Below are 144,179 nucleotides of genomic sequence, written 5' to 3'. Positions count from 1 at the left end.
ATATGTTCATTTGTGATTACTTGTCTAATGTCCTTTTGGGTTTCCCTAAATGACCCCGGCCTCTACAACCATCTGCAAAGAGAATTAAATACAAAATACCTGAAATGACATCTACCTCCACACAGGAATATCCATTAGAGTACTACAACTGCAGCAAATCTGTGAAACAAGTCCTTGGTGCTTTTTTGGTTTTTGTTTTTTTCCTGCCCTGCCTTCTCAAATTTGCGGACCTGTTATGTTGATAGATGGCGCTTTTATTTATATCTGGCGAGGCTTCTCATGAGAAACGCTCCCCCTCTCAGCTGCAGGGCTGCTGACTTGAATTGTGCCTTATTGGCCATACAGCACACAGGGAAAACAGATGGGTAATAAGGTCAGAGCAGACGTACCTCACACCAGCACAGACAGATTGCAGACGCACCAGCTGTGCTGACTCAGGACAACATTAGACCCAAGGGAACCGGATTAAGATCTCTTTTTTTTGTACAATCGGGAAGCTGTTGCTTTCTCTGTTATTTTTTTTCTCAAGTAGAGGTTAATGCAAATGAAAATGAAAGAAATGACCATATTTTTTCAATCTGTTTTTTATTCTCGTATGCAGTCCCACATTAACGCATTATTTTCTGCAAAGGTGGAAGAATTCAGATCACGCACATCTGTCAGCTATTTTCTGCTTTTTTACTTTTGAATTCTGAGAGTCATGAAGTCTGCTTCCCCTTGAGTTATTCATCCATCTCCAATCTGACCTATAGTGACTTGTCTCTGTTATGTCTTGCAGTCTAATATCTATCCTGTCTACATCAATCTAATACCTACCTGTCCAAATTTTGGACTTGTTTCAGGGCACTGTGGCCAGTTTGCTTGAAGAAGCAGACTGACTCAGCCTAGTAAACATGCAACAAACAATACCTGGACCTACCATACCTGGGCTGTGGTGTGCTTTGTCCATAAACCTTGCCAACACTTTTAAAAGGAACCATTACACTTTCATTCCCAGCTGTTTGTTTGTTTTTAATTCTTGGACTTTTTAATGAAGCAGCTTTGGTGATGCTGCTCAATCAACCAACTGTCTGTGTTCACAGCCAAGGCTGTGTGCCTGTGATGACCAAATTAGGGATATCTACTCTCACTGACATCATACGGACCAAACATTTAAAAATTGAAAAATAAAGAGGTTCGGGCATGTTGAGCTCAATTGTTTGAAACTGTGGGCGGGTTTAATATGACCATCCGCTAGCGCACCAGTAAATGTGAGAGCAATCAGTAATTTTGTGTTTCTTTTGAGTTACTTGTGTTTTAGCTTGCAATAGAAATGACTGCAGGAAATAGCACACATTTTAGTATTCTAGCTCCCCCATTGGCATTTATTGTTTACTTCACATCATCTTTATCCCAGAGATTATTCTGTCCTAAGAAAAACTGGTTCATCACGCAGACACAGATGCACCATCCTCTATAGTGGCACTGTTTTTCTCACTATTTATTACAAATGGCCAGAGATCAGCGTGCTTACAGTTAGTATTGTGAGAATCTAGCTGAAAACACAGTTTAAGTCACTAACTTGTCTGGACTCTTGTCTTGTTGTAATGACCGAACCAGTTTGATGCCATTGATATTTGGGCCTTACACAGAAAAATTTTTTTCTGTGTGATAAACAGTTAAAGAAGATTTTTATAAAAATATTTTTAGGTGCATCATTTTCAACAGAAACCCTCACTGGAACTACTTTTTGTTTCTTATTGTACTTTTTTAATGCCCCATAATTCTTCACAGGATTTGTTTGTTTTAGAGAAAGTTGACTGACTACACTTGAAACTGTGTTTTCAGCTAGATTCTGTTACAAATGTGTAGCTTTATTCAGAGCTTTGGAGTTCTTCTTGTAACGGGCGGTGGAAATTGTTTCTCAATTCTGTTTAAAAAATGAAGTTTGTTATCCTAATCTAATAATCTAATCTGATTAAACACATCGGTCTCAGTGCAGTTTAGCAGAGCTGTCAGTCAGTTACCTTGGAATAGGTTACATAACTCACAATCACAATCATGCATGTATGTATTTGTATCCATTTATTTATTTGTACTTGATTTATATTGCATTGGCATATGTAGATATTTACTGCTACCAAAGAGGTTTGGTTTTTGGTGGCATTCGCGTGCATGCGTAACACTCTGCCTGTAAACAGCTCCAAAGGTTTTGGATGAATTGTGATAAAACGTAAACCTGTAGGGATTTAAAGCTATTAAAATTCGACTTGCATCCACAAACGTTCAATGTCAGTTAAATTATTTAGTGATTAAAAATTTACCCAAAAAAGCCTTATAACTTAAAGTTTGGTGGGTATTGTCAACATATAGAAAGTACTGTTTAAAGATTTAAAATATCATCTCACATTTGACCTCTGACCTTTTCTTCAACGTCAATAAATTGATCTGAAGCTCAAACTGATAATATTCCCATATAGAGCTTTTTACAGGGAATATATGGGGATTCTAAATACCACTTTACTCTGGACCTCTGATTTTCTCTTAAAGATCAAACTTTCAGAAAATGTCTTTTTATCTTTAAAACTATTTTTAAAATTCTATCGCAAATGGTATATGTCAATTCTACACATCACATTATATTTTGCATCTACATTTAACATTTGTACTGATCTCCAAACTTTTTAAAGTGCATTTAAAGACAACAAAGATAAACAAACATAAGACACTAAACCAAACCAGTGGTAACCAGTGTAAACCAGTTTGTTTTCACTTAATTAATACATCATATGTGCATTTCAAAATCTGAATCTGTACATTTGATCTTTTGTTTTTTATTCCTACATTACTTCAACTTGAAAATGTTATTTAGACAACATATTCCTTATTTAAACACTCTTTATTTTACAGTTTTACTGATTACAGTATGTTTCAGAGGTCAATAAATTATTACACATTTTCGAACAACAGGCACCTTAACTCCTTAACTGTGGCTTATTCACGTAGATTTTTAAAAAAAATCTTACTGTTTTCCCTGTAGTAGTTTTGATTCAGAATAAGCACTGCAATAATTACAACATCTGTCACAGCTGGAAAAGAAACTCAAATCTACGCATATCTTTAAATTAACCAACATATAAACATCACAACCGTATAAGTCTGGTGAATAAAAATCTGTGTTCAGTGCATAATGTGCATGGCATCGGAGAAAAACATTCACCACCCCGTTGGAGTCTGGAGCTTTCTGCTTCAGTCCTCGGTGTCAGAGCTGTCTGCTGGGTCGGTGTTGTGAGTCAGCATGTAGTTGTCCATGTCAATGGAGGGGCAGTTGTGAAGGGAGTAACGCAGGCGCTCGGCGAGGATGGCCTGGCTCGTGTAAGGGGGCAGGCGAAGAAGGAAGAAACAGGTCTGAGCGGTTGGAAGTCCGTTGATGGGCTAAATATGAGCAGCAGAGAGAAAAAAAAAAAGCAAACCTTAATAATCTTACTCTTGGTATTTGTTCATGTAACCAGCTTCGTCACCTGGTTGTGATCTCCTTACCCTGTCCACCTTGATGATCTGGAACTTCTGCGGGATATCAGTCAGGTTGGAGGGCAGCCTGGACCTGCCAGAGACGAAGCGTAGGAAAAGCACCCGCTCCTCATTCGTGAACTCCTCCAAGCTCTGCCAGAGCCAGCAAATGAGCTGGTGGCTCTCGGTGATATCGCGGTAACGCACCAGCTTCTTTAGCATCTCGACGGAGACTTCTGGCAGGCCGCAGACCAGCTGCTCGAGCTGCTGTGCCGTCAGCAGGGAGACGAGGGGCAACGGGATGATGGTAGACATGCCCTCTCTCACTGCTGCCACCTGGACATAACAGAACAAGCTCAGCTTTGATACTTCTGAGGGACGAGAACAACAAGAACAACAAACAGGGTGAGCAGCGAGCACTAATGGAAGCTGGCGGGCAGACCGGGGCACAAAAACTGAAGCAGAATTAAACTAAAATGAAACAAGCAAACACAAATAAATTGAACTGAAACAAAAATGTACTAAATAAATGAAATACAAAACTCTACTCAAAAGTTTTTGTAACATGAAACATTTACTCTTAACTATAGGCATAAAATAAGCGACCTGATCAGTATGATTGCAGGCTGCATGCTCAGATACATTTTTTTCATGTTAACACTTGACTACATTTTTGCCAGTCACAGCCAAATCATCCCACAACACTTCAAACCTGGGAATCCATCTCATGCAGTCTGTATTCCAGAGCTCTCTCCACATATTCAGTCCGGTTGCCAAAGGTCAGAGAGATGTTTTGACCTCCGGGAACTACAGGTACCAGCCTTCCATCTGCACTGTGGGCCATGAATGAATCCAGTGGGATCATCTTCAGAGGGAGATAACACAGAGGAATAATAATGGGAATAAGGTGAAGGGTTGAGAAATAAAGGACTTGGAAAAAAAACACAAAGCTCAGGAGGAAGGCGTAAAGGAAACATTAATATTAATTCATTCTGCAATAACCCAGTTCACACAATATCTTACCACATGGAAATTGTCCTCAGTGATTTCACTGTTTTCGAGGTGAAGGATGCCTTGGAGGTTGCGGTAGGTGAGCAGGTCCACCTCCTCCAAGTCAGCTCCCCCGAGTGGCATCGAGCAAAGCTGCTTCCACACCCAAGGAGCCAGATGAAGGTCCAGAGGTTTCTTAGTGCGCATGGCCACTGCCATCAAGATACCCAAGAAGCGAAACTGGACCATGTGATCATCCGAGTGCGCCGCTGGATTAAGCAGGAACCTGTGAAGATACTCAGTTAGTACAAGAGGCTGTGTGTTCTGTTACACTTCTAAAACACTCAGAAATGTTTTTATTTTTTTTATTTTAAATGTGCACCTGTCAGTGTTACTGCCCACATCTGCAAAGCTATTGGGAGTATGAATCAGAAGATCCACCACACCAGACTCCAGCTCCTGGTGTAAACACATTACCATTTATCAGTTAAAGTAAAGAACGTTCCAGCCTGCATTATTAGCAATCGCTGATGTTAATGTGCGGCTTTCATCCCCACCTGGCACATCTCGGTGATGGTATCATCAAACACTCCGCCAGCATCGTCAGCTCCCTCTCCTACCAGCTTGACCTTCCAGGCTCGTGACGGCAGCCGCAGCTCCAGAGGATTCAGGCTCACCACTTGTTTTGCGATCTGCACGAAGATGGGTTTGCTCGAACGCCCTCTGCAGAGGAGTAAGAGTGAGGGAATATGACGTTTTAATGGGCACACAGAACAAGTAACAGGTCAAAACAACAAAGGTGCCAAACAAAAGCCCTGAAATTCCATTATTAATCCTGGCCGGCCAATTGGAAACACAGCAAGCTGTTCTGGCCAAGTCCTGTTTTTCCACCAGCTGGCTCCTGAAGACATTCACATGCTGCCAACACGCTGAATGTCATGGTCATTCTTACCTTGTGGAAAGCCGTTTTACAGTGATCTGAGGCCCATATGTTTTGCCCTGGGTCATTGTTCTGCCAATCGAGCGCACAAGAGGCAGAGTGTTGACCTTGGGTGATAGAAGGCCTCTGAGCTCCCCTCGTATAATGGCTGTTGTTCCTGAATTATAGCGCGAAGTGGACACCTGCATATAAGGATGGAAGGGACAATAAAAAGGAACAGATGCACAATTATTGCCAGGAAGTATTTATTACTCTTTTAACACATTAAAAAAGAGCAAAAAAGGGGATTACAGGTACCGGATTTTTGGTGTCCAGGTTGAGCAGCCTCCAGGATTTGTACATGAGATCAGAAAAGTGGTAGAGTACCCTGAGGCGCATGCTGAGAACATCAGGGCTACAGTCTTTCAGAGTGGTGTACTGGGGAGGGACTGACTGTGGAAAGCCTAACTGGAAATTTCCAGAGCCACCTGGAGATAAAAGTAAAACATGCAGTACCAGGTGTGTTTCCATTCATCCATCATAGTGTGTGCAATGTAACGCCGTATGTGTCTGTACCTGAGTTCTTCATCGAGGTAGAGGGGGTGGTCCACGCCGAACTGTGGCAGCGGCCAGCAGAGATCTGCCTGATGTTTTTACCCTGGAGGGCTGCGACAAGCGTGGGCTCTTTCACTGAGTTGGTGTGCCCGAGGCCAAGCTGGAACACACGCATTAAAACACAACATGGCAAGATGTTAAAATCTGCAATGTAAGCACAGCCTGTCATTTTCAGAGCACGCCGATTACCTGTCCATTGCTGTTGCAGCCCCAGGCATAGACGTCTCCAGTGGAGGACATGGCGAGCACATGGTCAGAGCCCACAGCAATGTCTTCTAGAAACAGTCCTTCCAGGGACGGCACCACCTGGGGGCAGGATTTGTTCTTTAGCATGGAGTCCGGCAGGCCAATCGCACGCTCTGAAAAAAGTAATGCAATTTTTTTTTGTAAGTTTTAGTTTCCTTGGTAGCAGGAAGTTTAAATTTTTTTTGATGTACGCTCAATCATTCAGGTAAGGAAGCATTTTCAGTCTCCCACTGAAAACATCCAGATGCACAGAATCAACTTTTGGGGATTTAGGGAAGCTTGCAAAGAATATTTCAACCAATAATGCAAACACTGTTGGGTTTACATAACATGTTTGAATTTGACAGTAAAATGTACCTTGACCAAATGTGTAGACATGTCCATCACAGGCCAAGGCCACAGAGAACTGAGTTCCACAACAGACCTTCTTAATTCTCTTATTGCAAAGTTGCTCAACTTTCTACAAACAGGAAAAAAAATAACACAAACATAAACTTTTTGTCCTTCCAGGATTCCTAAAAGTGAATCTTTGGTAGCGCTGACCTACCTGAGGGTAGTATTTTGCTGTGGAAGAACCAGTTCCCAATTTACCATGATCTCCATCTCCAAATGCCCACACAACCATGCCATCAAGAGACACCACCAAAGTGTGACTGAGACCACATGACACCTGAGAAACGTAACCAAAGTCAGATTTTTTTCAGTATAAAAATTGACATTTAAAGTCTTTTACATTCAAAGCCAATGCTGTCCATGATTTACCTGTCCAACATGATATCCCTCTAGTGCAGCCACCCTTTCAGGTAGCATTTTGTTAGATGTCGACCTTTGACCCAGACGGCCAGATTCACCACTACCGAAGGTGAACAACTTCCCATCTGCTGTAACCACAGCAGAATGCTTGAAGCCACAAGCGAGCTAACAAAGCAAAGCTGTGTTTAATTCATCTATGACAACAAATATTTGTGTTTAAATTCACTCAGTCAGTGAACTTTGAAAATATTCATTTTTTTAAAGCTACAAAGTAAGAAGCACTGCAATCAAACAGTGGCTGCATTTAATAAAATACAATAAACTCATGATTAGCTTTATTGAAAAAAAACATTAAAATATCACATGACAAGTTTGGTGCAAAGACTTCCTCGATACCTGAACGACCTCTTCTCCTTGCAACGCCTCTATCTGTTTGGGTCTCCTCTGTCTTTCACTGCTGCCATGACCCAGTTTTCCAAAATCTCCGTCTCCCCAGCTGAATACCTCCCCAGTCTCAGTCAGGGCCATCGAGTGTCCGTCTGACCCACAAGATGTCGCCAGCTGTGTCACCACGTACCCTGCCCACAGACAAGTGTAAATTAGACTGATACAAATTAGAGGACATTAACAGTTAAGCCTAATTACAAGCGAATACATCCAACTGCAGTACTACAAGGAAACTAGTTTTCCTTCCAATCTCTTGAGGACAAAAAACCCCGAACAAAAAACCAAAACACTGAGAGATTCAAAAGCAGACCAGCGCCGACTGGTTCTTACCCCCTTTGGGAATACTTTACCTTGAAAAACAGAGATAATAGTTGGAACATAGAGATCATCAGAATTCCCTTGGCCCAGTCTGCCATATTGTCCTTCTCCTACAGCCAGTACAGTCCCATTGGACTGGAGCAGAAAGGTACAGTTCTGACCACACACAACCTGAAAGACAGTTGAATCGCCCAAAAAAGTGAAGTAGCATTATAAAAGAGCAGCAATCAGGAACAAAGACTGCACCCTGAGTGAAACAGTACCTGCTGTGTCTGTAACAGAGAGGGTGCCAGTGTAGGCATCATAAGATTGGTTCCCATTCCAGCCAGCTGCCCGAAACGTCCATTGCCCCACAGATACACCTCAGTCTTTCCCCCATGTTGCCAATCCTTAGAGACACAGAAGGGCACACAGCACTTTCAGTCAATCGAACAGCCTAATGTTTGTCTTTTTCGTTTCCTTCACACCTGAATTGTTTTTAAGAATGGCACAACTATTACCTCCGGTCTACTGGTGGCCCACGACATCAGCTGCTCATCCATCCTGAAACTCCACTTGTTATTGTCCTAAAGGACAAAGGAGAGCATAAAGTTGCAAGAAGTCAATACAAGAGAGACTATAATATAATAGAGACAAAGCAACAGCATCAAACAGAATGTCCCTGCTCACCAGTGCCTTGGCAATTTTATTGTCCTGCACATCCTGAAATGCTGAAACAATGAAGGCTTCAGGGAAGGCAGTGCCACTGGCTATAGCCTCAGCGCTGCGCACTGTGGTGGCGTAAGTGACTAGCCAGGTCCACTCTGGAGGGCAGGAGTGAGCATCGGGGTAAGTGTGGTGTGGCGGGTGTGGGTAACAGCACAGGTGTTTCTCCAAGTACAACCCAACTGTCAAGGAGGCCAGGCTCTGCAAGAAGGCACTGTGGACGAGCTGGTCGCCAGCTCCCACATGGGTCTGCAGAGAAGACATTCGAAGTCATGTCTCAGTTGCAGAACATGAAACAGCTCCAATATAGCTTCAACATGCAGTTTAAATAAATTACCCGCTCATAGTTGTACTGCTGCTGCAGCAGCAGGGGCAGCCTCTCCAGGAAGACAGCCAAACAAGGTGCCCGATTTAGACCCGAAACGTTTTGGCTTCTGAGGACCATACGACAGGAAGCTAGCACGTGATTTTGGTTGATCCAGTCAGGGGTGCAGCAGATCAACAAAACATCCTGGGAAATGACAGAACAGATATTTTTACCCAAGCAGTACTGAGGGAATTAAAATGATTATAGATGTTAACGTTATTATAAATATAGAAATAAATGAGATATACTAGCCACACATTAGGGCTTTGAGGGATTCATATTACCTTTGACCTTCCAAAACAGGCAGCAACCCCCATGTTTGGTATCCACGTAGTGCTGACAGCTGAACCCAAACCGGTAACAGTTTGTAGCACCGAACCATCCTGTAACAAGCAGAAAGAAACACATGGATTACAATTTTGCAGTGAATCACGGCAAGCAGTTCCTTCGTTACCACACAAAGCAGATGGACTTAATAATTAGGGATGTTGGCACTAATTTAAGGGGCAAACAGAAATAATCTTTTTTTCTGACCTGTAAGGACCAGATGTTGAGTAGACCCCCTATCCCGCCAGACACTAGAGCTAATCCACTGGAACAAAATGAAAGGGACTTCACAGCCATAATGTGGCCATGAAGTACAAATGCACACTTTGCACTATCCTGCTGTAAAGAGAAGAAGAAAGATGATTTCATAAGATAAAATTGGTTACACAAACAGGTGACTTTATGAAAGCAACGAAATAAAATTAACAGCACCAAAGAGCTTTAGCAGCAGATCCAAACTCACCTTGGTCTCAGTGTCTCTCTCCTGGCTGTTCAACATGCTGGGCAACGATACAACAGTGCCCCCCTGTGGTAGTGTCCAGACATACACAGAGCCATTCTGACAACCTCTGTCGAACCACACAGAAGGAAGACAGAAATCAATGATCAGCATGAAACCTACCTGAATTTTTCTTCTTCTTCTTCTCTAAAATGTTACAAAACTGTATTAAACATACGCGGCCAGCATTAGTCTGGGATCAGGTGCTCTTCCAGGGAGTGGACACCATTCGGCAATGTTAACAGTACTGGTGTGGAAGAGATTGTGGAGGGTCACCCAGGAGCTCCCAGAGCGTCCCAGTACCTTTACTACCTCTGACCTCCCCAAACAGAGCAGCAAGTGTCCTGTGGGGTCCCACTTTAAGGAGCACACGCTGTCCTATATCGTAAAGAGCAGGGCAGATGAGCAGTCAGTAAGCATCTCATGTTAGGAAAGTGAAATCATGTGGCACAGCAAAAGAGAAAAAACATGACAGATTATTTTATATTTTTTTAAAAGAGAACCCCCCCCCCATAAAACTGCCACAATATCGAGACCAAATTTTCTGCAGTGCTCACTAATACATCGCAGTTAGAGTGAGTGTGGATGGCAAACCTGGAAGAGAGACAGCACTACAGGCTGCTCGTTCTCATAAGTTTCTGTTGTGGACAACAGGATCTTCCCACTGGGATAGCCCGCTGCAAACGCTTTGTCCTCACTGTGCCAGGCTACACACTGGGGAGCTAGAAGACATATGAGGTTATTGCACGTCTCTGCATGATGAGAGTTTACTAAGAATATTTGATAGATATCACTCTTAAGTCTGTAAGTCTTCATAATTTATATTTGTGAATTTAGAGCAAGCAGGCAGTTAGCATAGCATTAAAGCAGGAACAGTTTAGCTGTGTCTCAGATTCAACACCTGTTAATATATTGATTCAATTTTGGTCACCAGCTTTGTTTTTAAGCAGCAACAGTTGCGTGTAAGACTCTCCTTACCCTCGTTCCTGTGGCAGGCAGTGAGTTCAGTGCTCCTCACAAGCAGGTCTGTTTCCTGCATTGTGACCTGCAGCCAGCACAGTGAGCCATCCAGCCGTCCCACCAACAGGCTCTCAGCGGGTCTATTCTTACAGGCTGCAGACTGGTCAAGCACCCACAAACTGAAGGCCTGAGCCCAGCAAAGAGCAGTGACCCGAGAACCCTGGTTCTCCACGTGACAGAGCGATCCTAAAAAGCAGCAGAAACACAGTCACATGGGCTAAAGTCTGTGTTTTTGTTTGACAGGTCACAGAATAATGTACCTTGATATTGTCAGTCGTGTCATATTCATCTGCAGAAAGTGAGAATTTTCTCTACATTTTCTCTATTAATTTAATTCTTAATTTTTTTTATTTTTTATTATTATGATATAGTTATTTTATCCTTTTAATTTTAATATAAAATGCAGAGTACTGAAAGAAAGAGTTCTTCATTAATCTGACATTATTACATAACATAAATATAAATTTTACGTTTTTATTATTAGCTGCAAGTAACTGTAAAATCTGAAAAACAAAAGACTTGTAGGAACTACCTCTAATGTTCATGATGTTGATGTGTTTGTTCTCGGGGGCAGCCAAAAAGTTCCCCCCTGTACTCCAGTACACAGGAGACATGAGATGACATCTGCCAGCCCTCTCACTGCTTGATCGGTCTGTCTTACTGCAAGTATCAACGGGAAAAAGGACACGTTACAGCAACACCAGTCCATTCAGTATAATTAAAACTTTATGAGCAAGTATATTAGACTTTGAAATGTAAATTAAGGCTTTGTTAGATTTGGTAGTTAAAATGAGAAATCTGTGTATAAAATGCAAAACTACAAAAAAGTATAACCTGGTAATACAGGAGAAGGTGGTCTGTAGCTCCACGGTGTTGTGGCTAATGCTCCATAGCTGTACCACTTTGTCCTGAGAACATGTAGCCAACAAACTCTGCTCACTGCTCCAGGAACAGCTGGCCACCTAAACAGAAGAGAAACAGTGTAAATGTACTTTTAATTTACATCCACTCATCCATCTATCTTCTTAACTGCTTATCTAATTCAGGGCCACAAGAGGATCGACTCTATCCCTGCTATCACAGGGCGAGAGGCAGGTTCATCACAGGGTTAACACACAGAGACAGAATTACTAATCAACCACTGAGCATGTCTTTGATGTGGGTACCTGGAAGTGAACCCACACAGGCAGAGGGAGAACATGCAAACTCATTTTACTATATACTTCACATTTACCTGGGAAATGCAAGATCCCAAGCAGTGTAAGGTATTATAAAGTCATAGTTACAGCTGTGAGTGTAATCATTTATATTCTAAGTGGTGGTTTTTTTTTTTTAGCAACAGGCCTATGGTAATAGAGAAGATTAAAACTCAATCTTTCCAGCAAAACAAACCACAAAACACATCTTACACAACACACAAAAAACAACAACAACAAAAAAAGGATGCACATATGACTCACCTTGTTATAATGTCCTTCCAGTCTCTTAAGGGGGCATTTCCGCAGGTCACCAGCCAAGTCGCTGTATGTTTGAGGTCGATGAGAACTGTCCCTTCCTGTGGCAGCCAAAGCCTGCACCAGCTGTTGTGCTGCCCACTGGCGGTGTTTACTGGTTAGCCGAGCAGAGAGGACACATGCTGCCAATGCATTTGCCAGCTCCAGAGGGCCAACTTTGGCACTGAGGTGTGGCAAAGAGGAGGGAGTCAAAGAGGAAGAGCCCCCCTGGTTTCCTGCATCTGAGCCAGAGGAGAGCTATTTTAGTAACAGTGCATTAAATCATTACACGCAGTGCATCCAGTACAACAAACAGGCTCTCTCTCACCATTAGTCTCGTGTTCAGCTTTGTCTGGGGTGTAACAGTGATGGCTCTTTTCAGTGAGCAGGGACACCAGACTTTGTGTGACCAGGAACGTTGGCGGCGTCTGGTCATGATAGTCCCTCTGCTGCTGGGCTCCCGGGTTTGCAGCTGTTAAGCTGGCATTCAGGCATGCTCTTTGCTGTGGGTCACTGATGGCTCCAATATTAACCCCTGTAGCTGCTGCCATCAGGTCCTAACAGAAATAACGTTAAACATACGTTCACGTTTTTAGAATTACTTGAAGTTCAGGCAAACCATATTAATAAACAAATATTGTTTTGATGTTTGTGTTCAGTCAAACAAGAGCAAAGTGTTGTAGCTATGAATTAAAAAAATAGGATTAAGTTTATTAGCATTTGTATTTGTTTTCCGTTTTTTGGTGACTCATGCAAAATACTGGGACACTAATTTTTTACTTTTCTCGTATAACTTGAGTTATCTTTATCTATAGACAACACTCAGCTAGATCATCAATAAAGATTTAAAGAGGACATCCTTTACTGGATGTCCATGGAGGCTATAATTACTTAAACCTTCTACACACCAAAATTGCACATAAGACTCAACTGAACCTGATTTTAAACAAGATCACATGACTTTATCAAGCTTTTAGAACTCAGAAACCTGAATTATCTATAATCAGCAGACTGACAGGAGAAAACTAACCTGAGTGCATATCTCCACCAGCTCTCTGTAAGCAGTAGGACTGTGGGACACCACGCTGCCAATGGCTGAGGTAAGAAAAGTGAGGCAGGTGGAGTTGCTGCCATCTGTCGCCAGCCCTCTCATACTGGACCGACCGTCCACCCAGGTGTGAGCCCTGCCACCTGCCGCTAAAGTCATCAAACGCACCAGAATACGGATGTCTGCCAGACCCAAGGACTCAAGTCCATTAGACTGGCTACTCACTGATGCACTGAAGATGACAATAGGAAAGGACTCTTGAAACTACTCAGCAAAAGAATAAATTTAAAAAAAGAATACAGAAAATGTTGTTGATTTTATAATCATACTAACCTTGAGGCAGTCTGGGACAGCGCTCTCATCACGATGCTGTAAGCAAGCAGAATCTGGGCTGTGGATGTGACTCTCCTTAATGCTTTCAGTCTATCATGAGAGTCCCTCAGTGATACTGCCTGCTGTCCGAGGCTCAAAGAGGTCTTCTGCTCGACAAGGGCATTCCCTATTGGGAAGAAATACGTAAAAACATTTTAATTAAAAGGAAAAACATGATTTTGAATGGAACGGTAAAACCTAAGAACACTTATGTAGTGTGGGTGTGCAAGATATTCACAATCCTAGATCCAAACAGACAGCTGGAAGTACTGTTTGTGTTTCAGATGTCGCGCTATGATAAGTGAGCGATGAATCACCACCCAGCAGTGAATAAAACTAGGTTTTGATCCTGGGGTCTTGCTGCCAACATGCACAGAAGGAATGTGGGCGTGTGTTACAAGTCGAAAAACTTAGCAAACCATTCACCAAAATATAAAAAACAGTGGACAGTAAGCTTCTGAGTCTTTATGGCTTGATTCTTTGTGAATGCCTGGCAGTTTATATACAAGTCTGCAGACACGTTTTTGTTTTTTATCATTTTGTTTTTCAGTTCTGTACCTGTTAAAAGACATCATTTTATGCATCAAGGTTCTGTAATTCTGTTTTAACTTAAAAAACTACAGCACTTGGTTCTTTGTATAACAAAACAAAATGAAATAATACCTTTGGGAACAGGTGCTCTTGAAGGACAAGCTGAACTGTAAACTAGCGCTCCAAGTGGATCTGGCTCTGTAAAGGCAATGGGGTCTGGTACCAACTTCTTCTCAGTCAAACCGAGTGGTCTGAGCAGGAGCCCAAAATCTTCCAGTCCTGTCAGTTTCTCTGTGTCATACTCCTCTTGGTGGCTCATCTCCCAGTCATCTACACAAGCAGAAGGACCATTCATATTGTATATTCATTATAAAGTCAAAGATAATTGTTCTGTTGTACCTCACGCTAGATAAAAAATACCTTCCATACCATCAGATGTGCTGTCCATCTGGCCAATTAAATCTGATGTCAGGCCTTTAACCCTAAAGCAAAAAGTAGGACACAACAATGATGAAAAGTGAGAAAAAGAGTACATCCAAAATACATGTGGAGCATGTTCCATGAGTCTACCATTTCCCATCTGTACATTATCTCCTGTACCTTTCATATTTGGAGTTTGGATTGCTTGGATTTGCAGCCAGGTACTTTTCCCTGCAGGTGCTGCAGAGGAGGTAGAAGGGGAAGTTGGAGCCACATTCCCCTTTGAACCAAACATCCACGTAGGCCCCAGTGCTGTCATAGCCCTTACGTGCAGCACTCTGCCCACAGCCTGGGTGTCGTCGCTTTATGTGATTGTTAAACTGCAAGGTGAGGGTGTTGCACAGCTCACATTTAACCATCTGACTGTGTTCCTCTCCAGCCTAAAAGGGGCATAGTAAAATGCATGTAAGGACAGTAAGAGAAGAGCCTAAAAAGTTATGCATGTGGACTTGGACTGTCAAAAAGCATTAAAGTCAAATCTTTGTTTAACTGGACTAACTGCATATCAATTCAGTCACTTATATTTATTAAAGTCTTTAAAGAGACTGAGATAGATTAAAATGATATTTTTTCATGCACATTAAGTGCTTATGTGTCACCTCCACTATCTGCAGTGTGTCTCTCTCCAAGCTGAAGAATGAAGGGGTGAGGAGGTCCTCGTAACTTTCTTCATGGTATGGATCATCCATGTAGCCAAGCTCTGACTCTTCCTCAGCAGAGTAAGGGTGAAACTCTACCTGCTCCGGCCAATCACTGACAGCTGTGTGCTGTTGATACAACTGGGGCAGGGGGCTGGGTGATGGCAAGTCTGAAAATAAAAGGTTTTGTTAGAATTGAAAATACAATATATTAAAAGGAACTGTTGTCCGCAGCTGATCTTTGAACATAGTTTAAATGTTTTGCATTTCATTTTGATTTTCCTCTGTGTCTGACCTGCCCTTCGGAACGAGGTCCTCTGAGTGGGGCCTGAGCGTTGCCGCCGGGCCGGAGGAGGTCTGTTCCTAGTGAGGTGGACATCCAAGAAGTTCTCCCTTTCAATCCAGTCGAGCCCAGGCAACAGGCTGTAAATGAAATAACTGAGGCTGTCAGTGTACTCATTAAATGTACTGAATGTACTGAGTGTATGTTCATTGGATCCCTCACCTTTCAGTGGTGTGACTGGTGGGGCGCTCGGGGCACTGAACTGTCTCTGGCCCATCTGGGGACGGAGTCTCAGGAGCCCCCTCTGGTCTTGGTGACTCAGCTACTTGCTGCTCCTCAGTCAGAGGGTGCTCTAGCATCCAGCTGGCCAACACCTCAATGGTTTGTGAGTCCAAGTCACCTGCTACATCTGGGGGAACCACAGGGAAGTTGAACTGTCAGTTCAAAAGGAAAAGATGCATCGCAGAGTGCTGCATTGCTAATTCATGTCAGATATCACCATGCGACCACTACTGTTTATAGTCTGAGATCACCAGGCACATCTGACACACGCAAGTGTGACAAGAGAGTGAAATCTGTGATATAAAGGGTGAAGGTCTAAAATTTAGATGAAAAAAAAGGTGGTGCCAAAAATGTGACAATATTCGTATACTTTAAGTTGCTTACATGCTCATAATGTATGTGTACCATATGAGAACAATATATTGTGAATTGGTCCATTTTTATGAAAGCAAATCTTCTGTGAAGATGAGATTTTTATGAAATACTGCAAATTAAAGAAAGTGAACTGTGCAAAAACTTTTCCACAAGTGGTGAAGAGAATCTTAAACCGATCAGTAAATTGTAAAGCTAAGGTGGGGAGCCACTGAGGTGTGGATTGTTCACAAAAACCCAGTTGAAAAACTGGAAAGTCTCAGTTGATGTCCACCAATGAACAGCAACACGAAAATCCCAAAACTAGAAAACTGAACTTCTTATCAAAGAAAAAAGAATTTTCTCAATCAAAACGACACTTATCTTATTTTAGATACTACAGGAAGGTTGAAACATGCAGTAAAAGGACAGCTATTAAGAAGATAAAGCACATGAAGCAAAAATGTTGTGGCATCAGACACACTACACAAAGCAGTACCTGCTGCCTCCATGGCCCAGTAGATATGTCTCATAGAGAATCCCATTTCTAGCAACCGACTGGTGACAAACATTTGTGTCCGTTCTGGTGATTGAGGAGATAAGAAAAAGTGCACAAAAGAACAGAAAACAAAAACAAGCCCACAGCTCCATTTCGGGAAGTATATGTGTAATTTAGCAATTGTTTTTATTTGTTTATGCTGCCTCTTACAAGTTTAGATTATGAAAGGCCTCCTCATCTTATGTAAAGAACTCCACTTTCTTGCAGGCTTGTAAAAATAAATGATTAAAGTTGCAAGTCAACTAGCCCTTTAATCCAACTCTATCCCATGATATGAAACACAGAGGAGACCTTTAGTCTAAAGGACCTAGCTCAGAATGCCACCAACATAAATGACAATGAAAAACAAAGGTGCCATTCAAGCATGTGAGTGCATGCATTTGATAGTATTAATATCTGACTAACAGCAGAGCAAAACACATGCTGTTTTGAGCAGCAAGTCTGCTGTGACCAAAGGCTAAACATTTATAACCATGCATAAGACAGACGATTCCAACTCAGTTACTACTGATCTACTGTGTTCCTTTGAATAAACCTCTGAGACACTAAGACATTTTCTTTTACACACTCCATTATTGATCAGAATCCTTAAAATGTGATCTTTTTCTTAAATTAGATGACTTTTTTTCTCGTGGGTTTTTTCTCCCCACCATTGTCTCTGTGCTCATTCTTACCCAGGCTGCTTCTGGCCTGTGTGCTGCAGGGACCGGGTTCCATGAAGCTAGTCTGCTGTTCTGTGAAGGCATCACAAGAAGCAGAGCTGGCAAGGCTGAAGCAAGGGTGCAACACAGGGGGAGTGCTAACCAGTCCCGTAAGCGTAGGGAACCGAGTTAGCACCATGTGCCTAGAGGAAGTGAGGATACAGCATGTAGAGTAATGACAAAGCAGAAGCAGCGCTGCACCAGTAGGGTTACATTTTCAATAGACATTTAACATATTAAGTAAATGAAAGGATCAGTTGAGCTTTATTCATTCTGATTCACTGCTATATATATGAAAGTCACAGTAAAACTAATTATGTATTCATCTATATTAACCTATATCATTCTGAAGTCTTTGGTCAAAATCTTCTCCTTCTTCTTGTTAAAACAAGCAAAAGTGAGGGCTTTAAATGTTATCTGCAGTTTTAACACATGTGACTAGAGCTGTGTTTCTGTTTGCTTCTTGAAAGCAGACGTAACACTGACACTACGGTCAGCTGGTTGAGTTAGAAGAAGAACAAGCAGGCAGAGCTGCAGCCTTGGTTAAAGAGAGTGCAGGCAAAATCTCTCACTCAGTTTTCCATACACATCCTAACTCACCCATTCCCTGGACTTCAGAATAGCTGTTGCTGCCAAAAGACACAGGTCTGCAGCAATCAGCAACAACATGAGGACTGACAATTAGGGCTGCCACAAACGATTATTTTGATAGTCGACTAGTCACCGATTATTTATGCGATTAGTCGACTAATCAGATCATCATCCACTGGACGTAAAACTACAGCTTATTGCACCAGCAGCATCTGCTCTTATATAACTATCATTAGCTTACAGCTTTAAGCTTTTAAGGTGCTAACTAAAAATAAAGACAAGATGATAGTTTATTCAATTTTAATGAAATTTGCAGATTGTTTCGGTAAAGTTTAATAAACTCCTTGCTATCTAAAATATAACAGGACACCGGAGTATATTCTCCAGCATCTCACACTTCTGATAATCAGCTGTCTGCTTGACATTTATTCAGCTGTGTAAAAACTATAACTTTAATCTCAGCCAAACCGATTTACTCAGGAACAAATAAAATACTAAAAAAAAAGCCAAACAATAACATTTTTAATTTATCTAAGTGACTCATATATATTTAACCTGAGTCGCGAAAGACGGCGGTGGGTTTGAAAACAATTTGCCGGGAGTCCGGTGTTCTCACGGCGCTAGTGAGCCTAGCTCCCGGCTCGCTATCGAGCTAGTGGGTAACAGACGTCTCCGAAAACGTCGGAGCGCTTTTGAAAATATGTGGTGTCCTGATAAACTGAGCAGATATTTGAGGTTTACACAGCTACATTCTCGCCTGAAAATATGTTAAACGTTTATTTTGTGACCCAGAAAGAATAATAAGAGTAATATTAAAACTAACTAACTACCGCCATTGTTGGAAACTAAGCTGGGCCGCGCTATGAATTCTGGGACACAGCTGCTTCTTCTTCTTCGGGGTTTAACGGCAGCTGGCATCCTTGTACATGCTGTGCTGCCATCTTCTGTTTCAGTCCGTTATTACACTCTTAAATCCTGCTATTATTCCTGCGTCTTTTGCGATCTTACAAAGCTTCAAACGACACGTCGACTATTAAATCAGTCGTCGACGATTTTGATAGTCGACGTAATCGTGACTAGTCGACAAATCGTGGCAGCCCTACTGACAATAAGACTAATTATTGTGATATTTGTCAGAGAAGTTACCAGACCTGGTGTTTCATGTGGATTACACAATCACTTTAAATCAAATTAAAATTAGGGATGGGTACCGGTATCCGGTGCCATTATGGCACCAGTTCTGACATAAACGATAGTAACCAGACCGAAAAGCAGTGCACATTTCGGTGCTTTATTTCGGTGCTTTTTTTCCTGAGATGTCACACACTTTGGATTCTAGCCAATCATTTTACCTTTGCAAGCATAGTAGGCGGGCCCAGGTACGCATGTTCTTTTAGAGCAGAGCTACAGATTAAAAATGCCCAAGGCCAAGCGGTCAAAAGTCTGGCTGTACTTCACAGCAAAAGATGCAAACTCAGCAGCCTGCAACAAGTGCTTTAAGGTGATACTGTGCAAAGGAGGTAACACCTCGAATCTGATGAAACACCTGGCGACGTATAGCATTTTGTTAAAAGCCGAGAAATGCACCGTATTTGATAGCTTGCTGCGAGACCTCACACCGTGCACTACTACTGTGGGTGTGGTGCCTGTTATCGGACCTGGAGCAACATCCCCCAAAAACACGAAGAGGAGAGTCCTGGCCCCTAGCCCTGCCAGTGTAGCAGAAATGATGACAGATGATGATGGCAGCAGCAGCCGTTCTTCTCTGCGTGAGTAGCTTAATGTTGTTCGTGTGTAATTTACGTTGAGTAGGCTAACCACGTTATTACATTAATGCATGTAAGGTGAACTAGCAAACACCTTCGTAGTTACACGCGGCTGTCTTCTTGTTTGATGGCAGATACTCCCTTCACCCTGGCCAAAAAGGCTAAAATGAAAAAGTGGAAAACAGCTAAACATGAGAAGTTTTTGGATAAAGTTTGTGTTTTTTCCATTGTTTAAGCACTGCTTCCAGCCAAGAGTGATGCCATATATGCTCCATAGCTGCAGAAAAGGCTAACATTGTTATCTTTTTACAAAAATACAGCTGAACATGGTAGGTTTTTGGACAAAGTTTGTGTTCTCCATTCTTTAAGCACCGGCACCGTTTCAAAAGTACCGGTTTGGTACTGGTATCGGATAAAACCTAAACGATACCCATCCCTAGTTAAAATAACATATTTGTCACAATTTATACTCACTGGAGGAGGCTGATGGGAAGGAAAGGGTTAAAATGATCAAGGCTGTCAGCCTGAAGATTTATTGGAAGAGAGGATGCCAAATCTGTGTTAGAGGATGAGGCAGAGGCTCTGTTTGACTGGCCAAAGACAGCAGTGCCTTCGGAGCCCACGCTGTACAAGGACACAGAGCTCGAGGACTTGGAGATGGGCTGAGAAGACAAGTGGTGGCCTGATTCTGCAGGAAAAGAAACCGTGAAGGTTTTTATGACTCCAAGTTTCTTACTATACAAATGTTTCTATTTATTTATTTTTTCAAATTAGTGGTGACAAGCACGGGTAAACTTCAAGTCTAACAGTAGAACCGGGTCAAGTTCATCATAAGAAAAATTCAAAGTTAAGATACAAATATATATTAGGTCTGAACAGTGATCATTAACATACTACAATAGTTTTTTACCTTGTAGCTATAGTCTGTTTAACATAGTAACTATGGTCTTTTATTAAGGCTTAATGATTAAATATTTATAGCATGTAGGTTTTGCATTATATATTTTCTATGAAGTGTTTTCTGTCTGGTGAATATAAACATTGACATACCCTTGTTGTCTTTGTCCTCCTGCAGTCCTTTAACAGCTCCCTTGTATATCATGACTTGAACTCTCTCCAAATCAGCAAGAGACACAGTCTGTTTGATGGGGCAGTGTCTGACTGCCCACTTCACCATGCTCTGCACCACATACTGCAGCACCGATCTCAGCTCAGCACTTTCATCCCACTGTTTACTGCCAGCTTTAGCTTGGTCACAGTTTGGACTGGACAGGGAACTCCCCGAGGAGTTGGGGGGCTCATGTTTTGGCACTAGAAGCAGATCTGACAGTTTCTCACAGCTAAAAATGACAGTCAGGGATTTCAAACCTCCAGTGAGAAGGTATGACACTCTGAGTGCCCTAAGTTCAAGTGCAAAGGCATCCATTCTGGAAGTCTGGAATGTCTGCAGAGGCTGAGCTTGAGAGGTCAACTCCTGCAGGTCAGTGATCTTTGCTGCATCTTTGGTTGAGGATGGTGACGAGACACTCTCATCTTTTTGCTCCTTTTTCCTTTCATTTTCTGTCAGCCACGTGACATCATCTTGTATGTCTTTATCCAGGTATTCTTTGATGTTCTCCCCAGAGTACTTCCTTCTCGGGGGCACGTGAGCACCTAGCCAACCCTGTTCCTCCAGCAGCCCCATCAAATAAATCAGATCTAACAACACTGTTGGTTTGAGGCCTCCCAGGCGGGTGACATCACAGCAGGATATGTCACAGGGATCCAGTGAGATGATCGGCGTGTCGCTGGGTGACCAAGAATTCATGGAGCTTAGTTATTGGGAAGGATGGGAAGAACCCACAGATACAGCATGGAGTGATACCAGGACGGATTCAACAGGGATTAATGGATTTAAGAATGAAGAGGAAGAAGCAAGAAAAAAAAAGTAAGATCAGCAGGCTAAATGATGAAAATAAAGTAAAAATGTTAGACTGTAGAGAGAGTGAAAAACAAACTAACAGAAAGGGAAAGAGTAGAATCATACACATGCTGAAAGGACCAAGACAAGAAAATATAAGAATCATTTCATGGAGGTTAATGAGAATCGTCATTTACGAAAAAGAGAAATAAATTCATCAGAAGTAAGTGGGAATATGATCTCATTTTGTAATACCTGACAGAGAGGTCTGCTTCTTCCCACTGTAGCTTGGCGAGAGAGCTTCCTTCCTTTAGAATGCCGAGAAGAATAGCTCGACGCCCGCTGGGTTTGTGCAGGCAGAGGCCTCCAGCACGGAGACCGCCATCGACTCCTCCAATCAGAGCAAATACCGGCCACACTTCAGTGCAAAGAGCAGCCAGCTTGGCCTCAGACAGACACCGACAGTGTGACAGCACGTCCTTTGTGTGATCACCAGTCAGGTCCTTGTCGTTCTCTTCCTTCTCATTGTGTGACGCACTGAGGCCTGCAGAGGAACATAAGACACTGACAGTAAAACAAAGCGTAACATCCATTTGGCAAACAAGTGCCACACACTCCTGGTATCCCACTGCAAGTTGATCATGAATCCTTAAACCTAAATAAAATCCTAAACAAGTGAAATGGACTTCAAGTGAATATTGATAATAAGGACAAAAAAGTTACAAATAAAGCATAAATATAAGGGGTTAGTATTATTTTGAAATAAATAAATAGACCAGTGTGGGGAAAGCAGCTTGTTTAAAGATTAATTAATACTGCAGTTGGTGTACATCACTACATTTGTATACAGATTCAGTGGTCCCTTGCTATAATGCGGTTCACCTTTTGCGGCCTCGCTGTTTCTCGGATTTTTTTGTATGGACTTTTCCATGGTTATTTTGTATTTTTTGGGGTTTTTCCAGCGCACTGTGTTCTGCGTCTTGATTGATTGACAATGGTCTACAGCCAATCTCGTGCTGTGTCTCTTGTACAGTACAGAATGCGTTCAACTTGTCAAATTTACAATCTTCGATTGCTAGCAGTGTGACTCTGAAGTGCTGTACTGTATGTTTGTAAGTTTTCTACCCAACAAACACAACAATGTCCACGAAATGTTTTGTCCCTGCGGGTTCCTTTGGTTTCATTCTATAATACTGGACTTATTTTTCTACGGTTTGAACTTTGAGACTGTTTAAACAAGAGAGAAAAGTGTGAACATATTCATGCCTGTCTGAGAAAAGTGTATAAAGTGTGTAGTGAGGGGTTTTACAGCCTTAAAACATCTATAATAATTGTAAAAAAATAAAGTTGGCTACTTCGTGGATTTCACCTATCGCGCATTATTTTTGGAACGTTACTCCCACGATAAGGGACCACTGTAATATCTGAATTAATGCCCATCAGTCTTTCTCCTTACAGATAAATACAGACAGATGAATAGAGTTTTCTATACTAGCAAAGTGTTACTTAACTTTTTAAAGAAAACCTAAGTTAGGTGTGTTTAAAAGCGAGCAAGTTAAACATGTGACCGCTGGGCACGCTGTCTTCTCCCCACTGTCCTATCATAATAAAAGATTAAAAACCTAAAAGAAAACAGAGGCAGAATCACTATTTAAGGGGGTAAATGACCTGTACTGAAGTTTCCTGAGTTATCCTCTCTCAGCAGGGGACCAATGAGCTCCAGGTGGGTATGAATATACTGGTTTATGTGCGGGGACCACTGGTCACACTGGTGGAGCCGACGCAGCAGATGCACTGTTGACTCGAGTAGCACAGTAGCCCGGGGGCTGCAGAGAGGGTCTCCAGGAAGCAGACTGCTGGGCATGCCTCTCATCTGGAGATCACTCAGAGCCACCTGTGACGAGTACAGAATTTCACGTGTTTGGGGGGTTTTGCAGTACAAAATATTTTTGAAACATATTGTGCAGTATGTGAAACAACACAAGTTTTTTCCATGTATAGCCCAGTGCAGCAATTATCCAGTAATATGATGTTAGGGCAAAGCCTGTATGCGTAGCTGCTTGTGTTTCCAGATATTTAACGTTGCCCATGCTTATTATAAATCTGATTCAAATAAATAATAAATCTAATAAATCTGTGCAGTACACCGAGTACCTTCTCTCCAGGGTTACTGCTGTAGAATAACACACAAGGATATAGTTCATTAGCGACCACACTTTCAAATGCCAACTTTGGCTCCTAAAAGAAAAAAGGCAGACAAAGATTAAACAAGAGCACAGGACTCAATCTGAGGAATACTGACAGTAAATATTTGACCAAACCTTGTCATTCTTAGCAAATGATACAGTATGAGCCTCCATGTCCAGGATGCAGGTGATGGTGTCACCCTGTGTAAAGGAGGGAAGTGTGCGCACCAGTTCCCCTCCATGGTAAAGGTTGCCACTATAAGCACGATACAGCCACATATCTGTAGTTGTATGGTGGTTGTGATCTCTAACTGGCCAGCGAGAAACACCAACACACGTTCCCTCGTTGCCTCTATTCTCTTTGGTAATGTAGAACTGTGGAGAGAAGCGGCATAGTGTGGTAAATTCTAATTTATAAACTACAATTAATATAACAAACTTTGAACTGTGTAATTGTGGTCCATGTACAGAGTAAACTAGTACTCACCTTCCATATAAAACAGCCAGAGTTAATGGCAGTGGTTGCCAAACCGTAGCCTTTCCCTCCAGAACCATGTGAGAGGATGTTCCCGCTCTCCAGAGAACAGCACATTAGTTTGTGTGGGTCAAAGGAAAAATCTCCAATGGGAATACATTCATCATTGCTGCCAGGATTCTACGAAACAATGGATTTGATACATAATTAAACATTTGATAAAATATTAAACATGTATGTTATGTATTAAACACTTAATTTATATATTAATGTTGTTTTCTTTGTTCTTCTTAATTGCACTTACAGAAGTTTGTTGTGGAGTAAAAAAAAATCATTTTGGGATCAACTTGAAATACAGGCAGATGTGAAATGTAAAAGTAAGATCAGAGGTCAAATCTTTTTGTTGTGGTGCAAACTACAATGTGGTATTTGGAAACCACATACTCCAGTATCATTTCCTAAACATTGCCAGTACAAAGAGAGGCAGTAAAATCTGACGGATAGTCTTAAAGATCCACAGACTTTAAAGACAGACCTTGAAGAAGAGGTCAGAGGTCCAAATTAATGTTTATATATAACGTTACATAGCATTATTATAACTTTGACCTTCGGATTAAGCCACTGACCTCAACAAGGAGAGCGCAGAAGTCAAATGCGACATGATATTTTAAATCTTTAAACAGTACTTTCTGTATGTTGACAATACACATCACACTTGGAAGAATGGAAGTTTTAAGGCTTTTTAAAAAACGTTTCTACCAAGAGGTGAAGTTTCAATGGACTGTTAACATGACCCCTCTACACCCCTGCAGCTTTATCAGAATGAATTCCAAAGTTTTCGAGCTATTGTGTTCATAGAGTGACACGCACAGGCGCAAACTCTACTAAAAACATAACCTCCTCTGCAAAAGTAATCTTAAGCAAATATTGCAAAATAATGTGTGTCAATGAAAAGATGTTAATGATGAAGTGTTTCTGCATACAGAGGGTGGTAACTGCTGTGGACAACACACTAAGACAAATCAGAAATCTCACATTAATTCTAAAAAAATAAAATAAAATAGAATTTTGAAAAAAAAAATAGAAGTACATGACTGAAAGTTAAACTGAAAATAAACAAAGACAGGAAAATCCCATTTTCATGAAATAATAAATACAATAATAAAACATTATAGAGTTTAGTTTTATTTGAATTATTAAAATTCATTTCACAATCCTGATGTAATAATTTTGATAATTAATCCTACTTGTACATTTCTATCCTCTGACACTTTTCATCTCAGCCTACCACAGAGAACAGGCCCATCTGTTCCATCGAGTGGCCCCACTGTTTTCAGTTTCATTGCTGCCAGGAAAGCATTTCATTTTGCCGTAAACAGCATTTCCTCGTGGATTACTGCTATCCTTGGCTATTTTCAACAGAGAAAAAGTGAAGGCACTTTTTGACATTTTTATGTGGCTTTTGTTTGGCTGGATGAAAAATTTAATAGACTGCAAAAATACTCAAATGTGATCTAATGTTTTAAATACAAAGATGAGGATTGTTTATGCAACAGACATGATTTCTTTTCTGCAAATCAAGACAGTATAAAACACGAGCAAATAAAAACACACAAGTTTAAGGGTGTGTAGTATTATTTTGTGTAACCGTTTCTCTCAAAAGGTTATCAGTCTACAGTGCAGGGAAAGGACAGTTAAAAAAAACAAAAAATGACTCCTATCACTTCAGATCACAGTAAAAACACAAATAATAAAACATAAGTGAGACATACAGAGAAGTGCACATGCTTAAGATGAGCCGATAAGAAGCTGCTGCTTTATTAATATGTAATGCAGTACATGGTGTTCATAATGTCTTACCCCTTTGTCTTTTTCAGGCATTTCTTCATGGTTGCTCTGACTTAGAGGCTCCTCCCACATATAAACAGACAAGAGCTGAAAGAGTTGTTTAACAATCTACAAGAAAACAGGGAAAAATACAAGTGGGTAATCCTGCATTCATCACCTTTAACATGTCATGCCAACTTGGTACTGTTCAGAACACTCAAGTATTCTTGACCTATTTTGTTCAATTGTTGCATTTACTATATTTACATGTTTACATCATACCTGTTCAATGTGAACGGGCTCAGAACAAGCAGGTAACAGTCGTTCTAAAACGTGGAAGGTCAGAAGCTTAGTGCGGAGGTTCTGGAAGCGTGGAGATCCTGAAGAGTAGAGTTTTGTGATATTAATTTTAAAAGCAAAGTGCAGTCTTAACAGTAGTAACACAGATTTTTTTGTTTGTTTTTTTAAATATGCCTTACCTAAAGAGCACTTGTGTGAAATAATGGCCATGAGTGGATCGATCCATCTTATAAATGTAGAAAGTCTTTTCATTACTCTTAATGACAGTACACGCCTCAGAAACACCAAGAAATCTGCAAGCTGGGATTCAACTACTTTGCTGTTTTCTGCTCCTAAAACAACATAAAGAGAAGGAAGAACATGCTCAGAGGGGTGACTTGATTTAATGGTTTTACAAATGCCATATCCACCCTTTATTATTTCTAAATTTGCCCCACCGACTAGATTTGTGTAGGACTCCACATCGGTTTTCTCGGCTGTTCCCATCTCTGCTATCTGTTGCTGGTGGAAATTGTACAAGATGTTCTGGAGCTGCTCACACATCACCTCCATAAGGGCCTGGGATACATCGATAGGCAGCAAATCCTCACACGAGCTATAAGCACAGGTTAAATTTTTATGAAAATTTTAGACAAGGGTAAAGAAAAGAAAATAATTAGTAATTTATATATACTTTGTTTATTTATTTATGTTTTTATAACCTCTTCATTCTCACCTTGCAGCTACAGTCAATATCTGAAGCAGGCGGGCACAAGCGAGCCTCACGGCTCCACCCAATAGCATAGATCCAGACGCTGTAGCTGCAAACCAGCCCTGGTTGATCAGCACACAGCTGTTGTTGGTCAGCGTGGAAAGAATTTCCAGGATGCCACATTTGATGACTAGCACCAGATCCACAGGCTGGTAACGGAAATTCAGTGCAAACATTGTGGCAAGAAGAAGGTGCTGGCAAGAACCTGAGTGTGACAGAGACAATATGTTAAATATAAATATCAAATATATATTAAAACCTAAACACTGCAACACTGTGTAAGAAAAAACCTACCTGGATGTTTTCTTTCAAACAGGACTCTCTGTTTAAGAACACGCACCACCTGCTGGTAGAAGGTGTGGGCTGCAGACTGTAAGTCTCTCTGTGTATCCAAAGAAGCTGAATGTGTGCCACACTGCATTGAGAAAAGAGGGGGGAAAAGACAGCCAAATGAAGCATGGTTACAATTTTCAGTGTCTTTCTCTTCTCCATCCAGATTAGAAAGCATATTCATTACTTCTAAACGTCTTTCCATATAGCTATAAGATGTACCATGTAGTGCTGAGTCTCATAATTAGCAGAGTGGGAGCCAATGATTTGTGTTCCTAAGGCAAAGCATCCAGACAGGAACTGCAGCTGCACAGACTGCAGCAAAGCAGGAAACGGGTTGGATGCTGTGGATTCACAGCTCTTTTCTTCCATCTTAGACAGAAAGGCTGACATCTGACACAAGGCCTCCAGCCGCATCTGATCAAAACAGACAGAGTTTGTAGATCATAAGAGACTTTCAAGTTCCTTACAGAACACCATTTCGGGCCCACAACAAACAGCATCAATTTGTCATATAAAAGAAAGATTTGAATTACCTCAGCCCGCTGTTGCTGCTGCATAATGGCAAAAGTAATAGACTTTGGATCTGCCTGACTACAACTCTGACCAGGGGAAAACACCGTTGAGGAGGGCGATAAATGGGGCAGGCTTCCATAGACAAAATGAAACATCTGGTTAAGAATAGGCAAAGTGTTGTTGCTGTAGTGGGACATGGTGCTGGATGGGCTGATGCACTGTCGCAGGCGATCCCAAGCATCTTTCATTATCCCCAAAGAACACAGAGGTAAACCTAGAGCAAAGAGAGGCTCTTGTATGAAGGACTATAAAACATCTCATTCATTCTCTTAACATCTTTTTCTGGATATTATCTTGACTTGACAGGCAACAAGCTATTAAATTATTCAATATTATTAGATTATGCAGAACAGTTAAAACAGTCAGGCTGTCATATTGATCAAAATGTTTTGCCTAATGTGATCAGTCTTTATTTATTCTGCCTGCTACAAATTCTTATGTTATTTTTAAAGAAAATGATAAAATACAAATCTCCAAGTCCCATTTTGTGCAAAAGAGCACTTGGGTCTTGTTTCCCAAGGGTTACCTGACAATAATTTACCTGACAAACCCAGACTTGAGCTGTCTGGGTTTGTGTTTTTAGTAGAACAATCAGTGTCTATACAATCTCTTAACGACAGCGTACAAAAGAACTGCCTGAAAATGTAGGTTATAACATAATCAGTAGATGATCTGAACTTTCCACCTACCCATTTTATTCCTTGCAGATCCAGAGGTGTTTTTGGACTGATCAGACTAAATGAGACATAAGAGCAGTACATTAATACTGATGAAGAGCTGTAAAGCCAAATTCTGTTAGAAGATTTTGATAGTACAATATTGACCTGTTTTCTTCCACTGACAGTGACTGTAAGGGATTCTGCCGACAATTTCCTGAAAGATGTTGTGGACAGTTAGTGCAAAAACTGCTAACACAGAACACAAATACACTAAAACAAACACACACAGCATACCACAGTCTTTACCTCCCTCCAGTGTTCACAGCCTGAACGTTCTCCCTTTCGCTGGGTTCCACCCAAGCAGGCCTGACCCCCAGCAGAAGGAAGAGGCATCGGGACACCACCAGATGGCAGACAGCAGGGAAAGACAAGCTTTCCTCAGATTCCCCATTCTTCTCCCACTGCTGCTTGGAATCAGGCTCTCCCTCAGGGCTGACTGGGCTCTCCACGCTGCTCTGAAGGGTGGAAGTGCCGAATGACTCGTAGACTGTCACATTCTGCTGCACTTGCATGGCTTCCCGAGTGGCCATGAATGATTCTAGGACTTCTGCAGGGACATCGAAAGATGTGTGAAAATAAGATGTGTCATATTTCTTTCTGTGTGTGTGGCTGTGCTGTTTATTAGAATAAGAACAAATACAGTTTGCATTTCTAACCTGACAGGTAAACACGACTGCCAAATCTGTCATCGTCTGCAACCTCTTCCTGGTTGTGGTTTGCTGCGGGTGACGGGGGCACCTGCACCTCCCGGCTACAGTGTCCTACTGATTGCTGCTCATTATCCTTCCCCACCTGCTCCACTGAGGTACATGGCTCTTGCCTTTCCACATCAGGACTTTGAGGAGACTGAGAGATCTGCAGTTTAAGTAAATGCTTTAAATACATATCTGTAATTTTACCTGATAAAAATGATCAGATTACTATAAGTTAAAAATCAATTAATGGACAGAAATGAAGCTAATCACAATCATGCAGCAGTATTTACAAAAACATACATTTTAGATAAAGTGTTTACAAATTTGTTAAATGAAATCAGGATTACATATATTTAATTATACTGTAATGGTACCTGTTTAGTAGATGCTTCTACTTGTGTCATCCTTGAACTGCTTTTGAGGGTCATCAGAGCACTTCTGATTTTATAAACTGTTTCATAGATATACAACAGCATCTCACAGGGCTCATGGCTGTCTCAGCAGAGTAGATAAACACAGTGGAACAGGTTATACAATAATATACACTGAGGCAGGAAGAAAAAGTTTGACATACTAGAAACCCCTTCAGTGTTGTCCAATAGATCTTTGACTGCTTCAGTAAACTGACCTGTCCTGCCAACAGGCCTCACTCTGCAGGCCCGTGTGTTTCAGGAGAGCAGCCAGACAGCAGCGGCACACAATTTGCAGCAAACAATCACCTGAAGAGCCTCCATTCTCCCATTCTGCTATCAAAGCAATCAATACAGATCAATTTTAAAAAGACACAAAGAAAAACTTTCCACATTTTAACCAAAATTTAAATACATCTTAAAAACAAGATTCTCAAAATAGGAAGTTAGTTCAATATAAGCTGTATTATTAACAATATACACTTTCAAAATTATAGACATAAACAAGCACCAGTACCTTTGCCGTGAGCATAATCCTCCATCTTCTGCCATATGCCACCTGCAAGTCCTCTGGATGAGCCCAGTGCCAGTTCCAGTAAAGTCCGGGTTTCTTCAGTCAAGCTCAGCTCAGTGAGTCTGGCATCAGTACTGCCCAGCAGCACTACCTCGGTCAGCCATGTCATGCTTGAGTCTACAGATTAAAGCAACATGTAGAATGTTAATGAAAACTGCTCAGGATTAACTCAGACTATTTTCTTTGTTCTTTAAGAATAACGATAATGATACCTTTCATTTAAAAAGGTCAGGCTTCTGTGTGGCACAGTATCTTAAATGTATATATTTTTATCGTGAATAAGGCTACGTTCACACTGCAGGCGGAAGCGCATCAAATCCGATTTTTTTGACCCTATGCGACCCATATCCGATCATGGTATGACAGTTTGAACGGCACAAATCCGATATTTTCAAATCCGATCTGGGTCACTTTCGTATGTGGTACTGAATCCGATACATATCCAATGTTTTAGAAAGCGACTGCTGTTTGAACGGTCATGTCGCATTAAATCCGTCTTTTACGTCACCGACACAAGACAGACGCCAATTATCAGCGCCCGAGAAGACATCACGAACGCTTCCTGGCCATCCAGTGTAGATGTTAGTGAAACTGTTGGGAAGACAACGTGAACATTTTATTTGTACTGTATAATCTGCAGATTCTGACAGAAATCTGCAACTATCCTTTGAAGCACCGCTCCTCTAAAACAGCAATAAGGATCATTATTAGGTTATTTACATTATTATGTAAATAACAAAATAACTTAAAGCAAAAATTGGGAAACGTAAAATCCGAAGTCTTTATATTAAGGGCCGTCAGTCAAACAATATTGTTTGCTCTGGGTCTAAACAGAGCGCGTTGTGTGTGACGTCTTCTTTTGCGCATGCGGGCTGCTTTGAGCGTTCACACTAGAGCGCGTTCTGCTGTCGCATTTTAATTGTAGTGTGAACGAGCAGACAAAAAAATCGGATTTGATCAAAAAATCGGAATTGAGCATTAAGACCTGCAGTGTGAACGTAGCCTAAAACTAAAACAATTGCCGTGACTGTAATATCCTCTTGGCCTGGAGCTATTAAAAATAACTAATGCCATTTGGCACAGCTAAATGAAGGCTTTTATTATTACCAAACCGATCATGGTAATATGGTGCAAAATAAATCTTGCATTAAGGATTTACGAAGCATTTGCACATGTGAAAACCTGAAGAGCCAGCAGCATGTTTTCCTACCCAGCTGTTCAAAGTCCATCTCCAGGCCATTCCTGAAGAGGACATTTGATAGCCAGACCTCTGACACTTTCTCCTGGAGGGACAGCGGCGAGCCTTGCAGCATACCACCGAGGCAGCGGCCAACTGCCAGCGCTACAGACCTTTCCAGGTCCAACAGCCAGGCCCATCTGCACTCCTCCTCCTCCTGCGGCCCAATGCTTGTGTTTTCTTCACTTTTATCTATAAGAAATATCACTTGAGATTGTTAGATTGGTCTAGTGTAACAATGCAGCAAACAATGCTAAAGAAATAAATGTCCAGCATAAATCTAAGGGGCATTGAGCTTACCTGAGCAGGTTTTCTGATCTTTCACTCCTAGTTCTTGTTCCTCCAGCAAGACAGTCTCTGGCAGCAACCTGTTGAAGTCATTGAGCTGCTCCAGCAAGCCCAGTAGATGGCTCAGCAAAGGTTGAACTGTGCCCAGGGGCAGCAGGAGCAAGGAGTACATTACTTGGCACAGCAGGCTGCCAGACACTGAATTGTATAACACCACTGGGACAAGAGGTGAGAGGAGTAAAGGGATTAAACTAATTGAAGTGATGATAAATATAAACAATAAATATAGCAGCCAAGTAGAGATTAAAAATTACTTTTCAGATATATAAATGATTAGAAGGGAAGTGATTTTGTGTTTTTTGTAAATAAAAGAGCAGCAGAAAATCCCTTTTTAAGTGGTGTAGCTAGGTGAAAATAGCGCACACTTGCCAAACACTAAAGCCATTTTTCTTACCTTGCAGCTTTTTGATGATTTGTTTGTCTGGGGCAATCTCCTTTAACAATTTGGTTGATCTCCTGAGGGTCTCAGTAGCGCAGGGAAGCAGCAGGTACAGATGCTCACGAAGCAGTGCTACACTGCTGTCATCCTACAGAGCCAAAAATGCAAACTTAAATGCAACTGCAATACTAAGGTTTGGTATGCCAGCACATTGTACCCTGAAACATTTAGAAATGTGTCATTCGCTTTCTATTGAAGTGCTCATTTCTGATGAGGTACCACTCATTTTCCTTCACATTTGGCAGAGTTCCTTGTTTACCTCGGGGCTGGAACTGATGTAGCAATGAGCAAGCAGGTGTTTGTGAAGTCCAGAAAGCAGCTGGTGAAAGTGAGAAGGAGGATCCATTTGTCCCTGACTATCGCCAACAAGCTGCTTGTCGCTGTTTTTTTCCAGTTCCCCAAATTGCTGCTCCTGTATGAAGATAAAGACCAACAGAAAGCATTAGGAAGAACGGGAACAAAGGATCAGTGTGTGAGATAGCTAAATACAAAAATAGATGATTTGAAATGAAATGTAAACATAGAAAAATATATATATGAGTCGGGCGGCGGCCAGGAGCGGAGGTCCTGGCGGACCGATTCCTGGCTACAAAGACTGGCAATTGGGACATGGAATGTCACCTCTCTGGTGGGGAAGGAGCCTGAGCTAGTGTGTGAGGTTGAGAGGTACCGGCTAGATATAGTCGGGCTCACCTCAACGCATGGCCTGGGCTCTGGAACCAGTCTCCTGGAGAGGGGCTGGACTCTGTCTCAGTCTGGAGTTGCCCCCGTGAGATCTTCAACGCACACCTCTGGCAGAGCTTCAATAGCATTCCAAGAGAGACTGGGGACATTGAGTCCGAATGGACCATGTTTAGCACCTCCATTGCCGAAGCCGCTGCACTGAGCTGCGGCCGCAAGGTAGTTTGTGCCTGTCGTGGTGGTAATCCCCGAACCAAATTGTGGACACCAGAGGTGAGGGGAGCCACCAAGCTGAAGAAAGAGTCCTACCGGGCTTGGTTAGCCTGTGGGACTCCGGAGGCAGCTGATAGGTACCGACAGGCCAAGCGGTCCGCCCCGAGTTCCTGAAGGCTCTGGATGTTGTAGGGCTATCTGGGTTGACATGTCTCTGCAATGGTGCGTGGAGATCAGAGTATGGGAGTATGAGGTGACTGGCCCATTGCTACGGGCCATTCAGTCCTTATACAACCGTTGCAAGAGTTTGGTCTGCATAGCCGGCAATAAGTCGGACTTGTTCCTGGTGGGTGATGGGCTCCGCCAGGGCTGCCCTTTGTCACCGATTCTGTTCATAATTTTTATGGACAGAATTTCTAGGTGTGAAGTCGACTAGTCACGATTACGTCGACTATTAAAATCGTCAACGACTAATTTAATAGTCGGCGCGTCGTTTGAAGCTTTGTTAGATCCCAAAAGACGCAGGAATAAGTAGTAGGATTTAAGAGTGTAATAACGGACTGAAACAGAAGATGGCAGCACTGCATGTACAAGGATGCCAGCTGCCGTTAAACCCCGAAGAAGAAGAAGCTGTGTCCCAGAATTCATAGCGCAGCCCTGCTCAGTTTCCAACGGCAGCTACTTCGTTTTAATATTACTCTTATTATTCTTTCTGGGTCACAAAATAAATGTTTAACATATTTTCAGGTGAGAATGTAGCTGTGTAAACCTCAAATATCTGCTCAGTTTATCAGGACACCACATATTTTCAAAATCGCTCAGATGATTTCGGAGACGTCTGTTACCCACTAGCTCGATAGTTAGCCGGGGGCAAGGCTCACTGGAGCCCGTGAGAACACCGGACTCCCGGCAAATCGTTTTCAAACCCACCGCCGTCTTTCGCTACTCAGGTTAAACATATATAAGTCACTTAGATAACTTAAAAATGATATTATTTGGCTTTTTTTTTGTATTTTATTTGTTCCTGAGTAAATTGGTTTGGCTGAGATCAAAGTTATAGTTTTTACACAGCTGAATAAAAGTCAAGCAGACAACTGATTATCAGAAGTGTGAAATGCTCACAATATACTCCGGTGTCCTGTTATATTTTAGATAGCAAGGAGTTTATTAAACTTCACCGAAACAATCTGCAAATTTCATTAAAATTTAATAAACTATCATCTTGTCTTTATTTTTAGTTACCACAGACCTGAAACACTTAAAGCTGTAAGCTAATGATAGTTATATAAGAGCAGATGTTGCTGGTGCAATAAGCTGTATGCTGTAAGTCCAATGGATGCATGATCTGATTAGTCGACTAATTGCAAAAATAATCAGTGACTAGTCGACTATCAAAATAATCATTTGTGGCAGCCCTAGTGTGAAGCGGTGGGAATGAGAATCAGCACCTCCAAATCTGAGGCGATGGTCCTCAGCCGGAAAAGGGTGGAGTGCCTACTCCGAGTCAGGGATGAGACCCTGCCCCAAGTGGAGGAGTTTAAGTATCTCGGGGTCTTGTTCACAAGTGATGGGAGAAGGGAGCAGGAGATCGACAGACGGATTGGTGAAGAGAGAGCTGAGTATAAAAGCGAAGCTCTCAATCTACCGGTCGATCTACACCCCTACCCTCACCTATGGTCACGAGCTGTGGGTAGTGACCTAAAGAACGAGATCACGAATACAAGCGCCAGAAAATGGGGTTCCTCAGAAGGGTGGCTGGCGTCTCTTTTACAGATAGGGTGAGAAGTTTGGCCATTCGGAAGGGGCTTAGAGTAGAGCTGCTGCTCCTCCACATCGAAAGGAGCCAGTTGAGGTGGTTCGGGCATCTGACAAGGATGCCCCTGGGCGCCTCCTGGGCGAGGTTTTCCGGGCATGTCCCACCAGGAGGAGGCCCCGGGGCAGATCCAGGACACGCTGGAGAGATTATATCTGTCGGCTGGCCTGGGAACGTCTTGGTGTTCCCCCGGATAAGCTGGAGGAGGTGGCTGGGGAGAGGGAGGTCTGGGCTTCTCTGCTTGGGCTGCTGCCCCCTAAACCCAGCCCCGGAAAAGCGGAAGAAAATGGATGGATGGAACAGTCTGACTGAACAGTAAAAATGTGCACAATATTCAGAAAACCTGCTAAAACTTTAAACAAAACTACTTATCAAACCCCACTGACACACTATTGATTAAAGTCTTTATTTATTAAAACATCCATCCATAATCTGGGTCTACCCAGGGGTCTCTTCCTGATTGAGTGTGCCTGGAACACCTCCAAAGGGAGGCACCCAGGACTAATCCTAAACCTAAGATTCTTAAACCATCTGTGTCCTTTTGACATACAGGAGCAGGGGCAGTACTCCAAGATCTCTGTGGATGCTTCTTACAGTACCTTCCTCTCTATGGCTGAGCCCAGCCACCTTACAGAGGGCACTCATTTCAAACGCTTGTATTTGTGATCCTACTCTTTTGATCTTTACCCAGATTTCATGACCATAGGTGAGGGTTGGGATATAGGTGGCCTAGTAAATTCAAAGCTTTCAGCTATGCTCCCTTTACCTCAACAGTTCAGTACAAACATCCGTAACCGAGTTAAAAAACATAAATACAAAATTTAGGAAAACAAAATTTGACATGGGAAAGAAAAGTTCAAAATTAACCCTGAAAGCACTAATTCAACCTAAAGTGAAATCTTTCCCCATTTAACTCACAGACAAGTCACACACACACAAATGCCTCTATTTCCTACCGTGTAAAATCCTATGCTAAGCAGCAGGGTTCTCAGCAGCACCTCTGCTAAGTGCAGAGGGTCACAGGCGTCAACAGAGCTGGATGAAGAGGGTTGTCGGACTGACAAAGGAGTCACTGGAGGCCCCAGGGCTGTCACTTCTCCAAAATTGCTGTAACCTAGAAGAGAGGCTACGTGGCTCTGGTCCTGAAGGCTGCTGAGGACCATGTCTAACTGAAGACGCTTTAAAAGACACAGAGTGAAGAAGAACAGATGGTCTAGCTCTTCATAATTTAAATGTGAATTTATCAGAAACATTGCTGCAGAGAAGTCTTAACAATTTCACTATCACTTGTTTTCACAGCGTTCCAGCAGTCTTCAACACATTGCCAAGCAACACTCCAACTAAGCACATCAATTTAGCAGACACTGTTATCTGGCTCCAAATATCCATCCATTTGTTAGCTATCCAGTTCACTGTCATTACTAAAACCAGGAAAAACTAGCAGTGATGGATGAATTCTTATTTAAAACAGTTTAAATACACAAAATAAACAGTGGTTAAAAATTCAAAGCAGACTATTTCTAATGAGCTAAGACACAAATGTGGAAAATACACATCCTGTCACTGCAGCGCTGCTAAAACAGAACCTTCATACCTGTCCTTTGGAAAGAACATTCAAACTCTGAGGGCCCTGAGGAAGGAGTGAGAGGAGCAGCTCCGTTCTCTCCCGAAGTGGAGGCAACAGCAGGGCCGCACCAATAGACAGCGTGTTCAAAACTGCCTGAGGATTGATAGGAAGGGTAACAATCATCATCATCATCAAAATACATGAGATCAACAGTTAGTGCTTCTTTCAATAAATAAACAGGTTGGCCACATGTCTGATTACACAGAATGGAAGCTTGTAAAACTTTTTCTCCAATGAAGTTTATATACATGTATACTGGAATTTATATAGTGCCCTAACCACTGATGTCAATTTAACAGCCATATACAATCATCTGCAAACCTGCAATAACACATATAACACAGACACACAGAACAAGACAAAATATATAATAAGGTCCTTAATACCCCTTGAAGAGTTAGAAAAAAAATAATGGTAACAGAGTTTTCTCTCTATGTTTTAGGTCTTTACCTTACAATATAAAGCACTATGAATGGACTGTTGCTGTGATTTGGTGCTAGAGAAATAAAACTGAAATGAATTGTTTAGTAAAAGTACTTGACTGAATGGAAATATGTACCGGTGTGTTTCTTTTTTTAATGCAGGTTAACAAAAATAAAGTAAAATATATATAAGAACTGAATTACTTGAAAAAGGAACTGGTAAGAATATAAGCCTGGTCTTGGAGTGCAGCCCCTGCTCCTGGCACGGAATAAATATCCATGCCAAAATATTTCATGAAACGGACTTGTGGTTAAATTCAACCAGGAAGCTTGAAAATCTCAGATTAATAGGGTTCTTGGTGAGCTCCATAATGTTTTGGTTTAAAAACCAGCACCAGCACAACCCTACTGCTGTATTAAACCTGCTGTCACTGCTGTCAAAAATAGTCCGCTTACTTGTTGTATGGAGTCTGGCATGTCAGTGTCTATTAGCCTGAAGAGTAGGTTTCTCAGGGGCCTGCCCTGAGCACCCAGAACCATAGCACCAGTGCCTCCAGCGTGGGCCAGGGACAAGTGGATGGACAGCAGCTTCATGCACAGCAAAATAAAATGATGGTGGTCCCTGAGGCACAGAGAAATTCATATAATTTTAGTTTGAATGAAATTTCCTTGAGGTAGATGAGTATGTTTTTGCCAACTGAATGTAAATATCACACCTTTTACAAACGAAGGGAGCTGGTGGGGTGTCGTTACTAATTCCATCACAATAGCTTTCCAGGAAGTTGCGTAAATAAGTGAACGTACTCTCCTCCAAGTCCACACAGAAGGGCCTGTGCCACGCCACAAGCTGCCTGAAAGCAGAAGCACAAATATTTAATAACTAATATGAAACACGGTTCTGTTTAAAAGTGTTGGTTCTCCACCAATTTCTTTACATTCTGCTTCAAACTGTATTAAAATCATACGGGTGGACAGCACAGAGCAACAGAGGTACACTGTACTTTGGTTTAATGATTAGCTAAGGGATTACCTGTCAGTTGGAACTGCGGTCCAAGCCAGACTGTGAGAAGTGCCAGCTGTAATTTGCTGTATCGAAATGCCCTCTAAACCAAGCACTTTCTTGGGTTTGGAAATAGGTGTAGAAGTGTGACCCTGCCCACACTGGCCCATGGTGTTATTTCCCCATGCATACACTTCGTTCTCTGATGAAAAGAAAACCAGGTACGTTGCAGCTGGAGCATATTTCTTTTATTGTAAGTGTAATAATCATCTGTTAAGGGAATGTGAGCTGCTGATGATGTCTTACCGTGGGACAGGGCCAAACAGTGGCTGTCTCCACATGAGATATCAATAATCTTGGTGATGCTCAGGTCTTCTATCAACCGGGGCCTCAGAGCTGTTGTTTCAGAGGACCCGCATCCTAAACATGAGCCACAGCCCCACGCAAACACCTAAAGAAAGAAAATGTTTTGTTTTTAAATCTATGAATTACTGACGGATTCATCTACAGAATATTTGTCTGTAGTAATTATGTGGTAAACACTAATGAATTAATGGTCAGAACTACAACTTTATACTAAAGAAGTGCTAATAGAGAATGAAAGCAACATTTGTTAATAAGACTTTGGTGTATCCCTTTAAAATAAAAGCCTTCACCAAATAGTTTTTTTCTTTTTTGTCTACAAATTAGTTTTAGATCATGTGTTTTTTCAAAGACTTCACACACAATAGGTGGTTTAATTAATTAAAATCTAACCAAAAACACTTCATCTCACCTGTCCTGCAGAGGTTAGGGCCAGAGATGACTGGCTACCAGCACACACTTTCCTGATGATGAATCCATGCAGGGATTCTACGACCTTGGGCCGATACACACGATTGGTGTCTCCGTGACCCAGTTTACCTGCAAGGATGAGTCATATCTGAGCATGATAGGGCACAACATATACTGCTGTGGCACTGTCACACACATGAAATCTTGCTTTGAAAGTACTTAAATTACACTAACTGTGTTAAAATCGAACAGTATACCATCCACTCACCGTTATCCCCTCCTCCAAAGGACCACACAGTACGCCCATCCTGAGCCACAGCGATGGTGTGGGAGCTGCCACAGGCCACCTGCCCGACACCACTGATATCCTTCACTAGTGTGGGCATGTTCCGACTTTGGCTGTCACTTTGACCTGGACACAGGACATCAGAGGTTGTTGCTATGCTACCAGAGGAATGACATCACTTTGAAGTGGCTGAGACAAGATCAAGCAATTTGAAAAATAAGCTGTGTACCAAGTCTGCCAAAGTCCCCTTCGCCCCATGTATAAAGCTCTCCATCATTAGTCACAGCAGCACTGTGTCTGTAGCCAGCAGACACACAAACAACAACCTGTGTAAAAAATAAAATAAAATAAAAACAACAACAACAAAAAACACCACTATTTATTTATAATTATGCTAAAATCAATTGGCTTATAACATTTTACCAACATTTTTTTTCCCTACAAGCTGCCATTTCCTGCTTACTTTGCCCAGCAGCGGTCCTTGTATGATTTTGGGATACTTTTGTGTAGCACTGTTGCCATGGCCCAGTTTCCCATATTCTCCATCACCCCAGCTGAAGACCTGAAAGAAATATTTGACAATTTACACCTTATTAATCGGTTTAATTAAAATGCAGTGGTAGTGGAAGACAGTGAATTACAACAAGTATAAATCATCACCCACACATGCGGATGTTTGAGTGGGTGTGAAATGTGTGAAGTTTAAAATATTACCAAACTGGCCTTTGAAAAGCGGGAAAGCTCCATCACTTTTTCACAATGTTATCAGGTATACCTGTTCAACTGCTCATTAATGCATGTGTGATGCTATGGTGGTAATATGGACAATATTTCTGATAAATATTTCCAGCACCTTGCTGAATCTGTGCCATGAAGAGTTAAAGCAAGTTTCTAGACAAAAGTCCAACCTGGTACCAGAAAGATGTACCTAATAAAATCTCCAGTGAGTGTATACATATTATATGGCAGTTGTAGTGTCACAAATCCCGCATGCAAACCTTTAAAATATTTACTAATAGTCATTCTAACTTCTTACCTCTCCCTCGACAGTGATGGCCAAAGTGTGACCATCGGAGCCCTTGGAGGAGGACACTTTCTTAATGTTCCTGTGTGGTTCAAGTACAAGCTTCTTGGGCATAGACTGGTTGTTGGAGTCCCCCAAGCCCAGACGGCCATAGCTGCCCTTCCCACATGCTTTCACTGAGCCATCCGCAGACACAGAGAAGGTGCAGTACTGGCCTGCTTCAATCTAACAGAAGATTAAAGTGGACAGCATAGGAAATGTAAACTGGCACGCTAAGATAATTCTAATGATTTATTAATGTAGTTCTGGTGTGCTTTCAATTTTATAAACTCACAACAACACATTCAATACAGCACTCAAATCAAAGACCGCATTTTCACCTGTTTTATTTGGAATTTTTGGTTTGTTAGCACAGTTGGGATTTTTAACATCTGTAACCATTTTTTAAAAAGACAAAACCCACCTCAAGTGTGAGGCATGTGGAAAATCTATTAATACCACCACAAAATTAGAGATTATCAAGTGTAAAAACTTCAATAAATAATAGGAACATTAATCATTTCATTGAATTAGTTTAAGCCCTACCCTTGTGGCTTGTCATACCATTTGGGCATCACTGAAGCCCTGTGTCAGTTTTGGCAGCAGGATTTTCTCCAGTGTCCCCTCTGCCAGCTGATGGCTGCTGTTGCTGCCCCACACATACACCATGACTGTATTGCTCTCAGTGCCGGGAGCAGCTGCATCCGTGCTACACGAGCACAGGCAGTAGGACGCTAGGTTACAAATCTGTCGGCGTAGAGAGAAGCCTTTCAGGTCAGTTACTGTAAACGGCCATGAATTCTTAATAGTGTCGATATGCATGTCAATAAGACTTCACTCACCTCTTCAAATAAGCAGAGAGCTGCCTGGGAGAGTCGACAATGTCCATCTGCATCCTTCTTAAGCACCTGAGTATTGACGGGATCGCCACGAAAACCCTAGAAATAAATAGTTGTTGTTGATCCTTCAGCATAGTACGTTTTCACTTTGACCTGACATTCAGTGTATGTAAATGTTGCATGCAGATTTGGATTTATAACAAAATGAACTTGTATTTGCAGTCTGTTGTTTTCGGTACCAAATATTTCAAAACCTGATGTATCAGAAGGAAAAACATTTCTCTCCTTAAGAACAGCGACATGCCACAGCATGATCAAACAGAGACAGAAGACAAGCAGGCAACAACATAGCTCTTTGTAGGCACACTAGTGAGTGGAGAAAGCAGCAGGCTGTATTCAACTTGTATTTGTCTCACTAGAAACAAATGAGCAATCTTCATCTTTTACACTCACCAGCCACTTTGTTAGATAAGGCCAATTAAATGTAATTCAGCCTAGCTGCACCAGCTATGACTCCAATACTTAGACTGAATTTGACCACCTCTACGTGATAAATAATGTGCAATATAATGAAGTCATTGGCAACGGCCATCTCTGGTTGCCATTTGTACAGAAATATTACAAAGCTGATTAACCTGCTAAAGGATGACTCAATGTGCATATCTATAGAGGACAGCAAGGCTGACTCAATCCTAAGCCTTATCTGCACATTAACCCATCTACAAGCTTCAATGACACACTTCATTTCTGAAAAGGACAGCCTACAGAAGCATGAACGTGAAAAGCCATTTTCCTACTTTAGAGACAATGGGGCTTTTATCAGTATGTTCATGAAAGGCTGTGAAAGTTACCAAAAATAAACGCATGAAGCAACCGTGGCTCTGATTCAAATCACTCTGAAAGTGGAACAGAGCCACAGCATGTGAACTGATTGTACTTAAACTTCTGTAAACTAATATGTCCAATATATCACATGATTGCAGGACAAATCTATCTCAGGCAATTAAAGAAATACCATCAGTGACCGAGTGTAACATTAAAAAAGTACGATTACTCCAAAGACTGATATGAAAACAAGTCGCATACCGAATATTGCCTCATTTGGAGAAGAGTTTGATGGATGACATCAAAGCCCACACCGGCTGACTGCTGGGAGCTCAGTGAGGAGGAGGAGGAGGAGGAAGAGGAAGACAGTGTAGGGGTGGAAGAGGACATGGAAGCAGCCAAGGCTACCTCCACCCACTCTAGCAGAAACTTCAGGGAGCCTCTCTGCATGGCCAGGCCGAGCAGCAGCTCCAGCGCCAGCCTCCGACCAATCGGGTCTGCGCCACCGTTCCCGCTGCTGACCGATGTCTTCTTCAGGAAGTCAGCCACCTGTGCCAGACAGTCCAGACCCACTGACGGGATTTTATTCTCATTAGCCAGAGAGAGTGGTGGCAGCGAAGTCAGGACAGAGGACGCTGTGTTGAGCACATCGTTGCAAAGCACAGACTCTGGATGAATAGAAGCTGCGTATCTCCAGTTCTGCTGCAGTAGCGAGAAGAGCAGACTCAAGCCAGTCCTGACACCCATTTCTATTAGAACATCTGTACCCGACTTGATTTTGGATGCTCCCCCTGGTAGGAAAGGCTCTGAGGCCGGCTCAATTTGCCCACATTCAGTTCCGCTGTCTTTGGAGTGGGAGGGCAGCTGCACACGGAATTTGTCATGGTATTTGCTGTGAAGTGCATAGTAGATCCTCTGTAGAACTACCAGCCTGTGGTGGAGATCCACGGTGTAGGAGGTTTGCGTCAGCACGCGGTGAGCCAGCCATCGCTGGCTACGAAGCAGGGAGGACAGGTACTCTTCCTTCTCCGCAGATGCACTGGACTCACATTCGAAGTCCGGAAGGCGTGGGCCTGCGAGTTCTTGAACAGGTTGGGCGAGGGTCACCACTTCCTTGTTGTGAAGGAGCTTATCGTAGAGCGCGGCAGCACCATGCCTCCTGGCTGTCTGCAGGCTGTCCTCTGCCGCCCAGGAGCTATTGAAGTGCTCCTGCCACTTCAGCAACACATGGGTCTGACAAGGCACCATGTCTGAGCATTATCTATACTCTGATGTATACCTAAAAAAAAAAAACATATCAAAAGAGAGGATGAGGCTTAAAGAAAGTCTAATATAGAAAATTCACACATATCCACTCCAGTACAGATTAACACAAAGAATTGCACATCTCTCTTCATCACAAATTTACAGGCAACATTTGCTGCAGAAAGCCAGTGTTCTGATGCGTTTTCCTGCCAAGTGCATTCAGTGTGAAGGTGTCGGGTTTCTCCTTAGCGTCGGCACTTGTCCAACATACACTACATCCAGGATATTGCCATAGGCCCGGTGGGTATCACTGAAATAGGTCAGCGCACCCTATGATGGCAGCTAACTAGCACACCCACACTAATGAGGAGGGTGTGTTTGTCTTACAAGTTATTACGCCACAAAGCACAAAGGGATGCAATACAAAATAGCACATGTCAAATTTAAATTCATAATTCATTCATTTAAAGTTGGTTCCCTAACCCCACATCCTCACCTAGTGATCTGCTGCATTTTTGTTGGCTTTCCAACCAAAATAAGAGCGTGTCTGTTTCTGTCGCCTGGAAATGATGCATCTCCAGCCAAGCAGCTTTCCAGCTAGTGGGGAAAATAATGATTTTACTCATAATATTTTGCAGATAATCAGACACCAGCTGGTTAACTGCATCCACCCCCTTGAAAGTCATTACATTCATAACAGAAGCTAAGCCACAACAGTCCTTGTAACGGTCACAATACGAAGGTCATATTCATAGCACTAGTAGGCATGACATTCCCCTGAAACACTGCTTATGCATACTCATCTTAAATATTCTAAAGCAGGTTAACCAGTAGACCTGATACCCACTCGTACATTTACTGTATTATTTTTTAATCATTTTAAACATACATGAACTAATACTTCTAGTTAATGGTGAACAAAACAGTGATATTAGCCATCTTGATTACCATTATGTTGATTATCGGATGACCCTACAGGTTCTAACTGTACCAAACTAACGGTTGCTCAACATGTGAGCCCACAAATTTATCCATAGTCCTGTCACAGACTCTCATTTCTCTTGCTGTCCCTGAGGCCCATGGGGCTATATAGTTTCCACTTTGGCCAAAAATAACAGCAGGCATTGATATAGTAGTGAGCTCCATGGTCAGACGACAACAAGAAACTGCCAGCAGTGTAAGACGCAACCATCACACACTGCAGACCGTCTGGTATTTAAGGATATCAACATTCAGGACACGTTGTGAATTTAGTTCTCTGTTCTCATTTCAAGCAGCTCATTTCAGACTTCAGTCAGCAAATGTCAATCTACATTATCTAGAGTATCTAGAGTATACACACAAAACACTTCTTCCATTCCTGATTGTTTAGAACAGATACTAGTTTGGGCCAAAGGTCCCAACTGGTTAAAATGAAAACAAAGGCTCAATAAACCTACATAGTTTGTTGGTTTTGTTTTTTCTGATTTTTTCTGCATTAAATGCAATGAATTTAAGTATATAGAAATGTGCTATACAAATAAAATTGCCACTGCCATAGGTGGGATCAAGCAATTGGGGGGGGGGGGGGCAGCAGTATATCAGTAACTCCCATGCATGGCAGTGATATTTTCCAAAAAAAACCAAAATCTTTGGACCAGGATGATAAAAATCTGACAATTTCAATTTCACTAAATGTGTTTTCTATGGAACAAACAAATGCTTTTCACATAAAACAATACAACTTTCCCGACACAAAAATCTTTTTTAATGTAATCTGTACATTTTTCTTAATTATTATTATTATTATTTTATTCTTTAATTTTTACTTTAAGACTACATTTTTGTGCACGGTAGCTGAGCATAAATCCACAAGAAAATAATCAAGACTTTAAACGCAACCTCCTTCATACTGACTGCTGGATGAGGTGAGCTGACACTAGGACGCCCTTTCGGCACGATGGGGTTTGGAAGTTTTCGAGAATGAGCTGGAGGAAGTTGCCGACCCAATTAAGGAACGTTTGGGCTGCTGTTGCCAGGACAACCCCATCACTAAAAGCATAATGAATACTTGAATGACAGTTAACCAAAACCAGGACTGGATAACAAAGAGAATTTGTTCACCATAATACAAGCTACCGGTTAAAAATACATTAAATTTATTAACAACAACAACAACAACAATAATAATAATAATAATAATAATAATGATGATGATGATGATGATGATGAAGAATACAATTTAATAATAATAATTCTAGCATAAATGACTTGGGCACCCACGCTTATGACAACCCGGTAGGACATTTAGTATTTAAATTAACAGCATGACACAGTCCTGGCTTCTCACTTTAAAGCTTATATCAACATTTAGTACCGTTACTGCTACGTGGCTCTCTGGTTTATTGTTACATAGTAGCTACCGACCTGCACCAATAAAAACACCGACAAACGTGAAGCGCAGATTCCGCCGTGTCATTCACAAACACCGGTAACATTATTCTGCGTCTGCGGTGACAGCTGAGCTAACGCTGGCTGCAGTGCAGTTGCTAGTCTGCTCCATGGCTGTCAAAACCCGACCAAGCCCCTCCACTTGGTGCCTGTCAGCTCCCGGTAAAATAAACCCCCGCGTGGGTCGCTAACGTCGTAAAGGTAATTTTAAAATGAAAAGACATATAAGACACATTGACAGTAAAAACACCGCCAGTGAATGTTTTGCGTTACCTGCTGTGTCCCAGTGAGGTCTCCCTTGGACGCAAATATCATCATCACCCTTCTCCTCGCTCCCCCTCTTCTTCTTCGGACGACTTTTAATCCCCGATGGCAGTCGGTGTTTGGTCGACGCGTTACCGCCACCGTGTGTCTCGGAGCGAAGCTCGTTAACGTCACTAACACCTTTGAGTTTTTGTTAAAAAAATCAAATAAAAAAATCTGCATGGCCAGAGAAAAAGTCAAAGTGAATAAACTGTAGCCACATTGAATTCCCTAAACCACAGTTGTAGAAAAAATGATTATACCCCATTAAACCGCTCTTAAAAAAATCTTATTATAAATTATAGAAGTTTTATAAAGATACAATACTGACGGGAAATATGCACTTAATAGTATTAATTAGGCAAAATGAAAATTAACAAGAAACACAGACGAATGATCCTCTGAAACTTTGTTGCATTATGGGAAATGTAGGATCTGTATAGACCCTGGGGCTAGGAACCAGGTTAATTCCTTCTCACGTTTCATTTCTGTTCTCCTGAGTCGCTTATGTCTAGTATCTTGTAATGATTGCTACTCTTGATGTCCAATAATAGTATTTTTCCAGCCTTACTTTTTAGGTTAAACGAAAATAGAAACGTAAGGAGCTCTTTTTAACTTAAAAAAATAACAACGGAGCAAAGATTTGTCATCAGAATCGTTTCAATTTCCCCTTTTCTTACTATAAAACTCAACAATATTAATGCAGTAAATTTAACAAGGAGCTAAACATTATAGTAAATGTATATGAATTTATTTTTGAAAGCATTTCCTCTGTGATTTCAGGTGCACATAAAATTCATTGCAATCTGAATTCAAGGAACTAATTTGCGTGTGTTGTGGGGGCTAAAAAGACGTATCTCCAATTGTGTAACATGTTAACGAATGAGAGTTCTCACACAGCTACAGGCCCAGTAACTAGCACAAAACTAAAGTTGAATCAGTGGTGACAAACCTAATGCAATCGGACCTCTGGGGGTTCCCACTCAGACAAAAACAAACCAAACTAAACTTGTGACATCAGTTCACACGAATTTCAATTCCTGGATGGCGGTCCAGAGTTAATCCCACTTCCAAGCCGGATTTCTAAAAAAAGGGACTGACAAAACTGACTGACAAAAAAGGGGGGGACAACAACACCGGAATGAGGAAATTGACGAGAGCAAGCCATGTGCAAAACAAAGTTGTTCATTGCAGATAACCATGCAACCTGATGAACCACAGGTCACTCCGCTTAAGTCTCGCAGGGGTGCTCAGCTTCTCTAGTCTCACCAGGACACTCATCCAAAAGACAGCATCACCCCTTTCAAGCTTTCTGCTCATTCCGCTTCTTCCCGTGCAGTGATGTTTTTTCTGCTTATCACAGTGTCGTGTTCACTCGTGGTGCATGATGCTGAGGCATGGAGCGCCAGTGTGAAGTACGCGGTGAACTGCCCCGACAGATGCACGGCGGAGCGGTGTGGCGGGACGCAGCGGTGCTCTCGGACGGTCCTGGATGACTGCGGCTGTTGCCAGGTCTGTGCAGCCGGCAGAGGGGAGCACTGCTACCGCACAGTGTCGGGGATGCACGGAGTGAAGTGCGGACCGGGATTATTCTGCGAGTTCTACAAGGATGAAGACGACTATGGAGACGAATATGGAATTTGCAAAGGTATTTTCTCATTAAATAACCTTACAAAATCTGGGAGCTGTTTGTGCATGCTGCAGTTTGGTAACACTGATGTTACTGCACCAAACCCAGTATCCATTTATGTTATTACAGCCTTTACCCAAGGTTTTAGAAATTCTCCCAAATAACGGCACACATCTGTGAGCATGTGCAGATGCGGACATCCTTGCTGAATATTTAACTTGATGATCATACCTTGTATAATCTGAGACTTGCAGTTTATGATGTAGCAATATCCACTAAATAATAAATGTTTTCTTTCTTTACAGACTGTCTCTATGGAACCTATGGGGTTGAGTGCCGTAAGACCTGCAACTGCAAGGGAGGCATATGTGACAGAGAAACCGGAGCTTGTCTCACCCTCACCTTCTTTGCCAAAATCGCCCGCAAGCTTAAGAATGAACCACAAGCAGGTAAAGGAGAAATATTATTTTCATTTAAAGTTGAAGGTTTGAAGCCTTTGTGTAATTAGTAATAACTTCTCTATGGGCTAGTAGAAGCTGAATGTCTTGCCAAGTGGACTAAATTAAAATTCTGAATATGATGTATCATTTGCATGAACTGAAAGGCTAATGGTCTCCTTTACTTGTATTCTCAGGGACTGAGGTGGGCTCGGGAGAAGTGAACGCTGTGCAGAACACAGATCAGAACACAAACAGATCCACTGCTCCAAAGCGGCTCAACCCTCGCTGACAAGTGCTGACAAGACTGAATCTATTCAGTGTAAATGTAGCATTAACTTATAAATTAACTGAAAGATATATTTTATTAGAATACGCCAGATAACAAATTTAAAAAAAAAAGAAAGAAAGAAAGAAAAAAACACTTTGTTACAGCTTTTGGAGTTTTTAGTTGGTTTGCTTGGTTTTTGTTTGACACCATTATCTTTTCTAATGAAATATGCAGACTATGTTATTCTTTCCAGATCTTTCTTTGTTCCTCAATAAATTAATGAAAATGACCCTGCAGTCTCTTCCCATTAGCTTCAGTGTCACTTAGAGTGCCTTTGTTTGTCAAAGTTGACCTGTACAATGATCCAAAATGGGCATTATCATATACAACACTGGGTGTGGTAGAGAATGCATTTGCAATTAAACCAAAGTTGTCACTTAAGGTTATCATTTAATTGCCTAATTTAGCAATACATATTTTGCCTTGGTTGTTAAATCGAGCCAGACATGAAACACTGAGTGGGTATGTTGTAAAAGCATTAATTATTGCATGGTAATTAACATATTGTGCAGTTGTAGATTAAACTAATTAAATATAAAGGACAAATAAGCCCATAAATAAGTGGAATCCATTCATGTTGTTAACTGTAAGTACATTGTGCAAGGCGACAGAGTTGTTTGGACACAGCAGATTAATCACTGTAAGCCAGGAGCCTCTCCAGGCTTTGCTTGGCTGTGTGCTTTATCGCCACATTACTGCAGCAGGGAGCTCTGCCATTTCTTCATATACCTCTGGGTTTTTCTCTTTTTGCAGTAGGCTGGGTTCCACCAGAAAAAAAAAACTCCACAAACCAAGACATCATTTTTTTTAATCTCAGATGAGCATTCTCCTTATTCCCAGAGTATGTTTGTGTGTAGAAAATTTACTGTCCAGATATGGTTGTAAATTTGGACCAAAGTGTCACGCATATAGAAACCTTGGCATTTATTTAAGGGAGGGAAAGGGGTCTTGCAAAACTATCAAGAAGTCTGATGAGAAGTGCATATTTTGAGCAGAAGTAATTCCTGCCAGTGTGGTTTCCCATGATGATGTGACATGATGTATCCAAACACAGGAGCAAAAATGGATTTTATTGCTGAGACTTTTTACAGACATCTTTGACTTCACATTTTTTGGGTGCCCTAGTTTCTTAGCTCTCAAAAATGGGAAAATATGCTTTTTTCCCATGCAGAACACAACTCTCAATCAGTGAAAAACGTTTTAATCCAAAAACGCAAAAGAAAAACTGGAGGAGGAAAGAGAGAGGATTCAAAGAAGGAAGGTTTCTCAGTCTATGTAATGAAGGACACAGACTTTTAGTTTTGTAACAAAAACAAGAAAAGCAAACATTATAATATTGTTTATTTACTGGATTTTCTTCTCCACTTCACCCATCGGTTTCTTTAAACACCAGAGAAGATAGACACAAATTTTAGCGAGCGTCATTAAGAATACACCCTTTTCAGAAAATGGTATCTAACTTTAGATTTAACAATTTTATTTAAATCCTAAAATTATACAGAAAAACAGTGGAACAAATTCTGTGCAGATTATACAAAGCACTTCAAACAGTGTTGTGTAAAAGTACTAGCCACCCCTCATTTCTTTATTTTTTGCTCCCAAGTGGAGACAGGCTGCTTTTATTAGCAGCCTATCACAAAACATTTCATTTGTTTCCATTTTTTAGCTGAATCCATAATGAATGTTAAAAATAACCCAATTTGACAGGCATAAAATAGTGATGTTTGCATAAATAATATGATTCCCACTGAGGTATTAGCAACAAACTTAGCATATGTCTCCAGTGTGGGCAGTCCTTAAAAAAAGAAAAGAAAAAAAGAAGAAAGAACCTGAGAGATGCATTTAGCCCTTTATTTGATCATCTACTGTTCATTAGAAATAGTCTCAGTGGAAGGGTGGATGTCAAGAAAACAAAGGAAAAAAGCTGTGGTATGCCAAATTATACTGACAAATCACTGGCAACAAGTCTGAAATTTTGAATTCAAATCATTATCATTATGTACAGAGGGGATCAGGACAGAGGGACAAAATTTGTGAAACCAACACGGTGGAGGCCTTGTCACGGTTTGGGGCTGTATTTCAGCCAGAGGTTTAGCGATCTCATCAGAATTCATGGAACTGAGAACAGAAAAATGGATTTTGATCCATCATACAATACCATCTGGAAAGCATCAGATTGGCAACATCTTCTTTTTCCACCACAATAATGTTTCCAAACACGCTGCCAGTGCAGTACAAACTTATCTGGATAGAAAAACATACAACTGAACACTATGAGGTGTGGATTGTCCTCCCCAGAGCCCCGACCTCAACATTACTGAAGCGGTGGTCATACCAAATATTGATTTTCAAGACTTGTTCAAACCCTGTTTTAGCCTTATATACTGTCTTCCTGTGCATGTTTACATGTGTTCTATTATATTGCTGCACCTTTGTCTATAGCAAAATATTTAGAAATGAGGGGTGGCTCAACATTTGTGTACATTTTTTAACTATATGAGTTCACGATAGCATTTGAAAACAATAATGTAATACTCGGAGATAAATGTCAAAGTAGTCATATACATATATATATAAATTTATATATATATACATGTTTTTAATAACACTTATGACAGTTCAATGAAAATTTAAATTAATTCTCTTTAAAATCGTAAGGAATCCTCATGGCATTAATGATCATTCATTATATGTGGCACTTGATTAGATACTTATCATATGTAATCCTCCATAAAGCAGCATTAACTCTGCTGGAGATTTAAAAAAAATAACTACACGACATCCAGGACAATAAAAAGATTTCAAGAAAATACTGGCCGAGCTAAAAATAACTCTTATTAGCCTCACCTCTGACTCTTACTGGTACAAAAATGTTTTCCAGTATTCAGCTTGTTTATTTCCTGTGCTTCCTGACACCTGTGAAAATGGTCCTTCTTCCTGTTGTTGTTGTGTCTGCCCAAGACAGGAATTTAAAAGCATGGGGTTTTTCAAGTGACACTCCGAAAGCTCTGGAATTTATACGTGACACACAACTGCACATGCCCTGTCCTTGTTTTGGGAGCTAGTTAGAGAATGCTTCGTATCGTTTCAATCAACACTTCACCTCTAAACACTACGACAGAATTAAAATGTGGCCAGTCTGAATTTGTTTCTAAATCATAAATATGATGAACAGGGGTGTATCAGCATATCTGTATTATTATTATTTACAGGAACATTCATGATTTCCCAATCCTCACATTTCCTTGACCAATAGCCATATAAAGCAGAAAGGATGAAGTTTCCTGAAAAAGACACAAATTACACTGCATGTGTGTTGGTTGTCAGTCCAAGGACAAGGTGACACACACAAACACACACATACATATAGGTATGGGACAGTCTGTGTGTGAAGGCAGTGAGCATTCACACATTCAAGTGCTTAGGCTCAAATGTTCCTGTCATTCCCCTGAGAACCGACCGGCCGAGGTCCCGCAACCAAACAAAGGACCCTGGAAAATAACAGGAAAGAGTTGGTGAGAAATACCCTTTATCTGACTCCCTGAACACGTCACTGCCGCCTCTGCAGAAACAAAGGTGCGTGAATGGAGTAGTAAATAACACTGATTTACTGCAAATAGATGTTCTGGTATTTATACTTTGGCTCTGCCTCAACAGGTTGTTTATTGTAGCAGTGGACTGACAAACACTGCAAACAAGGAAATTAAGTGATGAGTTTGATTACACTGATTGCAGGTAATCAAAACTAAGCAACAACAAGCGCGTCGTGACCATCCTGGTCTGTTCAAATGACGTAAATTCGGTCGGATTAATCAACTCTTTTGGTTCTTTTAATCAATGGTTTCACTCGCTTTTTCTTTTTTTAACGGTTCTCAGAAACCTCACGTAGTAAACTGATAGCAGCAAAACAACAGGTCAGATCCTTGACCTTAGCGACCTGACAGATTTCTGACCCCTGGAGGGATTGTCTTTTCCATCATGACGTGACGTGAGGAGGAACATTCCCAAGCAGCGTTATCATCACACCTCCAGAATATGGAGACTTACTTTTAGTAGCCAACAAACAACACAAAGAAATAAATGACCTTTTTTTCATAATTGCTTGATATATTTATTCATGTAACTCTTTGCTTTAAGGACCTATTCTGTTACCTAAAGAATGGGGATACATTTTTTTTATTATTATTAATTTGGAAACAGTAAGGAATTTTCTGGCATTAGAAAAATGTTCTCCTGGCGAACGTCCTTTTTTTTTGCAGAAGTCAGAAATATTTACCATCAGTACATTTTGGTTCTTTTAATCAAAGTTTAATTCTATTGTATTCTATTGTATTCTATTCTATTTCCTTTACTCTCAGTTATGTGCACTAAACACTATCAGAACAAATGAGTCACAAATGTATCTTTCACAAGAAATGTTGACCACTAAAGTTGACAAGATACATTTTCCGTTAACTGGTTTTTAACAGCATGGCTGTAGATCGGGACCTCCCTCCTTGCATGTGCTTTTGTAAAGGATGTAGTGAGAGCAGCAGCAAGACACTGAGCAGAACACATATCAGGGACACTGATTAGGGTTAGGGGTTTGTAAACGTAAAAGGAAGTGGGTTACTAAGCGGCTCGCAGATATTTAATGGTTGCAGGCAGAATAGAAGTTGAATTTGACTTAATCGCCTTTCTAATCTACTGCTAAGGTATTTACTCTATATCAAGGATTTTAAACTCATTTTACATTGTGGGCCACATGCAGTCCAGTTTGAGCTTAAGTGGACTGGACAAGTGAAACTCCCCTTTTTTCAGTGAAAATAAGTTGAATGACACATTTAATCCTTGACATACTGTAGCTTGATATAAGACAAAGAAGTGAAATTTCAACAGTACGCCTCAGTTGTTTTCTTCATAATGAAGAAATGTTGCTGTAGTAAATGAAAGAAATTTGTGAGCACCACTCTTTGGGCCGAAATTGTAAGGCTTAAATATGTTAAATCACAGACACAAGTTCTTGTAACTCATTGCCAAGACTGTCTTTTAATTATAAAACATAAGGTTTTTCTTAATTCAAAGCAAATATCCTATGTATTTATTTTTTTACAGTGGATCCAAAAACAGACAAAGTTCACTTTGAGAGTTCACTTGTTCTCCCTGTTTTTATGTGGGTTCTCACCAGGTACTCCCACTTCCTCCCACAGTCCCCATTATGATAAAAAAAAATGTAATTAAATTTTTTAAAAAGCTACAAATGAGAATTTTTTTAAATGCCCATTAAAAAGCTTTTAATTTTAGTGAACGTGAACAGAGTTTTGAAATACATAGATTCGTGATTATCCATTTTTGGAGAGACACATGGACCTCTGGTGGCTTCTTTTTGCACTGTCGGACCAAAATAAAAAGAGAAACATAAACACGCTTGCTGAAGTTCCTATTTCAAATGTTTCAGAGACCGCCAGCAGAGAGCACTATTGTATACAAAGAGAATGGTAACCTTACACCACTGATTTCGGATACATAATCATTACTTTTACCCAGGTGCTATTAGATATTTCAGGTACCTTAGCATATGTAGACATGTGCACTTCATGGAACTTAAGGTCAACTGGATTTTTGTAGTTCAAGAGAAAGAAGGAAAAGAAATGTTTCCTGTAGTTAGATAAATACGCTGCAAGAAGCGTGTGAGCAAACTCTTGCAGTGGAATGAACATGTCTTTTTGTGAGTGGGTGTGTTTGTGTGTCCATTTTTTTTTTAAACTTCCTTTCAAAACACCAGCACTCAGTATATTACAGAATGTGCCAAATGACTTTATAAGGAATGAATGCACCTCGAATTAAGGCTTCTGAATGGCACCACTTGTTTACTGTGCATGTTTAACTGGGGGGTTTAAATTAGCTGGCAATAGAGGAAGGTTGGAGGAAGATGAATTTTATCTTAACTGAAGGTGGTATCCGTATGAAGGTGATGTAAATTTAAAACACAAGTGTGTGGGGGGAAAAAATGAGTGAAAATGTCAAAATTCAGATCAAAATTTTCATACACATTTTAACATCTTATCTGTCCACCCATCTGCTTGTTAAGTTCAACGGACACATTTCTGACATCTCAATGACATCACTGAATAGTAGCATCACAATCTCACATATTCACAGTAAAATACACAAAATATGGACCAAAAACTGCTGAGTGAAGGAGATGAAGTGAAAGGAAGCAGCAGCAATCCCAAGCTTATGTCACAAATAACCAACAACACCCAAATAATCACTGGCACAAACATAAAAAATGCAGTTACCTAAATATTAGAATATTATTTCCAATACTTGAATTTAAACACTTTCATTTTATTTTTGTCCAAAGCTCAACCCTGCCAGCACAAGCATGTGTGCATTCTTTTGTAGCCAGTCATACCTGCGGGCTAAAATGTGTTTTTTGTTTTTGCAAAATTCATTGGTAAGTTTGTTGCACTCAGATCTTCACATCGTGTTCCATTTTCATTTTCTTCTATAAATATGTCTCCTTCTCAAATGTTTTTGTCCTTGATAGAGCTTTGTGCATTCAGCTCCCTGTCATCAGAGACAGTGCTCAGGCACAGCTGTGCAGATACAGCACGTAAACTAAGCTATTTTTTCCTCATACATTTAAGTTAACTAGGCAAAAAACAAGGTAGTAAACTGAAAAAACAGTTAATTTGGCTTGTTTGAACATAACCTCAGCAATGGCATCAGTCAGATATGTAGCCATTAACCTGGTTTCACAAGGATGAATGAGTGACACAGATCAAACAGACTAACAGATGAGCAGATATAATTTATCATGTCATACTTTGGTTTCTATATGCCATACAAATACAAACAGGGAGGTAACTTTGCTATGGTTTAATACTATGCTGTACAGCTGTTCTGACAAAGACATCTCATTATAGTATTTTTCCCTTCTTGTTCTAATCGACACTGTCATTGATTGTGTGATTTTTGGATAGAAATCAAGCAATAACTGATCTTTACCATTGGGGGGCAGTGTGAACAAGCTGTAAACACAGACATCCTTCAAAAGTGGCTCAAAGAGTTTCACTCAGAGTCAAAAAAGCACCAACATTATTCAACACTTGCCATTTATTTAAGTCATTTTTGCATCTGCCTTGTGTATTTTTGTTTTTTCCTCTCTGTCAGGACCGTTTGCCAACCAGTTACAACCTCTGTGTGTCTGCTTTGTGGCTTTGTGGGGTACTGATTATAGCCACTGAAGCTATATGGAGCATCTTGCATCCTTAGTTAGTGAGCTGGCATTTATTTCTGTAAAATGAGACCGTTTACTGGCTGCTTATCTGCTTTTGAGTCTAACACGTAAGCCTTTCTACCTTTCTGTAGAGGCTCTCTAGATTTTGCCAAACTAAACCTCATTATGATGCTAAAAGGGAAGTGCTCCCAGACACCTGCCCACTGTGGTCATCTACCCACTTACTGTCGCGACACACTGACTGGCAGAAGTTGAAGATCACTCAGCTACTGCTTTCATTCTTTGGGAATTTACACAAGGGGACATAAGTGAATAAGAAACTTACAAATGGAGAAATGAAGCTGAAAAGCTGAAAAACAAATAACAAAAGCATTATTCCCATTCACAGCGAGTAGGTTCTTCTCAACAGAGATTCCTGCTGTCTGTCCAGAAGCCACCAGTCCAAAACCTCTGACTGCAAGGCCATGAGAACACACTGAGAAAAACTCATTCCCAGAGGCTTCCTCTGTGAAGATTCATCCATACTAATCTCATAAGTTGTCTATCAGATGAGGTCTCCCAGAATATCTCATGGGAGTAGATGCAGCTCCAGCTTGTTTACAGATGGCCACTTCCTACGTCACAAGGTCACACTGTTTCATGTTCAGCATTCCTCGTCCTGCAAATATAATTAAACACGCCGAGGGATGGCCGAGGACAGATGGCTCCGAGCCTGCTGTTGTTTGTTCCATTTTATTTAGTGAGATTTCTCATAAGGATGCTTAATTTTTGTAAAGTGATTAGATTTTATTACAAAGCAGGAATTCTGTTTATTTTTGATTGCCAGATATTAAAAAGCTTTGTTTTTTTATTATTACTGAATTAGATGGACAAGAGCTTTAAAAATAAAGCTAAATGATTGCTGTGCCAACAGTCTTTAGTCATCTGATTAGCAATTTGTGAGAAAATGCTTCTTAAAAATGGTGCTCTAGTGTCAACACTGATGTCAGCATTTTAACACGCTGCTGTTTATCAGTAAGAGTGGGTGCCCCCAACCTTGGTGTGTGCAGAAGCCCCACCCACCTGCTGTTCACACCTTGTGTTTTGTGAGGGATGGCCACTTCGAAGAAAGAGAGGGTGAGGGTAGTTAAAAGGGCTTCTTTCAGATAGCAACTGATAAATAAGACTTATTTTCACAACCGTGAGCCATGCAAAGCTACTCTAGCAGAATACAAAACTATAGATGTGAAGTTTAAAATGAGCAAAGTCGCCTTGACTTAGAAGTTTGACTAAAACCATCAGTAACAGTGATGATCACAACATGAACATCTGTAGAAAAAAATCACAGCAATGCAATTTACTTGACTTTAACTGGCTCTAAAAGTGTCAACTTCATTACAACCCAGAAAGGAAATATAAGTGAATTTCAACCTCTGGGGACTGAAATTTTATTACAAAGCATTTGCAGTTCTGTTGAGATATTTCACTCCAAAGTGAAGCAGAGGACAAGCTAATGTTCCCATAAGTGGAGCCTTGCGGCCCGGATGGCTAATGACCAGAGAATTATGATCACAATTTAATGATTGGTGCTAAACAGGTCGTGGATCTCTCTCTCTCTCTTGCCCACAGCCAGCTAATAGATAATAAAGAAAGGCCTGAGCCTTCACTTGACCCTCTACTATGTCAGGAACCCAGCTGGGACCTTGCTTGTTGATATTATCTCCTCCACAGTTGTCAGCACTTCATTTAAAGTTCTCCGTCACCTCACTCAACCAGCTCCTCCGCAGGACTGCACCACCACAACAGGTCAAATTTGCCCGCATCTTATTACCTGTGAGTTTGCAAACAAACTCATCATCATGCAGATGATTTGATTTTGAGGAAGTAATTATTGTGGGCACACCAGCTACCTCCTACACAGACTGGAATTTGCGTCTCTCCGTTGGTAATGAGCACCTTTTGCAGGCTCAGGGGATAAATTGGGAATTCATAAATGCTGGTCCTGTGGTGATAACAAATAATGTAGTTTGCATGACCAGTTCTGTAAATTATGCATTTGAGCTTGAAATTTTTTTTTTCTTTCAAATGCAAAAAATTAATCTATTCCTTTACTGACATTGTGCTATTATGCTATGGGGTATGAAATAGCCAGTGCATATTTTTTTTATCACCAATTTTAAATTAAATGTTTGATATTTATTGATTCATTCAGTCATCACATATTGCACAGACCATGCAAACAAATCATTTAAGTACGGAAGCTATTTTACAAATAGTGATACAAATGGTAAGCTCATTGAAGATAGCCTTCCCTCCAAGTAGAAAAAAGTAAATAACATAAACAAACAGATGAGCAGCAATATTTGTTCATGTAACCTAAAAAAGTGGCTTAGTGTGATCATAACCAGCCTTGTTAGCAAGCCGTGTTGCTCTTTATTGTAAAATATGCTGAATAAGAAGCATAATGATGGGAAATTACCACACAACTCAGACGTTCTGCCTGCAGGAGCACAGATACAGTGATTCAGACTGTGACAGCTCATGCGATCTCATCCCAGGCACTACTTTATTTGTAAATTACAGAATGAAAAACGCCTCCTCACCAGAATTAGCTAATGCAGCACTATGAATTTAGGGGAAAAAAAACATCAACAACTTTTTGACCACCCCCCAAAAAAGCAACACTTTCCAGGGGCTATGTATACAGCTGGGCTGGGACCAAAGTGAGGACAGAGTGACTGAATAAATGTTTGCTGAGCTGCCTGCACGCAGTCGTTTGTACATGTCATGTTGAAGACCCCGTAAAACTCTGGGTGTGTATGCACGCTGGATTAGTCACAGATGGTGTGTGGAAAAGTCGAGATTTTTTCTGTTTATTCTGCATTATAAGCCTGCTGTGGGAAATTTCCTGGCTGTTGAAATTTTAAGATGAGCAGCACAAGTTTCAAAACTGCTGGTTACTTTGCTCTGTATGCTGAAATAAAAGAGAAAGTCAACTGAGGCACTGCTCAGTCGGAGCTCTCCCTCGTTCTTTGAGACTTCCTCAAACATGATTTCTCTCTCTGTATCACACACACACACACACACACACACACACACACACACACACACTCCTCCCCTCCCTGCCTCCTCCTCCTCCACCTCTCTGTACCAACACACACTGCTGTCTTACACCGAGCGTGAGCGCCTCAGCAGCCGGGATGACTGGAGGAGCTGGGACTGCAGATACTGCGGTGCTGAGAAAGACGGCGTGAGCGCGTTTGTGTGCGTGTGCACGTGCCTGGGCGGACTCCAGCTGTAATGGTGCCCCGTGTGTGTGTGACTGTGCTGACCGCAACAGTCATCCTGTCCAACAGCGGAGACTTTCTCAGCGTGCAGATGGTGTGAGCAGTCAGGGGAAAAGTTTCTAACAGCTCGACTGAGTCTCGGCTAACTCAATCCACACTGCACACACACTCATACACTGTGCCAGTCCAGGAGGGGAGCAACAACAACAGCAGCAGCAGCTGAGCATGAGGACAACTTGAGCTTGTGTGTGAGCGGGATTTGTCTTGTAGTTGATTGATTGACCTGTCGCTGAAGAGGATACGGTGTCTGGGCATCACCACACATACGAGCTGTGAGATTCAACAGGGCTGCTCGTTTGAAAGGTGAGTCCGTTCAGTAAATCTGTTGACTCTTTGTTATGATTATGAAAATGCTGTAAGCAAAACGGACACTTTGTTACTATTTATTTATATTTCAGTCATAACAGGCATTCTTCACCTTAGACTACAGCACAGTAAATATGGCATGTGGTTTTGCTTTGGCACATTTTTAAAGCGGCATCGCTGGGTTAATGGCTCATTAAAGTGATTTATTGTGTGAAGTAGTTACACCTGCGGTGACTGCCATGTTGAGCAACGGAAACGTCAAATGCACGACTTCTGAGCTGCTGTGAATCTGTGCATTAACGCGCAAAACTGTCTTTAAGCTGTAGTCTTTTTCCATTAGCTCCGTTATTGTCTAAAAGCTACACATGTGTGGCTGAAATATGAAATTAGGAGCATGTGTGGCAATTGTTGTTGGAAGGCCGGGAAGCATTAAACTTCAGCATTAAACTTTCGGGAAAAATTAGTAAGTGTCAGGTTTTGTTATGCCGTACAGTTAAACCAATAGAATAATCTTTAAAATGGTAAGACTGTTGCTTATGACCTCAGTTCTGAGTACTTTTGACTGTAGCACGTAGAAGTTTGTCTATCTGTGGATGGATTTGATTTATGGTAAAAACACATCTTACATGTTTGCCTGATTTCAAAGATTGATGTGGTTTTACATTATTGAGTGAAGTGTGCCAGGAGTACAGGGACAAAGGGGAGTAGGGTCTGCATTCCCATACACATTTTAAGCCCTTGTCCCACATTAGTTTTCATTTTTGTATAATTAACTTCTCATATGAAAATAACCAATTGTTATATTTCTTTTTATCCTAAATCCTATATTCTTTTCAAATATTCTGGACCAAGAACACCTTGGCATCTTGGCTGGTACGATTTGATCACAAGATAGTCAGTACTGTTTGGAAACATTTTTGAACTGGTGTCTGTGTGTGTGGGGGGGGGAGAGAATGTCACTCATTCCAGCTTACTAAAATGGAAAAAGTAGTCAACAAAGAGAGGAACGTGGTGGAGAAAAGAAAGAGTTAAAGGGATCATGGCAGAACATCGGTAAAACAGAAGTGTGAATGGAAAAGAAATACATGAGAGCAAACCAGTAGAAGGAAGGATGATGACTCCCGTGTGCCAGGAATGTCTACAGCTCACAAGCTGTGCTGCTGGAAAGCTCAGGGATCAGGTTCCCCGTGTCAGCTGCTGTGCGGGACTGTTCCCAGGTCTAGCCATGTAATGTCTGTTTACTGAAGAGGGTGTGGGGACCAGAAGGACTGAACTGCAGCAAATCTAGAGTTCAGATTGGAAGTCCTATAGCTAAAGGTGTTTTTTTGTTTGTTTGTTTTTGTTTAATTTTCTTCATGTTTTGGAAAAAAAAGATTAAATCAAGTAGACACGGCTAATCTTTATATTCAAACTGACAATTTGCTATTTTTGTTTTGTTGCCAGGCACAGCATCTTGTGTGACATTTATGGAGGTTATAATGCAGAGTCAGCATAAACTCCTTCCAGCAAACATCACTAGTGAAAATGACTGTGGTCACTGGGCGCTGTTTTCACTTTGCCCCTCTCACCTGGCAGCGTATGATCTTGCATGGCGTCCTTTTTTTCCCCATCAGGAAAATATCCTCTTCATATACTGTAGAGACAGCCAAATTAACAGTATTGTCATTCAGTTGTCACAGTGTCAAAAACGTGTGAGATGAGTCAGGGGTCAATGTGAAGTCTTCACCTTCATCTCTCCACATGGTTGCTGCTCTGTTCCCAGACATACTGTGACACATGGCATGGAGGGAAACGAGTGTGTGTGTATGTATGTGTGTGGGTGGGTGGGGGGTATGCTAATGAAATGAGTGTATCATACCACAAAGCCAGCATAGTGGAGAACGAGGGGCACACATCGTGTCTAAACTGTTGTGTAGACAAAACAGATGCTGACTCGTCACACTGATTCATAAAATAAAGCCAGTTTATTGGGAACTCCAAGAAATTCCTCTTCAAGAACTGACCCTTAGTGTTTGTGATATACACTGCTCACCTCGCCTCCTTGCTTCTCGTCTCGCTTCCTTCCATCCATCCATCTTTCTGCATGACTCACAATGACTTGTGTGGGTAGTAAGCAATCATTGATGTTTCTTACCCTATAATGAAAGACAGCTCCTCAGATCCTGAACTCCCTGTAACCCCGTCCCACGTTAAATCACCGTAGGCCTAAATTGTGTGAGTGTTGGATGGAGCAATGGATTATTATCCTTATTTATTTTTTTCACATGTGTGCGAGTACTTCCATCTGTGACTGCTCTGAAGCCCTTCCTCTTTCACATCCTTTCCGGTGATTAGCACAGCAACAGCGCAGCAAGCAGCATGCCGTCCTCTCACCTCTGTGACTTTATAACAGAAGTCTAATAGAAACAGACTGCTCTCGAGGTAGCAGCTTTGGCAGCCGAGGGTTATATTTGTCTTTAACACATGCTGGTCACAGAGGCCCTCTGCGTTTCGAGAGAGGGGGTGAGGGTGGTTAGAGATATTTAAAGAGTTGATGGCACTGACTGGTAATGCAAGTTCATGTTTCATCTTGCGTGTTTTGTGGTCTTTTGTGCTGTTAGTACATATTCATGTGAACAAAAAAATCTAAATGTAGCTTCATGACACACAGTCTGTCAGTTCAGGGTGGAGTCGCTCACCTGTCAATCATGGTGAAGACAGAGAAAGGGAGATGAGCCATTGCTGCTTTATATTTTTGTTCTTGGACTACTGATTTACATGACCCAAGGAAAGTTGGCTCTGGTTTTACTGGCAAGCACCAGGTTCAAAGTAGGTTACAGCTGCTGAAAATGCAGAACTGAGGACTGGTGACAGACTGATGGTAATGGCAGTGCTTGCTGCAATGTGCAATGACACCAATGAAGAATTTATCTCTTCTGTTTATCAGTGAATCATTAATACTTCAAGCTGGGGAATATTTACTTAGCTGAGACTGTCAGTGACCTTTTATATCATAGGTGTCAAACTCTGGCCCGCGGGCCAAATTTGGCCCGCAGCGTAATTACATTTGGCCATACCAAATTACTATTAGAGCTGGCCTACTGGTATTATACAGCTAATATATATATTGTTTAGTATTAAGCTTTGCTTGTTCCATATTCAGTCCATATAAGAAAAGATTCATTCTTATATCTGGAGGAAGGTTTTTTTTCCAATAAATATCAATGTTAGCCCACGATTTTGTTCCAGTTTTCAATTTTGGCCCACTTTGTATTTGAGTCTGTTTTATATGAACAAATAAGTCACAACAGGTTTTGAAAGGTTTTGAAAAATGTGATTTTCTTAGAAACCTGAGGAGCTTATTATTTCTATTATTATTTGTCTTGTCATTTAATTCATAGAAAATGTCTTTTTTTGTGAAATGTCTATAGGTGACAGTGAAAAACAGGACCCTTGATATGTTTGTACTAGTTTATCTTTTTCTTAATACTTTGTAGTATCAATGGCAGTGGGGGAAATCTTCATCAATAGTTCAGATCTATGCACATTTTCCAAAACCTTCCGGTGGACCGGTTTGTAGTCTGTGCTGGGCCGCTTCTGGGCCCTGGGCATTATGCTTGAGACGCCTATTTTAAAAACTAAGCACATGACGAGCACAAGTACAGAAGCAGGACGAGTTCTAGATGTAGGGTTAGCTGGGTTTGGATGCTTGACTACACAGGAACTGTCCCTTATGTGTCCTGCAACAACTAAAGCTTGACTGCAAAAGTACATGGTTGGTAATTTGCCTGATATCACTGCACAGATTTCAGTGTTAGTAGATGTGCTTAAACATTAACATTTCATCCTCATGCTTTGTGGCAGCCGCAGAGTGGGAAAGTCAGTAGTTCTAACTTTGTTGAATCCAATTACCTCTCAGCAGTGCTCTGGGCTGCTGTTGTGACCAGTCACTTCCTGTGGTGGCCCATGTGGCAGAATTTTCTGCCAAGACCAAAAAGTTCAACCATTTATGCAATTATCTCTATAGTTCCAATAAGCAGAGGGTGGAATATCCTTGTTTTCTACAGCCCAAATATATCTTTTTCTAGCTCTTTTGTAGTCTTTATCTGCAAGAAAAGCAGAACTTTAATTTCCCAAAGGAAGAGCCACACAGTGCAGCAAGGCCTCAATCTTCCTTTCTTCCAAACTAGTTCAGTTCAAATAAAGACATGTCAAACAGCAGCTAAGGCTTTTTTGTGTGCTCTTAGCTTCAGTAGTTTCCCATATGGGGAACAAACAGTGTGTGTAAGCAGTGAAAACTAGCAACCTCCTGATGCTGTGAGACCAGTCCTGTGTAGACAGGAAGGTCTCTGGTGTCACATTTCAGAGACTTTACAGCCTTGGTCACCTTTCTTTCGACCTCTTAGATATCTTTATTTCATAGCGCATGGCTATACTGTTATCCAACATATGGTACATATGACATCACTTAAAACTTGGCCAGCTAATGTGTAAAAGTTGCCATAACTTTATTTATGGCTGTATATGTTGAAGCCTTAGCGGCAAGCTAAACATAGAGCCCCTTTTTGTTTTTATCACATGGTTATGTACTATGAAACAATGCTTTATTGTACCACTTGGTACCTTTCTGCCTGCTTCAGAAAATAGCTGTCATCACTTATGATACATCTGCTGCCTGTATTTTTATTATTTCATTGACAGATGTATATTTTTAAATCAACAAAGTCCATGAAGCTGATGCAACCTGGCTCAGTTTCCCATGGACAAAGACTGCCTATTAATACGTCTGTGCTCAATAAGGGACCAGCACTGATGGTGTTTTGAAAGACTTCTTCTCACTTCAACACAGAGAAATCAGTCTCTGCTTTTTTTTCTGCTTGAGTTGTGTGCTCTCAGTTCATTCATTTTTATCGGACTGCCTGAGAACCACAGATATGTTGCACCCTGCTAAGAAATTATAGTGCATGCTGCACAACCTTAGAAGGACAGCACGAAGATATCTACAACTCAGCACTCTGAGTGTGCGGGTGTGTCTGTGTGTGTGTGCATGCGTGTGAAATATATACAAAGCTGATGTTTACAGTGAAGGTCAGGGTGTTTTTTCTTCATCATGGGCAAAGTTCTCAGGCATGTTATGAGAAAATTCTAGCATCGTGTTAAGTACAAGGCACCTTGAATGTTCCCTGTTGGATGAAACAGAAGTAATGTTAGCAATGAAATACAATCTAGTAGGCATGACAGATGGTAGTTTGGATTAAAGCCTCACTGATATATTGTTTGACCATAATTAGCTGTTGAAACTGAAAAATTGACATACATCTAGTAGATACTAGAATGAATATATATATATATACAGGGAGTGCAGAATTATTAGGCAAGTTGTATTTTTGAGGAATAATTTTATTATTGAACAACAACCATGTTCTCAATGAACCCAAAAAACTCATTAATATCAAAGCTGAATGTTTTTGGAAGTAGTTTTTAGTTTGTTTTAGTTTTAGCTATTTTAGGGGGATATCTGTGTGTGCAGGTGACTATTACTGTGCATAATTATTAGGCAACTTAACAAAAAACAAATATATACCCATTTCAATTATTTATTTTTACCAGTGAAACCAATATAACATCTCCACATTCACAAATATACATTTCTGACATTCAAAAACAAAACAAAAACAAATCAGCGACCAATATAGCCACCTTTCTTTGCAAGGACACTCAAAAGCCTGCCATCCATGGATTCTGTCAGTGTTGTGATCTGTTCACCATCAACATTGCGTGCAGCAGCAACCACAGCCTCCCAGACACTGTTCAGAGAGGTGTACTGTTTTCCCTCCTTGTAAATCTCACATTTGATGATGGACCACAGGTTCTCAATGGGGTTCAGATCAGGTGAACAAGGTGGCCATGTCATTAGTTTTTCTTCTTTTATACCCTTTCTTGCCAGCCACGCTGTGGAGTACTTGGACGCGTGTGATGGAGCATTGTCCTGCATGGAAATCATGTTTTTCTTGAAGGATGCAGACTTCTTCCTGTACCACTGCTTGAAGAAGGTGTCTTCCAGAAACTGGCAGTAGGACTGGGAGTTGAGCTTGACTCCATCCTCAACCCAAAAAGGCCCCACAAGCTCATCTTTGATGATACCAGCCCAAACCAGTACTCCACCTCCACCTTGCTGGCGTCTGAGTCAGACTGGAGCTCTCTGCCCTTTACCAATCCAGCCACGGGCCCATCCATCTGGCCCATCAAGACTCACTCTCATTTCATCAGTCCATAAAACCTTAGAAAAACCAGTCTTGAGATATTTCTTGGCCCAGTCTTGACGTTTCAGCTTGTGTGTCTTGTTCAGTGGTGGTCGTCTTTCAGCCTTTCTTACCTTGGCCATGTCTCTGAGTATTGCACACCTTGTGCTTTTGGGCTCTCCAGTGATGTTGCAGCTCTGAAATATGGCCAAACTGGTGGCAAGTGGCATCTTGGCAGCTGCACGCTTGACTTTTCTCAGTTCATGGGCAGTTATTTTGCGCCTTGGTTTTTCCACACGCTTCTTGTGACCCTGTTGACTATTTTGAATGAAACGCTTGATTGTTCGATGATCACGCTTCAGAAGCTTTGCAATTTTGAGACTGCTGCATCCCTCTGCAAGATATCTCACTATTTTTGACTTTTCTGAGCCTGTCAAGTCCTTCTTTTGACCCATTTTGCCAAAGGAAAGGACGTTGCCTAATAATTATGCACACCTGATATAGGGTGTTGATGTCATTAGACCACACCCCTTCTCATTACAGAGATGCACATCACCTATTATGCTTAATTGGTAGTAGGCTTTCGAGCCTATACAGCTTGGAGTAAGACAACATACATGAAGAGGATGATGTGGACAAAATACTCATTTGCCTAATAATTCTGCACTCCCTGTATATATATATATATACACTCAACAAAAATATAAACGCAACACTTTTGTTTTTGCTCCCATTCCCCATGGGATGGACGTAGAGACCTAAAATTCATTCCAGATACACAATATAACCATCCCTCCCAAACAGTGGTCACAAATCAGTCCAAATGTGTGGTAGTGGGCACATCTGCCATATTGAGATAATCCATCCCACCTCACAGGTGTGCCACATCAGGATGCTGATCTGACATCATGAGTAGTGCACAGGTGTACCTCAGACTGCCCACAACAAAAGGCCACCCTGGATTGTGCAGTTTTGTCTCACAGCAAAATGCCACAGATACCACAAGCAATGAGGGAGCGTGCAATTGGCATGCTGACAGCAGGAATGTCAACCAGATCTGTCGCCCGTGCATTGAATGTTCATTTCTCAACCATAAGCTGTCTCCACAGGCGTTTCAGAGAACATGGCAGCACATCCAACCGGCCTCACAACCGCAGACCTCGTGTAACCACACCAGCCCAGGACCTCGACATCCAGGTTCACCTCCAAGATCGTCTGAGACCAGCCACCCAGACAGCTGCTGGAACAATTGGTTTGCACAACCAAACAATTTCCGCACAAACTGTCAGAAACCATCTCAGGGACGCTCAACTGCATGCCCGTCGTCCTCATCGGGGTCTTGACCTGACTCCAGCTCGTCGCCGTAACAGACTTGTGTGGGCAAATGCTCACATTCGATGGCGTCTGGCACGTTGGAGAGGTGTGCGCTTCACGGATGAATCATGGTTCACATTGTTCAGGGCAGATGGCAGCTGAGAATGTCCCAGGTCTTGCATGGCCAGCATACTCACCGGACATGTCACCCATTGAGCATGTTCGGGATGTGCTTGACCGGCGTATACGACAGCGTGTACCAGTTCCCACGAATATCCAACAACCTCGCACAGCCATTGAAGTGGAGTGGACCAACATTCCACAGGCCACAATTGACAATCTGATAGACTCCATGCAACGATGTGTTGCACTGCATGAGGCAAATGGTGGTCACACCAGATACTGACCGGTTCTGGGTCCCCAGACCCCCAATGGTAAATGGTAAATGGCCTGCATTTGTATAGCGCTTTTCTAGTCCATAGGACCCCAAAGCGCTTTACACTACATTCAGTCATTCACCCATTCACACACACATTCACACACTGGCGATAGCAAGCTACATTGTAGCCACAGCTGCCCTGGGGCGCACTGACAGAGGCGAGGCTGCCGGACACAGGCGTCACCGGGCCCTCTGACCACCACCAGTAGGCAAACATGGCGCAAAAACTGCACATTCCAGGGTGGCCTTTTGTTGTGGGCAGTCTGAGGTACACCTGTGCACTACTCATGATGTCAGATCAGCATCCTGATGTGGCACACCTGTGAGGTGGGATGGATTATCTCAATATGGCAGATGTGCCCACTACCACACATTTGGACTGATTTGTGACCACTGTTTGGGAGGGATGGTTATATTGTGTATCTGGAATGAATTTTAGGTCTCTATGTCCATCCCATGGGGAATGGGAGCAGTAACAAAAGTGTTGCGTTTATATTTTTGTTGAGTGTATGTATATATATATATATATATATATATATATATATATATACCGAGCTTGAAGGATAAACCGCCCGCATGGGCGTGCTGGGTGTTTTATATATATATATATATATATATATATATATATATATATATATATAAAAACACCCAGCACGCCCATGCGGGCGGTTTATCCTTCAAGCTCGGGTCCTCTACCAGAGGCCTGGGAGCTTGAGGGTCCTGCGCAGTATCTTAGCTGTTCCCAGGACTGCGCTCTTCTGGACAGAGATCTCCGATGTTGTTCCCGGGATCTGCTGGAGCCACTCGCCTAGCTTGGGAGTCACCGCACCTAGTGCTCCGATTACCACGGGGACCACCGTTACCTTCACTCTCCACATCCTCTCGAGCTCTTCTCTGAGCCCTTGGTATTTCTCCAGCTTCTCGTGTTCCTTCTTCCTGATATTGCTGTCATTCGGAACCGCTACATCGATCACTACGGCCGTCTTCTTCTGTTTGTCTACCACCACTATGTCCGGTTGGTTAGCCACCACCATTTTGTCCGTCTGTATCTGGAAGTCCCACAGGATCTTAGCTCGGTCATTCTCCACCACCCTTGGGGGCATCTCCCATTTTGACCTCGGGACTTCCAGGTTATACTCCGCACAGATGTTCCTGTACACTATGCCGGCCACTTGGTTATGGCGTTCCATGTATGCCTTGCCTGCTAGCATCTTGCACCCTGCTGTTATGTGCTGGATTGTCTCTGGGGCATCTTTACACAGCCTGCACCTGGGGTCTTGCCTGGTGTGATAGACCCCAGCCTCTATGGATCTTGTGCTCAGAGCTTGTTCTTGTGCTGCCATGATTAGTGCCTCTGTGCTGTCTTTCAGTCCAGCTTTGTCCAGCCACTGGTAGGATTTCTGGATATCAGCCACCTCCTCTATCTGCCGGTGGTACATACCATGCAGGGGCCTGTCCTTCCATGATGGTTCCTCGTCTCCCTCCTCTTTCTTGGGTTTCTGCTGCCTGAGGTATTCACTGAGCACTCGGTCAGTTGGGGCCATCTTCCCAATGTATTCTTGGATGTTCGTTGTCTCATCCTGGACTGTGGTGCTGACACTCACCAGTCCCCGGCCCCCTTCCTTCCGCTTAGCGTACAGCCTCAGGGTGCTGGACTTGGGGTGAAACCCTCCATGCATGGTAAGGAGCTTTCTTGTCTTTATGTCAGTGGCTTCTATCTCCTCCTTTGGCCAGCCTATTACCCCAGCAGGGTACCTGATCACGGGCAGGGCGTACGTGTTGATGGCCCGGATCTTGTTCTTACCATTCAGCTGACTCCTCAGGACTTGCCTGACCCTCTGCAGGTACTTGGTGGTTGCAGCTTTTCTAGCGGCCTCTTCATGGTTCCCATTCGCCTGCGGGATCCCCAAGTACTTGTAACTGTCCTCTATGTCTGCAATGTTGCTTTCTGGTAGTTCAATCCCCTCAGTTCTGACTACCTTCCCTCTCTTTGTTACCATCCGACTACACTTCTCCAGTCAGAACGACATTCCAATGTCATTGCTGTATAGCCTGGTAGTGTGGATCAGTGAATCGATGTCTCGTTCACTCTTGGCATACAGCTTGATGTCATCCATGTACAGGAGGTGGCTGACAACTGCTCCGTTCCGTAGTCGGTATCCGTAGCCAGTCTTGTTAATGATCTCACTGAGGGGGTTCAGGCCTATGCAGAACAGCAGTGGGGACAGAGCATCTCCTTGGTAGATCCCGCACTTGATGGTGACTTGTGCTATGGGCTTGGAGTTGGCCTCTAGTGTTGTACGCCACATCCCCATTGAGTTCCTGATGAAGGCTCTTAGGGTCCCATTGATCTTGTACAATTCTAGGCATTCCAGTATCCAGCTGTGGGGCATTGAGTCATAGGCCTTCTTGTAATCAATCCAGGCAGTGCACAGGTTGGTCAGTCTGGTCTTGCAGTCTCGGCTGACTGTTCTGTCTACCAGTAGCTGGTGTTTTGCGCCTCTGGTATTATTGCCAATTCCTTTCTGTGTCCCGCTCATGTATTGACCCATGTGCCTGTTCATCTTAGCCGATATGATGCCTGACAGGAGCTTCCATGTAGTACTGAGGCAGGTTATTGGTCGGTAGTTGGAGGGGACCGGTCCCTTCTTGGGGTCCTTGGGGATCAGGACCGTCCGGCCTTCAGTTAGCCATTCCGGGTGTCTCTCGTTAACTAGCAGCTGGTTCATTTGTGCTGCCAGACGCTCGTGGAGTGCAGTCAGCTTCTTCAGCCAGTAGGCGTGAACCATGTCGGGCCCTGGTGCTGTCCAACTCTTCATACTGGAGACCCTTTCTTGGATATCTGCCACTGTGATGGTTACTGGACCCTGTTCAGGGAGGTCGCTGTGGTCTGCCCTCAGATCCTCTAGCCACTGAGCATTGCCGTTATGGGTTGCATCCTTCTCCCATATGCTCTTCCAGTATTGCTCCGTCTCCAGCCTTGGTGGTGCTGTTCTCTTATTGTTCCCTTGCCACTGAGAGTACACCTTTGCTGGTTCTGTGGAGAACAGCTGGTTTATTCTCCTGCCTTCTATCTCTCTGGTGTACCTCCTCAAGCGGCTGGCCAAGGCTGTGAGTCTTTGCTTGGCAGTTTCCAAGGCCTCAGGTATGGACAGCTTGCTGTATTTCTTAGGCACCTTATTTGTCGCACCTTTCTGCAACTCCGTTAGTTGGCTAACCTCCCTCCGTGCTACTTTGATCTTGCCCTCTAGCCTCCTTCTCCATGGAGGGTACTGCCCCTTGTCGCTGTTCAACTTGTAGCCAAGCATCTCACTGATCACTGCTGCCGTATTGTAGATCAGCTTGTTAGTGTCGGTAATCGTGGTTGTAGGTATTGCCCGTAGTGCTGCATTAACATCATCTAGCAGACCTTCTGAGGGTACTTCACGTAATCTTGGTAACCGGCTACGGGGGATCCAGGTTTCAAGCTTGGCCATGATCCTATTTTTCAGGTCAGTTCCTCTCGCACTCAACGATCCTTCTCCTATCGCACTTGGGGCTATGTACCCAATCTCGGGTGGGGGTGATGATATCGCCCCCCTGACCTGGCGTCCTGACTCCTCCTTGCCGTAGCATTTGTGTTGTACCTCGTCAATCTCTAGCTGTGAGAGCAGTCCCTTCTTTCGAATGTTGGAACACTGAGCTACTAGTTGTTTCGCCGTCATTGTGGATGTTGGGTATCGAAGAATCCATAGGTCCCTCATCCTATTCATGTAGCCCCTTCCGCCGGGGTTACTTGCGTAGTAGCATTCCAACAACGCCCTGTTTTCGTCCCTTGCCCACGATGCCTTCTTGTTCCAGTAGCCCACTTTTCGTCAGGGTGCCCTGGTTCCTCAACACCTGACGCGGACCTTGTTGATCCGGGCGACGTCCGAGCCGGCATGCCTTCATATTTATCTGTCTCGCTCATGTCTGCGGTAGGCTTGCTTAGCATAGGGGTCTAGCCTTAGGACCCTTACTGGACACAGACGCCCCAGGCAGGAATCGATCTTGCGATCCTCTGTTCCAAATATATATATATATAAAACACCCAGCACGCCCCTGCGGGCGGTTTATCCTTCAAGCTCGGGTCCTCTACCAGAGGCCTGGGAGCTTGAGGGTCCTGCGCAGTATCTTAGCTGTTCCCAGGACTGCGCTCTTCTGGACAGAGATCTCCGATGTTGTTCCCGGGATCTGCTGGAGCCACTCGCCTAGCTTGGGAGTCACCGCACCTAGTGCTCCGATTACCACGGGGACCACCGTTACCTTCACCCTCCACATCCTCTCAAGCTCTTCTCTGAGCCCTTGGTATTTCTCCAGCTTCTCGTGTTCCTTCTTCCTGATATTGCTGTCATTCGGAACCGCTACATCGATCACTACGGCCGTCTTCTTCTGTTTGTCTACCACCACTATGTCCGGTTGGTTAGCCACCACCATTTTGTCCGTCTGTATCTGGAAGTCCCACAGGATCTTAGCTCGGTCATTCTCCACCACCCTTGGGGGCATCTCCCATTTTGACCTCGGGACTTCCAGGTTATACTCGGCACAGATGTTCCTGTACACTATGCCGGCCACTTGGTTATGGCGTTCCATGTATGCCTTGCCTGCTATATATATATATATATATATATATATATATATATATATATATATATAACAACTACCTTCATTCTTCATGCCGTAGCTCCAACTAGGTGCTGCAGCTGTTCCAGGTTTGTCAGCTGCACAGCCATGATGATCCACCACATCCCAAAGGTGCTCTGTTGGATTGAGATCTGGTGATTTGGAGGTCATTTGACTGCAGTAGACTTATTTTCATGTTCAAGAAACCTGTTTGTTTTTGAGCTTTGTGGTGTGCTATCGTGCTGGAAGCAACCATCACTGTGGTCATAAAAGGGACCGATATAGTCAGCAACAATACCCAGCTAGACTGTGGCGGCTGGATATCGTCTCTTTTTCAGAACGTTCTCTGTAAACCTTAAAGATGGTTGTGTGGGAAAATCCCAGTAGATCAGCAGTTTCAGAAATACTCCCAGCCCATCTCACAACAACAACCGTGCAGCATTCATAAAATTGCCTTTCTCTCCCATATGAAAGTTTGAACTTCAGCTATTTTTGACCTTCAGCTGATTTGACCATATGTACATGCCTAAATGCATTGACTTACTGCCACGCGATTGGCTGATGAGATAATTACATTAATAAGCAGCTGAACAGGTGAATCTGAGAAAGCAGCCAGTGAGTGCATGTGGCTTCTTTGTATTGTTTAGAATGATCTCAGCTCAGTCTGCAGCACATACATAAGAGCAGCATCACAGCCGAGCAGATGGTGGTACACAGTCAAGAACGTGTCTTTGCACAGTGTTGCCAACTAGGTCAGAAATACACATTGCTGAAAAGCTCATAAACAATTGCTTTTTCTGGTTTTAAATGATAAATATTGCTTTGAAAATTAAATGCCAAATTCTATATCATGCTTGATCTGATCACCTTACTAAAAAACAAGGGTTCATGTCAACCTCTAACTTAAACAAGATTGATTACATTACTGTCTTCATTTGAAATGTACTCTACCTGTACGGTTGTATGTAAAAGAAAGCACCTTAAAGTTTAAAGCAGACTGAATCTGAAAGCTTTCTTGTCTTCGTGTGTCACTAGTTTCCTCCCTTTCCTAACAGTGGGGTTATGCTGGGTGACCAAAAAGTCATTAATATTACTGTTCCAGTGTGCCGCTGTTTATTTTGAGACTGTGGCTCAAGGGACTGATACGCTGCTGCACACATGCATCTGTACACACAGGTGTTTTACTGGGACACAGTATACAGCTCTTGGAGGTGGTTTTCAAAATGCTGAATCGATATAACAGTGATGTGCTCTGAAGAGACTTTGCTGGTGCTTCATAAATATGCTTACAGCCACAACTATAAGCACGTACTGGGGAGGTGTCTTCCACAACGAATGGCTGGTTTGGAAAACAGGTCATTGAGCTTACCTTAGCACTTGTTTGGGTTGTTGTTGCTTGATGGCCACATAAACCATCCGCTGCTGTTATGATTTCTTATTTGTGATATGTATGCAAGCTTTTGAGGAAATGGTTGTCTGCTTCATTGGGTTTCTATCAATTAAAACTCAGGAATGTGATGTGCATAAGTGATAAAGCATCATGTGTTTCACTGCTTTTGAAAACTGCTAAATGAAGAACCTGATGATCATATACATATACTGTACTTTGTTCATCAGTTTATTGCTGTTCTTTTCTATTGAGTCTATTAGACTTGTTTATGTCACCCACAAATATGAATGTGCTTTTAGTGAGACCACAACAATTAAAATGAGTAACTTTGCAAAGGTCACCATTCATCATGCAGTTCCTGCATGGGCCGATAAAAACACTAACTTTTCTTCTGCTTCTATTCCATTTGTCAGGTAATTTATAGATTTAGTAATGGCTATGCATTTGTACGGCAATTTATTACCCCTGGACTGGGCCACAGTGTAATGTAAATCTAAATGGTATTTCTACTGTCAGCCAGATCCAAGATATTCACATTAAGAAAGGGCTGAGTTATTTACAGTTTCAATTCAAAGTTTTACCATTGGTTGGTCCCAGCAGTGCTGTTAGCTGTGCCCCATGCAGGAGGCATAAAAATGTGGGGCTATGGCTTCATACTCCTAATACAGCAGGTGACTCTATGAGCATATCAGTGAATCTGGAGTGACTTTTGATATTACTGGTTTTTCTGTTTATTTGTGTGCTTGCAGACTGGCCAACATGATGACGAATAAATGCATGCAGGGAAACAGAGATTATTCCCACCAATATTAGTGTTAGATGAGCCCACACCATCATTTTTCTCTGAATGAACTGATCTCTTTGTTGACAGAAAAGCCCTACTCATGCTTTCCATGTATTCATCTAGCATGAAAGTGGAACAAAGACGAACTTGAGATGGATAAAAGATAATAAGTAGGTTGTAGTCACCGCACTGCAATGGGAAAACAGCTATTTTCTTCGAGGAGTGCAAAGGCGCGAGTATGCTCGTGCATGAACGTGCACTGGTGACATTCTTACCTGGACCGAACCAGAGAGAGTTTTGAATTCGCCAGCAGCCTGGCTGCACTTGCTCCACTGCTGCCTGGAAAACTGCAGAGCTGCTTCTGGTCCACATCTGGTCCACATCTGGTCCATGTGGGATGGTTGGACATTCACCAAGCCAAGCACAACCAGAGCCACTGATAACATGGCAGTGCTTATAGCTGACAGCAGCAGTCTTAGCATATGTCAATGATGATGCAGGTGTGTATATTTATAGTAGTTATAGGGTACATTAATATGCAGACTGCACTGACCTGTATTACACAGATGTACAAATCAATATATTTTGATAAATAAAATTTGCTTCTGAGGACTTCAGGTGGGCTATTTATCTTTTTGTTTTGCAGACATGAAATCTGATTTAAGCTTGCACGTAACATTTTTGAGATACACATCATTGATGTTTGACGTGAATGATGTGTATCTCAATATAATGTATCAACACTATGGCTAGAAGTTTCCAAAAATTGTTTTAATGTGTTTATTCTGGACAAAAACAAGAGAAGACGATCTCAGGATCTCTCCAAAGCATATTTCTGTCAATTTAGCTCAAAATAAATCCACAAACATGTTTGAGGCACTTGCTTTTGCGCATGCACTGCACACCCGTCTCTCTTTGCAAGAACAAACAGTAGCGGGTCATCATCCTCTGATTCAATTTTTCCTGGTGTCGGTTTTCCAATACTTTTATACCTTGGTGACATCACTCAGATTTGGTGGGAAAATGTCAAGATGAGAATGTAAAAAGTGCAATTTCAGTGACATTCTGGCACTCATTAGTTGATGTGCTTTCAGCATGTTATCCACAAGCTCAGCAAGATTCTCTGCTCTGATATTGCCAAGACAATTCTGTGCACAAATGTTTCCCATTGCTGCTGATTCAGATGGCTTTAGCATTAGTTCACAGATTTCAGGACCAACAAAAACACCTTCTTTCACTTTGGCTGCATTTTGTGGACAGTAAACTTATTTCTTAAAGGCTAAAATGCATCACTGTTTCTGCCCAGTCATTCTAGCCGTCCAATTCTGGGAAAATCATAACTTTTAAAAAAATGGGATGAAAGAGATGAAAATGGTTTGTTAACGCACAGGTGAAAGTATACCAGCAGCAAAATGCTTGTGACCAGTTTGATCTTTTAGGTACCGCTAACTACATTTTTTCATTTGCCTATCTTTTAACATATTGTAATCTTGTTGACTTGTTGTTGTCTAAATAAATCACAAAAATGAGAATTGTACACAAACCTTTGACTTTGTACAAAGTGATTTTAATTGCCTAGCTGCACCTTAATAAAAAGTCTAAAGCCATGTCAGCAGGTCTGTAAGCCTTCAGTTTTTGAACACCAACAGCGACATGCTAATGCGGTTATTATGACAAACCATTTACCGTTTTTTTTTTTTATCATCTTAGTTTAGCTTGCTACCAATGCTAGTCAATAAGCACTAAATGGCCGAAAGTATTCTCTATTTAAACCTACTTAAAGTGAAGTGCTTCACATTATAAATAAGGTTCAACAACTCAAATTGTACAAATGGATCAAACTAAAATAAAAGCAAGCTTCCACATGTAGGTCTGTGGTCAGGTCAGTTCACTGTTATAGAGAGGCATCTGGCTATGAAGACCTTTAAAAGGCATCAGCAAAATGGCAATGCATCTTGCCAATTACAACTTCAAGAGATTGAGGCACTAAACGTAGGAGAGATAAAATATAAAACTGGGACAAGATCAGACCTAGCAGGCCAACATGTGTAGGTGGGTGACACACTGAATAAGATAAAAGAGATTTGAGGTTTGGTCTGTGGACACTCAACTCTGTCTGAGTGCCTTAAGCTTCACATCCAGCAATGCAGAGGCCTGTATGATAAGCTTATAGGTTAATATAAATCACAACACCCCCCCCCCCCCCCCCCCCCGACAAAATATATTAAAACTTCCATATCCTTCTAATGATGATTGACATCTTGCAAAAATACTGGTGCTGTTTGGTTTGTGTCGAACTTGCAGCTTCTGTGAGTTTAATCAATCTGGAACTCTTTTGCTTGTTTGCAGGTTGGAGTAGCTGTGATGGATGACCAGTGTGTGTCTCATGGCAGTCCTCATCGCAGCGGAGGTCATGTCAGTACTGAGGGTCAAAAGTTGAATGTCATCAGGTGTGGGTGGCTCCGGAAGCAAGGAGGTTTTGTCAAAACGTGGCACAGTCGCTGGTTTGTGCTGAAAGGGGATCAGCTCTACTATTACAAAGATGAGGAGGAGACTAAAGCTCTGGTAAGACTGTGAATGTACTAGAAGATGAACTAACATAAAAATTGTGGCATGCACCCACACATATGCAGATGATAGTTCTCACTGTATGATGATTGAGTTTTTTTTGGATCAGACAGCTCTTTGGCTTATGACCAGACTGTATGTAAAAGATGGGTGTAGCATCTGTGAAGTTTGTTTTATGGGCTCTGAAACCTTAACCTATGCACCTAGGGTCATAAGTCATTAGCTACTGTAAGCATGGTTTGTTAGCAAGGTGCGTTCCTACAGTCATATGAAAAATGTGAGTTTTTCACAAGACTCTATGCAGTCCTGTGAAAAACTAAAAAGTAATACTTTTCTATATGACTATCAGTCTCCCACATCATTGTGGAGGAATTTTCGCCCACTCTTATTTACTCTAATTTACAGCATCGCTTCAGTTCTTTGAAGTTTGCAGACATTTGTTTATACACAACACTCTTATGGTTCCACCACAGCATTTCAATCAGGTTGAGCTCTGGACTTTGACTGTGTCATTGCAGCACTTTAATTCTTTTATTTTTCAGCCATTCTATTGCAGACTTGATGCTGTGCTTGCATGTGCTCGATCCAGTTTTAGCAAAGCTTTAGCTATCAGACAGATGGCCTCACATGTGACTCTGGTACACAGAGGATGGTCAATTCAGTGACTGCAAGGTACCCAGGTCCTGTGGCTGCATGCCCAAATCATCACCAATCTACCGCCACGCTTGATAGTTAGTTGAGGTGTTTGTGCTAATATGCTGTTTGGTTTTCACTAAACGTGGCACTGAGTTATATGACCAGACATCTTTGGTTTGTTCCGTCCACAGAGGTTGTTGCAGAGGTTTTGTGATTTGTTCAGATCCAACTTTGCAAACATAAGCTACAGTATACTCCCATGTTCTTTTTACAGAAGAAAAAGCTTTCTCTTAGCAGCACTTCCAAATAAGGCCTACTTGGTCAGTTTTCTTCTAATTGTACTATTATGGTGTTTAACATTTAACACACTAACTGAGGCCTATAGTCTGAGATGTAGCTATTGGGTTTTCTCTCAGCTTTGCAAGGGTTTGACCTTGGAGTGAATGTTCAGGGACAATCCACATCCAAGATTGGCAGCTGTCTTGAATGTTTTCTACTTGTGATGAGTCTTTGGATGGACTTTAAATTATTTGGAAATGGTCGTATAGTCCTTCCCAGATTGATGGGCAGCAACAGTTGTTTCTCTAAGATTACTGCCGATGCCTTTTCTCCTTGCCACAACTTAAAGCTCCAGACCAGCAAACTGTCAAACATTCTGTTTTATAGCAGTGGTTACATTTCATGATCAAAAGATCAAGTGCATTTGATTAGCAGCACCTGGCTGTTACTTACCTTCTTGACACCAATAGAAGCAGTTTTGTTTTTTGTTTAACAGGACTGCATAAAGTCTTGTGAAAAAGGAAGCGTATGGGTGTTTCACACAGATGGATACATGCTGATAGTTCCTAAGTAAGATACAAATACAATAAAAGCATTTACTCAAAGCAGCTTGCAACTGCCACTAATGATAATTCTAAGCCTCGGTGAAATTGAAGCCAACCCTCTAGAGCCGTCACAAGTGGTGATATTACTTTTCTTACTCAATCTAATGGGCCAGCCTCAATATAAAATGATGGCTGGCATACAGTGCGTCGCTATGAAGTCAGCCATTCAACAGTGGGAAATGTGCTGGAGATGTTTTGCTCACTTTAACATTACGATCAGATATGAATCTAAATATGTACTCTAAGCCCTGCTGTGGTGAAGTGTCTGTTTGTGCTTTCTGTATTTGCTGTATTTACTCACAGCACCACCATATTTCTTGTAGATACATGCTACAGTATAGCCAGGTGAGATGATAACATCGAGCTATGGTTCAAATGAGGTTGTTTTGACTCTCAAACCAAACTGTTTTCAGTTTGTCTTTATGGAAACACACACACACACACACACACACACACACACACACACACACACACACACACACACACACACAAATGGCTATCCTGAAATGAGAAGAGACAATGAGTAACACGAGTTTTATGGCTATCTCTAACATTACTGTAACAAGGAACTCCCTCTCACTTAGCATGTGCAGACTGGAAAAAGAAGCTGCCAAAATACAGTGAAAGAGAGCGAACATTGATTCCACAAGTTGAGTTCATTAAGAAACTTGTTTAATTTCTTGAATTTGATGAAAGAGTCAATAGTCTTTTCTTGGTTGTCAAATACAATGATGCTGGATAGCAACTTGTTATTAAATACTAGTTCATAAATACTCTAAGAGTGTGTTTTATGAGTAGCTTGTCACGTCATATTCCTATCATGCCTTTAATCTTTATATCAGTTAGCAGATGTTTCGTGTTTTGTTTTTTTCCTCTTTGCAGTTATTTTACACCAGAGCTTACTCCTATTTGGCAAATACACAAAAGACCACATCCTTTTGTAATATTTATCCCTACCAAACAATATCTCCTTTTTTTCCTGTGGAAACTTGATCACTTGTGCACAATTGAAATCTTTATTCTGCTCATCTACCCACACTTCTTTGCCTGGCCAATTTTCCAGGAAACTGAGCCTCAGCCAAACCCAAGAAACAGCAGCAGCAGAAGTCTCTAAAGGTTAAAGCTCCAGACCTGAAGGTGGGCCACAGGCCAGATACAGGGGGAGGAGAGATTTTCTTTCTTTTTTTCTGGGAAGGCCAGGTTTTGAAGCTGTGTCAAAAAAAAAGAGAGAAAACAGTTTTCCTGAAACAACTTGATAATTATATTTATCATCATGTTCTCAGAGAACTTATTTGTAATGTCCCTACAACTCCATCTACCTGTGGAATACTCTTCTTTGGTTAGCAACTTTCCATTCTTGCCCTACTTCTAAAGCTGTAATAAATTTCAGCTACTTTTTTTTTTTTGCAGAGAATGGGAAATTTCTAGTGAAACTAGGTCAGGTACAGAGGAGTGTGCTCAAAGTCCTCAAATCTCCATGACCTCCAAAGCAGAGAAGCATGTAAGAGCACAAACAGAACACTCCAAAAAGACAGCGTACCGAACAGAATACAAGATAACCAGTGTAGCGTTTCCAACATCCCAAAAAGGAGGAATACCAGCGGAACAGAGAGGAGACAGAAAACTGTCAGAAACAGGTTTGGTTTTGCTTTTTGTGCCTCGAACGCTGATGTTTAAGATCAGGGCAAAAACACAAACACACAAGGTGCACTAAGATCCTCCACTTTACTTAGACTATATGTGGTGGAGTAATATCTACCCACGCTAACCTATTAGCCACATCCAACAGAGACGCAACTGATTAATTCTCTGACATGCTGTGATCTCTCCATTACCCATCACATTAGCCTAATTGCTGCTACCTCAGAGGACACATGAACATGTGCTACTTTCTGTTGGCTAACAATTTGTTGAACGATTAGACAGGAAAATATTACATACAAATTACATATTTAACTAGCTTCTGGCACAAACTGAATCTACATTTTATGAAAACAAAAAGCATTCATTATGCTATTCACATATAAATATAAAGTCTCACAATAAATGAATTTAAAGTACGCACAGTTTAAAAAAAAGGCGGGGGGACAAGTTTGGAAAATAGCAGCATTTAGACACAATGGACTGACTGCTTTATCTTTACTTACAGTGGACACAATGCGCTAGCACTGCACTCTTAAGCAGTAAATATTAGTTGCTAATATTATGAAGAATTATGGGGAGGTTTTAACACGGAGACTTACCAGAAAAGTTGGCAAGTGATTGCTTGTAATTATGTAACTAATCACAGTATGACTTTTCTGTCTATCTTAGGCAGAGTGCTAGGTTTCAGTGTCTATTTTTGATACTGAAAGCCTAACAGTATTTATGATTAGTGCCTCTAATCCTGTTGTTACTCTAACCAAACAGCTCGAGTTGTCATATCAGTCCTTAATCCTGCAAGAACATTGGGGGGGTTTGGCTCTTGGGACCACTAGAGTCAAGTTAGAACCATAATGCCACCAGTTAAACTAGCATTACCTGACTGGTTGTAAGTCGTAGCTGGCTGTTGCTGGCAGTAACCATGAAAATGACTGCTAAACTCCTAGTCACACTGTCGAGCGGTCAGTGACGCTGGGGGGAAAAAATGTGTAATACCCAACCGGTTGGCAAGCGGTTGCTGGAGGTTGTTTGCTGTTGCTACGTGAAACTGGTAGCAAAGAGGTAAACTATGCTGCACCAAAAACCTCCTTGAGATGGCTTTGGCGGCTAGCAGATTGCCATGGTAACCCTTACTTTGCTGACTTGTCTCCAAATACTCACTAGCTACTCACTAAGTGGTAGTGAAACTGTGAGAATAATTTGCCTTCAAAGTAAAAATCTGTACTCTTTGAAACAGGTTGGTTTCAGTGGTAAAGCACAACTTTTACTTTGGAAGTGAAGATTCCCCGATTCGGGTTTAAGTCGCTCTCTTCATAGCTTCTCTGCTGCTCTGCAAGCACCTGTCTTTGCAGCCAACTCGGTGTCCGCCATGCAACCTGTTTTTGCAGATCTCGATGGAGTAGTTGGGTCTTTTGAGATTCAATTCTGAAAGTCAAAGCTTAAATAGCTAAACTTGGAATAATCTTTTCAATTATGAAGTCAGAAAGCTGTAGAAAAAACATCAAGTAATAAATAAAAAAAACAAAAAAATGGGATTTCCTCAGAATGGCTGTAACATGTCGTCATGTGTGATGCACTGGGACTTTATACCTGACATACCATTGTTTTGTTTTCATGCAGTGAACATTTTATAACATTTGTTTGATTTCCAATACTGCAACTCATAAGAATTCTGATGTTTTTAGATACTGTAACATTATCTGAAAAATTACTGCTGATGTAGGCAAACATGTTGATGCTATACAGTTAGGCCGAACCTCTCTGAGTAACAGGAGGAATCCGAAGAATGGGCGTCAGATGGAGGTGAAGGGTCACGGAAAAGCATGGGTACAGGGTACAGCACGTGTAGGATTAGTGTCGATATGCCATCTGCCTGCACTTACTCGTCTATGAAGGAATACACACGCACAAGCCCGCATGTACACACTCGCATTCTTAGATGCACACATACATTACTCGGATTTCATCTGGCTGAGCCATAAACAAAGACCCTATTCATGCGGTGGGTGAGATTGTATGGTTATTGTAATTCAAACCACTCAGCCTTGTATCTATATGCCAGGGATGTAAGGAAAGTAGCATTGTGAATGAATGAGAGAATTGTGAATTAATACGTTGAAATGATTTAATGTTTTAAGAAATGAAAGACATTAAAATTTCATAAGTTTATTATGATTTTAGCTGCTGCACGTCTTACAAGTTAGTTAATATTCATAGCATGTAGGGGGCACTTCTGGAGGCAGACGAAATGAGAAGTAGCTGGATTTAATAAGAAATTGCATCATATCAATAATGCAGCAGTGCAGTTGTGTACTAAAAGTCCTTTTGTTTTCCCTGCTTAAGCTGAAAACCATTTGACCTTTGCATTTAACTGGAGTAAATAAAACGCCACTGCAGTTCAGTAATTTTTCATTCTGCAACACTGTGTTACTGCTGATTTGATGACAATAGTAACTCTGTAGCCCTCGTTTGACATTGACAAAGATGTTTTTGAGGCATCACAAAGTAATAAAAGCTTTTTATAGCAGGCAGGGTTCCAGCCTGTCACGTCAGAACCAGAGGAGATCTGATTTGCATTATATTTGAATGTATGAGGCATGTGAACCAAGAAGTGGACATTATCAAGACACCCTTGTGTGAACAAATTGAAAAGCATTGCTGACATCATCCTCTGGTAATAGACAAAAAATTTCCATTAAAGTGGTTCAATAAGTTTGCATGTATGGGCGTCTCTTTAAAATTACAGATGGGCAATAATATTAAGGCAAAGACATTTCCTTTAGCCTAAATATATTAAAGCATGAAAAAAGTTTATCATTAATAGAAGGCAGCCCCGTCCATTAGTATTCCTAGGCTGCATATACTGCATAGAAGTTATTTCCTTTAACTCCTGAAGGGTGACTGCATGTCTAATAAGCTCTGCAGTGATGGATGAAGAAGTCGATTAAGTCTCACTGGACTTGCAACAAGTTCCTGTAAGTTTTGTAGCCTAAGGACTTTTTCTATTTCTAATACCTGATGGTGCAAGAGGGTAAAACAGCGAATTTAAGGTGTGTGCAGATGTAGTGGTATTTGTATTGCTGGAGCAAAGCAGCTGTATGGAATATTTACTCACGTCGAATCCCAACTCACTAAAAAACTGAACTGCAGAGCTTCTTGTTCTGTCTGTCTTAGAATGCTTCACTTTTCATTGGTCATAACACAGTACAGTAAGCACTGGCTCACATCTGTTGACTCATTATATTTCATTTATAGCTGTATCTTAACAATGAATTTGTAGATAAAAGGTGTGATTCACATTGATACTCCTAGTGATACATTGTTATTTTGTCCAAAATAAGGAGTCGATGGTTTACATTCAGTTCTAGACTGCAGCAGTATTCTGTAGTTTGCATGATGACTTGTCTGCAAACATTTGCCGTTTTAATGAATGAGGTGCAGTGAAACTTGAGGAAGGTCAATGCAAACCACTAACGGAAAAATTGGTCTTCCAAATAAAAGTTGAGCATTAGCACCACAATCAATCAACATTTCAAAATGAGCAAACTACGAGCAACTGTAGCAACCTGCTAGCAATCAAAGTAACCACAAGGAAAGGGGAACTACTAGCAACCACCTGCCAACCAGCTGGGGAACACAAACTTTCCCTAATGGCTGGTGGTTTAGAAATGGATTTCATAACAACAGAAACTACTACTTGGGAAATAAGATTTGCCTGTGTGACTGAGACATAACTTAATGGGGCGAGATACACAAATATTCCCCCTCAGTAAATTATTAAAATAAATGTGCAAAAACTGATTTTATAAAGTTTTTAACTGTTTTAGCACCTGTTTACATTAATGAATGTTGATTAGCTGATGTTCTGTATAATTTAGAGAACTCTCATTGATCTGGTTTCCCATGAATGAATAATAATGAATGGGTAAGCAAACATGTGGACAAGCTAACACACATTTTACATATGCTAACCACACGCGCTTTGTGTGAAGGTCATTGTTCAGTCAGAGCAAGGACCTGCTGGACAAAAATCCATATCAACAATATCAGGTTATAACATATTCCTCCCACCTGTCTCCTCTAAGACCCCCAAAGGAGATTTGAGGGCAGAATCGGATATCAGATATACTGAAAACTAGTCTTCACCTGTGGATGGTTTAAAGACTTTCTTTCTGCCTTTCACCTTAATAGGTTTAATTGGTATTTGCTCATTTTAACTTTGCTTTGCTGGGAGATTTTAAATCAAAATACTTGTAACCAATATCGAAACTCTTGCTTCTTTCTGCTTCCTCTGCCGTTCTCCTTTATTAAGCAGAAATGCCATCCCATTTTCTCTGCATTCTTTTGCAGTTTATACATCGAGTTCATCATCTTCACATCTGCCTAGTGAAGCTTGCAGTGTCAAATAAATCAAAACCATGCTTTGGTGGCTTTGGCCTAAAAACCGAATCAAGTTTCAGTCAGATAATTAATGCCATCAACTTTAGAGCTTAACAGTCAGCCGCTTGAATTGCTTTAACTTTAAATCTGACCTTGCTGACACAACTTTGAAGTCAAGCCGACTCCTGTCACGCATGTCACTTTTTCAGGGGCTGTTCTCTCTGCCTTCATTCTTACTTTCTTCTGTTTTTGAGAGCTGAAATATATGAAGTCACACTCATGAACATTTTACATACAGCTCAGCTCACAGCACTGCCAATCTGTATTACATTTGCATTGAGAAATAATACTAAAAAGTGCTAACTTCTTCTTTAAAAAAAAAAAATGAAGCTATCTCAGTGGTGTTTAAAATTATGCACAGCTATGTCTTTTTTAGTCTTGAGCATGTTCGTACTTGTACATATATCATTCACATATCTCTGGAACCGTATGTTACTCTGTTTTCTCAGCATGCCATGTTATGTCTTTCAGTTGTCATAGTTTGACTTTTTTATCTATTGATCTGACAAATATGATCTGTACAGAGGATCAGTATGGGCAACGTGCCGCTGACCTCATTTCCATCTGCCTCATTCATTTCCTGTGGTACTCCAAACCACATATGTTATCAGTTTATCTTCTATGATACACTCTAAAGGCTTTATAGGTCCTTCATAGTATCCACTTATCTTCAAGTCCTGGGAAAGGCCATCTTGTAAGAATTCTGGTAGTCTGCTTTGAGCTGTCTGAAACCTTTACGCATCTGCTTGTCTCATTTGTTTAATAGAACAAAGCTGTGATAGTGAAGCTTGATTTGTGGGCTGTAGACAGCTTTTGATTTTCCTGCTGTCGGGGCATCCAGAGAAGGATATTGGTAACAGCTCACACGTAGGAGACATCCAAACTGTAGTACAAGCATAGCTGATGAGCAGGGATATGTCTTCTCTGTGGTTGGTGCAGCTGTATTCTGTTTTTTTCTTTCTCTCTACTTAACAGTGGAATATATAATGCGCTGCAGTACAAGGACTATATTGAGGGCTATAGCTGCAAAGTAATTTCACAGGAAAATGGTTGAACAGGAAAATACCTTCTGCCTTTGTGGTTTGTAGACTTTGCAAGCCAAATATCTCCTGCACCTGTGTTCTAGTGTTAAAGGTATAGATACAGGATGTTAAGGCAGACCTGAATGGACTGAAATAGACTTCAGTGGCAACATGTAAATGAAATATAAGATACAATCTTTGTCCTATTATTCGCTGGTATTATTGTGCATTATCTCATTCTAATGCCTTGGCTTGTTTTAGCAACATGATGCAAAGACAGGTGTATGACTAATTACCTTAAATTAGACCCTGTAACTTAATACAAGGTAGCTGTCATAAATGTTGTTAATGCTTGCTCTTTTTGTATATGAACTGCAATTAACGATACAAAGAGGCTCCTTTGATAGAATCTCCTTTGCCAACTTCTTGTGATTTTTCTTCAGCTTATGAAGATGGAGGACAAGTTTGACTTCAGCAGCATGTTCTTGCAATGTGGGCGTATTTTTAGGTCTTTGCAAAAGATAAACGCATAAACTAATGCTGTTGTCTGACTTTAATAGGGTTACATAATGAAATTGCTGCTTTAATGAGGTTAAGTAATGTCACTGACAGACAGCCTACACTGTGGAGGAAAACAGTTGTTAGAGTTGTTTTGTGGATCCTGGAAATGATTTTGTGATGCAAATAGTTATTAGATATGATCTTGTGCAAAGAGAACTGTGTATGTAGCCTATAAAAAGTATTTTTTTACTTTACTTTATTTTACCATAGTTTTACCATAGTTGATGGAGTACACCCGTAAAATGTAACTTGTGTGTACTGTTTGCTTTTCAGTATTTCCTTATGTTCCCTGGAAGTGATGATAATGTAATTTGCAGTTACTGCTTTTCCTAAAAGTATTGTTACTTTAGGCAGAAAATACTTTACTCTATATAACTTTGGTTATGTGTTGTAAGCTCTATGGATATGATAAAAGGTATTCAGCAGCAACAGCAGTGACAGGTATTCTTAAAATTAAATGGCAGGGCGTAGTGTATGCCTTTGTGGGAATTTACTGTTAGTGGCATGACATGTTTTTAAATGGCCCTGAGCTTGTGGTAAGCAGACATGCTACTGTCCCTGCTCGTCCATATTTTCCACCCCTATATCTCCGTTCTATACTTTATTAAAACCTGTGATTGATATCTCAGTTCTAACAAAAACTACAGTGTTTATACATTTTCAGACTAATTTTATACTATTATTAAAGATAATAGCTTAAAATCCGTAGGTAACTTTTCCAGCAATCGGATGCATTGCATCTAACATACGGTTGTTTTTTAATCATTAAATCGCCCTTGCTTTGTAATTCACCAATTTAGGTTCCTTGTGGTAATTTCAGTCTATCATTTATCCTGTCTAATTTCTCATATTACTCACCCAACGTTAATTTGACAAGTAAATAAAAATTAATGAAGAAGTTTCCCATTTCCCTCTAGTTAACTGGCATATTAATATTTATGAGGGTTATGCAGTCATAGTTGGTGGTTTTTATTATATAGTTGCTTTTGAATGTGGGACAGTGCAAGAAATACCTGTTGTGTAACAGTGGAATAGTGACATTTATTGCATTATTGAACCTTGCAGCAGGAAAAACATTAGTAACTCTTTGCCCCTTAAAAAAACTAGAACCAGAAATGGTGAAGAATAAATACATAAGGTCAAATTAATGGATACATATGGTACTCTAGAAAGGCAGACCCGTTGTAGGTCTCCAGCTAAGCTCCAGCTGAGTTTGATTTGCTGTAAAAGGTTAGCCAGGCTGGAGAACACTAATTATTGTCTACAAAGTCAGTTGAACAACAAGACAAATAATGAATTACCTGTTGCACCAAAAACAGATGGCAGCTTGACTTCACTCTTAAGCTTTTATCTGAAGCAGTTGATTCTTCTCACCAGCTTTGAATGATTCCTTCGTGTTATGCAGTGATTCTGAGAAAGTATTTCAATATTTTATTACCGTAGTAGTGGTATTGATATTATTATCAGTAGTAGTATTTAGATTTTAAATATTTTGTTTATATTAAGTTTGAAATATAATTTTTTTCCTATTTTATTTCATCCTCAAAGCTTTTATATCATACCCTCATCTGACACTTAATTATAACAAATTCAACTATGTCATTGCATTTAGCTATGTAGATGTGGTCAAGACGACCTGGTGAAGTTCAAACTGGGCATTAGGATGGGTAATTTAAGTGACTCTGAACATGGTGGTGTTGTTGGTGATGTGAGCAGGTTATATGTACAGAAGGCTCTGCATATTTCAGAAACTGGTGATCTACTGGGATTTTCCAGCACAACAATCTTTAGGATTTACAGAGAATGGTTCAAAACAGAGAAAATATCCAGTAAGCAGCAGTTCTCTGGGTGAAAATGCCTTGCTGGTGCTAGAGGTTGGAGGAGAATGGCCCGACTACTGAAGAGGTATGCAGGAGAGCATCTCTGAGAAGGCACTGAATCGGGAAGCAGAAGACCACATTGTTGCACCTTGTTGAATCCATGCCATTAAAAATTGAGACAATGTAGCTGTTTTCAGAAAAAGAAATCTCACTGCACCTTACCTAGTACGAATCCTAAAAGACTGGTACTATGATAGCACTTGTGTGGTGATTATTAGGCTGGTAAAGTCACAGATATTTGCTCGCTCCTTTTAATTTACTGAAGAAGCCAGAGGTAATTAATGAGACAGCCAATGGTAAGGGGCACAGAGAGGACATTCACCCTATAACCTCAATAAAAACAAACATGGCACATCAGCAGGAGTAAGCTGTTGGGTTTATGACCAACAAATCAATGTCACATGTGGAAGGTAATAGCTGCAGTTTTTACAGGCTGATCTGACCAGCAGGACCAACTGAAATTTCTGTACTCTCTTCCATTAAATGGAAAAAAGGCCGCAGTCAGTGTTCTTGTATTTGCTTGCAGTCTCAGAAAACACATGAAATTAGATTTCAGTTGGAGGACACTGTTGGACGCAGCCTCAGAAAAAGCCTCCTGGAGGCTGAGCTGCTGCTTACAAGCCTGAGCCTCCTGCTGTTGCTTTGCTCATATGGATTTCTCGGAGTCACTTTTGTCCCATATGTGTGTGCGTGGCTTTTTGTTTGGGAATAAAAGATAATTGGTTTTGTGTCATTGCACCGATTCCAAAAGTGACCTCATTCCACTTAACAACAATGTAAAAATGCACAAAACACCCCGAAATAGGTTGGGTTTTTGTCTCGCGCTGGGTTGGGCCTGGCAAACGTGCTCTTTGCTGGGTAAATATTACTCTGCCTGCGGTTGGGTTTGTCTGCAGCAAACAACAGGCCACCAGGGAGGATGCATGGAAAGTGTGGCTGCGGCTTAAAACGGAGGAGAGGAGTCTCTGTGGTGTTGTGGTTTTACGTTATAGAAAGGCTTAACAGGCCCTTGTCTTTTTTTCTGGGTTTTTTTAAATGTGACACGCATTTTTTTTTTTTAAATCTCTCCTCAAATGCACACTGTTTATCTAAATCGTCTCTCATTTCCCTCAAACTAAAACAATGTTTACGAAAGGAACCTCTTGAAAAACCTTTTAATCCTGATATATTGAAGCTAGTCATATTGTCTTTCTGACAGCCACATCAGTCGAGTCCATTCCTTTGTTTCCCTCTCTTTTGAACATCTTTATAGCCTCCTTCAAAGCGCTTCATCTGGGGCCTCAGGTAGGGTTTCAACTTCCTGATTGTCACAGTTATGGCTCATTAAAAAGTCCCCTTTTCTCTCTGCGAGCAGGAAGGAAACTGACTCTCTCTCTGATCATGTTAATGTGCACAAGTCCTGAGTACTGACGTTGTCACTTCTGCACATCTTGTCTGCGTTAGCATTAACCCACAAAGGGGTCACTTTAATGACTGTCAGATGCTGCACTGTGCCATTGATGTCCAACTTGTTAATGAACACAAGAAGTCACTGAATCAGTTGGAAAGGACGAGGTAATCTGAAAAGAATATTCAACCACATAATAATTACTGGCACTAGTCTGTCATTCTGTAAGAAATACCTTATTTAAGCACCTGGATGCTAGTTGGTAAGTTTACTAAACTGCATGAATTTATGGTGTAGTATCATTTGTGAAGCCAGTGTCATGGTCCTGGGGCTTGGATCCAGAGTTTTGAGTTTTTGGATTTCTTTACTACTTGGTGTGTTCTGTTGGTTTTCATTGTTCTTAGGTTTTCTGATTGAGTTATATTAAGTTTATTTATTTGCCTCTTCTCAAGTCTCTTACTGCTGGTGTTTGTTATTTGTTGAGTTCTGATATAGTACTCTGCAAAGGTCTTGAGCCACGCCTTGTTTCTTTACATTTCGCTGCCAGGAAATCAGACTTTTTTTTCTTTTCTTTCTTTTTTTTAAGCGGTCTTGAGCAATAGTTCACCAAATGTTCTCTTGTTGAAATATTTAACACTGACCTATGAATCATACAAGCATAAAACTGCCACCTAATTCAAGAGATTCACCAGTGTTGTGTCTACACATAACAGTCAACGTGACAAAGAAGCAAAGTAAATTCTGCCTTCTGTTGCAAAAACACATACTTTGTTTCAATTTCTTTAGGTGAATCTACAAAAAAATGCCAAATATAACACAATTTGACAGGCATGAAACAGTTTATCTGCACCGAGAAAGTGATTTTTAAAACACTATTATCTGAAAACCTGTAATATATCAGCATGGTGTCATTATAAATTTTAGGAAATTGAACAAGTAGAGGAAAAACGAAGTGTTAGGCTTTAAAAACTATCTGCAGCAGATGAACAGTATCTGAAAGTCATGTCCTTAAGAAATAAGAAAGCAAAATCAGCAAAGACCTGACACAGGACCTGAGAGATGCATTATGTGTCTTGTTACACTGATCAGGCATACCATTCTGACAACTGACAGATGAATTGAAGAACACTGATTATCTCTTTGTCATAGGACATGTTAGCAGATGGTATATATTAAGGACCGAGTGAACATTTTGTCCTTAGAATTGATGTGTTAGAAGCAGGGAAAAGGGCAAGGATAAGGATTTGAGTGTCTGACAAGGGCCAAATCATGATAGCTAGAGAACTGGGTCAGAGCATCACCAAATCTGAGCTTTCGCAGGGTGTTCCCATATCTGTAGTGGATCAAAAGTTGTCCAAGGAAGGAACAGTCGCGAACCAGCGATACAGTCATAGGTGGTCAAGGCTCAATGATCCACAGCGGGAGCAGAGGCTAGCATGTGTGGTCTGATCCAGAAGATGAGTTACTGTAGCTCAAATTGCTGAAACAGGTCGTGCTGGTTCTGATGGAAAGGCGTCAGAATACACAAAGCCAAAGACCTGTCAGGGTGCTCATGCTGACTTCTGTTTACTGCCATATGCACTAACAATGGGCACCAAAGAGCAATGGAAGAAGATGGCCTGGTCTGATGACTCACGTTTGTTTCACATCATGTGGACGGTCAGGTGCCTCTTTTAGCCGGGGAACACCTAGCACCAGGATGTGCTATGGGAAGAAAGCCGATGGAGGCAGTGTGATGCTTTGGGGACTGTTATGCTGGGATCCTGTCATCCATGTGGATGTCACTTTGACACGTACCACCTACCTAATCATGGTTTCACACCATGGGCACCATTTCATTGGAGACTGTATTCTTTGATGGCTGTGGCCTCTTTCAGCAGGATAGCGTGCCCTGCCAAAAAGTTAAAACTTGCAGGACAAAGGATCTGTCTGAAACATCGTGGTGCCAGATACTGGAGTTGATTCCTCGATGGGTCAGGGCTGTTTTGGCAGCAAAAGGGGGACCAACACATATTAGCCAGGTGGTGTAATTTAAGTTAGTTTACCCATGTTAGTATTTTCACATTCAGTTTCCTCTTTGCAGTTCAAGTCATGTTTCTTCCCTGTTTTATATTGATATACTTTTTCCCTTCTAGTCTTAGTTTTAATACTTCTGTCCCAATTTAGCTTCAACTTCCACTTTGTTAAAGCTATCTGTGCTAAGTTGCTTCAGTGTTTCCTTCTCAGTTCCTCCCTCTGGCTTGTTCGGAGTTTATGCCTTGTTCCGTTGTGTTTCCTAATTATGGTAAATGGAACAGTTCTTATAAAGTGTTTTTCTACTCCACTGAAACACTCATAGTGCTTTATACAACATTACTTTATTGCCTCACACATTCACACAAGTACTTTTTTTTTCTATGCTTAACATTCACACACAGAGCAACTTAGGGTTAGTATCTTCCCCAAGGATATTTGGCATGCAGAGTGTCAGGGATCAAACCATCAACCTTCCAATTAGCAGATGACCTGCTCTACCACTCCAAAGTTCTGTGTTGTCAGATGCAGATGATTGGGTTAGGATTAGTCTCCTTTTGTTACTTGCTGTTAGACTTTGAAGTCTGGTTTTCCATTATGGTTTGCGTTAGTTCTACCTTGTGATAGTCCTTGTTTTGTTTTTTTTTAAGTGTGCTCACCTGTGTTCCTCTCTCCTGTTTCCCATCTGTAATCAGTCTATGATTAAACAGCTCAGTCTTCAGCTGTGCTCTGCCATGGTGTTTATGGTAAGCACTTTGTGTCTGCTTTCATGTCTCCGAGTAACCTTTTCTTATGGGAGCTTGCTTCCTGCCTCCGTCCATTTGGGCCGTCTCACAACATAACCTATGACACTAAAAATGAGAAGAAATGATATATAAATGGTAAAACTACAAGAGTCTAATAACCAAAGCCCTTTATAGTTTACAGTGGAAATCTGTTTTTTGCTGGTATTTTAATTGAATAATAAATGTATTATTAGTCATTTCTGCTAGTTCAGAAAAAAGTCAAGGAGCCCTTAAATGCCCAGCAGAGCTGAAGAGAACATTAAAACCTATCTGAAATGTGCTGTAGACATGAAATTGAATATTGTCAGATTGTTTACACTGAAGTTTAGATGATATTATATGCAATTTTCATCTGCAAACTAAAATCTGTAACTCTGGAATAATTACTGTAAATGTGTTGGATTTTCACCTTTTCAATAAGTGAATGGGTATATTAAAGTACCACACAGGTACTTATATACTATAAAACATTACATTTGTAATCTGGTCAAATGAAATTTAATTGATTGGTATACATTTAGTTTACACCAAGCATATTTTATGATTAATTATTTGAGTGAATAAACTTGAAATTTTTCAGCGGCATTTTACTCAAAATGATTGTTTCATGTTTAGGAGGGCAAATAACCCTTTGTTGTTGTTGTTGTTGTTGTTTTGGGGTTTTTTAGTGGGATAATTCAACTCATTCTCAAAGGAAGAAAGACACATACAGATCCTCTAATGGCCAGCCTGTGTGTCATAGTGACTACATCCATCCTTTATATACAGTCTATGACTAGAACAGCTGACTAATTTGTGTAGTCTGGGCAGGGAAGTGAACTGATATCATCATTAAGCACTAATACTGATCAACAGATTTCACAAAAAAAGCTTTGAGCATTCATCTGGACTGTGTCAAAAAACATTACCTGCTAAAAAATAACTAACATTTATAAACCAAAAGCAGTAAATGTTGTTTTGTGTGGTCTAAAAATTGCTTCTGTTCTTTATTTTCCACAGGGAGCCATTTTTTTACGTGGAAACAAAGTTACAGAGCATCCAAGCAGCGGCGACGAAGGGGGAAAATTTCTTTTCGAGGTCATTCCAGGTAGGATGAGATTACAGCAATTTAATCACTGCTGTTTTTACTGAGGACAGAATGGTGAAAGCAATCTTTACTTGGCAGCAGAAGGAACAAAACCATGAGGTTAACTGTTTGCTTGCCTTCTACTGGGGATTTGTTAAGGGATCACAGTGAGGTCTGTACCTCGTCTGTCTGTTTTTACATAACATTATGGGCTTTACTTCATGATCCGTTTTTACTGTTAAGCTTTTTTAATATACAGATTTCCATTTTATTTTTTTTCTTTATTTTGGCTTGAATGCAACAAAAGAGAGCATTTAAAAAAAAGGCAACAACCATGGATTATTAGACTGTTAATGCTGTATGTGCTGAGGATGCCCCGTAGAACAATAACAGGAATAAATGTGATGTTTTGTATGTTTTCCTATATAACTATTTTTTTTTCTTATCTAGATGACAGTCATTTACACATATCGTTACAATTCAAACTCGTACAACATGTGAAAACGTGGTTAAGCACAGCATGAAGGAAATGTGGGATATTTTCCCAGGCTGGAATGTGAGCTTATGGAATAGATATTTAAAAGGCACGTTCACAGGGGGAAAACAGACGCAGCTGTTAAAAGATACGCAGAGTGCATCAACAGCCCCAGTTGATCTTAAAAACCCAGTAGAAAACACCGGATGTATGCTATAAGCACTCATACTTTATTTGTGTTAGTCTTTTCCCTGGTGTGTATCCAGTTGAGTGTCCCTCAGAGGAAACCAAAGTATAATTGCCAAGACTTTTTTTCTCACTGAACACACACGCAAACCAAGCAGATAGTGGTACAAGTATTGGGGTAATAGGGGTCAATATGTGTGTGTTACAGGGTGTTTGAAAAAATCTCGATGGTGTTCTTGTCGTTTCATTGCTGGCTGTCTAACACTTTCAACGTCAGACGAGGATTAAGCGCTCCCTGCAGAGATCAGCTCATTTGCTACTCTTTCATTCAGTATTCACATTTCAGTTGGAGAAGTGAACTTTTGAATAATACTACTGTTTTGCAACCGTGCAACAATTTCATTTGATTCTGCGTTTCACGTTGTATTTGCTGTTTCTTGAATAGTATGATGCAACAGGAGTGAAACAAAAAGGATTTCTCAATATAAAGCCACAGTGAGCATCTAAAAGTTTGCTCACAATGTAATTTGATGCTATTTGCATTCAGCGAGAACGCAGATATAAGCTGGGAGACTTGTTGAGGCACACTGAGAGTGGACTTAAGCCGGTAATTCACACAGCAGCTAGCGTGAGACTTTTCAAACTTCTGCAAAAGGCTAACTGAAACTGGGCTTGGAGGAGGGCACAGTGACTCAGTGAGACATGTAAGGGAAGTCTTACATCTTACCTCAGCACAAATTTCCTATCTGATCATCAGGCATGAGAATATGGGGCTTACACTCCCTGCATGGGAAGGGTTTTGATTGTAGAAGCCAGGCGAGAGGCAAACAAGCAGAGGTCGTCTTAAGTGTGGGTGACTTCAGCAGCATGGTGTCAAACAGATGAAGAACTGAAAGTGTGCATAAAGGGCTGGTGCAAGATTCATTTTCTTTTTTTCTTTTTTTTTGATAATGCTACAATTATCAAAAAAATTATTATCTTTCTTTTCTTCTGGACACACAAGTTCAAGTCTCTTAAAAACAGCTTTAGCATCGGCTTCAGTTAAAAACATAAACCTGTCTTTCTAAATCCGGGGTGCATTTCAGCTGTGAAAAAATGTGAAATGAAAGTTTTGTGTATCACACTTCACTATTGCTGGTTCGACACCGGTTTTCAGCATTAGACAAATTAGCTTATTGTCACTTCTAGCCGAGAACTGCTAAAAATCAGAAACCAATTCGATTGCTTCGACAACTTTTAAGTCCACGCGGGCCAAAGCTGCCGTATTTTATTGTTTTCATTTTAGGCACCGTTAAGAAGAAGAACAGTTACTGGTTATGCGTTTAAACATATAATTTTCTTTTTAGAAAATATGTGGTACATTTCTTCCAGTCTTTACCTCTACGGTTATTTTTTCCAATGGGAGTACACCTTAATACAATCTTTACAACTTCTGGAAGAAGGAAAAGGATTTTTTTTAATTCCAGTGTGTATTCTCTCTACTTGTACAGCTGCCATGTAATACTAAATCATCATAAGCTACATATCGTTTACTTCTGTTGGGAAGTGAGGCTTTTATAAAGCTGTTTGTTTCATTTGTGGTGCTAAGTGATGAGAAATGCGTTTCGATATCTTTCAGGGCTCGCCGAGTTTCAGTCTTGATACGATGTTGATTGTTTCAGTACTGCTGGAATGACTTAAAGACTGCAGGGAAAAGGTTCCAGTGTTTACAGTACGTATTAAAGGTTTTACAGCCAACTACATCAGTGAAAAGGTAGCAGTGAGCTCAAGTGTATTTGTGATAGATTAAAGTGTGAGAGGCAAGATAAACTTAAATTGTGTTCAACTGTAAATTCAGGGGTTGTTAATTTAAGTACTAACTTCATTGTGCTGTATCTCTAAAGTGTGCTGCCAGCACAAATACAAAAGTGGGAAGTGAAAAGACTAAGTAATGTCACCTAGTGGTGTGCAATACTGCAAATTTTGCTATTGATCTGATACCTAGTAAATACAGGGACAGTGTTGCTGAAATCTCTGACTATGACTTTCAACTTCTGTTTTTTAAATGTGCTCACCTCTCACTCACCTCTGTTACTCATACAGCAGTATCTCCTGTTGTAGCTAACATTTCCATCAGTAGCTAAAAAGCCTGCTAGGTTTTCTGGACAGCTGTGAAATTGAGATATTTATAGCAATGTATGTAGGAATTCAACCTTTTACAAAACAATGAACAACCCTTTTTCCAGGATAAGCTAAAGTAGCCACCATATAGATAAATAAGAGTCGCATAAATCTTTTTACCTAAATCTCCTCAACAAACAAGCATATTTCTCAAAATGTCAGACTCTTATTGTGAATTCTGTTTTTAATGTAATCTGTATAATTAGGCTTAAGCCTCCATCGCACAGGCCTGAGACCCACACTAGGAACCTTTGGTAGCTCGGGAAAAATGTGCATTTCCCAACCTGCTGGTTAGTCGCTGGATTTTACTGGCTGTTGTTGGGTCAAATAGTTGCAAGAGGTGAACGCTTTCAAAGACGCAACTTTTACTTTGATTGACCACAGAAATTTCCTAGCGATCAAAGCAATCACAGTTTTTCTGTTTGTTTGTTTTTTATTTGTTCTTTGACACCAATTTTACCCAGTGACTCCTGAAACCTACTGAAACCACTCGCCAACCTGTTGGTCAAACACATTCTTCCCCAGTGATTGGTGGTTAGCGCTGACCAGTCGCTTGGCCTGCATGACTGGGGCTTTAGCAGTCAATTTCATAGTGACTAATACAAATTTTGTCCCTAGCTGCTGTATTTGTCAGGTAGTTGCCAACTGGTCTCCAGGTCAGTGTGACTGGGGCCTCTGATTTATACATGGAGCCTTACTTCACTGCTGTGACATCAGTGTCCCTGTCGTCTTTAAACTATTAAAGTCAGATTTGCTGTGGACCAGCACCAGACCAGAACATGCGGATTAAATTGTGACTTTACTTGCTCACAATAAGGGTCTTTCAATTTGGATGCAACCGCCTGGCAGAGGGTTTTCGGCATTCTACTACAAAACAGTTTTTCCCATCCGGCGTCATCCACTGCAGCCTCGTACTGATGGAAAACAAGAACATGGCTTGTTATGAGGAAGCCAATAAAGAAGTCTCAGAGAAGCAGAAAGAGCAAATGAAAGGGGAAAAACAACACATTTATTCCACTGGTCTAAATGCGGCCCTGCAGTTTGAACACAGCATACAGACAGAATTTGGCAGACAGACAGGAAGTGATGAGAGGGGTGTATTCAAAATGAGGTGAAAGTCAGAGCTCTACAGAGATGCTTGTTGTCTGTAAGCGTGGTGATGAGGTTTAAATTTGAGCAGTGTGACAACAAGGGGCTTGAACAGAAGCATCCCGCATCAATACAGGGAGGGGAGGCTCTCTGTATTTTTAGCTTTTCTGGAAAGTTTTACTTAGTTACTCTGTCTCAGAGGAACTGGGAAAAAAGTTGCAAAACAGTTCAGGAAAAAAAAATCTCAGACTTTTATTCACCTGTGCTGAGCACTCTGTGATGTTTTTCAGCTCTTAGCTTTCCCTCCACATCTGGCTGATGTGTGTGTGTGTGCTAAACTTGAAGAGGTGAGAAAGAAAGGAGAAGGGGAGGGGGCTTACGAGGTGAGTGCACCAAATTGAAAACAATATTTAGACTGTCTTCATTTTCAGCTGTTTGACAGGGAAACGCAGGTACAGACACAGCGGACCTTTTGTTTTCCAAACTTTAAACACCAGCCACGGCGCTGACACGTCACAACATGTGCAAACTCTCACGGGCCCAAGCTAGGGAGAAGAAGAGTAACAACAAAGTGAATGTGCTGGACACTTTTAAACTGTATGAATAATGTTGTGACAGATGTGTGCCTGTGGATCCTCCTCCCAACTGGAGCATCTTGGAGGTGCTATAGCTCTCATAGACAGAAAGTGTTGTCTAGATATGTAGGCCATACATCGGAAACGCATATCAGAACGTCCCGGTGACAAGGATCGCTCTGCAGTTCTATTTCCCGCAGTGCTCTTAAATCCTCTCAAGAATGTCAGATATCATCATCATAATATTTCTGCATGGCATGACAGAGCTCAGAACAATGCAGTGAGCAAGCAGAGCAGCAAATTACGACTATCTTAACAAAAAAGGCATCCGCTGCTCGTTCATTCTACACATCTAAGCTGCTGCTAAATGTCACTTCCCTGTCACCCAACTGTGATTAATTATCTGAGCAGGAAAGACTGCCTGCTGTGGTTTTGATGGAGAAAACGCATGCAGCTTCCAAAACGCACAAAGCTCCAGCAAGAGTTCAGAGTGTGTCACTTTGTCTGCGTTTGCCCCCAGGCTCAGTCTTCGGCTCTGTCACCGAGCAAACCGCTGCTTTTTAATTAAGGGAACAGTGCCCTGCTCGTTTACAGAGACTGCCACTCCTTCATTCATGAGAGAAACTCCTCACGTTGTTGTGGACAGCCTCGAGCTTAAATGCTACTGACTGAGTCAACTGAAAAGCTGACAAACTGTTGCATAAGTTAATAAGCAATTAATCTCTCAGCATTTTCTCACAGTGAATGTGTTTTAATGTTTTTCTGGGTTTGAGTAAATCTACAGCTTTGGGGCCTTTTTGTTTTTAAAGAAAGGGTATAGCGCCCTCGTGTGGTTTTCTTAGACATTGCAATGCCAGTAAAATGTCAAATGAACTTTTAAAATCTGTGAAACTATAAAAATTAGACTTTTTGGTTTCATTATAACACAGAAAATTTGCAAATATTAAAAAAAAAAAAAAAAATCAGCTCCAGACGTTTTTAGCCTTTGTGCTGCGAGTTAAGATGACCTCTTGTCCTTTTCAAATATTGTTTGAAATAATGTGCAAGTTTAGTGCAAATATGACTTTTATTTAACCTTTGCCTTAGTTTTACATATCTTCTTTTAGTGGGAAGCATATTTTAATGTACTTTTTTCGTATAGTATTTGCCAACACTCTGCAACTAAAAGTAACTTGGTAGAGAAGAGCTTCTAAAAACAAGTCCAGATTCTTGTGTTAAATTATCCTCAGTGATAATTATTTAATATATTTCATGTAAATAATTAATTTTCATTTTAGAGCTAGTGGGGATTATAATTGAATCCTGCTCTTGTGATTGCTTCCCATCTGTGTCTGATCAACAGCTCTGGGGAGGGCACCTTGAAGACCCGTGGGTATCATCTGTCACTGAGGTGGACGCTTGCTCCGATAATCATGCTGATGTAATTGTATTCACATGCGTTAGGAAGCTAAGAGTCCCAGAGAGCTCGAAACTTGAAACTGAGACTATTCGTATCATTGTTTTTGTTTGAGTGAATGACGTGCAAACTGGCCATGCTGCATAATACTAAAGGAATCCCTAATACTTTGCGTCGGCCTTCTTATTAAATAACTTGAACTAGTAATGACTGAATGTCGGGCTAATAGTACTGATAACTATTGGAGGCTGAAGACAGACATGCAATTTCAAGACCATGGACCACTGTGCCGTCTTTCATGAGAAAGTGTGGGCTAAATTAAAAGCACTCAAAGCTGATGAGTGAGTGATGGATGGAAGTTTTCAAATAAAAAAACGTGGCTAAGAAATATGACAGAGTGATAATATAAGCCCACAGGCAGCAGTGTTTAAGGTTGAAGAAGCCCCTGTAGAGTCATTAAGAACACTTATGAATCTGCTGTGCTGACATTTCAGTGTCAGGACACACGGAGGTGGTTTTCATAAAGGCTCTCATGTCCTATTAGTCACAGATAGCTTCTTCTATACTGGCACAGACTGAAGGTAGTCGATGCAGCTTTAAACTTTAGCCCACTGTCTTTTTACTGTAGTTGTGATTATTTCACAGGGCTGACAGACCCAATCAGTTCCTCATGATATCATGTGCGTATGCATCCATCTGTAGTGCTACCGTGGCCTCGTGTTTATGAAGTCTCTAAATACCAGGTGCTATTTTAACCCCATAATATGCTCACGACTTCCATCCGCACTTCTATTTCAAGCCGCTATCCAAAGAGAAGCAAATGTTCCGAGCGCACATTTCCTCCTTATTCCTTTGCATTAATTTGCAATGCAAAAGGGAAAAAAACACACAATTTTATACCTTGTTGGTAATATTTTAAGCTTGTATGTATTTTTATTTTTGTTATTTAATCCCATGCCAAGCCTTAAACCTCTGCTACTCCAACATGCAATTTATTTCTATTTTTTTAGCTTTTGAAAGGGGGCAAATCAATAAATATCATAACTTACACACATCAAAAACTATTTGATTTTCCTAACCGTTACCTGAAGGTTCAGATTGAGAAAACTTTTGTTCATTTAAGTAAAATGCAACTATGTGGGACTCCTGGTCATAGCTTATTTACACACATTATCTCTTTTTAGGCTGTAAAAGGTAAAACAGAGGTGCTTGTCTGCATCTCCATTAATGTGCAGCAAACCCAGCTACCAAACAGCATACACAGTGAGGGAGCTCCCTGCTACATAAATGGAAAAAGCTTGTGAAAATCAAATAATTTCCCCACCTGACACCACCTCCTACACCCACTTCACTGAATATGAGTCAATCCGCACATACATTAGGTCAAATTAAACAGACAGAGATGAGCATGCTTTCTGTGTTTCAGACTCCATGTTCTGATATGATGATTTAATCGTCATTCGGACGCGTAGTGCCCACACAGCATCTAATGCTCCAGAAATCTAGGAGCAATGTGAGCAACTTTATCGGTACGTGCATTATAAGTGTAATGGATTTTATTGATATTTTTGTGGCAAAATGATGTTGCCTGTAGAACTAAGGGTTTGATTTTTGCATATGAAGCTGTCAACTATCCCTCACTGTACATCTCCCATTAGCTTGTCTTGTCAGAGCCTGTGGGATGTTTTTCAGTGCACTTTTTTTCCTCTTAAGAATTTGTTTCGATGACATTTTGAAAAAGGTCACAAACTGAACTCATTCCTCTTGCTCTTGTGCTTGTCTATCAGCGTGTTGGTGTGCATGTATCTACTGTATCTTCCCAGTGTGCACATGAATTCAATAACCTGGTGTCTGTTCCACACCAGCATATGGCCTTGGAGCTTCTGTGGGTCACATCTCTCGTTGTTGTTGCTCTCTTTACATCTTGAATTTATGCTCGCGATCACACCGAGACAGAAGGCCACCTTCAGACACACATCGTGGATCAATGCTCAGCTTTAAGTGGGTGTGTCTGATGATGATTTAATATTATTAAAAAAGTAATAGCCACTAGATTGGTTTGTTTTGTGTGTGTGTGTGTGTGTGTGTGTGTGTGTGTGTGTGTGTGTGTGTGTGTGTGTGTGTGTGTGTGTGTAAAAAACAAACGTGGCAATAGTCACGATGGCAGTTTCTTCCCATAACCTTTTTGTATTGACCTATTCATGGCATCTGTAAACTAAATGCTCCTTAATGTTCTAGATCCACAATTCAATTACGGAGTAGTTCCCTCTAATGTAACATCCAACATCAAGAATGGTGTTTTCCAAAACCCCACAGTGCCTCATTAGTGACATTTTTCCCCAGGAAGGACTTCGGGGGAGGATGTTTGTTTTTCAGACGGTGTTTAGAACTGAGCGCTGAGGCACAAAGTCTGAAAAGATGAAGCATCTGATATGAGGGTTATTGAAATAACAGACCAAATACATCGTATTAACACTGGGATGCTTTGTTTTTTCTTTTTATACAGTTATCCCAGTAGTTATCTGTTAGATCAGTCCGTCGTTTTGGCCTAATCTAAAATATCCAACACAAGCTGAAATGATTGCTATGAAATGCTATACAAAGTAAACTATAAAAAGCTACTGAAATTGGTGCTTGTTGTATTTTCTGCTCTGAACAATTTAAGTAAGTTTGATGGTGTTTTTAACTTTTCATTTTCAAGGAAACAGCTTTCTATACAGTTATGAGTAAGCATTTCTGTATGCAACACTTTTACATTTTTCTTCACAGTCACTTTATCACTTAGCCAAAATGTGTAATTTAAGGCTCAGTTGTTATAGACGACTAACCTGTCCAGATTGTGCCCTGCCTCTTTTTGACCACTTGAGGGCAGCAGAAATAAGTTGTGACAATGTTGACATTGGTCAGTAGGCCTAATCACCTCATAAATTATAGTTTATGCTTGCCTATTTAAATATCAAGAAGTAATAGTAATACAGCCACATTACCATTAATTTTGGGATCTGTCTGCCCAAAATATAAATATAAATCTGATATTATCTGGCCTTTTTTTTTGTTTTGTTTTGTTTTTACGATTTATTTAGCAGCTAAATGCTACCCTGTGTTCACCAGCTGTTTGAGTGCTTTAACCTGAAACAGCTGTCTGCTTTGGCAGAAACCAATGTTATGAGAGCACTGAGTGTGCCAAAGCAATAAGACTGCAGGCTGGACAACCATATAGTGCTAACTGGAAGTCATTAACTGAACGGCATTCCTAAACACAGGTCATTGCTCTGGTTTTGTCACTTCATCACTGCAATATTCAAATTCTTATTAAAATTTGATAATATATCATTAAAATATAGATAAATTAAATCAAATATACATTTAAAATATTGATAATAAAAGAATTAAGTGTATGAATTATTAACAAAATAACAGCATTGATATTTTTTGACATGCGTTTGTTAGCATACTGACGTTAGCATTTAGCTCAAGGTTCACTAGCACCATGACAAAGTCAAGCATTATCTTAAATTTTGCGTTAGAAGAGAACAAAGTTGTTATGGCAGTGGCCAGTAGAATAAATGCACATTTGTCCAAATCATTCATCTTTAACCAGAAGTGGGCGTCCAACTAAAATCTGTCTTCACTATCCTTCTTCTAGCTGTGGAAATGGCTAACTGAAGGCTGGCAATAGTAGGTAAAGTCTTGCTGCCAGTGAGAAAGTGTGTTTAGAGGAGGGGATCTAATTTATCCTATGTTTTTGGCTACTACTATATTATGTATGTATGTGGCACCATCGCATTAGCTCAAATCACGTTTTTAGTTCAAAAGATTTTCAACACCGTCTGTAAACTTCCTCTGCAGTTTGCTGAAATAGCTAGAAAACGCATTACTACCAGTGAAAAAAATGTTTGGATAACGTTGGCTTGCTGTGATTTAAAAGACTCTTCGGTGTCAGCCATGTTTAGGATCACTTCCCCTGTATGGGTGAATGGTGGTAGTATAGCATTATGAAGTCTGAAGGGTTTGTTCAAACCGATTACAGCTCCCTTTCCCTGAAAGCATCTGACAGGGTGCTGGAAAAGAAACTCTGACTGACTGGCAAATTGATTTGAAGAGTAGAAATTTTTGCTGGCTCTCAAAGCACAAGGATAATCTTTTTTTCCTCCTCAAAGGTAGCTGTAAGGGTAGCAGGAATTGCTCTTGATTTCATGTGGCTTTGTAGAAAAATGTCACTAAGTTCCCCAAGGTGTCCCACACTCACAGGAGTTTGGGCTGTCGGAGCTGGAGCCCAAGCTGCTTAATCATCCATAGAATGAAAAAAGTGCTTGCCTGCTATTATTTGGTTTATTAAAGAGAAAAACTGAGCTACATGTCTCTTTGACAAGGATTAAGGAGGTATCTGAAATTTGTGAAATATATTCCTGTGCTAACAATGCAGATCCACTTTGCAGTGACATCTTTCTTAAGTGTGCCGTGGATGGATTTATTCAGAGCAGAGACAGAAGACTGCTATGTGACCTGTCTTCTTGTGCTAGCAAACAATGCTAAAAAAAAATAGCCAGAGCCAAAACTGCATCTGGCAACTGTAAAACCAGAGCATGTGCACTATTCTGGTTTTTTACCCCAAATGAAGGATACAGGAGTCATACGCCTGCCAAAAAAAGTAAATGATTGAGTTTTTTGTTGTTGTTGTCATTTTGTGCTGCAGTTTCACATAAATGACAGAGAGCTGCTTCTGTGACTCTTAGTGGACTGTGAAACACAAGAAGCTGCACATTTTGAAAGGAACTCAAACTACCAGCTGAAATGTGCGACTCATCCTCCTCCACATGACAGCGCACATCTGTCTGTCAACTATAATTCAGAGAGCAGAGAATCTCACACGCACACACGCACACACACATTGCACTCTTAGAGACTTGTTACTTTCACTAATGTTTTTCATTGTAATTGGAAAAAAAGGGTATAAATTGTGTTGCAACCATTAAATTGGGAACTGTTCACAGCCTACAGACTGTCATTTTAACAATTATTGCAAACCAAACTGTGCAGATAAAACAAATCTGGGTATGACATAAAGTGTGATGTACCTAGACAGAGCGATGATGCCCATTCCTGATTGGTAGGCTTTTCTGTTTATTTCTATGCGCTTCTTCTTTGGCGTAATCTTGATTATAGCTCAAGGAAATTTTATACAAACGAGGCTTTGCAGACACAACTTTATTTTTTTTTTTCGGTGTGGAATCCAAAACATTACATTTTGAATATTTTATCTCCAGCTATTGTGTGGGTTTATTCTGTTTTTTTGTTGTTGTTTTTTTCTTATCAGTCTACATTGATTTTCTCTCTGTTTTACCTCCCGTCCACACTGAGACGGCGCTTTCCCCAAGGAAAAACGCAGCCTTTTGGAAACGCTCTCGAAAACGCATACATTTCAAAACAGAGCTGTCCCATCGCAGTGTGGACACTCGAAAACGCAGACTTTCTAAAACGATGACGCATTTTAGTCATGTGATGCAGTCATGTGCCCAATTAAACAAAGATAGCGGAGGGCATTATACAGCAGTTGTTTTGACTGCTCTCAATTTTGACAGCCCTAAAAAAGATTAATATTAGTTTGTACACGCTCCAGATAGCTTTTCTTCAAATTCTTTAATTCTCACTCGCTTTTGCGTATGCGCGGAACTGCAGCGTCAGCGTTTTCTGCCATTTTAGTGTGGACACGCAACTCTTTGAAAACAACTGAAAGCGCCGTTTTCAAATCTATCCGGGCTAGTGTGGACGTAGTCTAACTAACTTCATTAGCTACCGGTAGTTGCAGGGGTTTAGGAGCTAATCTCTAGGCCTGTGTGACTGAGGCTTAACAAAATCCAACCAACAACAGCCATTTGAGCCTCTCACTGTAGAAATAAGAGCCTGATGTTTTGCCACACTTACTTCATTTTGGTCATCTTTGGTTTGGAAGAGTCTGTCATACACATTGTTTCCTTTGTTACGCTAGAGTATGCTAACTGACTGAGGATTGAAACTAATATCTAAGGAGCATAAAAATGATTTGATTCAACAAATTTAAGTTAAATGATTGTTAGGAGGGATTGTAATATCAACAGCAAACCACTGCACATTGAATTTGATGGTTTGACAGTTAACAAAATACTTTTTTTTTTCCCGCGCAGGAAGGCAACTTCCTACGCAAAACGCAACATAAATATAGTTTTTGGTTTTATATGTTAGCAGCAGTTTGATTAGTGGCTTCAGCCCACTTGCATTTCTCTATAACAACACAATGTGTAGTTTGTGTGTTTTAGTGGTGGAACTAAAACCCATGAGAATCCACATAATAGCTCAGACTGTACCCTGTGTTGACTAGGGCCATTTTTCATGAAGTCATGATTGATCAGCTGGTAAATGGGAAAAGGCATTTGCAAAAACAGCCCTAGAGGATAAAATACTGGATGAATGGATATGAAATGTCGCCTGCTACATTTTCATACTTTACAAAAGAGGCGTTTCACTTAATGATGTCCTCCATTAGCTGTCATTCAGTCAAAAGATGATAAATCACAAGCTTATGCAAGCAAACTACTTTGCATTCGATCTGTGAAGGACAATAAGTGGTACATGCGTTGTTTAGCATAAAGCTAAACACGCCATAATTGTAATGTTACATCTGGATCGAACAGACTTGACAAAAAGCAGGAAAAGGGAGGCCGGCATTTCCAGACAATATGCTGCATGCCTTTTGTATGTAGTAGATGTTTGAGATGTCCTCCTCACTCTCATTTAGGCTCCAGGATTCCAGACTTCCTCCTTTCTTGTATCCATGCATCACAACATCCCCGTTTGTGAGAATCCATGCCTCTCGATCCTCTCGAGAAAATGCAAAAAACAGTTTAAGCCAGAGAGAGAAGCAGGACAGGAAGCACAGATGCTTACATAACAGCCTTATTCTGGGAGGGGGGCTTGGTATTTGAAACTTGCATACCAATGTCCATTATCAGACTCCCACTCCAATGTCTTTCCACAACCCCTGCCCCCCACCGTGTATCTGATAGGCCAGGTTTCAGTGAGTACACATTTGGGCCTCCACTGAAGTAAGTTTCAGCTGGACTGTTATACTGTGTTTGTCTGTCGGGGCCAGTTCATATGAATGTCCAGACCAATGGTATGTAAACTGATTTTTCCTCTGGGTAAATATTTAGATCTCTTCCCACGTCTTTTTTTTTTTTCATGTTTTCCTGTGTTTGACTCCCAACAGGTAGTGTTGGTGTTAAATGTTAAATACCTTTTCTGCCAGCTTCTCTCCCACTTAAAGGAAGCAAGTAATGTGTAGTTCACCTACAAGTCTGGCTTGGACTGAAAAAGATAAGAGGGTTATTAAAGACCTTCCGTTCAGAGGGAGAAACCCCAGTGTCTCTGGGTTTCTTGGCCACCAGTAGCAACAGCCTTGCCGACCCTGTACAGCAGTATTTATAGAGCACTGTGGATGACTCATTCGGCTGAGTGCCCATTCTTCGTTCACCAGATTTACAGGTCCCACTCCAGGGAGGGACGCCTGATTTATGATGCAACCCACCTCCCTCCACCACTAGCTCCCACCCCACCCCACTCACTTCCTTCAGGGGCTCTTCAGAGAAGAGCAGACACACCATCTTGCCTCCGGTTTGCCGTTTCACTCATCGCTTTCTGTCCTGCAGTCGTTTCGCGTGTGTCTCAAAAATGTGCTTCCTCCGCTCTTTCAGCTCCTTTGACAGAAGTATACTGTATATTGAGAAAAAGGCTTCCTGAGAGGTATGCAGACACGCTAGCCTTGGCCTGACCTCGCCTAACTGCCACTGATCGATGTGTCACATTGACCTGCGTTTGACTTAGCAAAATGAAGTTGTAGAAGACTTATATGACGTGGAGGATAAGCAAAGAAAGGTGGGGGAGAATATGAAGTGCAGCGGACTGTGTTTCAGCAGAAAAATAGGGTGATAGAGCTGCTAGTGGTGCACAACAAGAACAGATGAAGAAGTGGCACGTGGGGGTCAGCAGTAAGCAGCAAGAGCGTGGCTTTCGCTATCTCAGCCTTCACCTGAGAGGGGGCACGTCTTCATCTGCATCCCATGGATCTAAACTATAACCCAGGTGTGTCTTTTTGCATACCAATAATGAAAACCAATATGTCTGTATTTGATTTAGACAGTGTCATTATGAGATGCTTTTTGGACTTAATTCAAAGTGAAGGATCTGACGTCAGGCACAAAGCTGCTTGTAGTTCAGTTGCAAATTTCTGTTTTTCTGGGATATAAATATATATATATATATATATATATATATATATATATATATATATATATATATATATATATATATATATATATAAGCAGAATGTGAGCAGATGGGTGTTTTATAAGTTCCACTTTATGGTTTACAGTTTTTGCAGCTGCGATTGATTTTGAGAAGAAAGAAGTTATTAATTTTCCTTCCATTGGTATCATTTTTGTAAATATGCTTTGTGATCATTGAACTATTTCTGACAAAATAATTAATAACATATATAGTAAACTAGGCATTAATATTTCATACAGAATGTGTTTGACCAGATGGAAACCTGTAAATATTCATGGCTAATGGTACACTAACTGTTAGGGATGTCATACAAACAATACTTCCAACACCATTTGATACCAGAATTCTTAAAACACATCAGTACTGGGGGGGCACTTAGGTACCATTGGCGGTATATGTACCAAGGCTGCAATTCTTTCAAAACTGATGGGGGCAGCATACGCCTACAGATGCTGTTTGTGTAATATATGTGCAGCGTTAGCTGCAACCTGACTTGTCAGGCAGTAAGACTTGAGGTTATCCCAAATTACCTTTTTCTTTGAGACAGTTGGTATAGCCTGTGGTGTTTCATAGGCTAAAATGTTTGCAGTAGCTAACATTATATGAACGCTGAAGCTAACATAAAGTAATATACGTTAGCTTTAGCTAACTAAAACATTATACCTTGTGTCCTTTTGACAAAATATTATGTTTTAAATAATTTAAAAGAAGCTTTTAATAATGGAGGTTGTGACTAAGTACATGAAATAACCTTTTTTTTTTCTTTTTTTGAGAATTATGTGCTTCTACTGGTGGTTTTACCAGCTACTCATTGTATTGTGTCGTCCCTGCTATAGGAGGACTACAACTGATAGCTCAAAACAAGTAACTGTGGCATATTTTTACAAAGTACAGCTAATTTCCGTGATTTTACTTAGTTTTCTCTAAGCCCTAGCCTTGTTTCCCTGTCTTTCTCTAGTTGAACCAAACAGCTCAACCTGTCCTCACACGATTTCAGTTAACTTGCCACCCATTTCTGATTGCTGCTCACATCAGGTGAGAATCTACAGTCTGATGCTCGTGGTTTTTGATGTCAGGGTTTGATGCCATTTTTCTTTTTCATTGAATTAGAAATATTTTAGGAGTCAAAACTAGCTTGTTTGGTCTTATTACATAGACTTTGAGCCACAAAAAAAAACCTTGTTTGGGTTGATTTCACAATTAGAAATAACTTTGATCATCCAGAATATTTGAGTTCAGTTAATTTTTAAACTATTATTTCATCTTTGTCTATGCTAGATCTTTGTAAGGCATTATTAGTGTGGGGGTTTCTTTCTTTGTTTTGTTTTTTATTTTTTACACCTACAGGAGCTGCTCAATCATGGATAACAGGCTGTGAAGCTTTAGTGCAGTTTATACTGATGTTAATGCCAGAGTAGGTTCGGAGGTCTGCAGTTATTAAGTCAGCATTTGGCAACCCTACTAGTGATGTGTCGGTCGTGAACGAATTGGCTCTTAGAGCCGGGTCTTTGACATGAAAGACGCGATCCGGCTCCTTATCGAAAGCTGTGGGGGGTTTTTTTCCCCCCTTTCTCTCACCCTCTCTCTCACACTTTTTTTCCGCTTCACTCTGCATGCGAGCCTTGTGCTTTGCACTGGGAAGAGGGAGGAGGGGTGGTAGTTACACTTGCAGTTGCACAGGAGGAGAGAGAGAAAGAGAGCCAGGGACAACAACATCACATTAGAAAGGTATAGTACTCATCCACAACTATTTTCAGTTGCGGATGATAAAGGATTCAGAAAGTTTATTCATGCAGGCCCATATGACAGAGAATGTGCATGTTCTTTTTGTTTTCATATTTTAATTTATATTTAATTGTGTTGTGGTTTGCAGAGTTTTGTGTTGTTTCACTTAAAATTTGTTTAAAAGGAAAAAGCTGAAAATTTAAATAGTTAAAAGTTGAACTGTGACCAGTTGGTTTTTGTATTATATGATTTATTTATTACATTTTATGTGGAGTGAATAAATAAAAGTATATTTACGGTGGCCCCTACAGACAAAGCACGTGCAAACTCCAAAACACGTAAAAACTCCAAAACATGTACAAAACACAACAGAAGTGCTCCAGGATGCTAGGGCACAGTGTTGAGCTTTTGTTACCTAGTGGCTACACAAGTTAGCAAGTACCAACGACCGGATTTGGTGTGTGGTAGTAACAGGTAAATGAACTTTTTTTTTTTAATTATTTGAATATATATGAGTGCTTGTCTATAAATACACAAATAATACACACATGCTTTCAATTGTGTTATTTAAGTGATCTAGGTAGCTCTGTTTTGGAAGTTCAGTTAACTCTAGGAATATGTTTTGGAGTTTGTACGTGCTTTGTCTCTAGGGGCCACCACATATATTTATATATAAACATATATAAATAAAACCACCTTTTTTTTTACATTAGTAGTTCATTTTGTGCATAATTTTATATTCTAGGTAATAATAAATTAATTAAAGCAACAAAACAATCTGAAGAGCCGGTTCGGAGCCGAAAGAGCCGGCTCTTTTTAGTGAGCCGAGCCGAAAGAGCCGGTTCTCTAAAAAGAGCCGGAAATCCCATCACTAAACCCTACTCTCTATCTTTACCATGTCATTTCAAAATTACAATTTAAAGTCTTTCAAAGGAATAACATCCATAAATCATACGCAATATATGTAAGTGTGACTCAATTTGGTTGCACTATGCATATATGTAGCTTTAAAATAAATCTTGCCAGAGGAAGAAAAATCATGCTTGGTGGAGAACATTCTCCTAGCCGGTTCAAATTTCACTTTGCTTGGCTGCTTGGGGGAGATAACAGAACAGAGTCCTGAACTCACAGCTCCCCGCCTGCTTGTAAATCCATCCTAGTTAAGACATTCTCATGTGAAAATCCAAGGCAACAAATGAGGAGAGAAACTAGACAAAAGAAATACTGTATTGTACATAATGTTTGGCTACACATGAGAAAAAGCTGAATGATGGCAGTGAGGAGAGCAAAGGTGGGAACAGTGAATTAAAGCAGTCTGGGAAGTTGTAATGAGTATTTCAATAAAAGTGATGTGTTAGAAGCCAAGAGTGCAAACTGACTCTCCTGACTTTAGCTGAGACATCCTGAAACCTGTCACATTTAAACCAAAAAGGTGAAAAGTGTTGAATGAAACCAACATGTCTCTTTGATTACTTAACTGGTGGGGAGGTGGCAAGTAATGATGCTAGACCAACTAATAATATCAGCTTTGTAGAGTCTGCATATTCTCCACAGGCGTGTGTGGGTTCTCTCCAGCTACGCTGGCTTCCTTCCACAGTACAAAGACGTCCGTGTTTTTAAATTAACTGGGGATTCTAAATTGGCGCGGAGTGTGGATAGCTGTCCATCTGCAACATTGCAACATATTGGCAACCTATCACTGCAGTCATAGCCTCTCACCTTATGATAAGTCTTTGCTGTACTAGTGGAAAAACCTCAGCAGAAGGTCAACACTGAGAGTCTTCATCATCATCTGCATTTCTTTGTCTCTCCAATGCATCACTTTCTAGCAGACAGTGCAGTGTTTTAGCCAACTTTGTCAGGGGGGAAAAAAATAGTGCTAGCAATGCTGCAGTGATCAATATGTAGACTCACTTGTTCGTCCATCTTACTGAAGCTCACACTAAGCACTGAATGTCCAGATTGCAGATATTTTCATACCTGAGTGTTTTATGGTGCACAAAGGGGTTTTCGAGAAAGATGACAATCAGTGTATTTGAGGAGGTCTTTGTGCAGCATGGGTAAGGGTTGCAGAGATCTCCACAAGCAATTTCAGCAACATCTTAAAAAATGAATACAAAGCCATCCTTCAGATGTGTGAATATAGAACTAAAACTCAATAAACTGGTAAAAAATCTCCTCAAAATTGTGAAACTTTGACCTTAGAACCAGTATATTCACCCAGTCACCTGACCCTATTAAGCAGATTATTATAGAAGTGCACAGTGTAACTTGGAAACACATTTCCTAATAGTTATCCATATTCATGTTTCTTGTTTTATAGCCATAGCCACCAAGTAGAAAATGCATTGGTGGGAATCTCACGTCCAGCATGATAAATGATGACTGCCAGTCAGATTTATCTCTATCAAAATAACGTTGCCCCGACAAGCTCCTCAATCTCTCTACATCGCTACAGCAATCTAGGAAATGAAAATACTGATTTATACTTCTCATGGAAGCGTCCAAAACGACTTCATTTTACAAGGTGAATGAAATTAAAGGAAAAGATAATTTGTGTTTTCAGAATTTCTATTCTTCACAAGAGCTGAGCTAGGGAAAAGCTTGCATGCATATATATTTTTAAGTCTATGGGTTCTCGTGGGGAAAATAGATTCAACCGTCTATTCTGCCTCCATTATTCAAAATATACCAGAAGTCACGTCTCCACAGCCCTGTGTGAAAGGTTCAAAGGGCTTCCCAAAGGCCAGGCTGACTCAGACTACTTATTTTGACTGCAGGGACTGCAGGTGTGCATCTACCCTGAGGCCCTCATCAGTGCTGAAAGCTGATATTAGAAGGTATTACTGAGTGGGGCAACAGGTACTTTGTCAAGTCCACTCCTTGTTCTTTTCTCTGGTGAGGATAAAGGAAAAGCTCACTGCAATCTTCAAGCGCCAGGAAGTTTGTCTCCCAGTGGCTCCATCAACAATATTGTAATTGATTTTAGTAATCAAGTAGCAAACTGCATCATCTAAAAATATCCTTGTTAACAATGAGGATATTTGAGGCTGATGACATGTCTTTATTTTTCTTTTTCCTCTTTTTTTGTTTTTGCTTTTTTACCACAAAAGTCCTTTGATGGGTGGAATCCGATATTACACTGTTTGTGTGGGAATTACCCCTGACAGCTTCCTGTATGTAAATGAAAAACGTTTTAGATGTCGGACAAACATTTTGGTAGTGCAGAGTTCACATCACTGAATTCTTTGGCAATGACTCCCACACAGATTTACAGTCTCCCAAGCCAGGGGTGCACGACACGTTTGTCAAATCGGTTATAGTGTGATCCAGTGTGTTTACATAACCGTGACAACGTATTCCTTCCACACAGACTGAATGCATTCACTTAAAAAATACAGTATACCACTCATCCTGTCAGATACAATCCAGCCCCACAGAGAGCTTAGCTGTTCAAAGTGTCTCTGGCTATACACAAAACAAATTCTCAGACAGTGTGGTGATGACGATACCAGACTAAAAGCACGCTGTATCTGTGGGAGGGTTGACTTCTGTGAGGCCATTTGAGGTTTTTCTCTTGGATCTGCGTGTTCTGCACCTTTCCAGAAGTTTCCCTCCAGCATCATTATGCCTGTATCGCTAATGTAATGTTTTAACCTCACAGCGTTGTGTGCAAGTGTTCAAGTGACAACAGCTGCTAGCCCTCACCAAAACTCAGTGCTCCCTAACATTTAAATGAGATATCAATCCAGCAGCTAGTAGCCACTAAAGCTGTCAGTGCTCCAAAAGGTTCACTCGTAACGATTTTGGTATTTTAACAAACTTAAATTGTTATCATGAACAACTTAAATGTGTTCGAAGTCTGCTTTATGCTGCCACGGCAATAAATAGGTTGAACAGAATGATTGTGGTTTCTTAACGACACCGGAGAACCTACATGAATATCATTTGGGAATGTTTACAGTTTTCTTTTGTGGCTTTGGACCCTTCTTTTAAAAAAACAAGTCGCATATTAAAGGATTCTTCTGGTCTTTTCCCATCCATTAGCACGTTCACTGCGTATCGCCTATGCTTTACACCCCTGCAGCAGCTTTTCAAAGCAAAACATAGCTTATTTTAGACTGTTTGATTCAAATTTCCCCACCCTGAGGGCAGCCAACAGTTTCCATTGGAGGAAGGCGTGGATATACCAGTGTTATCCTTTTGTTCTTTTTCTAGAAGAAGAATATTAATACATTCTTTGAAAAAAGCTTATATTACATTAAATCACACACTAATAATAAAACCTAAAAAAATAAAATGCTGGTATGTTTAAATCTGACTGTGTGACACCCCCCCCTTACTGCACCTCTGCTTTAGTGTCTAGCCTTTATGATTATCATGCCAGCTTACGTTACAAGCTCTGGGCTTCAAGGCCTGCTTGAGCCGCACTTCCTTCCTTCAGAAGTTGAAATTGATTCCCCTTACATAATGGTATATTTACAGCAGCCTTGGCAGAACACACAGACATAGCTCTTTATTTAGTTGGCATGAAATCAGAACAGAGACACTTGGCTCTTTGACAGTCCTGTGACCTCCCTGAACGGACTGACCCATTGCTTCCCTGCTTGTGCTCATGACAGCTCATTGAAACTCAACTCACTTTTTCTACCCAACAGCTGCAATTTCACTTGATTTCTTTTCATATCCTGTGACGACAGAGGTGAATGTGTATTCGCAGAATAACTTGATAATAACTTGTTTGATTTTTTTTTTTTTTTTTTTTAATGCAACTACACCTTAAAACATGACAACCTTGACTTCGACTATGCATATTCTTGTGGGTTCAACTAGACACGGTATCATGTTAGCCTTTGAAAAGTAAATAATACAGCGATTTTTGAGATGTGGCTGTTAGTCTCCTTTCTTTTTTCCTTCTTTTTGATGCCAGGGTTATCCACTTTCCTACAGGCGCCTGTAAAAGAGACAGTAGAGCCAAACAATCCTTGTCCCCTTTGACCTCCCCACTCCTATTCACTATGTTACTCATTCGGCATCAGATGGTAATGGATAGCCATAGAAACATCTATGGAGTCTGTGTTCTCTGCTAGACAAGGTCTTTAGGGATTCAGGCTAATGTTGTGATGTCTGTCTTCAGACTACATCTATTGACAGGCAAGGACCACCATGTCACCAGGGTGAGAATTAGCCGTCGATACCTTGCTGTGGTGGTGATGGGGGTGGGGGGTGGTGAAACGGGACACCCATTAGAAATACGTGGGAAGATATAACTGCAGAGAGGGGAGCTGTATCACCAGCAGCGTGGCAGACTTGTAATAAGAGTATAGCTGTTTTGAAAATACTTTGAAGGACGATTTAACGTTTTAAAAACACAGACAGAAAATATATAACCTTATTATAATGTAAGTTTAGGAATTATTTTTGATTGTATAAAATGTCACAAGAAATGAAAAAGGTTAGCCTAAGCTCCTCAGGTGACCTTTTTGAGTCGATGATCTATATGTTCAGAAAAAAGTAGCAAATCCTCACATTTGAGAAGATTTAAGCATGCGCTGACCTTTGCCATTTTTGCTGATGATGACTCATTTTGCAAATACATTTATGTTGTTATCTTAAAAGAGGATGACTCTTAGTTTAAGCATAAAACCAAGATAGAGAGACAGCCAAAAGCTAGTGTATATTTTTTTCTCATTTAGTAAATCAGCCATGCAAACTAAGGCAAATTAAACAGCTTAATCTCCAGCATACTTTGTAGCCGAGTGTTCATTCAACCTTCTGCTGATGTTTTTCCACTAGTACACCAAAGATTTAAGGTTTTTAGTTTTGATAAATCAATTGCATCGACTGATATAAAGTGGAGTAAAAAAGCAGAAGTTTTAGTCTCGTACACAAACTCTAAATGTTGTTTATGTTGTCATTAATGCCTGATTGCACATTTGAAAGGTCAATATGATTACATCATTATAGTCTTAATGTTAAAAAAGCATTGTGGTGGGAATGGGAGATTCCATGTTTGCACATGGGGGTCATGCACTCTGGAGAACCCTGGCCTCTGTTAAGCCTAAGCCTTCAGAGAGCTCTACCTATTGTTCCCATTACAGTGCTCTGCAGAAGTTTGTGGATGTGTGTGTGTGTGTGTGTGTGCTCACCAACCTCCCCCTGCTTTTCCAAATCCCCCCTTCCCACCCCCTCCCTCCCATTTCTCTTTCACACCCTCTCAGCTGTGCTCACTCACTCATTCTGAGCCGGGCCAAAAACTGGCAGAGCAGCTCCTCCAGTCAGAAACTCCCGTCCTCACATTGACTCAGACAGCCAGGACTTTGTAACTCATTCAGGACGCCTCTTTATTCCCCCCCTCCTCCAACCCTGGGTTTGCCGGAGATAACGAACGAGGGATGGAGGTGGTTCATCAGTCGATTCATAGCTTACCCCTGTATGGATTAACTAATTTATTGTCATCCCATCAAGGTAACAGTAATGAGTTTATTATTTGAGCCTTTTGAAAGCTTTTCTATGCACAGCCTCTGTCCTGCTACTGCTTAAGTATTTCCTTAACTTGTTTACTACAGGCTTCTTTGTTACAGCTGCATGTTTAGACCATCTGGAGATGATATTACTCATGAGTGAAATGGACCCTGTAGATAAGGGTACCAACAGTCATAAACAAAAGATGAAAAAGAAAATGGGAGCAGTGGTTTTTTTTCTTTTTGTTTCCGCTCTTAATACTCATCATTCCGTATGAATGGACAATTCGCTTTGCCGTGTAGCGTAGCTCGCCAGCCAGTGACCGACTTCCTGTGATGTTAGAGTCATTTATGATGACCTCGGAGAAGACTATCATTAGACCTATTATTGAATCTCAACTTGCCCCTGCTTGCACACAAACAAGACGACTGCAGAAGACAAAAGAGAGGAGACGCTGATGTGCTCCTTTTAATCTCAACATGGACACACACAGGCTGGGAGAACTATGACACATATTTTTGTCATTTATCACTAAACAAGGTAGTTACAGTGTCTGCATTGTTTTCTCTGCCAGCAGCAGCTGCTTCCTCCACTTGGCAAGATGTGCAGTCAGGGTCTGGAAGAGCTTAACATTTCACAACAAGTCTGCAGACAAAAATCTATCCCATGTTTGTGTGTACGGAATATTTAGCTCATTTTGGCCCCTTTTTTAACACCTACTGTGCTCCCTTTGCCTTAATTTTTTTTTCTATGTGGTTATACCGCAGGACTGAGGTTTGCAATTATCAATTCAATGGACTAAAACTGCTTTGAAGATATGGAAATGTCATACTGTTAAGGTTTGCGTTCTATACTTTAGAACCACATTACATTAATATTTTAGCATTTTTAATAATAAGTATCTTATTTTTCGACATATGTGCAAGAAAACCGATATGCTGTTTTCAGATCTTTTCTCCACATGTGAGGCTACAACTGCTAGGTAGCTTTTTAGCTTTGCACAAAGCCTGGAGGCGGGGAAACAGATGGGCTGTCTGAAGGTATTTAGGGGGAAAAAAACTCATTTTGACAAATCTGCCTGCCAACAACTCAAAAGCATATAAACTTTAAATCAAGTTGTGTTTTTACATGAGTTTATGTGCCAGACAAAATCATTCTGCTAAGCTAGCGGTCATCATATTTGATGTAAAATATATTTATATGAGAAAGATGTCAATCTTATAGTAACTGGAACTTTCCGAAATATATAACTGAAGCCAAAAGACAGGCTTTTCACATCCACTTATATTATATGTTTACTATTCATGTAACCTATCATAATACTTGATGTAACTACAGGGTGTGAGTATCCTGGGCCATTCATGCCTGGTAACATATTACTGTTTATCGGCACAAAACATAACCATATATTGTATGGTCTTTATCCACACTGTGGCGCTCTACATAGATGCACTCCACTGTGGCTCCTAGAGGGCTCAGTGAAGACATGCAAGTCAAAGTGAAGTGCACGGGGGATCCAGGTATTTGTGAGCAATTACAGCACAGTGGGATCCTTTGTTGTCTCCCACCTGTTTTGAGCCATTAGTTAAAGACTATGTGCAGCTGGTTTGGCCACTTATTAAAGCCAGTGGTTACAGCTGGAATGAACAGTTGTTAGCCGTTTGCACTGAGCCCATCTAAGATGGCCTGCCATTCACATGTAAAGGTAACTGAACCTGATCCCAGGTTGTCAGTGAGAGGCTATAGTTTTGTTTGCAGATGTGCTCTCAAGTTGTTAATGTAGTTTATGCACAGCTGCAAGAAAAGTTTGTGATCCGTTTGGATTTTTTTTGTCCAACTCATATGGACGAACAGTCTGACTGAACTGAAAATCCACTGAAAGTTGTCTATGTTATTGCAGAACAGTGTGTGAAGTTTAAAGGAGCTGCAGCGCTCCCTACCAGAGTTGTGTGCTGGAGCTGACTGTGTTATTATCCCATCTCTGTGACATTATACAGATCCTAGAGGAGGAAAAAAAGCATCTGAAACTGAATGTTTAAAGTAGTCTGAAGCTTTACCATTGTCCTCACAGAGGGCACATGTATACAGTCTGCATATATTCTCACCAGTATTATAGGTCAAGATGTTGAACATGAAGACAAAACTTGCTCCACCAGGCTTTATATTTGAGGTTTTGGTGTGTGTGCAATACCATACTTATTTAAACACAGTGTTTCACATTCTGTCAGAAAGTTGAACATTTGCCTCATCTGTTCACAGAACGCTGTTCTCAAAAGAAAAGGAGTTTATTGCAAAGCTGTCTGGTTGCCAATTCTCCTTGCAGCTGCATGCAGTTCAGTTTAGCTGTGTCTTTCCTGTGTTTGTTGCTGTATCAGGTTTTGGGGTTGATTGTATTAATCCTCTGTCTGGTAATGCTGATCTTGAAGTAGCAGATGAAAGCCTAAACTAACTTTTGGTACGTGCTCCACTGCAGAGAATATCACCAGTAGAGTTACTGCTAAAACATGAAAAATATGGTGTTTTCCCTTCTCCTTAACGTTTCTTCTATGAAGTCTCAGTGTGAACAGGGAATCTTAATGTCTATGTCTCACTGAATGGAAGCTGCTTCTGAAGTAAAGGTCTGAAAGCTGAGGTTTTCTTTCTTTTTTCTTTTTTTTTGTAAAACTTTGGAGCAGTTTGCCAAAGCATGGCAAATCAGGCAAATTGTGAAAGCTGCCACGGTTGTCTCTTCAGGTAAAGTCGTGTTATACATGAAGACCGTCTCTGCATATGAACACCTACTGAGGTTGATCTCATTTATAAAGTCATAAAAGTGTTTCTGTTTTTTTAACATAGTATCAGCCCAAGAATTGTATGAGAGAAATACTTTGTCCGTAAAAGAATCAGTCAAAAATTATCTTAATTTATTATAGTCAGAATTTAACCGGTGGCTCATGATTTGTGAGCTAAATGTTAATTTCTTTCTGAAGTTAATATTATTAATTATTTACCACCATTTCCATGCCACTGAAAGTAGATAAGAATAGTTTTAGGGCATAAATCAGTGATTGACCTTTGCATGCTGGGAGACGATGGGATTATCTGAATGCTCTGTGCTTCTAAATAGTAAGATTCTCCAAACACTTACCACTTGAGCCCTAAATAGTTTATATTCTCCATGTGCTAAGTGAGTGTGACATCTCACCCAACCTTATAAACTGAGGCCAACTTAGGCCGCTATGGAAGAAAGCGGATCATCAACAGGAAATGACAGGAGGAAGAGCAGTGTGCTGTAATGCCCATGGTATGCTGTTTAATCCTGTTGCACGCTTGTTTAACGGCTTCACAACTGTTGTTTCCGAGAGGAAATGCTCTGTCTGTCCATGCAAGTAATGGAAGGCTGATTGATTTTAAATGTGGACAGAGGAACTCAAAGGGACACCAGGGAATTGCAGTTACTTTGCATGACAATTAACGCAAACAATGCTGGCAGGGTGGAGATGCCTCTGAGTCAGAAACCTTTCTGGCCAGTGGGAGTGATTGGTGTAACTGTGGGTAATGACTCAAAGCAGTGGTTAAGAATAATCACATGCTCAGGTTGAGAAATATGTCAGGTTGACCTTGTTGAGGCAGTTTGTATAAAGCGTTACGCATGCGTCATTTCCTTGATGCTACAGCCTAATTAATTATTGCTGTTACACTGGACCTGCTGCTGCATAGTAAACCGATTCATCATTTGTGCTTTAATGTGCATATATGGATTCATTTTAGTTTCTTAAGATTGGGTTCTCTTTTTGAAATATGCAGTGTAAAGTTATACGAATCAAATCAGCTTGTAATACAAGGCAAAAAAACCCAACTTTTTTTTTCTTTGCCTTGTTCAAAGGTCGTGTACCACATGAAAAGACTAAAATTAAGAAGATTTAATTGTTAACTAGTATGCATTATAGGCAGCTTATAAAAGAAATACATCAGTGAACTACACTCATAGACTGGATGTCTAGTCATCTTAGGTATCACAAGCAAGGGGTTGAAGTGCCTGCTCATACAGTAGTCACTTCTTTAGTATTGATTTTACTCCATAGTGAACTAAATTTACAAAATGTACCTGATGCTAAACGCTAAAACTAGCGATTCAGATCAAAACTTCATCAGCTCATTACCAGTTGGGTGATTTTCTTATTCGCCTTTATATAATCCTACTTGTTTTTGGATCCATTGCCCCCTGCAGGCCATTAGAAAGAATGCATCTGTAGGCACTGTGGCTTAGTGTTTCACAAATAACTCTGCACAGTAAGTCGTCTTGATGCATGCTCAATCATACAGGTCTTCTGTTCATCTGGATGTAGCGTTTTCACTGGGAGAAATGTTTCGTCACTCATCCAAGTGACTTGTTCAGTCTCAGCTGACTGCAGGTTTCCCCAAACAGTACATTTGCACAGTGACTGAAACTAGCCCGCTGAATGAACACTGGGCTTTGAGGTGAGTTCCTTGATCATTAATATGCAAATTGTCATAACTATTGATCACCAACCACTGATCAAAGCCCATTGATCAATGGCCATGAGAACCATTCACAGAGAGTTGGGGAATGGCTGCAGTATTCGCATCTGTATTGTCTGCTTTAAGTTTAAAATGATATCATTCAAATCAATTCAATTCAATTTTATTTATACACTACCAATTCACAACAGTCGTCTCAAGGTGTTTGAGGTGACTGTGATACAAGAGTAAAAACGAATGTAAGGCTGTTACACAGTTACAAAATATCCCATTTGTTTCTTTAGTGTTATATTTGAGGGTATAATATATTAACAATGCTTTGACCTTGATATGTCACCACATAATTACACAAATAAAATGCATTCCATTTACAATGTTCTTCAATTTGCTGCTTAGGTCTGCTTTACATTTTAAATTATATCATATTAATGTCAAAATGTAACACTGATAGTCAACTGCAACAAAAATTTGAATAATGTGCATTTATTTCTAAAAATGTTTGATTTTATAGCATAATTTATTAACAATCCTTCAACTTTGATATGTTACCTCATAGTTGCAAAAATAAAATACATTGTATTTGTGTTGTTGTTTAATTGGTTGCTTATGTCTGCTTTACATCTAATATTATACAAACTAGCCTCTGCCACTTTTTCAACTTCTTCATTTCATATTTACACGGTGACAAGATTCCACGGCATATACAGAAAACATTTGGTGAGCGTTAAGTTACTATGTTGAATGTGACACGTGAAATAAATGTAAATGGAGAATGTAACATTGGATATATGACGTTAAAAATGAATTGAAATTGTAGTGAGCCATTTGGAATGACCTATGCCTTCAGCAGGAACAAGTGAGTTCAGTACTGACAACAGGGGAAGTTGGACCATAAGGAGTAAATCATTCGCCCTGGAACCCGAAACGGCTTTGCACGGCCCTGGTCGCCACAGTCTCACACGGTGTGTCGGAAACAGTAGGCACACTCAAACCCATCGATGTGGCGCTCTCACCCGCTCTTTGAATTAAAGCTAATATTTATCCCCCGCTTTCTCGAGTTTGCTACACGGAGGACTCCGTGCTGGATTAAAAGCGGAGGCGCGGTCTCGCAAGCGAGAAGTGTTTTGGAGCGACGGAGCTTTTACGCCGGTGGCCAAAGAAACACTCCCATGTGCGAGCACGAGTGAGCGCCTCGGTTACCGGTTAGTCACCGTTTTGGTTCTGTTTTCGTTGACAAACAGCCTCACTGAATGACTGACCGACTGCGTGTCGCAGGTCGAGGGAAGGTAAAATGACGCTGCGGTTGTGATTTGTGCGGTTGGGAGGTGAGCTAAAGCTGCCGCTTTGTTTTTGTTTTCCTCGTGAATGGCCACGTTCAAACATTTACTGGAACGACCGAATAAGTTTTCTGCACGCATAAACACAAACGTCAAGTGTCTTCAAAGGTAAATATGTGGGCGTGGCAAGGTTAATGAATCGTATCCGCTTCGCGCAAAGTGTAATTAATTAATGGGAACTCTGCGAACGATCAATAGCGGGTCGTGACTAATCACTGGATTAGGAAAGCGAGAGAGCGCATTAGACTACTGTGAGAATGACTCTTAGTTTCTGGATACCGATCGAAAAATGGATCAAAACTTAAACGACTTTAATGTGAGAGCCGAATTGCAAACCTTTGCAAGCATTGATCAGGAACTTTTACTCTAACGGTGATTAACGGATGCTTAGATTGATTATCAATAGGTTAAACAGCTACACGTACTGCTGTAATGATATTTAGGAACCATATGAACATTAGCAACCCGCCAGATCTTTTATTTTATTAATAAAATGGTTTAAAGAGTGGCTTCAAACATAACTACTTTTATGATTTTTATATAGAATCTAATAGTTGCTAACTAAAGGTAGCCCCCTATTGGATTAGTTTGTGTTTTATGGAACATGTAACCTTAATTGTCATCCTTGACTGTTAATGATGAGGTAAATTTAATTTAACTTAATGATTGAGGTGTCTTCAAAGTCTGAATACTGTCAAATTTGGCCAAATGTATTTGCTGTATTGTATTTTTTGCTTGTAAAACATTGCTGGGTATTTTAGTTAGATTTTTGTGTAATCTTTACTGTATAAAAAGGTCAAAATTGTAGCAACTTGGTGAAGTCTACCAGCCAAAACACATACGTTTCAAGTGTTCCTGGAGTTTGGGCCTCTTCCAATTTTTTTCCTCTTCTCCATGCAAATTGGAAGTGATGAAGTTGTGCCAGGAACCTCTACTCTGCTTATTTCAACTGTATCAAACTGATTAGCACAGTTGGGGAGTGCTGGTAATGTACCCGTAACCTTGAGGTCATGCAAAAGTACAGCAAATGTATTGTCCTTAGCTAGGAAGACAAATGTCCTTTTTTTACCTATTCTTCAGGACACAGAGAACCCCACCCCACTAAATTGATACATGCTGACACATGCTGTGATGTCTGTGCTGTTAGTCATGGGATTTTGAGAAGCCTACAGGTAACAGAAGGCGCTTTTAAATTTACACACTTCGTAACGCGATACTAGCCTTGCATTTTTAACTATTGCACCAAACTGACAGCTCAGGTGTTGAAAGCACTATTTATGCAACATTCACATTAAACACATGCATGACTCTCTGTGTGAGCCAGCAAACAGTTTAGGCATCTCTTTTTATCTCTTTCTTTGTATCACTTCATTAGGAGTAAACCTTGCCGCCCCCCCCCCTGCTGACCTGTCATGTTGTGTTCTAGTCTATTAATAGTTTTCATATGCAACATGCAGATTTCATCCATCTGATGCGATCACTGTGGCAGGATCCCTGGTGGTCAGAGTCATAAATAATTAAACTGCTAGTCTGACGCCTCATTTGTCTTCTTAAGAGCTCGTCTCTTCTGCAGCAGGCCCGCTGCATCCCTGTGAAATGCAGCAAGTTGTTTTGTTTATCTCGATGAAGCTGATGTAAAGGCTCTGTTGTCATAGTGATCACTGCAGCCAGATTGGTTATGTGAAACGGGTACAGTCTCCACTTCAGTCTGTCTGGTATGACATGACAGGAGAGTGCTTGTGGCCATTATCCACAGGTTAAATCAAGATACAGAGCCTGCCTCTAATGGAACATGCTGAGAGACAAGCATTTGCCTTTGACTGTGTGGTGCGCGTGTTTCAGAAGACGTATAGTTGTGAAATGGAGTTCAAGTAATTTATGTCAAACAAAGACATTTAATGGCAACCTTGGTTACCAGAAGGTCTTATCTTGTCATTAGTCTCTGTCCTTTCAGAAATGTGTTTTGCAGCCAGCTGGTGATTTCTTGTCGTGCTGAAAAACGTTATTCTCGATTCATGTTATTTTAGTTCTTGCTGGAGAGCGTGCAGTTTTGGATCTTGCATCATTTAAATTTTTCCTCCCATTTATTTATACAGGTGGAGAAAGAGAGCGGATGACAGCCAACCATGAGACCTACCTTCTTATGGCCAGCACCCAGAATGACATGGAAGACTGGGTGAAGACAATCCGAAGAGTCATCTGGGCGCCTTTTGGTGGAGGTTAGTACATACTATTTTGGTTTCCAACAGTTGTGAAACGAAGACGTTGAAGATGTTTTGTCTCCAGTAAATCCAGCCCACATCTTCTCTTCACAGCATTGTGCTCTAGCCCCTACCTGAACGTATAAACTCACTCTGTGTTTGGTCAGCAAAACCCATTTTGGACAAGTAAAAGTCTTAATATATGAATATATTTATACAATGTGCATACCTGTGGAACGTGCATTCAAAGTTTACCTGCTTTATTGTCATTTGAATTATATCAGAAGTAACAAACGATTGTGATGCAAAAACACAGATGAATATATTTATACAATGTAGATATAGTTGAGATGACCTGCTGAATCTCGCACTGAAGATCAGAATGGAGGAGAAAAGAGATTTAAGTGACTTTGAAAGTGGAATGGTTATTAATGCCAGACAGACTGGTCTCAGTATTTCAGAAACCATTGATTTACTGGGATTTTCCCACATAGTTGTCTCTAGGGTTTACAGAGAATGGTCTGAAAAACTGAAACTACCCCAGATTCTCTGGGTAAAAATGAATTGTTGATACCGCAGAAGACAATACCAGACTACTTCAAGTTCATAGGAAAGCAAAGTAATTAAAATAACTACTAGTTGCATATTTTGGATATGCTCTTCTGCATGTCCAAGATATGTACATCTGAACACACAGCGTATTAGTGGTAACATTTATTTGAATTATTCTGTTTTTAACTGTTTGAATGTGTAGACATCAGCAAGACAACCTGCAGAAGTTCAAACACAGCTGTAGAAGGGGGACGAAAGGTGATTTAAGCGACGTTGAATGTGCCATGGTCAGTGTTGGTCAAGTTACTTGAAAAAAGTAATCAGTAACTAATTACTGATTACTTCCCCCAAAAAGTAATCCCGTTACTTTACTGATTACTTATTTTCAAAAGTAATTAATTAGTTACTTAGTTACTTTTTAAAAACACGATTTACAACCTGAAGAGGTGATAAAGCGATAGATCTTTCAGCCCAATTCTACTTTTTCTGCATAATCCATCATACAAAATGTAATCAAATGGAAAAGTCTCTTTTTTTTTAACTTGTTTTATCAGTTTTAATCTTTTAACTTTATGCATCAAGCAAAAAAATGTAATTATATGCAACATTCTCTGACTTGAATAAATTAGTTTAAGATTTAAACCTATTTTCTGCACATTCCAGCACATAAAATAAAATATTTTTAGTGTTTACACTCACTCTGTTTTACTTGCATCAAATAGATGCAAGTAAAACACAGCAGAAAATAAATAAAGTCAAAGACTAGCGGTCCTGTTGCTCTATTTTCACCGTAAAGCAGGACTGGGGGTAGGCGGAAGTTTACCCTGGTGCAGGTGTGCCGCGGTCAGTTGAAGAATCCACGAGTTTCTCTGTGAGTTTCCCATTATGTCGTTGCGCTCTCGGTGCTTGCTTGGAAGTTTAGGGATTTTTTTCGCTGTAAAAAGAAGTTTTCTTCCCACGCACGATGGACGCTAATGTTTTTGTCACTTTTTACGGAATCAAACTCAAAGTAAGGTCAGTACTTCCACGCTTTAAACGCTGCACGCTCATACTCTCTCCCACAATCGATATGTGGTCCATTGTTGATCTGCACACAGCTGTTGTCACTAACGGCGCACTCGCTTACGTCACTGTCATGAGACATTCTCGCAAAAAATCACGGTTTTAGTAACGCAGTAACGCAGCGTTCCTACGGGAAAGTAACGGTAATCTAATTACCGTTTTTGCAATAGTAATCCCTTACTTTACTCGTTACTTGAAAAAAGTAATCAGATTGCAGTAACGCGCCCATCTCTGGCCATGGTTGTTGTCCAACACAACCGTCCTTATGGTTTACAGAGAAAAAGAGTAAACCTCAAGTGAGCGACAGTTCTCTGGCAGGAAGTGTCATGTTTGTTCTAGAGGTCAGAGGAGAACGACCAGTCTGCTGAACAGTGATGCAAAAGAGCATTTCTAAATGGACAACACATTGAACTTGAAGCACATGAACTGTAGCAGCAAAAGACCACACTGACTGCCACTCCTTCCAGCTGAGAACAGGAAACACCTACTCTTTAAAATAGGAAAACAGAAGATTTAAAAAAACAATAAAGCATTTCCTCATCAGATGAGTCTTGATTTCTGCAACATGCAGAATTTGGTGTAAACAGCATGAAAGCATAGATTACTTGTATCAAATGATCAGGCTGCTGGTGGTGATGCAATGGTGTCGGGTATTTTCTGGGACACTTGGACACCATGTCCATCCCTTCATCATCACTGTGTACCCTACTGATGGAAGCTTCCATTAGAAAGACATGCTATTTTACAAAGCTCAAATAATCTCAAAGTGGCTTCTTGAACTCGGAGTGAGTTCACTGTAACGAAATAGCCTCCACAGTCAGCAGATCTTAAATCCATCACCTCTGGCATGTGGTGGAACGGGACAAATCTGCAGCAACTGTGTAATGTGGATGTTTCAAGCAGCAGTCTATGGCACAAAGAGCTGGTAAAGTCCACTGAGTATAAAATAAGAGTGTGCTGGCATTTAAAACCTTTTTTTCCCCTTGTGGCATCATGGCATGTGTTCCGGGTGGCATTATCACAGTACTTGGCCATTACTTGACATAATAATGTTTTCAGTGTCTTTTGAAGTATCAAATCCAAGTCTGTGCTTCTTGAATCTCCACATAGCATTTTTGTTTTTCATTTCTACCCAGCCTGGTCATGTCATGTAATAAAGGAACACAAATGCATTCTATAGCGGTTACATGTGTCAAGTGAGCTGAAATCTAATCATAAAATAAGCTGTGAGTCATCGCTCAAGTGCATGATGCTGTAATTGTTCTCATGAAGTTGTTCCTGACTTTGGAATTAGCGTGCTGATTACCGAGCCTCCCGCTGCGCCGCCGTGGTTTCGTTATCCACCGCCTTGGCAGACACCGGCCTACTTTGTGTAAGAACAGGGCACAAGTGCAGCATTTGTAACTGGACAGCCAGTTCAGGCAGCTCTCAGTAACAAAATGAATAGAGGAGGCAGAGCTGGCCCCTCTGTTTTCAGTGCAGGCAGCTTGATGTCTATTGCAGCTGACTGCTCTTCAAAAGGATGAGCCATTCGTCAAAGATACCACACGAAAGGTGGCTCCATGCTGGACCAGAGCCAGGCTGTCTTTGTCTCTGTCATGCACACATATACAGAGCCCAGACACATGCGCGCACACACCACACACACATATTCCAGCTTTTCACATTTTGCAGTAGCAGCAGAAGCTAGCTGAGCACGGATTGGCTGACGAGTGATCCTGAAGTGTGGTGAAACTCTGTTCAGTAAGTGACAGGAAGGCGGCTGCCAGAATGAATGAGCCCCCCTTGAAACCTTTACCGTCATGCTGTGATGCCACTCGCTGCGATGTGGCATTAACCGCAACAAACACTTAAGCAGGAAAGAGTGTGAGATGTGCAGCTGCGGCTTTTCCGTCTGGATCTTTGGAGATCTGTGTCATGGTAAATGTCAGTTGTCTTTTCGTAGTTTGGGGAAGTGTTTGAATTTGAAAAGAGCTTCTTTTAATATTTTCAAAATGCCTCATTTCCAAGCCATGTTCCCTGTGGTAAATGTCAGCTATTCCAGACTGCTGTGCCATTTCTGTCCAGTTTTGTCTGATCCCTGTGCCGCACTGACTTTCAGTAATAGTGGTGGTCATAACAATTTTCATCTATTAATTCAGCTCCTCACCTCCTGCGCACTTGTGCACTTTCAGCTTCAATGTGGCTTCCAAAACTGTCATAACTTACAGTAAAAAAAATTGCTTTTAAATGTGACCCCACAGATAAGCAGCACACAGTTAAGTACATTTATCTGTCTTCTGGCTTTGGATTGCAGTGTCCTCTTCTAAACTTCCTTTGATCTCAACTCCATAAAAGCTGGAGAAAGTTTGTTTTTAAATGTCAGTCGGGATGTGAGATCAGCCATCATTTGCCTTTATATTATGCTTCTGAGCTTTAAGTAGTATTTATAGACTATCAGTAGGAGGGAACAAATGTTTTTAACCATATTGTGTCTAATTAAGTGGCAAATTTTAAATTATGTTCATTCTTCTAATCATAAATACAGATCACACTCCGAGAGTAGTTGTCCTAACTGTTAATTTCATCCATACCAAATCTCTGAATCATCGTTACGTTTTAAACCATCTTAATAACGAAAGCATTACCCAAGTCCTGCCACGGCACACCGAGCGATGGTAAAACAAACAGAGCTGCATCAGCATGTTTCTGTCTGGAGGCGTATTGTTGAATCTAAACTTTATTTCCTTAACGACAATCCAGACCGGCCTCGTCAGTTTTGTAAATTGGCAGTTCATTAAATGCAAATGTTTTACACGTTTGCATGTTTTACCTTTACACTAAAGGTCAGAGAAGCAATTCGAGGTTTTTTATGTGGATTATCATGAAATGTCTTATTGGTTTGTATTTGATAAAACAGGTTGTATGTTGTCCATGAACTAAAATCACTTTTATACTTGTGTGTGTGAGTGAGAGAGAGAGATTCTGTGCAACTGGCAGATACTAAGATTTTTTGCAGAGATGTCACTCATGTGCACGCTTTGGTCTTGTGGTTTGTCCTGTATCCAGCACTATTGGGAGCGCCAAATATTCATATAACACTTGCTCACACTCTGCATAAGCTGGTACAAACACACACACACACACACACACACACACACACACACACACACACACACACACACACACACACACATTTACATGTGACCCAGGAAAACATTCCTAGACTCATGACCAGAACGTCTGGAGGAATGACCTCATTTTCACTCATTTTTTTTCCCTTTCTTCTCTTTTCGATACACGCGGATATTAATCATTCTTTACTAAAGTGAAGCTGAGCTCTTCTGTATTTTACTCTGGTCTGTCTAATATTTGGAAAAGTGGACCCACAGCTTCAGATATTTCACTGTTTTGTCATATTGGGGTTGCTGTGAAGATCGAAGTGGCAAAATCCCAGAGCGACTCCAGACTTCTGAGGAGCTTCTTCTCATCAAGCAAAGACAGCTTTCTGAGAGATGGAAATGAGAACAGTTTGGCCGACCCGCTGTCAAACTGATGCATCCAGTCTATTCCACTGCTTTTGTTTTGTTCTCTGTCATTTCTGCAAAGATTAGGGCTGGTTTTGGGAAAATGCTTGTGTGCACGCACTTGAAAATTTGCACCTCTGGTATGTTTTCTTATCACAAATTTATTAATAGGCCTTTTTTCTGGAAACTTAAAAGTTGCGTCATTTTTAAGAGGGGTGAGTAATCACATTCGCTTCTAATGAGAAATGTTTTGAAGCCTTTGCAGCAGTTTGTGGGAAAAGTCTCAATACACCTGTTGAAAATCTTAAGCTTCTAGTTTTTTAGTGTCTATTTCAGACCCTGGCTATTTGAAGCCGTTTCTTGCTGTGTTAAGGAGGATGCTGGTAGGCTGAATCTGTTTCCGGCGTCTGATTGTACCATGTTGTACCACGTGTGTGTATGTGTGTGAGTAGCCTCTCTCTGTATCTGGAGACTGGAAAAGTATGCAGATCCAAATCTCTCAGGAAGGCAGCTTTAATCCCCTCTTGTGTTGCATCCACATGAGACGGCTGGTTTTTTTTCTACAGCGTCTGCCTCGGACAAAAGGCGAGAGGTGCTCAGGAAGTTAGAGATTTGATCATCAGACTAAGTGTGTGTGTGTGTGTGTGCGTGCGTGTGTGTGCGTGTGCGTGCGTGCGTGCGTGTGTGTGTGTGTGTGTGTGTGTGTGCAAGAGAGAATATTTTACATTTTATTTGCTTGGATTGTCAGGAAAACCTTATCATAAATTCCTTTCAATTGAATTAACTGCTCTCTTTGATGTTACTTGAGCTGTAGATGGTATGCTAATGGCCTCTGCAATTCTTTGAGAAATGTCAGGGAGTTCAACATATTAAACAGCATTGATTTCTCTAGATAAAAATATATATATATATATATATATATATATATATATATATATATATATATATATATATATATATATATGAATAAATATCTTGTACACACTGTTAGGGCTGCTCGATTATGGCAAAAATGATAATCACGATTATTTTCACTGAAATTGAGATCACGATTATTTGACGATATTTATTTAACCCTTTAAGACCTACTATAGAACCAAGTCCACCAGAGCTTATATTATTTTTTTACATGCTGTAGTGCCATTTGTGGGAGCATTTCAAGTTGCTATACATCAATACAACTGTTATAGCCCATATTTTAATAATATGTATGCATTAAGTCCATAGTAATTACATAAATTGCAAAAAAGTGCAATAAACTACAAAAAAAATTGAAAATCGCTTTTGTTTTGTTTACATATATTTCTACTTGGAGAAATTTAAGAGGTTTATCCCTCAAAACTTTAAATACAATAAAGTTGCAAAAAATAGTTTACAACAACAGGAAATTTATTTTGAGTGTCTTCATAGTTTTATTTTGGAGATACAGCAATTTTTATATACTGCAGGAAAAACAAAAAACAATCCTATGATGCAAATTTGCAAAGAAAACAGCATGTGCATCATTTCACTGTGGGAAGTGTTACGAACAGCTGATAGGATCGGCAAAGCGTGTTTCTGGAATATTATGTTTTTGTTCCTGCAAGCGCTTTTTATGCAATTTTTGCAAAGCTATATGTGGAACGAAACCGTGACCGAGGACAAGCTGATGGCATAAGATGTAAGTACAACTCCTCCGGTTTCATATGCAAAACAAATTATTGCGCTAGCTTACACGGTTCAGGTTCTACAGGGATTTAAAAATAGTTACGCAAAACGGAGCTTACTGCTCTGACCGGCTTTAAAGGGTTAACAATGACTTTAAAAAAATAATATAAAATAGTGTGCAACACCACTGAAGTTTTTTTTTTTTTTAACTCTCTTTTCAACCAACGGCAGTCACTCTCCAAATAACTTCTGCTTAGCTTTCCGAGCTTCCCTCGGGTCCTCTTAATCAGCGGTCTCCAACCTTTTTTGCGCCACGGACCGGTTTATGCCCGACAATATTTTCACGGACCGGCCTTTAAGGTGTCGCGGATAAATGAGGGAGGGGCTAATAATCGGCTCAGTCATTTTTAATGATCGTTGAAAGCCCAGATCGTAATCGTGATTAAAATTCGATTAATTGAGCAGCCCTACACACTGTATTAAATTATAAGCTTGGCTGCATAACAAAATGTAAACAGCATAAATAGAGTATAAGTGTATACTTCTGCCTACTCCTTTTCAAACAAAAAAATGGAATGATATTTTGTAATGATTGTGAATGTACATGTTTGAAATAAAAAGGAACTGAACTGAAGAGTTGACATTTATCACCTTAGCAAACTTTTTGTGTGTGTCTGTTTCAGGGATCTTTGGTCAGAAGCTGGAAGAGACCGTGCGGTATGAACGCCGGTTTGGGAACAAGCTCGCCCCTATGCTGGTAGAGCAGTGCGTGGATTTCATTCGGCAGAGGGGTCTTCAGGAAGAGGGCCTTTTCAGGCTGCCAGGACAGGCCAACCTGGTCAAAGAGCTGCAGGATGCCTTTGACTGTGGAGAGAAGCCCTCTTTTGATTGGTAAGCAGAAATGTGCCCGTACAGGCTGGTTTAGATTTCCTCAGTGCGTTTTAATGTCGACTTGATACGTTCGGCTCGGGGAGTTGAAATGCAAAAAAAGTGGGCGGGTTAGTACAGGGTTCAGTTGTATCTGCTTAGAGAAACTTGAGTGATACAGCTGCTCGAAACCTGTATCAATTATGAAAGACATAATTATTTAATTTAGGAATATTTAATATGTATCTTAAGTCTAAGCAATGTGATAATTGAAGCTTGGCAAAAACATTATTGTTATGATTTATTAAACTGAGGATAAGTACCTGAATAAGTATCAAGCTGCTTGAACAGCGCTATCACAAAGACCGATGTGGTAAATCCATGATAGTTAAAATGTATGATAACTCCCCTCCATGCAGGGAGAGGTCATCCTCATATTTGCACACTATCTGTCCACTATCTGTTGCAGGCACCATATTCATACCTGACCTGGTGAGATGTCTCTTGCACACGATGATGTATCAGAACAAATTTCCTCAGCTCTTTTCATGTCTTATATTTAAAACACAGCCTCATTGTTCAACCATCTTTACTGTGGGAGTTCTGCAGGTCTCCCAAATTCTGTCATAATTCATATTAGCACTTGGCCTCCTTTGGCTGTCTTCTTCTGCATGGCTAATGTCCAATTTGTCAGTTTTATGGTTACCACTTGGAGGTCAGTCTCAGGTCATTCTGGTGGAATGTTAGCTTGTGAGATGAAGCTGTCATCGTTATCAAACATGGGTGTTTAACTTGCCAGTTTTCATTTTGTCCCTCTGAACACAACAGCTTGAATATCGCCTCATTACATTAGAGAAAACACAACTCTGTTGTTGGTTATTTGTGTGTTGCATTTTGCCACACATTATTCGGATTTCAAATAATCAAAACTGAACCGGTTTTGCATTTTTGAGCACAACCACACAGATAATAAACAAATGCAGGCAGTTACCTTATTATATAATAAGTTTTAAGGACCCATATGCCCCTTGACCTCCTTAACAGGTATTTTCTGTTGCTGAATTAGACCTCTGGACTGAGTGGGTGTGTGGAGAGCACAGAAAGCGGCACAGCTCAGTTCATTGACGTGTCTGCTCAGAGGAACATTTTTGTGCACAAATGAGTTTTTCTGTGTCCCATCAGACCAAAGTCATCATCTTGATTGGAGCTTACTGAATTCCACCAAATTTCTGCTAAATCTAAATCAAAGACAAATTATTCTGTCCAGTATGATGAAAACAAGAATGCAACAGTTTGCTCCTAACCATCATTACGGAGCAATAATAGACAAAAATAAGAGTCTGAGCAGTACAGTGGTGATGACATTAGCACTGCCGCCTCACAGAAAAAAAGATTTCGACTCAACCCTGCCTCTCACCCAGTGACAGCTGGTACAGGTGCCAACCTCCCATTATCCTGCATTGGATAAGCACTTAACAGGACATATAGGTGGATGGAAACTTTCATGATATGTTAGTTTGTGAGATAGCACCACTTTGTCAGGGAAAAAAGGGGTGTGCCCTGGACAAGATTGACAATCCAGCACAGTGTTAACACAGAGAGGCAGACAACCAGTCGCAATATTCATTCCCAGTTTACAATCACCAGTTAAAGGTTTGAGCCCCTTGAAAAATCCCAAGTAGGGCAGGAAAACTTAACATAGAAGTAGGGATGTCACAATATCAGAAATGTGTTTGCTAAAGAAGTGTTTGCAGAGTAGCCAAGTGACAGTACGAGGTATAATATGAGCTTATTTTAAAGCATTTCATGTTAACCGATGGAGTCATGAACGGATGGATGGAAGTTAGCCAATGCCGTCCATTTAGCGTATTGAAAATAGTTGATTGTACAACAGCAAAACTGTCTCCAACTTAATGGCAATCTGTATCTTAAACTTGTGTAAATGTAAACTGCCCCCATCTGGTTCCAGAGTAACAGCAGCCTCAGTACGTATGCTGCACAGGGTATCTAAAACAAAACAAGAACCGCCACTTTGTCCAAATTTTTGTATTTAAATGTAGATCGGTTCTACAGATCTCGGAAGGGCTCTAACCAGAAAAAAAAAAGTGCTGTAGACACCAGTTTCACAACACAAGGTACAAATATCCAAGATAATCAACTTATTTCCTATTTGTACAACTGAAAGTATGTGTGGACTTGAACTCAGATTTTGGGAAGTTAAAACAATGTTGCTAAATGGACAAATGCGTGCTCTAACATTTGAGGATATATAAAAACAACAGAAATATGGAAGTTGGAATTGCAGGTTGTGTTTGTTATTGTAAAATGTTAAATATCAGTCTAAAAGTAATTAATTACTTGAAAAGTAACTATTGCGTTACTTTTTTTTAAAAATGTAACCCTCTGGGGTCCAGGGTATAATTGGCCATTTTTCACTACTTTTGATTAAACCTTTACATTTCACCTTTAAAAACTATTTACTTTGCCTTGTTTGGTGTCATTCTTTTCAGCACAACCTCACGTGTCTGAATTTACACTTATGTTTTCATTTTGACATACTGCATTAACACAATTGATCATAAATCAGACAAAAAACATAAATTCCAAGTAGAAAAGTTTTTTTACTGTAACATCCACAAACATGTTTAATGAATCATATTTCATAATTTTAAATGCAACTATAAATTGTCAATTTAAAATCCTATGCACAGGTTTTGCAAACAAAGTTGTTTGCAGTCATTTACCTTTTACCCTTTTTTAAATAACCATTTCAAACTATTTACAGAACAATCAGCTGTTCTGCATCAATAAGATGCCGCACAAACTATTTGTGCCACTCCAAAAAAATAATTTCTGTCCATTATAAAGGAGAACATCACAGCCTGATACCTGCAGGTCTGACAGCAGCAGGTGTATCACTCCTCCTGTTTTTTACCTGGAGACAGCAGTCGCCTCATTGTTCTGACACACAACACAAAACTATCCACAACACTACACACTAACTACACAAGACAACACATTAACTACACACTCCAAACACGCTAAACGTCACAAATCTCTCACATCTCAAAACTCGCTCTCTCTCTCGCTCTCTCTCTCGCCATCACTCCTAAAACTTCCCCCTCTTTCTAAACAACCAAATGTCTTGGTGCCATATCATTATTGATTGGTCGACATGGTGCATTTTTCCACCAACACGAAAGGGGTGGGGGGGGTTTTGTCCTTTTTTTTTTTTTTTTTTTTTTGCTCATAAGCAGAGGGTGCTTGCTAGCGCTGTCCTTAGACAACGTGACGAAAGTATTCAGGAAAAAACACGCATATATTGTTTATCATGACTCTGGTTTTACGTGGCCTATTAACACAATTTAAAAACTGGTATATATCACCTTGTTGCTGCTTGTTGCTTGTTGTTGTTGTTGTTGTTGTCATGTGATTGGCTTACCACGACCACGGTACTTTACTCTTCCTCAGTCAAACAGCAGCACTCATGTGATTGTTTTACCCCCTTAGCAGCTTCAGGTGTTGTGCCAAAAAGTGTTCGTCTGCCAGAAAGCGATTGCCGTCCGCGGGAGTGCACAGTTGCTTAAAGCTGTAGCGACCAGATTACTTACAGCTGCTTCCGTGCAACTGATATAAACTGGACACAGGTTCAACCATCTGTTTTTTGAAAAATAGTAACGGACCACATTTTCTTGTTAGTAACGGTAACGGCGTTGTAACGATAGAAATAGTAATTAGTTAGATTACTCGTTACTGAAAAAAGTAACGCCGTAAGTAACGCCGTTAGTCCCATCACTGGTTTGCTCTGGTCTTTTTCAAAAGCACTTGAAGCCCGTCCATCCATTTTCTTAACTACTTATCCACTTGATAAGCCTTGTAAGGCAGCCAAGCTCTCATTTATATCCGTTATCTCCACAGGTAATATTTCAGACCAATAAAGATCAGTAAACTGTGAGAATCACCCTCTTCACGGTAAATTCAGCTCAGTGATGTCCAGGATTAATGGACTGGGAGAAAAAAAACCCTTATTTCGTGCTTTTCTTTCCTTTGGCAGGGATGTGGTAGCCAGCCACACAAACTTTCCGAGGCATCTCTTTGTTCAGTATTTTGCCAACAGTAAAAAGGAACAATCATACTTCCCAATTATACACCTGCTGTTATATTATGCTGTGTGTAGGTGGCTGTAGGAGACTAAGCACTGATTGTTTAATGCAGCAGCCTTCATCTAGAGCATACTTGAGTAATGAAACATACTGAGCCAAGCTATGGATCGCTTTTTTCACAGCATTGTGCCACTCCAACCAATAACATAAATAAAACCTTGATGAAACTGTCAGGATCGACTCTATAAATCAACATCTCACCACTTCCCGAAATTCAAATTCACACTGACGAGTGCGTCCATCACGTCCTCTGCACAGTAACACATTTCTGCCCTCCTGTTTGTGCTTTGCTGTGGTAGAAACTACAGCCTCCCGTGTACCTGCCTGTGTCTGATTTTGATGTCCCTCATCTTGCGAATTCCCTCATTAGTGACCTCCTGCCTTGCGACCTCCTGCCTGCCTCGCCAGCTGCTCCAGAGGCTGCAGTGGCCTCTTGGCAGACGTTTAGGCTGGTGCTGGCATATTAAATAAATCAGAAAGTGCCGATTGGAAACAGAGAAAATAAAAACTGGAAAATGATGGTACCACCTGCATTAGCAGTCAGTAGTTGGTCAGTAATGTCAGTTGTATGCATACACTACAGCTACACTATTACAGCTTGACATTTTTCTCCAACAGTGTGAAACCTAAAGTTGGAGTTGGCCTCATGGTGATTGCTGTTTGTCTCCATGCGGTTCAGGATAAATGATGGCCCTAACTTTTTACCGGTGTCTTGTCTCTCAACAGTAACACAGATGTGCACACAGTAGCTTCTCTGCTGAAACTGTATCTCAGAGAGCTGCCCGAGCCCGTCATCCCCTTCCAGAAGTACGATGAGTTCCTGTCCTGCGCCAAGCTCCTGGGCAAAGATGATGAAATGGTAAGAAACATGCGATGATTGCTTTCTTTGTAACCACATCTACTGGCAAATTAGCTTTCGCACACATACGGATTTTTTTTTTTTTTTAAAGTTTCAACCTTTATAACAATAAACGTTGGTACTGAAAAGCCCTCACAGAAGTCTTATTCTTTGGCTTTTAATCTGCTCTTTTGCCGCCCAGTCATCCACGCTCAGCCCTGTGTTTCACACACAATGACTTTGTTGAGTCCGTTTTGACTTTTAACATCTAAATAGGATTTCGCTCACACCATGAGGCACGGTCGGCAGCATGGCTGGGGTTAGCCTTTTGCTCCCTCAGTGTCTTTCCCCTCTTCAGCATTCCTGAACCTAAGTTTGTGGTTTTTGTGTGTGTGTGTGTGTATATGCTACAGATGGGTATGAGAAGACATATGGTAAAGTGTGGATGAGTTTCCTCACTTTTTAACCCTCCTGGGACTTTGAAGTTGAAAGGAGATGGATGGAAAAGAGTTCACTATTTTTTTTTTTTTTTTTATGTGAAAAGGCCTCAGAGCGTTTCCACATATCCTTTATTCTCAGTAACCTAACTGAGACTACTTCTGATTCAGTGGCACATCCATATAGATAGTTTATAAATGGGTATAATGATAAATCCTCTTATATCTGGTTTGCTTTTTCTAGTCACAGTTTTGTATCGAGAGCAAAAAGGATTTTCATTAAATATAAAGCTGGAATACTTGGGTTTTTCTAAGGGTGATACAAAATGTGTCAAGAAAATATTCCCTATGCCATTAAACTACCAGCAGCAACATGAACAGCTGATACAAGGCAGCATGGATCCATGCTTTCATCCTGCCAAATTCAGACCTTTTCATGTGAGAGTTGCTGCAGAAAACAAGATTCAGCAGACTAGGCAAGATTTTTCCAATATCTTATTGTCTAATTTTGGCGAGTTCATGCAAATTGTAGCCCCAGTTTCCTTTTCTCAGTTAAGGAGGGGCACACAGTGACTTCTGCTGCTGTTGCCCATCTGCTTCAGCGTTCACTGTACTGTGCATTCAGAGATGCTCGTCTGCATTCCTCGTTTGTAAAAAGTTGTCATTTGAGTTACCGTTGCTTTCCCGTCAGCTCAAAACAGTCTTGACAGTATCTAAACACCTGAATGCTTCGAGTTTCTTCCCACAGAATTGATTGTTCAGATGTTTGTTAAATAAGTGTACCTAATGAAGTGACCAGTGAGCATATATTTACATAAACCCCCCTCTTTTCCACTGATTCATTTCCCACTGGATCCTGGGTGTGATTGTTTCATTATACACACTGTGATCAATCACGGGCTTTACAGACAATCTGTTGCAAAAGTTTCTATGAATGATTATTTTGCTGAGTTACTGTTACTTTAAAACTGTTTATTATCTGCAGGGTATGAAGGAATTGAGAAGGCTCGTGGAAAGTCTACCTCCAGTGAACTACAACCTCCTAAAATACATCTGCAGGTACTGATAATTAACTTTGGATACAGTTTTACATTGTTGAACCATGAGAAGCTGATATTTTCCATTTCCCTAGGTTTCTTGATGAAGTCCAGTCATATTCAGGGGTGAATAAAATGAGTGTCCAAAACTTGGCCACAGTCTTTGGGCCAAATATCTTGAGGCCAAAAATTGAGGATCCAGTAGCAATTATGGAAGGTGAGTGTTGAAGAATGTCAGGTATACGTGTCTTACTTTCTTAATATTTAGTTTTAAATCTTAAATAAGATGAATGTTGGTTTTAAAAGAAAGATGATGATGATGTTCGGTTTCTTTTTAGGTACTGTTCTGGTCCAGCAGCTCATGGCTGTTTTGATTGGTCACCACGACGTGCTTTTCCCCCGAGATGAAGACAGCCCTACTGCCCTCGAGCTCGTCAACAACAATATTGAACAGCCACGGCGACAAACCACTACATCTACCTCAGCCATCACTACAGTGTCTCAGAATGCTGAGAACAACAACACACATGTTGTGCGGCAGTGTGTTTGGGAAGCCAACGAGTCTCCTTCACACCGTCAGCACGCAGACAACAGTGGCTCCCCACGATCGGCAAGTCCCCGCAATGGAGTCATGGGACGCTTCGACGTCACCCGCAGTCCACCGCTGACCGTTAAAAAGAATCCAGCTTTTAGTAAAGGCAGTGGCATTGTTACCAATGGGTCCTTCAGCTCCTCACCCTCTTCAGATCCCACTGTGGAAAAGAGCCAGAGTGGAGGTGGCAGCTTACCGGTGCGTCGCAGTGGCACACTCAAAGGCTCGGGGACAAAAATGGGCACCAGCGGCGTCACGAGTGGAAACAGCGCTACAGGGAATGGGACTGGAGTTGTACGCATGGGCATTCATGGGACTGACGCTGTCACAGGGAGTCCGAACAGCCGCAACAGCCTCTGGCAGCCGAATGGCTGTGTAATGTTACGGGAGAACAGCAAAGCTCGTGACTGCCACGGCGGAGATCAGACAACCAATCAGAATCGTCTGTCCACATACGATAACGTGCAGCTAAACCATCACAACCTGCAGCAGCAGAACCAGATCGCCAACACGTGTCTGAATACCAGCTGCGAGGACAAGCAGAGTGTGGACAGTGCCACCTGGTCCACTTCTTCCTGTGAAATCTCCCTCCCTGACAACTCCACTTCCTGTCGCTCCTCCACAACCACCTGCCCAGAGCAGGACTTCTATGGAGGGCACTACGAAGACTTGGATGGACCAGCACAAGACTGCGTGCATCCCCAGTCTGGCGAAGGAGGAGAGGGCAGAAATGGCGACAGAGAAGGAAGTGGAGAGGTTGGGAGGAGCAGTCGGGGCACGAGCAGCAGTGATAACAGCGACGGTTTTCCTGTTGGTAACGGACCCGGCAACCACAGCGCTCTGCACAGTCTAGTGGCCAGTCTTAAGCAGGAAATGCACAAGCAGAAGGCCGAGTATGAGGCCAGGATAAAAAGGTACGGCTCCATGTGTGAAGGGCTTGAATCAATACAAGCGCTTAATCTTTACTTTGGCCTTTTTTGCAAACTATCCATCTTTTTTCTCAGGTGATCAGGCATGTAAACCAGTGAGGTTTTCTTGTGTACCTTACTGTCATCTTCAAAGGTTTAGACCAGTAGAGATCAGTCACATCAAAAGAGAAAAAAGGAAATTTCAAATCTTAAAATGAGGTTAGGTGCAGGCTACCTCTCTTAATCTAGCACTTAAAAAAAACCAAGTCCCTATTTTGAATTTTTCCTTCCTGTGGATATGAAAAGCTGACACACGTTAGTCAGATGCTACAGCTCTTCAAAGCCTTACTTTGTTCTGTATTATGCCAGCAGTGAACAGGAAAAAAATGTGTCCCAACTATAAACCTGCTGTAAAATGTTGTTTTGCATGGGTGGCTCTAAGAGACCACTGTTTTCTTTTAGTGCAGCAGGCTTCATGCGTTAGTCAGGTTGACAGAAACATACCGGTACATGAGTGATAAAACACAACATCCTCCACCCAGCTCTGTGTCTTCTTTCCTTTTTTACTACGTCCACCATTCCCTCCATTTCACAAGAAGCCAGTGAATAAACTTTTCTAGAGCATCAGGATCCACTCTATAAATCAACATCTCACCACTTCATTAAAACGCAGAGTTCAAGTTCACTGGCAGTGACTGCACCCTCCTCTGTGTCTGCCCACATCTTTTCTTTTTTTATGCCCCTCACCTGATTCCATCATTATCTCATTAGCCCTTGTAACCTCCTGCCAGCTTCACCAGCTGCCCTTTGTTGGCTCATTACTATCCAAAGGTCACCGTGGCCTTTTGGCAGATCATCTAAGTTGATGGCTGCAGATGAAATAAAACTGAAACCACCAATCAAAATCTTATTAATGGGCATTCCCATTAATGAGCAGGAGTGTACACAAGTCTGAACAGCTGCCTTAGTCTTTGGCAACCACATGGCTTTGTCGTATAATGGGAAAGCAACAAAACGGGCAAACTCTCCAGTGAGGATCAAATAGCCAATCAGAAGCTGTCTTTTTCACTCTGTTCCTTTAGCTACAAGCTTGTAAAGTTGTCAAGCATGAGGCTCGGGTTCCAGTGGGGGACAAGTGACTCCAATTCAGCCCACTGCATGGCTTTGGAAAATGTCAAAGTGGGCATAAATTGTGTTTTGTTAAGTTTTACAGCTTTTGCTACATTCATCCTGTACCAAAGTAATAAAAGAAAAAAGTAGTAAGTAGTTTTATACAATTATTTCTTTCTACTTACGAGTCAAGCTGACAGATGTTTTTCATTTGCTGCTGCAAATGCAAAACAAAACTGAGACATATGGTTGAAACTACACCTCTTTTTTATGTAACAATGTAGCAGGCATTAAATGTGTAGTTGTTTTATACTGACAAAAAGAAGAGTTTCACTGGTGGCACTTCACATAGGCGAAAGTTTGATATCTCCAATCTAACCTGAACACTGAACAGGACGAAAAGGTACCTAGAAGTCACTCAAAATAGCCCTTTCCTGAATAATCCGTAACTTATTTAAGCTTTCAGACTGTTTGAACATCAAGTTTGAGAAAAATGCCCCCATACAGCCGTCAAGGAAGAGGAAATTTGCCAAAGAATTATTTTGGGGTTTTTTTCTTTGAGCTATAGTTCATCTTAAAGTTGGCTATATTAACATGGAAAACTATGGAGCTGTATCAGTTTGCCATTTGCCTTTTTTATTTTATTTTTGGGCCTCTAAGACTTCCACAGCCCCAGAGATTGTGGTTGCATGTAATTCATTAGGTCATTAAGAAAATTAAAAAGATCTGCAGCTGCCCTTGTGCTCTGAGATGAGCAAATCCTCTGTTCACTACGGCACTGCTAATCTTTTCCTAATCCCGTGTATGCCTCATTTGCAGTTTGGAGCAGCGTAATTTGGAGCTGGAGACTGAAATGGTGAACCTACACGAGGAGCTGGACCAGGAGAGGAAGAAGTACACCATGGCGGAGATCAAGCTGCGCAACGCTGAGCGCGCCAAGGATGACGCCGAGCGGCGAAACCAGATGCTACAGAAAGAGATGGAACAGTTTTTCTCCACATTTAGTGACCTCACCGCAACTGGCAACGCCGCAGCCACCGATCCCCGCCGACCAGAGCGAAACAACACCATCTGGATACAGTGAAGGAAGGCTGAAAAAAGATGGCAGCCAAGACAGGAACTGGGTTATTATAATGACGTGAACTTTAGAGAGACTCTAAACAAGATTTGGCTGCTGATCGAAGGAGGGAAAACACACTGCAAAGGGTAACGGCACGTTTTAATTTAAGAAATAGGAGATATAGGGCTGATGTAAGCCGCCTTTATAAATGTAAACATCACCTGGAGTGATGCCAGAGTGACATTATCTGTATATAGCCTTATTTAAACAGACGCTCATGGACACACTCCAGTCTCCCAGAAGTGGTTGGGGTTTGTTCAGTTGTCTGGCTGGGAAATGGAGCAAAGGGACAGTACACAACAGCCTATGAGGACATATGGTACTACCATTTTATGTTAGCTCCGAGATAGAAGGGAAGACAAAATGTTAAAAAAAATTTTAAAAAAAGAACAATACCAACACCAACCTTGGACCTGAAAATGCAGAAAAGACCACACCGAACTCCTCCTTTTTATTCATTTTTACCATCTAACCAAAACACACCTTAGTGTTCAATATATTTCTGCATCTGCTCATGTCAAAGATGTCATATGTTGTAAAGAGAAGTAAAACTGACACTTCATTGTTTTTGTGATATTTAAGCAAAGCTATAAACGTGTGCTATTTTCTATCAGTTTTTTTTTTTCTTTTTCTTTTGCACTTAAATGTTTGTTTAGTCTCTGCAAGTTGGTACTGGATGTTCTGTCGGTCTATGTGTCGATGCGTGTGCCTGTGCTTCTGTGCTGTTATATTTACCCATGACCAAAAGAAAAAGAGCCTGTACTGTAAATATTGTATAGATAAATGCAGACGTGACTAGATTAGATAGTTTGCATTGTGGTTTACTGATATTCAGATGGATATGGCATGAATTGAGTTGATACTGAAGAATGATTTGTAGTTTGTTAGAGTACAGTTCAAGGTGTTGCACAGTGGGTTATTGGCATAAATCTTTTAAGTCTTGAATTCAGAATTTCAGATAAGAAACTGTATGGCATGCCGCTTTTAAAGATACAATTTACTGATTTTTCGAGGCCAGCACACGTTTGTGGGTCATAACTGTGAAATAGTTGGGATTTTAAAGCCTCTAATTTGATGACATTATCAGCCTGGCAGCAAAATTCAGTAATAAGTGGTATGTGCATGATGGTTGCATGAGTCTACGAGGGTCGGCATACACTAACTGAATATTTGTAAAGTGACTGTATATGGATGAAGTGTATTTATGTAGCCCGAAACCAAATGTCTGCACATGATGTGGATTTGCGAATGATTACAAAACGGGACACCTCTGATAGATCAGACCAGGAATGGACCTGCGTCAGAGAGGAGTTGGTGCGTACACGTGTGCGCGGACCTGGTGCTCGGCTTCTTTTTAAACCTGCTGCTGGTCATTGCAGGACATCTGGAATGTGCATATGGAGTCAAAAAGAAGAAGAAAAAAGTGCCTGAACAAGTGAAGGAGGGAGAGGGGAGCCTGCGCTTCTCATTTCACAGCCTTCACCGGGAAATAATGGGCTTAAGCCAAGCTGACAGTGTCACCTCGTTCTGTGAATTCCACACAAAAGGGCGGATTATGGATGGAGGGCCAGACGGAGTGGACGGGGATAGTGGAATGTTTTCATGACAATACTTGATACACAAAGGAACTTTAAAAATGACTTAATATGAATAAAGATGGATTTTAATGCAAGTCTCTGTTGTCATTTTTCCTTTTCAAATGTCCAACTAATGTTTGAAGACGAGGCAGAACATCTGATTGGCCTCACGTTAACACAATTAGTGGGCGGACAGTCAGGGCTGTTTTTATTTGTTGTTATTTTTGTTTAGAGGGAAAAACATTTTTGAGTCATTTAACTTGGAGAAAAGTGGAAAATATTCACTTTTAAAAAACTAGAATTGTAAAGATTTATAAGACTTATTACTAAAATAAAAAAAACCACATCCTCGAGGCCTCCTGTGCTGCTAATTTCAAGTGTCTGATCTCTTCTGCTGCTAACAAAGTACATGAGAAATCAGTATTAGTATTAGCTGATGCAAAAAATTAAATTGCCAAAAGTAGTCATGCCCAGCGATGCTGCCTACTGTCTTACCACAAAAGGCACGGCTAGGTTAGAAATTATATCTGCACTCACTACACACCTTTTACTTTTTTTGATTTCAGAACTGCTTTAATTCTTTGTGGCATCGAATAATTTCTAGAAACATTTCTGAGATTTTGGTCCATGTTGACATGATAACATCACACAGTTGTTGCATATTTGTTGGCTCCTCGTTCTGATTGAGATCTGGCCATTTGTACAGTGCACTCTTTTTCAAGAAACACGCACTTTGGTCCAAGGAATGGACAGGGTCAGCAACAATAGTCAGGTGGTGTTTAAACAACGCTCAGGTCCTTTACACCACCAGCAGCAGCCTGAACCGTCAACACAAGGCAGGATGCATCTATGCTTTCATGCTGCTTATCCTAAATTGTGACCCTATAATCTGCATATGGCAGCAAAAAGCAAGATTCATTAGAGGAGGCAACATTTTCCAGTGTCCCCTTGTTCAATTTTGGCCTCTGTTTCCCGTTTAAGGTTTAAAGGTGTGTCAACAGGTGTAGCTCATCTGCTTCAAGGTTTAATATGTTGTGCATTCAGAGATGTTCTTCTGCATCCCTTAGTTGTAATGAATGTTTTTCTTTAGTTGCGCTTGCCTGCATGTTAAGGAGTCTGACTATATTCCTCTGACCTCTGGTATCAAAAAGGCATTTTTGCTCAGGGAACTGCCACTCGCTCGATATTTTCTCTTTTTTGCACCATTCTCTGTAAACTCTAAAAATGGTTTTGCAACGTGGTTTGGCACCAACAACAAAGCCACATTTTCAATCACTTTAAATGAACCTTCACCCCCATTCTGATGCATAGTTTAAATTTAAGGTAGTAATGTAAAACATATCTA

General features: G+C 40.9%; 3 protein-coding genes across 18 annotated transcripts; 2 read left to right on the top strand and 1 right to left on the bottom strand.

Annotated features, from left to right (window-relative positions):
• Nucleotides 1-2,859: 2,859 nt before the first annotated feature.
• On the bottom strand, nucleotides 2,860-46,141 carry LOC309711016 (putative E3 ubiquitin-protein ligase HERC1). 7 transcript variants are annotated; one of them, XM_082540971.1, is made up of 81 exons: nucleotides 46,049-46,130; nucleotides 43,842-43,942; nucleotides 42,362-43,379; nucleotides 41,279-41,374; nucleotides 41,001-41,183; nucleotides 40,410-40,622; nucleotides 39,837-39,935; nucleotides 39,603-39,699; nucleotides 39,356-39,499; nucleotides 39,089-39,216; nucleotides 38,620-38,764; nucleotides 38,344-38,515; nucleotides 38,030-38,164; nucleotides 37,770-37,935; nucleotides 36,859-36,984; nucleotides 36,221-36,442; nucleotides 32,817-32,969; nucleotides 32,513-32,645; nucleotides 32,071-32,274; nucleotides 31,744-31,962; nucleotides 30,477-30,650; nucleotides 30,178-30,295; nucleotides 29,924-30,041; nucleotides 29,511-29,709; nucleotides 29,101-29,401; nucleotides 28,960-29,008; nucleotides 28,825-28,870; nucleotides 28,096-28,349; nucleotides 27,782-27,976; nucleotides 27,524-27,644; nucleotides 27,194-27,434; nucleotides 26,916-27,073; nucleotides 26,658-26,810; nucleotides 26,461-26,558; nucleotides 26,212-26,307; nucleotides 24,364-24,531; nucleotides 24,012-24,251; nucleotides 23,845-23,928; nucleotides 23,359-23,584; nucleotides 21,946-22,234; nucleotides 20,841-21,601; nucleotides 20,265-20,478; nucleotides 17,407-17,576; nucleotides 16,673-16,756; nucleotides 15,763-15,949; nucleotides 15,553-15,680; nucleotides 15,219-15,427; nucleotides 14,740-14,999; nucleotides 14,569-14,621; nucleotides 14,272-14,469; nucleotides 13,570-13,735; nucleotides 13,219-13,468; nucleotides 12,517-12,745; nucleotides 12,156-12,430; nucleotides 11,530-11,657; nucleotides 11,228-11,355; nucleotides 10,654-10,881; nucleotides 10,270-10,397; nucleotides 9,854-10,053; nucleotides 9,640-9,745; nucleotides 9,384-9,515; nucleotides 9,134-9,232; nucleotides 8,820-8,993; nucleotides 8,447-8,731; nucleotides 8,278-8,343; nucleotides 8,041-8,166; nucleotides 7,810-7,948; nucleotides 7,409-7,590; nucleotides 7,022-7,177; nucleotides 6,807-6,929; nucleotides 6,617-6,719; nucleotides 6,203-6,372; nucleotides 5,975-6,113; nucleotides 5,717-5,886; nucleotides 5,432-5,601; nucleotides 5,037-5,202; nucleotides 4,862-4,938; nucleotides 4,513-4,765; nucleotides 4,202-4,354; nucleotides 3,520-3,825; nucleotides 2,860-3,414 (listed from the first exon to the last, which is right to left on the bottom strand). In XM_082540971.1, the coding sequence occupies exons 3-81, from the start codon at nucleotides 43,346-43,348 to the stop codon at nucleotides 3,229-3,231; spliced, it is 14,427 nt and encodes a 4,808-aa protein (XP_082397097.1). In that variant the 5' UTR covers nucleotides 43,349-43,379; nucleotides 43,842-43,942; nucleotides 46,049-46,130; the 3' UTR covers nucleotides 2,860-3,228. The 7 variants fall into 7 exon arrangements, with proteins under 7 accessions (XP_082397097.1, XP_082397098.1, XP_082397096.1 ...); XM_082540972.1 differs by lacking the exon at nucleotides 46,049-46,130 and adding an exon at nucleotides 45,752-45,898; XM_082540970.1 differs by lacking the exon at nucleotides 43,842-43,942 and having other exon boundaries at nucleotides 46,049-46,141.
• A 968-nt stretch (nucleotides 46,142-47,109) lies between these two features.
• On the top strand, nucleotides 47,110-48,716 carry esm1 (endothelial cell-specific molecule 1). Its single transcript, XM_082540977.1, has 3 exons — nucleotides 47,110-47,726; nucleotides 48,014-48,157; nucleotides 48,343-48,716. The coding sequence occupies exons 1-3, from the start codon at nucleotides 47,420-47,422 to the stop codon at nucleotides 48,435-48,437; spliced, it is 546 nt and encodes a 181-aa protein (XP_082397103.1). The 5' UTR covers nucleotides 47,110-47,419; the 3' UTR covers nucleotides 48,438-48,716.
• Nucleotides 48,717-58,836: 10,120 nt separating this feature from the next.
• Nucleotides 58,837-142,929, top strand: arhgap24 (Rho GTPase activating protein 24). 10 transcript variants are annotated; one of them, XM_082541537.1, is made up of 10 exons: nucleotides 58,837-59,330; nucleotides 76,472-76,687; nucleotides 92,939-93,026; nucleotides 123,314-123,436; nucleotides 130,869-131,076; nucleotides 135,942-136,074; nucleotides 137,476-137,549; nucleotides 137,623-137,744; nucleotides 137,866-139,033; nucleotides 140,957-142,929. In XM_082541537.1, the coding sequence occupies exons 2-10, from the start codon at nucleotides 76,487-76,489 to the stop codon at nucleotides 141,219-141,221; spliced, it is 2,382 nt and encodes a 793-aa protein (XP_082397663.1). In that variant the 5' UTR covers nucleotides 58,837-59,330; nucleotides 76,472-76,486; the 3' UTR covers nucleotides 141,222-142,929. The 10 variants fall into 10 exon arrangements, with proteins under 10 accessions (XP_082397663.1, XP_082397666.1, XP_082397664.1 ...); XM_082541542.1 differs by lacking the exons at nucleotides 58,837-59,330; nucleotides 76,472-76,687; nucleotides 92,939-93,026 and adding exons at nucleotides 120,849-121,082; nucleotides 122,298-122,389; XM_082541543.1 differs by lacking the exons at nucleotides 58,837-59,330; nucleotides 76,472-76,687; nucleotides 92,939-93,026 and adding exons at nucleotides 122,126-122,202; nucleotides 122,298-122,389.
• The last annotated feature ends 1,250 nt before the right edge of the window (nucleotides 142,930-144,179 follow it).

This window comes from Aulonocara stuartgranti (assembly GCF_965226115.1).
Source record: "Aulonocara stuartgranti genome assembly, chromosome: 7".
Lineage (NCBI taxonomy): Eukaryota > Metazoa > Chordata > Actinopteri > Cichliformes > Cichlidae > Aulonocara > Aulonocara stuartgranti.
Note: the sequence above shows the minus strand (reverse complement) of the source record. Positions and strands in the feature narration are given on the sequence as shown.

What these genes read in the sequence shown, in the direction of transcription:
- LOC309711016 (XM_082540970.1), bottom strand. Translation starts at nt 43,348, where the DNA reads ATGGTGCCTTGTCAGACCCATGTGTTGCTGAAGTGGCAGGAGCACTTC. An exon ending in AGCCCGTTCACATTGAACAG is followed by an intron (nt 26,308 to 26,460) that starts GTATGATGTAAA and finishes GTTTTCTTGTAG; the next exon opens with ATTGTTAAACAACTCTTTCA. An exon ending in TGGAAGGACATTATAACAAG is followed by an intron (nt 11,658 to 12,155) that starts GTGAGTCATATG and finishes TCTTCTGTTTAG; the next exon opens with GTGGCCAGCTGTTCCTGGAG.
- arhgap24 (XM_082541537.1), top strand. Translation starts at nt 76,487, where the DNA reads ATGGATGACCAGTGTGTGTCTCATGGCAGTCCTCATCGCAGCGGAGGT. An exon ending in AGGAGGAGACTAAAGCTCTG is followed by an intron (nt 76,688 to 92,938) that starts GTAAGACTGTGA and finishes TATTTTCCACAG; the next exon opens with GGAGCCATTTTTTTACGTGG. An exon ending in TATGAGGCCAGGATAAAAAG is followed by an intron (nt 139,034 to 140,956) that starts GTACGGCTCCAT and finishes CCTCATTTGCAG; the next exon opens with TTTGGAGCAGCGTAATTTGG.
- esm1 (XM_082540977.1), top strand. Translation starts at nt 47,420, where the DNA reads ATGTTTTTTCTGCTTATCACAGTGTCGTGTTCACTCGTGGTGCATGAT. An exon ending in CGAATATGGAATTTGCAAAG is followed by an intron (nt 47,727 to 48,013) that starts GTATTTTCTCAT and finishes CTTTCTTTACAG; the next exon opens with ACTGTCTCTATGGAACCTAT. An exon ending in TAAGAATGAACCACAAGCAG is followed by an intron (nt 48,158 to 48,342) that starts GTAAAGGAGAAA and finishes TTGTATTCTCAG; the next exon opens with GGACTGAGGTGGGCTCGGGA.